The sequence below is a fragment of the Onychomys torridus genome, chromosome 1 (genome assembly GCF_903995425.1).
Source record: "Onychomys torridus chromosome 1, mOncTor1.1, whole genome shotgun sequence".
In the NCBI taxonomy this organism is placed as follows: domain Eukaryota; kingdom Metazoa; phylum Chordata; class Mammalia; order Rodentia; family Cricetidae; genus Onychomys; species Onychomys torridus.
In genome coordinates this window covers 4,315,892-4,437,787 of record NC_050443.1, presented here as the reverse complement: position 1 = coordinate 4,437,787, position 121,896 = coordinate 4,315,892, and the positions used below count along the sequence as shown (strand labels likewise).

General features: G+C 46.0%; 4 protein-coding genes and 1 pseudogene across 15 annotated transcripts in view; 1 reads left to right on the top strand and 4 right to left on the bottom strand.

Annotated features, from left to right (window-relative positions):
• Positions 1-9,718: 9,718 nt before the first annotated feature.
• LOC118595443 (zinc finger and SCAN domain-containing protein 5B-like) lies at positions 9,719-14,985 on the bottom strand. The gene is made up of 4 exons (XM_036205993.1): positions 14,626-14,985; positions 13,737-13,913; positions 10,845-10,992; positions 9,719-10,401 (listed from the first exon to the last, which is right to left on the bottom strand). Exons 1-4 carry the CDS (start codon positions 14,983-14,985, stop codon positions 9,719-9,721), a joined length of 1,368 nt encoding a protein of 455 aa, XP_036061886.1.
• A 20,001-nt stretch (positions 14,986-34,986) lies between these two features.
• LOC118595403 (zinc finger and SCAN domain-containing protein 5B-like) lies at positions 34,987-37,354 on the top strand. The gene is made up of 3 exons (XM_036205887.1): positions 34,987-35,346; positions 36,088-36,229; positions 36,672-37,354. Exons 1-3 carry the CDS (start codon positions 34,987-34,989, stop codon positions 37,352-37,354), a joined length of 1,185 nt encoding a protein of 394 aa, XP_036061780.1.
• A 26,617-nt stretch (positions 37,355-63,971) lies between these two features.
• LOC118595324 lies at positions 63,972-68,828 on the bottom strand (annotated as a pseudogene).
• Positions 68,829-89,331: 20,503 nt separating this feature from the next.
• On the bottom strand, positions 89,332-101,260 carry LOC118595296 (galanin like peptide). Its single transcript, XM_036205657.1, has 5 exons — positions 101,177-101,260; positions 96,423-96,471; positions 93,454-93,534; positions 91,460-91,537; positions 89,332-89,384 (listed from the first exon to the last, which is right to left on the bottom strand). Exons 1-5 carry the CDS (start codon positions 101,258-101,260, stop codon positions 89,332-89,334), a joined length of 345 nt encoding a protein of 114 aa, XP_036061550.1.
• Positions 101,261-112,662: 11,402 nt separating this feature from the next.
• Znf444 (zinc finger protein 444) overlaps positions 112,663-121,896 on the bottom strand; it is a 16,317-nt gene continuing 7,083 nt past the window's right edge. For 4 of the 12 annotated variants that reach the window (XM_036200466.1, XM_036200456.1, XM_036200393.1 and 1 more), the window contains 3 exons: positions 118,621-118,961; positions 114,571-114,679; positions 112,663-113,728 (listed from right to left, as the gene is read on the bottom strand). In XM_036200466.1, the coding sequence (XP_036056359.1) occupies positions 113,151-113,728; positions 114,571-114,679; positions 118,621-118,932 (999 nt within the window). In that variant the 5' untranslated portion in view covers positions 118,933-118,961 and the 3' untranslated portion in view covers positions 112,663-113,150. Of the gene's footprint in view, positions 113,729-113,974; positions 114,057-114,570; positions 114,680-118,620; positions 118,962-119,915; positions 119,944-121,896 lie in introns of those variants that run through there. The other 8 variants (XM_036200448.1, XM_036200425.1, XM_036200434.1 and 5 more) reach the window with 8 other exon arrangements.

The following is a 121,896-nucleotide window of genomic DNA, read 5'->3' as shown; positions in this document are numbered from 1 at the left end:
AAAACACTTTAAGTTTTGCTTTGGGGATTTAGCTCAGTGGTAGAGCGCTTGCCTAGCAAGTGCAAGGCTCTGGGTTCGATCCTCACCTTAAAAAAAAAAAAAAAAAGAAAGTTGTATGTGTATGCATGTTTTATATTCATGTTAGTCTCTGGACCAAGTTTGTCCCTAGTGCAAAGGACTTGGAGACCTTGGAGCTGGAGACAATTGTGAGTCTCTGTGGGCATTAGAAATGAAATCTGGGTTCTCTAGAAGAGCAGTGGGTGCTCCTAACTGCTGAGCTATGGCCACAGCATACAAAATGGTTCTTGACACAGGGTCTCTCTGTGGAGCTCTGGCTGGACTCCAACTCACAGAGATCTATCTGCCTTTCTCTGTGTGCCTAGTACCTGGTCTAATTCTTTGTTTGTTTGTTTGTTTTTTCTTGTTTTTTATTTCCAGACAGGGTTTCTCTGTGTAGCTTTGAGCCTTTCCTGGAACTCACTTGGTAGCCCAGTCTGGCCTCAAACTCACAGAGATCAGCCTGGCTCTGCCTCCAGATTGTTGGGATTAAAGGCGTGTGCCACCACCGCCTCTGCCGCCGCCGCCGCCGCCGCCGCCGCATGGATTCTTCTTCTTCTTCTTCTTTTTTCCTGGAGCTGAGGACTGAACCCAGGGCCTTGCACTTGCTAGGCAAACACTCTACCACTGAGCTAAATCCCCAACCCCTCAAAGATTGATGTGTCTTTATTATGTATACAGTATTCTGCCTGCATGCGTCCCAGCAGGCCAGAAGAGGGCACTAGATCTCATTATAGGTGGTTGTGAGCCACCACGTGGTTGCTGGGAATTGAACTCAGAACCTCTGGAAAAGAGCAGTCACTGCTCTTAACCACTGAGCCATGTCTCCAGCTCTAATTCTTTATTTTAATAATTAAAGTGATAATTTTAAAATAAAAACAGTTAATAGCAGGATAGGCAGTATATGGTGTATACTTGTAATTCCAGCACTCTGGGCTCAGTGACTGAAAGGTCTGAGAGTTCAAGGCCAGCTTGGACTAAATAGGAAAACACTGTCCCTGTCAGAGACAGAGAGACAGAGACAAAAAGAGATTGCAAGGCTGGAGATGTAGCTCAGTTGTAGAGTGCTTGTCTGGCATCTTTGAGACCTTGGGTCATGTCCTCAGCACTGCAGAAATAAAGTGAAAAACAAATAAGCCGGGCGGTGGTGGCCCACGCCTTTAATCCCACTGCTCGGCAGGCAGAGGCAGGTGGATCTCTGTGAGTCCCAGGCCAGCCTGGTCTACAGAGCAAGATCCATGAGAGGCACCAAAACTACACAGAGAAACCATGTCTCAAAAAACCAACAAACCAACCAACCAACCAAACAAACAAACAAACAAACAAACAAAACCCTTAAAACCAAACCAAACCAAACCAAAAACCCAAAAAACAAACATCATTATGCCCCCCAATAATGTTAAAAATCTAATACTTTTTAAATGTGTCTGAAGTTGGAACGCTAACAGAACTATTTTCATTATTGGTTTAAATTTGTCCCATAATACTTTGGGGTTTTGTTTTTCTCTTTTGCTTTGGCACATGGTAGGACTGTGCTGCCCGGGCTGGCTTGGGTCTACAGTGGGAGTCCCAGAACAGCCTGGACTACACAGAGAATTTGTGTCTCCAAAAACCAAAAGGAATAAAGAAAGAATAATATTGGACCTGAAGGTGCCTAACTCTGCTTACAGCTCCCAAAGCTGGGGTGGGAGGTTAAAGTTCCAGGTCAGTCTGGAACTAGATACCATTTGAAAAGAAAACCAATAAACAAATTCCAGCGTGCTACCACTAAACCCAGCAATGAGAAGGTCAAGGGATACAGACCCAAGTTAAGTAGAATCTGCCCTTGGAGTCTGCAACAGCATCACAGTGATTACCAGGAGCGGGACACCAAGGAAGAAAGATGTTCATCAAAAGACACAGCAGGTGTTCTAGGTATCTGGGGGTCCTTCTGCTTGTTTGCTGTGAACGCCTCACCTTATGGCCCTGTACAGCAGGGAACTCGGCATGGCATCCTCCTGCCTCAGCTACCTGGTGTGGCATTGCAGGTACTTTGTGCCCAGCTGAATCTTGCAGCAGCCAATTTCTGCCTGCATCTGAACACACAGCCTCCCAAAACCCAACTTCCTCCCTGGTTCACTTACCTTGAGGGTGGGTCCTATCTTCCCGCCAGCAGTAGCTGTGACTCTTCTGAGATCTCTCTGTGAAGTTCTGGGAGCTCTAGGATCAGGGCTTTTATACTGATGCATGGGACTGTCTTCCTGTTGCTAATCTTCTCAGTGATTGGCTGGAGCCTTTAGACACCCTTATAGATGTCATTTCAGACATCCTGAGATTGAATTACAAGTTAACCCTGGGGTTGCCAGAGGGAAGGATGAACTTAAAATAATCGGGCAAAGTCCTGAAGACCTGGGATAGGAGCTAGTGGGGAGGATGAGGCAGGAGGATCATAAAGTCAAGGCTTGCCTGGCCTCCTGGGTGAGGGTAAGGCAGTTTAGGAAATTTGGTGAGATCATGTTTCAAACTTAAAACGTGGATCAATTAATAATTTTATTAGCCTTGGCTGGGGATGCAGTTCAGACTTCAGAGAGCTTGCCTTAGCATTGTCTGTTCATAACTCTGTATAAAACTGGGTGTGTCTGGGCATTGGTGGTGGCTCATGCCTTTAATCCCAGCTCTCAGGAGGCAGAGCCAGGCATATCTCTGTGAGTTTGATGCCAGCCTGGTCTACAGAACAAGATCCCATGATAGGCACCAAAACTACACCGAGAAACCCTGTCTTGAAAAAGCCAAAACAACAACAAAAACCAAACCAAGAACCTGGGTGTGGTGACACACGGTGCAATCCTAGGGAGGAGGGTCCCAAATTTAAGACGGTTTGGGACCAGCCTGTGCTACAAGAGACTCTTTCTAAAAAAACAAATAAGATCTTGGGGCAACCAAGGATGTGTCTCAGAGCAAAGCATTTGCCAAGTGTAGTGAGGTCCTACCTAGTTCCATCTATAGATGATAATACGGTAGATCTGGAACAAGTTAGGACAAGGAATAGAGGAAGATAATCAAAATATGTTGTGTGCATGTGTATGTTTGTAACACATTTTCAAATATATGTTCATGATGAATTACTTAGGTGTGGTGGCACACATCTTTAATAGCAGCACTGAGGAGGCAGAGAAGGGTGCATCTGTGCAAAGTTCAAACCACAGCACTTTCCATGGTATCAAGGGATGCATGAAGAGATTCTGTCTCAGCAGGGTGGTCATAGCTCATGCCTTTAATCTCAGCACCTTGGATGCAGAGGCAAGAGGATCTCTGTGAGTTCAAGGCCTGCCTGGTCTACAGAGCAAGTTCTAGGACAGCCTGAGCTATTACACAGAGAAACCCTGTCAAAACAAAACAAAACAAACATGAAGAGTCCCTGTGTAAAAATTAATAAATAAAGGATAGAAAATTAATAAAATGAAGTAAATGAGTAGGCGTGCCTAGCTCCCTGGTCATGGACTAGGTCTGCATGCTCCTGACATGATGCTAATGGACTAAACCTCTGACATTGTGAACAAGCTTCCAGTTAAATGCTTTCTTAGGGTGTCTTTCTCAGCAATAGAACACTAAGTCACTCGCCTTTTGTTTTGTTTTGTTTTTCTCCTGTGGCTTTGTTTTACTGTAAGTGTGTCTTAACATGGTTTATTTTGGATAAAAAATATTTCTGTTAAAAATTTCATGGGGTTGGGTATTTAGCTCAGTGGTAGAGCACTTGCCTAGAAATCTCAAGGCCTTGGGTTCCGTTCTCAGCTCTGGAATAAAAGAAAAAGAAAAAAATTTCAGTCTATTTTCTTATTTTATTTTGTGTGTAGGATGGGGTAAGGGAAGGTTTTCCAAATGTGCATGTGGACACGTGACAGTTTTCAGGATCTGGTTCTCTCCTTCCATCTTATGGGTCCTGGGGATCCAACTCAGGTCATTGTTTGCAATATACTCCTTTACACACCAATGGCCAGAAATCAATCTCTCTCTCTCTCTCTCTCTCTCTCTCTCTCTCTCTCTCTCTCTCTCTCACTCTCTCCCCTCTCTCTCACAAAAGATTTTTCTTTATTTCATGCACATGAGTTTTCATTTCCACATATCTCCCAGTAGAACTGGAGTTGCAGGTGGTTGTAAGACATCATGTGTGCGCTGAAATGTAAACCTGGGTTTTCTGGAAGATCAGCCAGTGTTCTGAACCTCTTGACCATTTCTCCAGCCCCAGACATAAATATTTCTAAGAATGAATGTAGAAAACCAGAGATCTGCTCCTTCAAGGATGTTGAAATCATGGAGAAAGTTGTACACAGAAAGGCTGTGGAGGCTGAGCACCCCTGTGGTTTGACTATCTGTCTCTTCATTGCATCCTCTGTAATATCCTTTTGTTTGTTTTCAAGACAGGGTTTCTCTCTGTGACAGCTCTGGCTGTCTTGGAACTTGCTCTGTAGACCAGGCTCGCCTCGAACTCACAGAGATCCACCTGCCTCTGCCTCCCAAGTGCTAGCATTAAAGGCGGGTCCCTACCACGACTACTTGGCTGTGATATCCATTTAACAAGTCAGTCTGATTTAAGAAAATGCTCAACATCCTCAGTTATCAGAGAAATGCAAATCAACAGGACTCTGAGATACCACCTTACACCTGTCAGAATGGCTATGATCAAAAACACTAATGACAGTCTATGTTGGAAAAACACTAATGATAGTCAATGTTGACCAAAAACACTAATGACAGTCAATGTTGATCAAAAAAACTAATGACAGTCAATGTTGATCAAAACACTAATGACAGTCTATGTTGATCAGAAACACTAATGACAGTCAATGTTGATCAAAACACTAATGATAGTCAATGTTGATGAAAAACACTAATGATAGTCAATGTTAACCAAAACACTAATGACAGTCAATGTTGAGAGGATGCAGAGCAAAGGAGACACTCCTCCACAGTTCATGGGAATGCAAACTGGTACAGCCACTGTGAAAATCAGTATGGTGGTTTCTCAGAAAATTGGGAATCGATCTGCCTCAAGAGCCAACCATACCACTCTTAGGCATATACCCAAGGAATGCTCAACCATACCACAAAGATACATGCTTAACTATGTTCATAGCAGCATTATTCATAATGGCCAGAACCTGGAAACAACCTAGACATGCCCATCAGCTGAAGAATGGATTAAGAAAATGTGGCTGGTTGGGGATTTAGCTCAGTGGTAGAGCACTTGCCTAGCAAGCACAAGGCTCTGGGTTCAATCCTCAGATCAAAAAAAAAAAAAAAAAAAAGGAAAGAAAAGAAAAAGAGGGCTGGAGAGATGGCTCAGAGGTTAAGAGCACTGAATGCTCTTCCAGAGGTCCTGAGTTCAATCCCAGTACCTACATGGTGGCTCACAACCATCTGCAATGAGATCTGGCTCCCTCTTCTGTATACATAATAAATAAATAAATCTTAAAAGAAAAAAAAGAAAGAAAGAATGAAAGAAAATGTGGCACTGGGTTGGGGATTTAGCTCAGTGGTAGAACACTTGCCCAGCAAGCACAAGGCCCTGGGTTCAATCCTCAGCTAAAAAAAAAGAAAGAATAAAGGAAAAAAAAGAAAAAAGAAAATGTGGCAGCACTAGTGGAAGCCCATGAACAGAGGTCTGGTGGCTGTGGAGTCCCCATGGAACTGGACTAGGCCCCCTGGATACGGAAGACTGGTGTTTGGGTCAAACTATTTGGGGGGCACCCAGGCAAGGGGATCAGGATCCATCCCTGGTGCATGGGCAGGCTTCTGGGAATCCAGTGCCTGTGGTGTGACACCTTGCACAGCCTTGGTGCAGTGGGAAGGGGCTTGAACCTGCCTAGGCTCAGTGTGCTGGGCTCTGCTGACTCCCCAGAGGAGACCTCGATTTTGGGGATGTGGGATGGCTTGGGAAAGAGAGCTGGGGGAAGGGGCAGGAGGGGGAATTTGTGGATAGTACGTGGAGTGAGTAGAAAATTTCTTAATAAAGAAAAATGAAATAGAAAAGAAAATGAGGTACACATACACAATGGAGTACTACTCAGCAGAGAAAAACAATGACAGCATGAGGTTTGCAGGCAAATGGATGGATCTAGAGACAATCATCCTGAGTGAGGTAACCCAAACCCAGAAGGACAAACATGGTATGTACTCACTCACAAGTGGGTACTAGATGTCAAGCAAAGAACAGTCAGACTGCAACCCACAGATCTAAGGAGGCTACCTAGCAGTGGGACCTTAGGATGCCTGTGGCTTATACTAAGTTTTTGTTTTGCCCAATCACTGGGCATGCTGTAGTGAAACATTTCACTATTAGGATGAGAATTTGTACCGTATCAAGCTGATGAAAGGATATGCTGGCTGTACTTTAAGGAGGGAGGCTAGAAAAATGTCTGCTGAAAATCAAACAGTGTAGGGGAAGATGAATAGGAATCTCACTTACACAACGTAAGTAAAACATAGCTCTCTGAACAGACGAAGATAGGTTTCTTCTGTATCCCAGAACAATATTTATATGTATAATTGAACTCTCATTTGGCTTAAAGGGGCTTATTTGGAAATGTTATCATTTTTACTATTTTCTTTTTTGTTGTTGTTGTTTGTTTGTTTGTTTGTTTTTCAAGACAGGGTTTCCCTGATAGCTTTGTGCCTTTCCTGGAACTCACTTGGTAGCCCAGGCTGGCCTCGAACTCACAGAGATCTGCCTGCCTCTGCCTCCCGAGTGCTGGGATTAAAGGCATGTGCCACCACTGCCCGGCCTCATTTTTACTGTTTTCTAAGAGAAAATATTTTCTAGTTTCAAATAACTCTGGACTTTGGAATTATAACAAGTTTTTGTTAAAAAACAAAAACAAAAACAAAAACAAAACCTAGCCAGTCTGTGTATTTCCCTAATGTCTTTGAGTCACTGTACAAGTCAACAGTTTCCAAGGAGGTAATGGTATGTCTTCTAGATTAAAAAGGTATAATCTTAGGTAAATGGTCTTCAACACTTCAAAGACCTACATAATATAGCATCTACAATGCTTGTTAATTTAAAGTTTTTCATAACAGTGAGACACTCTGCTCCTGGTTGTATAGATTTATGTCAGAGAGGATGGGCACTGAAGCAACTCCTTATGGAGTTTGCATTCACTGTGGCAAGGCTATCCACTGGGCCAAGGAACTGCTCTTGCCTCTGACTGCTGTGCAGACTGGACATGCAGGACACACAGGAAAAGACTGTTGAACTTGCCAAGGGCTGGAGAGATGGCTCAGCGGCTAAGAGAACTGGCTGCACTTCCAGAGGTCCTGAGTTCAATTCCCAGCAACCACATGGTGGCTCCCAACCATCTACAACAGTGGGACCTGTTGCCCTCTTCTGGCTAAAAGTGGTACATACAGATAGAGCACTCATGTATGTGAACTTGCCAAAACAGGCAGGACATTTATTCCTAAAATACCCGCTTCCCAGAAGACGCTGCCAGACTTTCTGCAGGACACAGAGGAAAGTGACTGACGAATTTTGCCAAAACAAGGCAGGACGGTCCAGAATTCCTGATTCATAGAAAAGTCTGCCAGCTGCTCTAGACCTATAGGCTGAAGATGGACACCCACAATATTGCAGAGAAACTTTGGGTGACTGTCAGGTTAGCCAAACGTCTCTGTTTTTAGATGATGTTCTATTCTTCTGGGTCTCTGAAGTTGATGACATGACAGCTAAAGCTGCAGCTTTCCTTAGCTGTGGTAGAAAGTCACTCAGGTACAAAGTTTGGAAATCATTTAGGTAGGATAGATGTACATTATCTTCTCTGAAGCTGCTGAATACAAATACACTGAATACTGGAAATGTAATTCTAACTTGTTAATTGTTACTGTTGTATATAGCTTTTAGTATGTTAAAGATAAGAATAAAAATAAAGGTTTTATTTCTTTAATATGTATGCAGTCTTCTGCCTGTACGTATGACTGCACTGCAGGCCAGAAGAGGGCACCACAACACATTTTAAATGGTTGTACACCACCATGTGGTTGCTGGGAACTGAACTCAGGACCTCTGGAAGAACAGCCAGTGTTTTTAACCTCTGAGCCATCTCTCCAGCCACATCTTTATTTTTCTTTAGACAAAGAGGGAAATGTTGTAGAATATTGTTTTAAGGTGTGTTACTTTTGTTTCAGTTGCATTTGTATAACTCTGTGAAGCTGTGTGACTGTGCCTGTCTAAAACACCTGACGTTCTAAAAAAGAGCTGAACGGCCAATTGTGAGGCAGGAAAAGGATAGGAATTGTGAGGCAGGAAAAGGATAGGTTGGCTGGCATGCAGAGAGAATACATGGAAAGAGAAATCTGGAGAGGAGAGTTCTAGGAGTCAGAGAAGGAGGACTCCAGGAGCCAGCCACCCAGCTACACAGCCAGCCACTGAGTAAGAGTAAGATATACAGAAGTAAGAAAAGGAAAAAGACCAGAGGCAAAAGGTAGATGTGATAAGTTAAGCAATGTTGGCAAGAAACAAGCCAAGCTAAGGCCCAGCATTAATAATTAAGCCTATGTGTGATTTGTTTTGGAGCTGGGTGGCTCACCCCTACACCCAAAAGAGCCAAAATTATCAAACAATTTGCTCAAATTCCTGACACATTTGTTTTGAATTTAGAGTAAACGGACTTGCTTAACATTTAAGGACCATTTGAGTGATTCAGGGTTTAAAGTGACCCTTCTTAAATAAGTGACTAGGGGCTGGAGAGATGGCTCAGTGGTTAAGAGCACTGGCTGTTCTTGCAGAAGGACACAGGAGGGTTTGGATCCCAGCACCCACATAAGTGCTCCCAACACTCGGGAACTCCAGTCTCAGGAGATGCAGGGCTCTTTTCTGACCCCCTCAGGCACCAGCCACACATCCTGTGCAGGCGAAGCACCCATAAATAGTTAAAGACCCGTGAGAATCCAGGCGATAGTGGCATGTGCTTTAATCCCAGCATTTGGGAGACAGAGGCCAGCCTGGTCTACAAAGCACAGTCCACGACAGTGAAAGGCTGTTGCACACAGAAACCCTGTATTGAAAATTCATTTTAAAAAAATAAGGGATTGGGAATTTACCTCAGTGGTACAGCACTTGCCTAGTAAGCACAAAGCCCTGGGTTCAGTCCTTACCACTGGGGGGATTCAGGGGGAGGAGAATTGTGGTAATGGGTAGATACTATGAAAGTGTTGTCCTTGGGCAGATAAGTAATTTTATTGGAAAACCACATTTAACAGTGTTATGAGGAGACAAACATCACTCCCATTTTATTATTCAATAATGAAAACTTGAGAATAACAGTACCAAGTAAAAACAAAATATAACAAAAGCCTGCTAAGGAGAGGACCTCTCAACCTTCTGGACAGAAGTATGAGTCCAGTCACAATTTCAATGCTAATCTGGGATACATAAATACATAGGTCTCTTGAGTTTCAAACTAGCCTGATCTATATATAGTGAATTTCTAGGACGGCCAATGACACATAGTGAGATCCTGTCTCAAACACATACACACACAACAGTGGGGCACAGTGAAACAGAAGTGTCCTCAGACCTTCAAGGGATGAGACATCCCTTTAAGTGCTCCCAGGGTGTTGCCATGTAACAAGGGTAACCTGGCAACAGTGAGTGTCTCTAAGAAAAGACTTCACTCTGGATACAGACTCACAAGGATGCCCTTCTTGAATGGATTTTCATGTGTTTTTTCAGAGTCCCCTGCTGTCTGAAGGCCTTGTCACAGTCCTTACAACTGTAAGGTCTTGAGTCGCTGTGGATGCGGAGATGGATATTGAGGTTGCCCCTGTGGCTGAAGCATTTCCCACAGTGCTCACACTCGTATGGCTTCTCCTTTGTGTGGGTCCTAAGGTGACCCCGCAGAGTGGACTTGTGGGCAAACATCATGCTGCAGATGGTACACACATAAGGCTTTTCACCCCTGTGGATGCGCTGATGGACCCGAAGGTCTGAGGATTGCACAAACCCCTTTTTGCACACTCTGCACTCAAAGGGTCTCTCTCCTGTGTGAGACCTCTGGTGGATGATGAACTGAGACCTGTAAGGGAAGCTCTTCTTGCATTCATTGCACACAAACTGAGCCTGGCCGGCAAGATGGTCAACAGGCTCTACAGGTTGTAGGGAAGCAAGGCCTAGCTGCCCATCTTGTGTCTTGTCCACACAGGAGGCCCCTCCTTGACCAGTGGGAACCTTTTCTCCATTGAAACTGGAGAGACTCTGATGATCTGTATGTGCAGCTGAATCTCTTCTTTCCAGAACATGGGTGAATGGTATGACAGCATCTGTATGGGAATCTTCCTGGGGAATCTTCACATCCTTTCTTCTGACAATATCTGATGGAAGGATGTCCACATATAACAATTAAAACTTGAGAGTCCCTCTCAAAAATGGATTGTATTTTATAAACCTGATTATGAGGGGGTGGCACTCTGAGGATGTGGAGATGGAGAACACTGTTGGGTTAGGTTAATTCTCTCCTGTCACCATGAGGGTCCTGAGATAGATCACAGACAGTCAGTTTGAGGGCCAGTGCCTTTCTACACTGAGACACACAACACTTATTAAAGATCCCAACCATACCAGACTCATTATGTCTAAACTCTGGTACTGGCTGGGGACATTCCATCAACATCTCAGGCCTGAGAGCTCAGCCTGTAGAATACTCTAGAAGGCTAGTGACACAGGGGGTGGGAGTGGGTGGTCAGCTTGCTCCCACAGGGAGAGAGTGCTGGGCAAGGAATAGTAAGTCCCCAGTCAGTTCCCACCTCTAACTCACCAGGATCCTGTGTCAGCTGAGGATCCTGAGGTGTCAACACAGAGGCCTCCTGCCTGTCCTGCACAGAGTCACTCCCCGGGCTCTGGTCGGGTCTTGGGTTGTCCTGTTCTTTGCTCTCAGGAACTATATCCAGGAAAACTTCCTCTTTCTTGCCAGGGGACAATGAAGAATTATGGGTATGTGTTTGTTCAATGGAGAGGTGGAGCATAGACATCTGTCTCTACTTCATCTGGGGCACTCAATTTCTCCCCGAGGTGTAGGAATGTTCACACTTCCATGACCTTGACTCTACATGCAAAATGCCTCTCAACCTTGGTGCTATTTGGGGCTAGCAACTTCTGGAGGCATCACCATCCCTGACCTCAAGCTCTACTATAGAGCTATAGTAATAAAAACAGGGCTGGAGAGATGGCTCAGTGGTTAAGAGCATTGGCTGCTCCTCCAGAAGTCCTGAGTTCAATTCCCAGCAACCACATGGTGGCTCACAACCATCTGTAATGGGATCTGGTGCCCTCTTCTGGCATGCAGGCAGAACACTGTATACACAATAAATAAATAAATCTTAAAAAAATAAATAAATAATATAAAAAAATAAAAACAGCTTGGTACTGGAATGAAAACTGACATACACACCAATGGAATCGAATTGAAGACCCTGACATTAACCCACCCACATATGAACACCTGATTTTTGACAAAGAAGCCAAAACTATACAATGGAAAAAAGAAAGTATCTTCAACAAATGGTGCTGGCATACTGGATGTCAATATGTAAAAGATTACAAATAGATCCATATCTGTCACCATGCACAAAACTCAAGTCCAAGTGGATCAAAGATCTCAACATAAATCCAGTTACACTGAACCTGATAGAAGAGAAAGCAGGAACTACTCGAGCACATTGGCATAGGAGACCACTTCCTAAATATAACACCAGTAGCACAGACTCTGAGAGGGCGACAATTAATTAATGGGACCTCTTGAAACTGAGAAGCTTTGCAGGGCAAAAAACATGGTCAACAAGACAAAAAGACAGCCGACAGAATGGGAAAAGATCTTCACCAACCCCACATCTGACAGAGGATTGATCTCCACAGTATATAAAGAACTCAAGAAACTAGACAGCAAAATACTGAACAATCCAATCAAAAAATGGGCTAAAGAGCTCAACAGAGAATTCACAAAACAAGAATCACAAATGGCTGAAAGACATTTAAACAAATGCTCAACATCCTTAATCATCAGAGAAATGCAAATCAAAACGACTCTGAGATACCACCTTACACCTGTCAGAAGGGCAATGATCAAAAACACTAATGACAGTCTGTGTTGGAGAGGATGAGGAGTAAAGGGAACACTCCTCCACTGTTGGTGGGAATGCAAACTTGTACAACCACTGTGGAAGTCAGTGTGGCGGTTTCTCAGAAAATTGGGAAAGAATATACCTCAAAACCCAGCCATACCGCTCTTGGGCATATACCCAAGGAATGCTCAATCATACCACAAATATACATGCTCAACTATGTTCATAGCAGCACTATGTGTAATAGTCAGAGTGCCCATCAACTGAAGAATGGGTTAAGAAAATGTGGTACATATACACAATGGAGTACTACTCAGCAGAGAAAAATAATGACAGCATGAAATTTGCAGGCAAATGGATGGAACTAGAAAAAAATCATCCTGACTGAGTGAGGTAACCCAAACCCAGAAGGACAAACATGGTATGTACTCACTCATAAGTGGATTTTAGATATACAGCCAAGAACAATGCAGGAAAAAGAAACTTTCCTGAGAGCTTCTGGCCTTCCTCTTAGTCTGAGAGTCCCGTCACTGTGGCTTCCTTTGCTCACACCCAGTCAGATGGGGTTATTCCGCTAGGTGTTTTCTCTTTGCTTCTTCACTTGTGTATGGTACTAAGGCTTTGTGCAGGCAAGCACTCTGTGGCTGAGCCAAAAGCCCCTCTTCACCCTGGGGGATTCTAGGCCTGTGTTCTACCTCTGGCCTCTCTGCTGGCCCTCTAAAATATTTTCAGTTTGAAATAGGGTCTTGCCTATTGGCCCAGACTGTTCCTGACATAGTGTGTAGCCCAGACTAGCCTGACACCTGATACCTTAGCCCTCTGAATGGCTTCCAGTCCAGGGAAATACTGTGTTTTATCAGTTTTATTTTGATCCTGGCCTCACACATTTAAGGTAGGAGAGAGAGTCTCACTGTGAAACCTTAGTTGGCCTTGAACTCAGAGACACTGCCAGATTCAGCTTCCTCAGAGCTGAATTCTTTCCTTTAATAAAGTATTTATTTATTCACTTATTTATCTATTTATTTTATATCCACAAGAGAGTTTCCCTTCCTTCCTCTCCTACCACCCCCTGAATCTTCCTTCCCTTTATTAGGAACAGGGCAGACCTCCCACTGATACAAAGCACGGAATCTCACCTGACTAAGCATCTCCCCATGTATTCAGGCTGGGCAAGGCAACCCAGTAGGAGGAATAGGTTCCCAAAAGCCAGTAAAAGAGTCAGAGACAGCCCCTGCTCCCAGTGCACAGAGTCCCACAAGAAGACCAGGCTATGCAGAGGTCTAGTCAGTTCCAGGAAGTTTGCAGCCAACATGACTGAAGAAAAAAATGTCAATGTAATGATGCCTAACAATATTCTGCTATACTCCTAGGTTCATAGCTATCCCAAGTGTCTCAGAGGCTTTCTCCATACTCAATGCTAAGCTTTACTGCAGACAGGCAGATGGACCGGATTTCTGCCCAACAACGTCAAGGCCAGGGTGTGTACATCTACACTGTGTGCCCAACCCCAACCCTCACCAGAAATCTCAAAAACTCTGGTCTTCTAGTTGTTCTCCCAAATCCCCCCAGAGATCCTGTCACAGACGCACCTGCCTGGTGGATGGCTCTTCAGTCTCTGATGGGATCTGCAGCACTGGGGTGGCCTTGCCTCTGTTGAGAGGATCCTGAGACAATTCCACAGCATCCTTTTGATCCTCCTTGGCCTCTGCCTTCCCAACAAGGGGATCCTGAAGGAGGTATAATTGTCCTTGGGAGCGGATTATGGACTGTGGGGGAAAGGGAACAGGATGAGCCCCTGTCTAAGGGCCTGGATGTACCTCCCACAGCACTGTTCCTGGGCTGATTCAGCAGAACAGCTTGACTTATTTGCAAATTTGTCTTCCAGGACATGCATTGTTTCCCAAAGTCATACTCAGGTACACAGGAAACTGAGGACCAGTCTGGGCTACTTGAGACTCTGTCACAAAAAATAAGGGGTGAGGTGTGGGGCCTGGAGGATGGCTCAGAGATTAAGACCACTGACTGCTTTTCCAAGGGCTTAGGTTCAACCCCCAGCATCCACAAGGTGGTGGCTCAGTGGCTCAGAACTCTCTGTAACTCCAGCTCTGAGGGTATCAGATGCCCTCTTCTGGCCTGCAAGAGCACCAGACACAGATTCAAGGGGGAAAAACCAGACAAAAGGAAACAAAAATAAAAAACCAAAATAACAAGGCTTCTGCACTCTGACTCAAGATGAGCCTGTTAGCTTACAGTGTTTCTGATCTGCACAAGACCTGACTTCTAATCCAAGTTAGTGTCCCACATTCACAAAGACAAAACCAGCCCATAAAGGTCCCCAGACATTGCCATTTATCACATAGCTAATCTCTCCTCTTTGGAGCCACTGACTAGGGCTGCACCCTCAGTGGGTTCTGCCTCCAGGTCACCGCAGCCCCAAGGCTGTCCTTTCCCTCAGCCCACAGCTGAGGCCCTGCTTACCCAATGTTGTGGTTTCCCACCATCCCTCAGCAGCTTCTCTAACTCTTTGCAGCTCCTCACTCTGCTCTCCTTCACTAAGGCCTGCAGTTCTGGAGGCATGGAGATCATGAACTGCTCCAACACCAGCTGATCCAGCATCTCCTCCTTGCTGTTCAGATCTGGTCTCAGCCATTGATAGCACAGCTCAGAGATCCTCTTCAGATCCTGGATGGGGTCCGACTGCTCAGAGGGGCTGAAAGCTCTGAACTTCAAGTGCCAAACCTCAGGGTTGTAGTCTGGTTTTTCTGAATTCCTTTCCTGGGATGATAGTGATGGTGTCTGCTCTGATGGAAGGCTGTTTCCAGTCGTGTTGGTAGCCATGTCTGCTGGGAATGTTCTCTGGTCTCTGACAAGTTGGAATTCTATGAGGGACTCCTGTCTCAACAGACCTACTCCTTTAGCACAGAGATGGGCTCTGTGTTGGTCCAGGTGCCTGGGAGGCAAGAAAGAACCAGATCAGTTTAACTCTGCTGCCTCCTAAATGTTTCCATTCCTTATAATATACACTCCCCTGAAGCACACTGGGACTGTTCAGTAAAGCAGAAATCAATCCATTCTATGGATCTGTGAGAGGGCTCAGGTGTACAGGTGTGTGCAGCCAAGCCCAATGACCCCAGCTAAATCCCCTGGACCTACACAGTGGAAGGAGTAGCACTCCTTCCCAAGACAATTAAAAAAATCAATTAGCCGGGCGTTGGTGGTGCACACCTGTAATCCCAGCACTCGGGAGGCAGAGGCAGGTGGATCTCTGTGAGTCGAGGCCAGCCCGGTCTAGAGTTAGTCCAGGACAGGCTCCAAAGCTACAGAGAAACCCTGTCTTGAAAAACCAAAAAAAAAAAAAGCTGGCTGGAGAGATGGCTCAGAGGTTAAGAGCACTGGTTGTTCTTCCAAAGGTCCTGAGTTCAATTCCCAGCAACCACATGGTGGCTCACAACCATCTGTAATGTGATCTGGTGTCCTCTTCTGGCCTTCAGTCATACATGCTGTATACATAATAAATAAATTAAAAAAATTAATTAGTCTAGTCAGCTCTGTATGATGGAACATATCTGTAATTGTAACCAAGGGAGAGGTGGGAGCCTGATGCTTGCCATAATTTAAAACCACTATTACATATATAAATACCAAGTATAAAATAGTTGAGGTCTACAAGAGACTCTCACAATCAAAGAACATGCTGGGCAGTGGTGGCACTCACCTTTAGTCCCTATACTCTGGAGGCAGAGGCAGGAGGATCTCTGAGGACAACCTGGTCTACACAGAGAAACCCTGTCTCAAAAAACAAAAACACAGAACAAAAACACATGGGAATGGTGGATCAACCCATAACCCCAACACTGGAAAGGGTAAAAGCAAGGACCGTTTGAAGCTAGCCTGGGCTACAGAGCAAAATTCAGTTTCAGAACACAAAAACAAACATATATATATAGAAATTAATTCATCATAGTCTTCCAATTCCATGTTCCTACACATGCTGGCTTTAAAGAATCAGTGGTTCCTGATCTTGTCTCCAAATGTGCTCAGGTGGTTCATTTCCACCATATGCATGCAGAAGTAACAGTATCCTTTTTTGTTGCGGTTTTTTCCAGACAGGGTCTCTCTGGTTGTCCTGGAACTTGCTCTGTAGATCAGGCTGGCTGGGTCTCAGAGTGATCTGCCTACCTCAACTTCCCAAGTGCTGGGATTAAAGGACCTTTAGTCCTATGATTCTGGAGGCAGAGGAATGCAGATCTGTCAGTCCCAGACCAGCCAGGGCTATGCAGTGAAACCCAGTCTAAAAAACCCAAACAGCCAGGTGATGGTGGCACACACCTTTAATCCCAGCACTCGGGAGGCAGAGCCAGGTGGATCTCTGTGAGTTCGAGGCCAGACTGGTCTACAAAGCGAGTTCCAGGGAAGGCGCAAAGCTACACAGAGAAACCCTGTCTCGAAAACCAAAAAAACAAACAAACAAACAAACATCACCACAGCTGCCAACCCCCAAATTGTGTTAAAAAGCTAATACTTTAATGTTTCTGGAGTTGTGACGTTAAAAGAGAACTGTTTAAATCACTGATTTAAATGAGTGCCATAGTGGTTTGTGGGTTTTCTGTGGCTTGAAACTCATCCCGTTGTCAGGTTGGGCCTTAAACTCTTAGCACCATCTGCTATCTTGTCTCCTGAGAACTGGGATTACAGGTAAGCGTACCCTCCACAATGGATTTTTGTGTTCTTCATTGCCACGGCGTGGTATAATTGTGTTAAGAATAGCTGCTGAAATGCCAGGCGGTGGTGGCGCACGCCTTTAATCCCAGCACTTGGAAGGCAGAGACAGAACTCTGTGAGTTCGAGGACAGCATGGTCTACATACAGAGCGAGTTCCGGAACAGCTGGGGCTACACAGAGAAACTCTATCTGGTAAAACCATAAACAAACAAACATGCAATCATGTGATGGAGATTAGAGCAAGGTGGAATCTAGGCTTGGAATCCGCAAAGCATCATGGTGAATACCAAGATCCGGGCTCAAGGGAGAATGATGTTCATAAAAGGACACAACAGAAGTTCAATGTGCCTGGGGGTTCTTCTGTTCGTTTGCTGTGAACTCCTCACCTTGCCGCCCTGTATAGCAGCAGGGAACTCCTGCTCTGTATAGCATGGCATCCTCCTGCCTCAGCTCCCTAGTGTGGAGTTGCAGGTACTTCATGCCCAGCTAAATCTTGCAGCAGCCTCTTTTCTGCATATGAACACACAACCTTGCTAGCCCATCTTCATCCCTGGTTTACGTACCTTCCGGGTCCTGTCTTGGTGCCTACAGCAGCCGTGACTCTTCTGAGATCTCTCTGTACAGTGCCTGGACCTCTAGAATCATGGCTTTTATACAGATCTACAGGACTGTCTTCCTGTTGCTAATCTTCTCAGTGATTGGCTGGAGCCTTTAGTCACCCTTATAGATGTCATTTCAGACACCCTGAGATTGAATTACAAGTTAACCCTGGGACTGCCACAGGGAAGGATGAACTTATTAAACTACTCGGGCGTGGTTCTGTGTGTAGGCTTATGATACCAGTTAGTGGGGAGGATGAGGCAGGAGGATCGTCAAGTCAAGGCTTACCTGGCCTCCTGGGTGAGGGTAAGGCCAGTTTAGGAAATTTGGTGAGATCATGTCTCAAACTTAAAAAAGGAATAAGTAATCCCCATTGGGGTTGGGGATTTAGCTCAGTGGTAGAGTGCTTGCCTAGGAAGCGCAAGGCCCTGGGTTCGGTCCTCAGCTCTGGAAAAAAAAAGAAAAAAGCATGAGCCACCACACCTAGCTTTAAAATTTATTGCCAGGCAGTGGTGGCGCACACCTTTAAACCCAGCACTCGGGAGGCAGAGCCAGGCGGATCTCTGTGAGTTTGAGGCCAGCCTGGGCTACCAAGTGAGTTCCAGAAAAGGCGCAAAGCTACACAGACAAACCCTGTCTCAAAAAACAATAAATAAATAAATAGTTTTATCAGCCCCTGCTGGAGATTCAGCTCAGACATCTGAGTGCTTGCCTTACCATTGCAGTAGGCTGGGGGTCTGTTCCTAGCACTGTAGAAAACCCGGTATGCAGATACACACTGTAACCTCTGACAGGAAGTTCAGAAGTTTAAGGCAGCTTGGGGCCAGCCTGTGCTACAAGAGACCCTTTCTAAATAAACAAATATGTAAGACATATTGTTGGGACAACCAAGGATGTGTCTCAGTGGCAAGGCAATTTGCCAAATGTACTGAGGCCCTACCTAGTTCAATCTCTAAAGGATAATAGGGTAGATCTGGGACCAGTTAGGGCAAGGAATAGTAGGAATATGATCAAAATATGTTGTGTGCATGTGTGCAATTTGTAAAACATTAATGAAAATATGTTCAAATGATGAATTACTTAGGTGTGGTGGCACACATCTTTAATGGCAGCACTCAGGAGGCAGAGAAGGGTGGATCTATGCAAAATCCAGACAAGCCTGGTCTACAAAGCAAGTTCCAGGGTATCCAGAGCTGCATAAAAAGACTCTGTCTCAGAGGGGCAGCGGTATCTCATGCCTTTAATCATAGCTTCTTGGAGGCAGAGGTAGGAGGATCTCTGTGAGTTCAAGGTCAGTCTGGTAAAAACAAAACAAAACAAAAACAAGAAGAGAAACAGGTGCACTCCTGTAATCCCAGCACTTGGGAAGCAGAGGCAGGTGGTTCTCTGTGAGTTCAAGGACAGCCTGGCCTGTCTTTGAAATCAATAAAGATTTGTCTTTATTTCATGTATAATTCTTGTACAGTTTCCACAATCTATAATTTACCATTATATGAAGAGTATCTTATTAGCTTATTTGAAGGTAGATACTTTTGAAATAATGTTAAAAGAATTAAAGAGAAGCCTGGCAGTGGTGATGCACGTCTTTAATCCCAGCACTTAGGAGGCAGAGCCAGGCTGATCTTTGTAAATTCAAGACCAGTCTGGTCTACAGAGTGAGATCCAGGAAAGGCACAAAGCTACACAGAGAAACCCTGTGTGTGTGGGGGGGGGGAGGATTAAAGAGAGTTTTGCCTCCCTGGGGATTATAAATTGCTCCTGAAAAAATACAGAAGAGATTCTATTAATTACTTAGGGTATAAAATATCTCTACAAAAAATTAGACCCCAGGGGTATAAATCAGGAAAGATCACTTGTGGATTCTTAATGACTTTCAAAGATTGCTAGCAGACATTTTCTGTACACGACCCACTATTGGGCTAAGTCCTGATGAACTGAGTAATTTCTTCAGTGTTCTAGATGGGGACAGGGACTTAAACAGTCCAAGAGAATTATCAGCTGAGGCTGAGAAGAAATTGGCTTTGGTAGAAAAGAAAGTACAGAATGCACATGTGGATCATGTGGAGCTAGAGCTCTTGCGCAATCTGCTTATATTACCTTCTAGGCAATCCCCTACCGAGATTTTGAAGCAGAGGGAAGATTTCATATTGAAATGGATATTTCTACCACATAAACAGACCAAGAAAGACATATATGAAAAAGATTTCTGATTTCATTTTAAAAGGAAAATTAAGACTTTGTCAATTGACAGAAATGGACCCAGCAGAAATTGTAGTACCTTTAACTAAGGAAGAAATTTCCTCTTTATGGAAAGATAACAAATACTGTCAATGAGCTTGCAGTAATTTTTGGGGGCAGATTTACAACAGTTATCCCAAAAGCAAGAGAATTAAATTCATAAAAAAGAACCATAAAGTGGTGGCTCATGCCTTTAATCCCGGCACTAGGGATCTCTGTGAGTTCAAGGCCAGTCTGGCCTACAGAGCAAGATCCAGGACAGGCACAAAAACTACACAGAGAAACCCTGTCTCGAGAAAAAAAAAGAACCAGTTGGGAGTTGGGTCCTTCAGCACATTGTACGGAGAAACCAATCTCTGGAGTCTCAACATTCTATATGGATGCTAGTGAATCAGGAAAGGTGGGATATAAATCAGATTTAAGTAGTAGTTCAAAGCCAATATGATTCTGTATAAAGGCAGAACCTTATGCCATTCTTATGGTACTAATGGACTTTACAGAACCCCTCAATATAGTTACTGACTCTCAATATGCAGAAATAGTTGTTTTACATATTGAAACTGCTAAATTTATTTCTGATAAAATAATAACTGCTAAATATATTCCTGATAAAACAGAATTAACTTTGTTCTTTATACAATTTCAGGAAATAGTCAGGAATGGGAAACATCCTATGCATATATAACACATATCAGATCTCATTTGGGGTTGCAAGGTCCTGTAGCACAAGGTAATTATGAAATTGATCGAATATTAATAGGAAATATGATGGAGACCTCAGAATTCCACAAAAAAACACCCCACCATGTCAATAGGATTTTTCTATCACTTGGCAACAAGCCAAGGAAATTGTAAAATACAAAAAACAAAAAAAACCTCCTACCTGTTCCTTCTATAACCAAACACCATAACCCACAGGAAAAAATCCTAACGGTATATACAGAAATGAACTTTGGCAAATGGATGTGTTTCATCTTGCAGAATTTAGAAAATTATGATTTGTATACATACAATAGATACATTTTCAGGATTTCAATGGCCAACTGCTTTCAGATCTGAAAAGGCTGATTTTATAATTACACACCTATTAGGAGTCATGACCATAATAGGTGTACCTGTACAAATTAAGACGGACAATGCTCCAGCATATGTCTCCAGTAAAATAAAAAGTTTTTTGAATATTATAATAAAAAGCATATTTCAGGTATACCACACAATCCTAAAGGACAAACAGTTGTAGAAGGATCTAATTGCACTTTAAAAGAAATGCTTAATAAACAGAACTGGGGAGCTAAAACCCCCAAAGATAGATTGCATAGTGTCTTATTATTCTTGAATTTTCTTAATGATAATGAGAAAGGAACAACAGCCTCAGAGAGACATTGGACAGTAGAAAAAAATTACTGAGTTAAACCAGCCTGTGTACTTGAAAGATGTGCTGCCCTCAGAATGGAAACCAGGATATGTGTTATGCTGGGGAAGGGATTTTGCTTTTGTTTCCACAGGAGAAGAAAAGCTTTGGATACCAACAAAATTGGTAAAGATTCTATTCAAACAGGAGAAAGTTCTTGACAATTGTACAAGTTGTAAGGAAAACTCACCAAACAAGGGTCAGGGCAGGGTTCTGTTTGTCTTTACAGGATAATAGAAATACCCATCTTCAAGAAGTCAAAAGACCTTAGATGTCTAGACATCTAAAGAAGAAGGAAAAACTTCTAGGAAAAATTTACAAGCCAAGAAAAATCTGACCTAATGGTACCAATATTCTCTATAAGGTAGAATCTCACTACCTAAACATCCATATCTCCTTACTTCTAGAAAAGTGTAATCAATTATAACCAAATCAATTATAATTATGCATACACAGTCAATTATAATCAAAGATGGCTTTGGAGTTGGAGTGTGGCTCTCTTCTCTAAATCCAAGCATGTTGCTAAAAGAAAAAATTAAGAGTTTCTGACTCATATTAGAAGAGCCACCTGGTGTGAGACAAAAGAAAACCAAAAATCTAGGAATATTTATTTCAAAATCCTTTCTCTCCCCATATTTATTCTTAACTCCTTGGAACCTTTCTTTAGATATAGTGCTACCCTAAAATTTCAACTTTCCATTTTGATATTATTAATGTTTAAGTTTTCCACATTGAACAATAAATTTTTATGATGGCAATCTTCTGGAAGTCCAGAAGGAAGATGGGGCCCCATAACAATGATTCTACCTGGTTCATAATGATGCTATTAAGTTAATAAACACCACTCAAAGACTGGCTTCAGCCTACAAAACTGCTAAAGACTATTCCAAGGTGGCTAGCTGAGATGGTTCACCATCTTACACCTCTAGCCAGAACTTCAGATAAACTTTACCCATTCCTGTGAGACTGGCTACAAACTCTATACCTAGTCCTCATGACACTTAATCACTGTTTTAGTGTTTTTACAGGACCCCACAGAGATGCCGTTAGAGACCCAGGAGAATATATTATCTAAGAACATAGACATTTGGCTGCCTGGACAGTCACCCAAAGTTTCTCTGCAATGTTGGGGCATCCATCTTCAGCCTACAGGCTGAGAGTATCTGACAGACTATTCTGTGGATCAGGAATTCTGGACCGTCCTGCCTTGTTTTGGCAAAGTTCATCAGTCACTCTCCCCTGTGTCCTGCAGAGTGTCTGGCAGAGTCTTCTGTGAAGCATGTATTTTAGGACTGTCCTGCCTTTTTTGGCAAGTTCAACAGTCTTTTTTCCTGTGTGTCCTGCATGGCCGGTCTGCACAGCACATTGTCACCAGTGAAAGGCAAGAGCAGTTCCTTGGCCCAGTGGCTAGTCTTGCCACAGTGAAAGCAAACTCCATAAGAAGTTCCTTCAGTGTCCATCATCTATGACAAAAATTGATACAACCAGGAGCAGAGTGTCTCACAGTCATGAGAAACTCTAAATTAAAAGAGCTTCTTAGATGCCATATTCCGTAGGTCTTTGAAGTGTTTGAAGACCATTTATCTAAAATTATACCAAAAAAACCCCAAAAAATAAAAAAATAAAATTATACCCATATAATCTAAAAAATGCTGGGCAGTGGTGGTGCATGCCTTTAATCCCAGCACCCAGGAGGCAGAGCCAGGCAGATCTCTGTGAGTTCGAGGCTAGCCTGGGCTACCAAGTGAAGGTGTGAAGCTACACAGAGAAACTCTGTCTTGAAAAACCAAAAAATCAAAACCAAAACAACCAACCAACCAAACAAACAAACAAAAACCAAAAAACCATACCATTGCCTCCTTGGGATCTGTTGACTTGTACAGTGACTCACGGACATAGGGAAACACACAGACTGACTTATTAGAAAGGATATTATGGCCAAGCAGTGGTGGGGCACGTCTTTAACCCCAGCACTCCAGAGACAGAGGCAGGTGGATCTCTGTGAGTCTAAGGCCAGCCTGATCTACAGAGCAAGTTCCAGGTCAGCTAGGGATACACAGAGAAACCCTGTCTTGAAAAACAAAACAAAGGGATATTACAGAGGATGCAAAGAAGAGACAGATAGTCAAACCATACGTGTGCTGAGCCTCCAAACCCTCTCTGGGGACAACTTTCTCCATGATTTCAACATCCTGGAAGGAGCAGATCTCTGGTTTTCTAAATCCATTCTTAGAAACATTTATGTCTGGGGCTGGAGAAATGGTCAAGAGGTTCAGAACACTGGTTGTTCTTACAGAGGACCATGGTTTATGTCTCAGCACACACATGATGTCTTACAACCACATATAACTCCAGTTCTACTGGGAGATATTTGGAAAAAAATCATATGCATTAAATAAAGAAAAATATTTTCTTTTTTTTTTTTTTTTGGTAAAGATTTATTTATTTATTTATTATGTATACAATGTTCTGCCTGCATGTATGCCTGCAAGCCAGAAGAGGGATCCAGATCTCATTACAGATGATTGTGAGCCACCATGTGGTTGCTGGGTATTGAACTCAGGACCTCTGGAAGAACTGCCAATGAGTGCTCTTAACCTCTGAGCCATCTCTCCAGCCCAAGAAAAATCTTTTTTTTTTTTTAAAAAAATGTCGAATGTCGTTTATTGAAGGAGGGAGGAAGTCTTAAATACAGGCTTACAGCACAGTGAGAGAACCCCAGAGGGCACAAGTTCTCTACTGATGTTTTACAATCTTACATCTAAGCTGTTAATGCCCAATATGCAGGATACACAGACAAGGAGCTTCCCTTAAGCATTCAGGAGGGTGGAACCCAGCAGGGAATTAGCATAGGGAGGAAATCAAGGTCAAGGTCAGCAAGCAAGGCAACAGTTACCCAAAATGGGGGCCAGGACCCTACTGGTCCCCCCTTTTACTAAAAAATGAGCTTCTGACTTAGGTTGCGGGGACATCAGCAGGTCACCTTACCCATCATGGAGACACCTGTCCAGGCCACACAGGTGCTCTGTCTTAGGTTGGTGAGTGCCACCCAGGAATTTCCCATCTCTGAATACTCATTATCATACAGGCTCAATCATGTGACAGCTGCTGTTGACAAAGATCTCTAAGTGGCACTGGGCTTGCAATCTGTGTGTTTTACATAGAAGAGACCAACAGAAGTCTTAACCCACCCATAGCCAGTAGGCTAAAGGCAACTGAGCCATTCCCTTCCTCAATGAGCCTTACTGCAAATTGGAGTCCTTGTAAGATGGTATCTCGAGAGCAAGTGGAACTTCAGTTTGTAAATTTATAACTTTCAAAGCCAATCAAAATGTATATAACTATTGAATTAAATTTGTCATGCCCAATAGAATGAAAGATTGACTAACTGTGGTAGCTACTTTTGCTGCCAGGGTCTCCACTGTGCTAGCTGTAGTAACTGTAAGGAATCTGTCCTTAATTACTTCATCAGCCTGTGATGGTGTCCCAGCCTAAAAAGTGGGCGGGCCCTCTGTATGTCCCCTTTCCCTTTTCCGCACCTCTGCCCATGCGGGGTCTCTCTCTCTCTGTCTCTCCCTCTCTCCCTCTCCCAATAATGCTCTAAAAGGTAACCATGGCTTGTGACTTTCCTACAGCATTCTCCTCTGTTGGCATGGCAGACATCATTTAACCATCATTTGGTTTAGACTCAGATACATCACTGAGACTTGCTGTGACTGCTGCCACTTGCCACCTCCTCCCGGGTCCTGCAAGACTGCAAGACCGCAAGTGAGCATGTGAGCATCCCTCACCTTCGCTGGACCCCCATACCAGCTACCGCTGCCATTACCACAGTGAGTCCGCCATTCTCATGGCTATAATCTGAGCTATATTCTTTGCAAGGAGGACACCCTGGGGGTTGCCCTCGGGCTGTTTCGGCAATGGCAGGCATATTTTCGCTCCTGACGAGGGGGTAAATGCTGTTTCAGGTCCAACTGTGAACCAACTGCGGCACAGCTGCAGCCCTTCCCATCCCTTAATGAAGAGGATGGCTAACTTGATCCGATTCTTAGATCTCTCTCCACTCTTTGGGGATGCCCAAAATTGGAGTGTGATCCCAGTTTGTTATTTTAATTTTTTATTTTTCTCTCAGCTGTAGCCATGGGACAAAGGGGGTGAATACATTTACCACCTACATTGGCCGATAGGGGTGGGTACTGGTAAACCTGGCCACATAACAGTGTAAACCTTGCTGTATAACAACATCGTGGGAATTTCTGCCAGCAAATGGGCAGATAAGAGTTACTTTATTCCTAAGCTTTCTGCTAAAGCTTTAAACCCTTCTCCCTCCCCATTTCTGCATCTGCCACAGCAACCTTTTCTGTCTGACTTCTGACAGCAGTGGGTGGGCTCAAATGCCTGGGCTTGGGTGGCTTCTAAGACTCTCGCCCTAACTCATCTTAACTGCACCCACTCATTCTCAACTGCCTTAAGAAACACAGACAGGTCTGAAAGCAGCTAAGATCCATACAAATAAGTTTACAGTAGTCAGGATGGCTCCTAAGCCAAAAATCAGCTTATAACTTCAAACAAGTCTTCCAAAGGATAGGTTTATAGTCTGCCTACTGGCAGATTTTCCAAAAGCTGTCCTTAAGCCACCAATCGTCAGGAAAAAATCAGGACACAGAGTAAAATCCGTCTCTTGTTCCCCAGACCTCCCTGAGTAAAACTTAAGCATCTGGAGAGCAAGCCTCCTGACCCTACAGGCAAAAGAGTCATCTGTGGCATTTAAGGTGTGCCAGGGAAGAGATAAAAGCCTGAAAACAAAATTGCCAAGTACTGACATTCACTGACTCACAAAAGCTGTTGGGTCCCTGTTTTAAGTGAAAAAAGGCCACAGGCTAGCAAATGCCCTGCCATGCCATCAACAGCCTTATTAAAAGTGCCACCTAGAAAGACAACCAATCAGCTAACTGCCCCCAGGCACCAAGACACATGGGTACACCAAGCTAAGACCTCCAACAGACCTAGGTTTAGCTACAGACATGGAAGGGAACCCAGAATGCAGCAGGGAAGTGATCCATTTCTTTCCTTCTGGCCACCAAAGCCACTGACTCAGTCCTGGGAGTTTTGGGATGTCACCTCTCCTTTATTGTTGGGTACAGAGGACAGCCTTACCCACCTCACCAGATTTAATTGCACTTTCAGAGTTACTGCCTGTGTTTCTCGCATGTACACAGATCTTTGCCTGGCCCCTAATTCCAAAAAATAAGTTCTCATGCACCACAAGCTTTTTTCTTCCTAGTTCCCTGTTCTAACTCACTGTTCAGCCAATGATACAGGGCCACCACAGAACTGGAGTCCAAAGATCATCAAGTAAGAAACTGTAACAGCTAAAAGGTATTTACACCCCCAGACCCAAATGCGTCAGGATGCTACAAAAAGACTTTAATGTAAACATCTATTACTATGTGATACTTTAAAATAATCTGTCTCTGATAAAGCTTAACATGTTTCAAAATCCATCTGGACAGGCTAGATCTACCAACATATAATAATAATGGTTGTTTTCTCTCTAAGCTTTTTTCTATATCACCAGCATCTTGTCAGAAAGAAGGTTCCCAGCCACAGCCAAGAAGGATACATGTCTCCAGAGCAAACGGATGACAGACAGCATCCCACAATGCCTGTCTACCTCGGAAGACTCTCCTCCATTCCCCCAAGAGCCAAAGGACGTCCAAAAGTCAGTTATTGCAAGGAACGACGCCCCTATTCCCATCGACCTGCTTTTTTATAATAAGTGAAAGTCTGGAATGTAAGGATTCTGTCCTTAATTATGTCATCAGCCTGCAGCAGTATCCCAGCCAAAAGTGGGCAGGCCCTCTGTGTGTCCTCACCCCCTCCACACAGTCCCTCTCTCTCTCTCTCTCTCTCTCTCTCTCTCTCTCTCTCTCTCTCTCTCCCTCTCCCCCTTTCTTTCCCAATAAAGCTCTAAAAAGTAACCATGGGTGGTGACTTTCCTCCAGCACTCTCCTCCATTGGCATGGCGGCCGTGGGCAGCGGCCAGCCACCAGTGGCGGCCAGCCAGGAGCGCCGCCTTAACCAAGAGTAACCAGTTATGAAATGGTAATTCCAGAAACAGTAGCAGCAGTGGCTACCACTTCTATAACAGCAACAACGGCAGCAGCGATGTCAAATTCTCTTCTGGAGCATGTGGGCATCCACTGGCATGGATACAACTCCAGGAACATGAACCGCCAAGCCCATTTTTCTTGATCCCAGTATGACTTAAGTTGGCAGCTCTGCAAAAGAACAACTAAGAACCATAAAGAAAAAACAGGCAGCTCACAAGGAGCAGAACTAATGGTCTCATAATGGCTACATTCAGGCTCATATATTTTAAGGTATCTTCAAAGGGGGCTAAATGAATTTCAGGAGACCAATAAATGTTGCACAGAGCCACTCCTGAAAAGTAGGTACTGCTCTAGCTTGAATAGGATTGTGAGGATGAAAATGCTTAGCTGGCATGCTACTGTTAACAAATGGAGGTCAGTGAAGCAAAGAAAAATCTTTTTAAAGAGAGAGAGAGAGATTTATTTCTGGCCTTTGACTGGCATAGTGTGTAAAGGAGCATGCTGCAACCGATGACCTGTGTTGGATCCCCAGGATCCATATGGTGGAAGGAGAGAAGTAGATCCTGAAAGTTGTCATGTGTCCACATGAGCATTTGGCACACCTTCCCTTACTCTATCCTACACACAAAATAAGAAAGAAAATAGAATGAAAAAGAAGTGGGTTTTTTGTTTGTTTTTAGAGACAGGATTTTTCCATGTAGCTTTGGAGCCTGTCCTGGATCTTGCTCTGTAGACCAGGCTGGTCTTGAACTCACAAAGATCTGCCTGGCTCTGCCTCCCAAGTGCTGGGATTAAAGGTGTGTGCCACTGCTGCCTGGCTTAGAATGATATTTTTAAAAGAATATTTTTTCTACAATAAACCATTTTAAGACACATTTACAGTAAACCAAGCCACAGGAGAAAAATAAAACAAAACAAAAGACAAGTAACTAAGTGTTCTACTGCTGAGAAAAGACACCATAAGAAAGCATTTAATTGGGAGCTTGCTCACAATGTCAGAGGTTTAGTCCATTATCATGGCAGGAGCATGCAAACCTAGTTCATGACCAGAGAACTGGGCACGCCTACTCATTTATTTTATTTTATTAATTTTATTTTTGAGGCAGGGTCACTGTTTCTCTTCTTTTTGTTGTTTTCTTTTGTTTTTAGACAAGGTTTCTCTGTGTAATAGCACTGGCTATTCCGGAACTCCCTCTGTAGACTATAATGGCGATAAACTCACAGAGATCCTCCTGCCTCTGCCTCTCAGGTACTGAGATTAAAGGCATGAGCCACCACCGCCCTGCTGAGACAGTGTTTTTATGTAGCCCTCAATACTCTGGAACTTGCTGTGTAGACCAGGCTGGTCTGGATTTTGCATAGATCCACTTTTCTCTGCTTCCTGAGTGCTGCTATTAAAGGTGTCTGCCACCACCCCTAGATTTTTTTTTTATCATTTAAACATATTTTTCTTTAATGTTTTACAAATTGCACACATGCACACAACATATTTTGATCAGATTCACCCTTGTTCCTTGCCCCAGATCTACCCTATTATCCTTTAGAGATTGAACTAGGTAGGGCCTCAGTACATTTGGCAAATGCTTTGCCACTGAGACACATCCTTGGTTGTCCCAACAATATGTCTTACATATTTGTTTATTTAGAAAGGGTCTCTTGTAGCACAGGCTGGCCCCAAGCTGCCTTAAACTTCTGAACCTCTTACCTGGGATTATAGTGTGTGTCAACACGCCAGGTTTTCTACAGTGCTAGGAACAGATCCTCTACCTCCTGCAATGGTAAGGAAAACACTCTGACATCTGAACTGCAACCCCAGCCAGGCTGATATAATTCTTTATTTATTTATTTATTTATTTATTTATTTATTTATTTATTGAGCTGAGGATTGAACCCAGGGCCTTGCGCTTGCCAGGCAAGAGCTCTACCACTGAGCTAAATCCCCTACCCTATTTATTAATTTTTTAAGTTTGAGACATGGTCTCACCAAATTTCCTTTTCTGGCCTTACACTTACTCAGGAGACTAGGCACGCCTGTACTTTACCATTCTCCTGCCTCATCCTATCCCACTAGCTGATATTGTGGTGGGCCCTAAAGCAGTTTGACTACACAGCTGCCATGACAGCTTAGAGGCCCAGACACAGCTTCTGGCAGGCAACACCTAGACCCAGGAAAAAGTCTAAAGCTAACCCCACCCAGTGGGGCCTGCATCTAAGAGGAAATACCTGACATTCCAAACATTCCCTATACACCTAGACAAATGTCAGCCAATCAGGGTCCTGAACCCTGGAAATCCCCTCACTCCAACCTCTGCTATGATAAAAGCCCCACCCTGCCTGGGCTCTGGGCTCTCTGCTCTCACCTCGAACTCTGACAGACAGAGACATCAAGGCCCAGAGCTTAAAATTAAAAAGTCTTGAAAATAAAGGGTCTTTGCTTTTACATACAGGATTTGGTCTCTGTGGTGGTCTTTTGGGGATCCCCACAATCTAGGCATAGCAGTATCACAGGCCTACAAGACCAAACCTAGGAAGTTTAATAAATTCATGTCCTTCTTGTGGCAATCCTAATGTTAAACTGTAATTTAATCTCAGGACCTTTAAATTGAAGTGTAAAATGGCATCTAAAGGCTGGAGGCAATCACTGGGCAGATTAGCAACCGGAAGACAGTCCCAGGAATCCATATATAAGCCATGGTCCTAGAGCGTCGGGCACTGTGCAGAGAGATCTCAGAGGAGTCAAGGGTGCTGCAGGCTGGAAGACAGGAAGACAGGACCCGGAGGTAAGTAACCAGGGAGGAAGGTGGGTTAGCGAGCCTGTGTGTTTGGATGCAGGCAGAAAGAGGCTGCAAGATTTAGCTGAGCAGGAAGTACCTGCATCTCCGCACTAGGGAGCTGAGGCAGGAGCATGCCTCCCCTAGTTCCCTGGCCAGACCGGGCATCATGATGAGGCTGAAAGGGAAAAATCAGTAGCATCTTGAGAGACGCCCCATCCCACCCCCGTACCCTCCTCCTCTAAAGGTATTTGCTGACCAGCAGTTTTAGAACTGACCAGAAGTTGAACTTATGGGAAGATAAGGCTGAAACAATAAATCTGTATATCCTGGGTTCGGCATAACAAGATTTGTGAGTAATGGGCTCAACTGACCAGAAGCTGACCTCAGAGGAGAGCAGGACTGGAACAATAAATCTGAATGTGTATATCCTGGGTTCAACAAAAGCAGGACACAGGAAGTGAAAACTTATGTCTCTGTAGACGCCCTGAGTCCTGTTAGCCATCAGTAACCTCCTGCTTATAGTTCTCCAGTAACTTCAAAGAACTACCTCACCCCTAGCCTCCTCCTCCAATCCCAAGCTGCATGTAAACCTTCCCTATATAAACCCCTTAAAGTGAGTGCTCGGGGCCGTTCTCCTCCACCCACTGTGTCTGATGTTGGATGTGGACCAAGCTTGAGCTTGCTTGTTATCAATAAACTCCTTTGCATTTTGCATCGGATATTGGCTCCGTGGTGGTCTTGCTTGAGGGTCTTGCAACCCAGACACAACAAGGCGTTCTCAAGAAACAAAAAGAAGAACCCCTAGTACCTTGAACTTCTCTTGTGCTCTTTTATGACCATCTTTCTTCCTCATGCCTGACTCCTGGTAATCACCGTGATGCTTCGTGGATTCAGAATTCCACCTTGCTCCATTTTATATCTTGTTTTGTTGGTTTGTTTTTGTGTTTCGAGACAGGGTTTCTCTGCGCCTTTTTTGGAACTTACTCCGTAGCCCAGGCTGGCCTTGAACTCACAGAGATCCTCCTGGCTGTGCATCCAAGGTGCTGGTATTAAAGATGTGTGCCACCACCGCCTGGCTTCCAATTTATCTCTTGATGCTCTTGTTGTTGGGTCCGAGGTTGCATGCTGGAATTTATTTATTTATTTATTTATTTATTTATTTATTTATTTATTTATTTATTTATTTATCTATCTTCTAAGATGGGGTCTAGTTCCAGGTTGGCCTGGAATTCCATCCTCCAGCCCCAGCCTTTTAACCTAGAAGCAGAGGCAGGTAGCCTCTTGTCCAATACTATTTATTTATTTACTTAATTACTTATTTATTTATTTGGTCTTTGAATCAAGAGTTTCTCTGTGTAGCCCTGGACCAGGCTGGCCTCAAACTCAGAGATCCACTGGCCTCTGCCCCTCTCAGTGATGGAATTAAAGGTGTGTGCTAGGTTGGAGGTTTTGGGACAAAAAGATCTCTGCCCACCCCCACTCCAGCCAGAAGCCAGGGCTTGCAGAAGTCAGTATATGGGACAAAGAGAGTCCCACCATAAACCCTCACTTTCAAAAACCCACCCAGCTCGTCAGTGGTGGCGCACGCCTTTAATCTGCCCAGTTTTAAGTCTCCTATCCCTCCAACTGATGCTGGCTCCGTCCAGGAAGAATTCCTAGGTGTAAGAAGAGTTTTGTTTTTTTCTAGAAAGGGTAACAAACATTCCACAACTCTCTCCAGTCTTTTGTTTGTTTGTTTGTTTGTTTGTTTTTCGAGACAGGGTTTCTCTGTGTTGCTTTGTGCCTTTCCTGGATCCTGCTCTGTAGACCAGGGCTGGCCTTGAACTCACAGAGATCTGCTTGACTCAGCCTCCCGAGTGCTGAGATTAACGGCTTGCACCCTCACCACCACCGGGCCTCTTTCAAAATTTAGCATTTTAGGCATCTGTATTGGCCTGCCCTTAGGGTCCTGACAGGCTATAACTCAGCTGCAGCCACTAAGAGCACCCCCTGTGTGCATTAGCTACTTTTCCTTATAAAACGCGGGCCTTGCTCACCTCTGGTCACCTTTCTCTTTATCTTCCTCATCCCCAGGGACCGGTCCATGCCCTCTTCTATGCCTCGATCTGTAGATCAGGCTGGTCTTGAACTCAGAGATTCTCCTGTCTCAGTCTCTCAAGTGCTGGGATAAAGGCAAGTACCACCACAAGAGAGCAGATGGTTGCTAAGAGCTGAAGGCCCATCCCAGGAACAAGTTTCAAGCCAGCCTGCACTATACAGCTCTACCCCGAGTCAAAATGAAAAACAAAACAAAACCCTCAAACCATTATGGAACAAATTTAAATCAATGATGACAACAGTTCTGTTAACTTCCAAGGCCAGTGACATTAGAAAAGTATTAGATTTTTAACACCATGGGGGGCAGTGGCAGTGGTGGTGATGTTTGTTTGTTGTTAATTTTATTTCTGCAGTTTTGGGGTCATGATCTAATTCTCCAGGATGCCAGACCTTACCACCAACTGAACTTCTTATACAACCTACCTTTTTCCTTTTTCTTTTTTCTTTTTTGGTTTTTCAACACAGGGTTTCTCTGTGTAGCTTTGCGCCTTACCTGGAACTCACTAGGTAGCCCAGGCTGGCCTCCAATTCACAGAGTTCTGCCTCTCGAGTGCTGGGATTAAAGGCGTGTGCCACCACCGCCCGGCCTTATACAACCATATAATCTCTTTTTGTCTCAGCCTCTGACAGGAACAGGGTCCCAGGCTGGCCTTGAACTCTCAGACCATTCAGTCTCTGCCTCCAGGGTGCTGGGATTACAGGTATACACCATAATGCCGAGCCTGAAATTAACAGTGTTTTTCTTTTTAAATTATCATTTTAATTATTAAAATAAAGAATTAGACCAGGTACTAGGCACACAGAGAAAGGCAGATAGAACTCTGTGAGTTAGGGTCCAGCCAGAGCTCCACAGAGAGACCCTGTGTCAAGAACCATTTTGTGTGCTGTGGCCATAGCTCAGCAGTTAAGAGCACCCACTGCTCTTCTAGAGAACCCAGATTTCATTTCTAATGCCCACAGAGACTCACAATTGCCTCCAGCTCCAAGGCCTCCAAGTCCTTTGCACTAGGCACAAAAATGGTCCAGAGACTAACATGAATATAAAACATCCGTACTCATATATTTTTGTTTTTACAGAGCTGGGGACGGAACCCAGGGCCTTGTGCTTGCTAGGCAAGTGCTCTACCACTAAGCTAAATTCTTAACCCTGCGTACACATAAAATTTAAAGTTATTAATTTTTTTCTTTTTTCTTTTAGCCAAGCATAATGGTGCACAACTTTAACCCCAGCACTCTGGATTCAAATGCATGTGAATCTCTGAATTCGAGGCCAGCCTGGTCTATCCAGAAAACATGCTGGCCTCATTTTTCACAGTATCCAATCACCACCCACGTTTGATGGTTCCTTGATTTGTTTTGTTTTGACTTGTTTTGAGACAGGGTTTTTCTGTGTAGCTCTGGCTGTCCTGGAACTGGATCTGTAGACCAGGCTGTCTTCAAACTTAGATTAAAGGTGTGCACCACCAAACTGGCTACAAATATTTTTTTCTCTCAACCTTTTGCACTGAATTTTCTAATGACTATTTTGAGCCATAAATACTTAATCATTTAGACCTGATATATGTAATTAAAATTTAACATATAAATTATACACAGTAATAGGTTTTATTTTAATATATTTATTTAATAATATTGGGGGTTTCTTGTTGGTTTTTTTTTTTTGTTGGTGGTGGTGATTTTTTTTTTTTTTCCGAGACAAGGTTTCTCTGTAGCTTTGGAGCCTGTCCTGGACTAGCTCTGTAGACCAGGCTGGCCTCGAACTCACAGAGATCCACCTGCCTCTGCCTCCCAAGGCATGTGCCACCACCACCGGGTGCTTGTTTTGGTGGGTTTTTGTTTGTTTGATGGTGATTTTTTTTTCCTTTGAGATTTAGCCTTTCTGTCTCCTCATTGCTCTGGAACACAGTAGTAGACCAGGCTGGCTCACTGTAGTAAATCTGCCTGTCTCTGCCTCCCAGGGATTAAAGGTGTGGATCACCACACCCAGGAGCAATTTTGTGTTTGTAAATGTGTAGGCTGGGAACTGAACTCTCATCTAAAAGAGCAGCCAGAGTTCCTAACCAATTCTACCTCTCAGGCGTTTTAGTTTTGTTTTTTAGACAGGGTCTCACTGCACAGCTCTGGCTGCTCGGGACTGAGATCTGCCTTCCTCCACCTCCTGAGTCCTGGCACTACAGGTGTGGTGGCTCACACCTTTAATACTCCTGCTGTCCTGGAACGAGCTAGGTAGAACAAGCAGGCCTTGAACTCAGAGATCTGCCTGTGTCTGCCTCTGGGCTGCAGGGATTAAAGGTGTGCAAGCACTGCTGGGATTGGTCTTTGACTTGGGTCTCCTGTAGTCCTCACTCTCTTTTAGACTTGGTACCTAATATGTAATCTAGGTTGGTTTCAAAATTATGACATGCAGCTGGCTTCCACCTCTGACTTTACAGATGTGTTCCATCATACACAGCTAGAATAGAGTAATTTATTTTTTTTTTTAAATTATCTTGGGATATGGTGTGGGTACCAGGGCTCACACATGGACGCCAGATGACAGCTTGTCAGAGCTGCTACTCCTTCCACTGTGTAGGTCCAGGGGATTTAGCTGGGGTCATTGGGCTTGGCTGGAGATACCTGTACACCTGAGCCCTCTCACAGATCCATAGAATGGATTGATTTCTGCTTCACTAAACAGTCCCAGTGTGTTTGGGGGAGGTTGTATTATAAGGAATGGTGACATTTAGGAGGCAGCAGAGTTAAACTGATCTGGTTCCTTCTTGCCTTCCAGGCACCTGGACCAACACTGAGCTCATCCCTGTGGCTAAAGAAGTAGGTCTGTTGAGACAGGAGTGACTCATAGAATTCCAACTTGTCAGAGACCAAGATTATATTCCCAGCAGACATGGCTAGCAACCTGCCGTCAGACAGCCTTCCATCAGAGCAGACACCATCACTATCATCCCAGGAAAGGAATTCAGAAAAACCAGACTACAACCCTGAGGTTTGGCATGTGAAGTTCAGAGCTTTCAGCCCCTCTGAGCAGTCGGACCCCATCCAGGATCTGAAGAGGATCTCTGAGCTATGCTATCAATGGCTGAGACCAGACCTGAATAGCAAGGAGGAGATGCTGGATCAGCTGGTGTTGGAGCAGTTCATGATCTCCATGCCTCCAGAACTGCAGGCCTTAGTGAAGGAGAGCAGAGTGAGGAGCTGCAAAGAGTTAGAGAAGCTGCTGAGGGATGGTGAGAAACCACAACATTGGGTAAGCAGGGCCTCAGCTGTGGGCTGAGGGAAAGGACAGCCTTGGGGCTGTGGTGACCTGGAGGCAGAACCCACTGAGGGTGCAGCCCTAGTCAGTGGCTCCTATGAGGAGAGTTTGGCTTCCCAAGTGATAACTGGCAATGTCTGGGGAATCTTTATGGGGTTGTTTTGTCCTTGTGAAGGTGGCCCAGAAACTTGGCTTACAAGCCAAGAAATTGTGCAGAACAGAAACACTGTAAGCTAACAGGCTCATCTTGAGTCAGAGTGCAGAAGCCCTGTATTTCTCTCCCTTTATTGTCCTCCTCCCTTCTCCCTCCTTCTCCTCCCTCCCTCTTCCTCCTCCTCCCTCCTCCTCCCCCTTCCTCCTCCTCCTTCCTCCTCCTTTCTCATTCTCCTTCCTCCTCCTCCTCCTCTTCTTCTTCCTCTTCCTCCTCCTCCTCTTCTTCCTCTTCTCCTCCTCCTTCTGCTCCTCCTCCTCTACCTTCATCTATGTGTCCTGTGTACCACATGTGTCTGGTGTTCTTAGAGACCAAAAGAGGGCATCCAATCCCCAAAAAGAGACAATAATAGCACAGAAATATTTCTTTATGTGAAGTATTGGGGTGGGTCATAGAAGTATAAACATTCCCACATGTAGGAAAATTGAGTGGCCCAGATCAAGTAGAGTCAGATGTCTACTTTCCACCTCTCCACTGAATGAACACACACTCATAATTCTTAACTGTCCACTGTCAAGAAACAGGAAGTTTTGCCAGATACATTTCTTGAGAGCAGAGAACAGGATGACCTGAGAAATGAGCAGAGCCCGGGGAGTGACTCTGTGCAGGACAGGGAGGAGGCCTCTGTGATGACACCTCAGGACCCTCAGCCAACACAGAGTTCTGGTGAGTTCAGGGTGGGAACTGACTGGGGACTTATGACACCTTGCCCAGCACTCTCTTCCTGTGGGAGCAAACTGACCACCCACTCCCACACCCTCTGTCACTAGCCTTCTAGAGCATTCTACAGGCTGAGCTCTCAGCCTTGAGATGTTGATGGGATGTCCCCAGCCAGCATAAGAGTTTCCTCTAATGAGTCTGGTATGATTGGGATCTTTAATAAGTGTTGTGTGTCTCAGTGTAGAAATGCACTGGCCCTCAAACTGACTGTCTGTGATCTATCTCAGGAGCCTCATGGTGACAGGAGAGAATTAACCTAACCCAACAGTGTTCTCCATCTCCACATCCTCAGAGTGCCACCCCCTCTATAATCAAGTATATAAATACAATCCATTTTCGAGAGGGACTCTCAAGTTTTAATTATTATATTTGGACATCCTTCCATCAGATTCTGTCAGAAGAAAGGATGTAAAGATTCCCCAGGAAGATTCAAATACAGATGCTGCCATACCGTTGACCCATGTTCTGGAAAGAAGAGATTCAGCTGCACACACAGATCTTCAGAGTCTCTCTAGTTCCAATGGAGACAAAGTTCCCACTGGTCCAGGAGGGGCCTCCTGTGTGGACAAGACACAAGATGGGCAGCTAGGCCTTGCTTCCCTACAACCTGTAGAGCCTGTTGACCATCTTGCCGGCCAGGCTCAGTTTGTGTGCAATGAATGCAAGAAGAGCTTCCCTTACAGGTCTCAGTTCATCATCCACCAGAGGTCTCACACAGGAGAGAGACCCTTTGAGTGCAGAGTGTGCAAAAAGGGGTTTGTGCAATCCTCAGACCTTCGGGTCCATCAGCGCATCCACAGGGGTGAAAAGCCTTATGTGTGCAACATCTGCAGCATGATGTTTGCCCACAAGTCCACTCTGCGGGGTCACCTTAGGACCCACTCAAAGGAGAAGCCATACGAGTGTGAGCACTGTGGGAAATGCTTCAGCCACAGGGGCAACCTCAATATCCATCTCCGCATCCACAGCGACTCAAGACCTTACAGTTGTAAGGACTGTGACAAGGCCTTCAGACAGCAGGGGACTCTGAAAAAACACATGAAAATCCATTCAAGATGGGCATCCTTGTGAGTCTGTATCCAGAGTGAAGTCTTTTCTTAGAGACACTCACTGTTGCCAGGTTACCCTTGTTACATGGCAACACCCTGGGAGCACTTAAAGGGATGTCTCATCCCTTGAAGGTCTGAGGACAATTCTGTTTCACTATGCCCCACTGTTGTGTACGCGCATGTTTGAGACAGGATCTCACTATGTGTCATTGGCTGTCCTAGAAATTCACTATATATAGATCAGGCTAGTTTGAAACTCAAGAGACCTATGTATTTATGTATCCCAGATTAGCATTGAAATTGTGACTGGACTCATACTTCTGTCCAGAAGGTTGAGAGGTCCTCTCCTTGGCAGGCTTTTGTTATATTTTGTTTTTAATTGGTACTGTTATTCTCAAGTTTTCATTTTTGAATAATAAAATGGGAGTGATGTTTGTCTCCTCATACCACTGTTAAATGTGGTTTTCCAATAAAATTACTTATCTGCCCAAGGACAACACTTTCATAGTTTCTACCCATTACCACAATTCTCCTCCCCCTGAATCCCCCCAGTGGTAAGGACCGAACCCAGGGCTTTGTGCTTACTAGGCAAGTGCTCTACCACTGAGGTAAATTCCCAACCCCTTATTTTTTTAAATGAATTTTCAATACAGGGTTTCTGTGTGCAACAGCCTTTCACTGTCGTGGACTGTGCTTTGTAGACCAGGCTGGCCTCTGTCTCCCAAATGCTGGGATTAAAGCACATGCCACTATCGCCTGGATTCTCACGGGTCTTTAACTATTTATGGCTGCTTCGCCTGCACAGGATGTGTGGCTGGTGCCTGAGGGGGTCAGAAAAGAGCCCTGCATCTCCTGAGACTGGAGTTCCCGAGTGTTGGGAGCACTTATGTGGGTGCTGGGATCCAAACCCTCCTGTGTCCTTCTGCAAGAACAGCCAGTGCTCTTAACCACTGAGCCATCTCTCCAGCCCCTAGTCACTTATTTAAGAAGGGTCACTTTAAACCCTGAATCACTCAAATGGTCCTTAAATGTTAAGCAAGTCCGTTTACTCTAAATTCAAAACAAATGTGTCAGGACTTTGAGCAAATTGTTTGATAACTTTGGCTCTTTTGGGTGTAGGGGTGAGCCACCCAGCTCCAAAACAAATCACACATAGGCTTAATTATTAATGCTGGGCCTTAGCTTGGCTTGTTTCTTGCCAACATTCCTTAACTTATCACATCTACCTTTTGCCTCTGGTCTTTTTCCTTTTCTTACTTCTGTATATCTTACTCTTACTCAGTGGCTGGCTGTGTAGCTGGGTGGCTGGCTCCTGGAGTCCTCCTTCTCTGACTCCTAGAACTCTCCTCTCCAGATTTCTCTTTCCATGTATTCTCTCTGCATGCCAGCCAACCTATCCTTTTCCTGCCTCACAATTCCTATCCTTTTCCTGCCTCACAATTGGCCGTTCAGCTCTTTATTAGACCCTCAGGTGTTTTAGACAGGCACAGTCACACAGCTTCACAGAGTTATACAAATGCAACTGAAACAAAAGTAACACACCTTAAAACAATATTCTACAACATTTCCCTCTTTTTGTCTAAAGAAAGATAAAGATGTGGCTGGAGAGATGGCTCAGAGGTTAAAAACACTGGCTGTTCTTCCAGAGGTCCTGAGTTCAGTTCCCAGCAACCACATGGTGGTGAACAACCATTTAAAATGTGTTGTGGTGCCCTCTTCTGGCCTGCAGTGCACTCATATGTACAGGCAGAAGACTGCATACCTATTAAATAAAGAAATAAAACCTTTATTTTTTTATTTTTATCTTTAACATACTAAAACTATATACAACAGACACAATTATCAAGTTAGAATTACATTTCCAATATTCAGTGTATTTGTATTCAGCAGCTTCAGGGAAGATACTGATTTCCAAACTTTGTACCTGACTGACTTTCTACCACAGCTAAGGAAAGCTGCAGCTTTAGCTGTCAGGTCATCAACTTCAGAGACCCAGAAGAATAGAACATCATCTAAAAACAGAGACATTTGGCTAACTTGACAGTCACCCAAGGTTTCTCTGCAATATTGTGGGTGTCCATCTTCAGCCTATAGGTCTAGAGCAGCTGGCAGACTTTTCTATGAATCAGGAATTCTGGACCGTCCTGCCTTGTTTTGGCAAAATTCATCAGTCACTTTTCTCTGTGTCCTGCAGAAAGTCTGGCAGCGTCTTCTGGGAAGCAGGTATTTTAGGAATAAATGTCCTGCCTGTTTTGGCAAATTCACATAAATGAGTGTTCTATCTGTATGTACCACTTTTAGCCAGAAGAGGGCAACAGGTCCCACTGTTGTAGGTGGTTGGGAGCCACCATGTGGTTGCTGGGAATTGAACTCAGGACCTCTGGAAGTGCAGCCAGTTCTCTTAGCCGCTGAGCCATCTCTCCAACCCTTGGCAGTTCAACAGTCTTTTTCCCTGTGTGTCCTGCATGTTTAGTCTGCACAGCAGTCATAGGCAAGAGCAGTTCCTTGGCCCAGTGGATAGCCTTGCCACAGTGAATGCAAACTCCATAAGGAGTTGCTTCAGTGCCCATCCTCTCTGACATAAATCTATACAACCAGGAGCAGAGTGTCTCACTGTTATGAAAAACTTTAAATTAACAAAGCATTGTAGATGCTATATTATGTAGGTCGTTGAAGTGTTGAAGACCATTTACCTAAAATTATAACTATTTAATCTAGAAAACATACCATTACCTCCTTGGAATCTGTTGACTTGTACAGTGACTCAAAGACATTAGGGAAACACACAGACTGGCTTGCTTTTTTTTGTTTTTGTTTTTTAACAAAAACTTGTTATAATTCCAAAGTCCAGAGTTATTTGAAACTAGAAAATATTTCCTCTTAGAAAACAGTAAAAAAGAGGCCGGGCAGTGGTGGCACATGCCTTTAATCCCAACACTCGGGAGGCAGAGGCAGGCAGATCTCTGTGAGTTCGAGGCCAGCCTGGGCTACCAAGTGAGTTCCAGGAAAGGCACAAAGCTATCAGGGAAAACCTGTCTTGAAAAACAAACAAACAAACAAACAAAACAAAAAGAAAATAGTAAAAATGATAACATTTCCAAATAAGCCCCTTTAAGCCAAATGAGAGTTCAATTATACATATAAATATTGTTCTGGGATACAGAAGAAACCTATCTTCGTCTGTTCAGAGAGCTATGTTTTACTTACGTTGTGTAAGTGAGATTCCTATTCATCTTCCCCTACACTGTTTGATTTTCAGCAGACATTTTCTAGCCTCCCTCCTTAAAGTACAGCCAGCATATCCTTTCATCAGCTTGATACGGTACAAATTCTCATCCTAATAGTGAAATGTTTCACTACAGCATGCCCAGTGATTGGGCAAAACAAAAACTTAGTATAAGCCACAGGCATCCTAAGGTCCCACTGCTAGGTAGCCTCCTTAGATCTGTGGGTTGCAGTCTGACTGTCCTTTGCTTTACATCTAGTACCCACTTGTGAGTGAGTACATACCATGTTTGTCCTTCTGGGTTTGGGTTACCTCACTCAGGATGATTGTCTCTAGATCCATCCATTTGCCTGCAAACCTCATGCTGTCATTGTTTTTCTCTACTGAGTAGTACTCCATTGTGTATATGTAACTCATTTTCTTTTTTATTTCATTTTTCTTTGTTAAGAAATTTTCTACTCACTCCACATACTATCCACAAATTCCCCCTCATCCCCCTTCCCCCGGCTCTCTTTCCAAAGCCACCCCACATCCCCACATCCCCCAAATCGAAGTGTCCCATGGGGAGTCAGCAGAGCCCAGCACACTGAGCCTAGGCAGGTCCAAGCCCCTTCCCACTGCACCAAGGCTGCGCAAAGTGTCACACCACAGGCACTGGATTCCCAGAAGCCTGCCCATGCACCAGGGATGGATCCTGATACCCTTGCCTGGGTGCCTCCCAAATAGTTCAAGCCAAACACCCGTCTTCCATACTAGGGTGCCTAGTCCTGTCCCATGGGGGCTCCACAGCCACCAGACCACTGTTCATGGGCTTTCACTAGTGCTGCCACATTTTCGTTTTCTTTTTCTTTCCTTTTCTTTTCTTTTTTCTTTCTTCTCTCTTTTTTTTTTTTTTTAGCTTAGGATTGAACCCAGAGCCTTGCACTTGCTAGGCAAGTGCTCTACCACTGAGCTAAATCCCCAACCCAGTGCCACATTTTCTTTCATTCATTCTTTCTTTTTTTTTTTAAGATTTATTTATTTATTATGTATACAGAAGAGGGTGCCAGATCTCATTGCAGATGGTTGTGAGCCACCATGTAGGTACTGGGAATTGAACTCAGGACCTCAGGAACTCTGGAAGAGCAGTCAGTGCTCTTAACCTCTGAGCCAGCTCTCCAGCCCTTTCTTTCTTTCTTTCTTTTATTTTTTTGAGCTGAGGATCGAACCCAGAGCCTTGTGCTTGCTAGGCAAGTGCTCTACCACTGAGCTAAATCCCCAACCCGCCACATTTTCTTAATCCATTCTTCAGCTGATGGGCATGTCTAGGTTGTTTCCAGGTTCTGGCCATTATGAATAATGCTGCTATGAACATAGTTGAGCATGTATCTTTGTGGTATGGGTGACCATTCCTTGGGTATATGCCTAAGAGTGGTATGGTTGGCTCTTGAGGCAGATCGATTCCCAATTTTCTGAGAAACCACCATACTGATTTTCACAGTGGCTGTGTCAGTTTGCATTCCCATGAACTGTGGAGGAGTGTCTCCTTTGCTCCACATCCTCTCCAGCATTGACTGTCATTAGTGTTTTTGATCATAGCCATTCTGACATGTGTAAGGTGGTATCTCAGAGTCCTGTTGATTTGCATTTTCTGATAACTAAGGATGTTGAGCATTTTCTTAAATCAGACTGACTTGTTAAAATGGATTACATAGCCAAGTAGTCGGGGTGGGGACCCGCCTTTAATCCTAGCACTTGGGAGGCAGAGGCAGGTGGATCTCTGTGAGTTCAAGGTGAGCCTGGTCTACAGAGCGAGTTCCAAGACAGGCAGAGCTGTCACAGAGAGAAACCCTGTCTTGAAAACAAACAACAGGATATTACAGAGGATGCAATGAAGAGACAGATAGTCAAACCACAGGGGTGCTCAGCCTCCACAGCCTTTCTGTGTACAACTTTCTCCATGATTTCAACATCCTTGAAGGAGCAGATCTCTGGCTTTCTACATTCATTCTTAGAAATATTTATGTCTGGGGCTGGAGAAATGGTCAAGAGGTTCAGAACACTGGCTGATCTTCCAGAGGACCCAGGTTTACATTTCAGCGCACACATGATGTCTTACAACCACCTGCACCTCCAGTTCTACTGGGAGATATGTGGAAATGAAAACTCATGTGCATGAAATAAAGAAAAATCATTTGTGAGAGAGAGAGGGGAGAGAGAGAGAGAGAGAGAGAGAGAGAGAGAGAGAGAGAGAGAGATTGATTGATTTCTGGCCATTGGTGTGTAAAGGAGTATATTGCAAACAATGACCTGAGTTGGATCCCCAGGACCCATAAGATGGAAGGAGAGAACCAGATCCTGAAAACTGTCACGTGTCCACATGCACATTTGGAAAACCTTCCCTTACCCCATCCTACACACAAAATAAAATAAGAAAATAGACTGAAATTTTTTTCTTTTTCTTTTATTCCAGAGCTGAGAACGGAACCCAAGGCCTTGAGCTTTCAAGACAAGCGCTCTACCACTGAGCTAAATCCCAACCCAATGAAATTTTTAAAAGGAATATTTTTTATCCAAAATAAACCATGTTAAGACACATTTACAGTAAAACAAAGTCACAGGAGAAATCAAAACAAAACAAAAGGCATGTGACTTAGTGTTCTACTGCTGAGAAAGACACCCTAAGAAAGCATTTAACTAGGAGCTTGCTCACAATGTCAGAGGTTTAGTCCATTAGCATCATGACAGGAGCATAAAGTCCTAGTCCATGACCAGAGAACTGGGCACGCCTATTCATTTATTTTATTTTATTAATTTTCATCCTTTATTTATTAATTTTTACACAGGGACTCTTCATGTTTGTTTTGTTTTGTTTTGACAGGGTTTCTCTGTGTAATAGCTCAGGCTGTCCTAGAACTTGCTCTGTAGACCAGGCAGGCCTTGAACTCACAGAGATCCTCTTGCCTCTGCATCCAAGGTGCTGAGATTAAAGGCGTGAGCTATGACCACCCTGCTGAGACAGAATCTCTTCATGCATCCCTGGATACCATGGAAAGTGCTGTGGAGACCAGGCTGGTTTGAACTTTGCACAAATGCACCCTTCTCTGCCTCCTCAGTGCTGCTATTACAGATGTGTGCCACCACACCTAAGTAATTCATTTGAACACATATTTCATAAATGTGTTACAAACACACACATGCACACAACATATTTTGATTATCTTCCTCTATTCCTTGTCCTAACTTGTTCCAGATCTACCCTATTATCGTCTATAGATGGAACTAGGTAGGACCTCACTACACTTGGCAAATGCTTTGCTCTGAGACACATCCTTGGTTGCCCCAAGATCTTATTTGTTTTTTTAGAAAGAGTCTCTTGTAGCACAGGCTGGCCCCAAACCGTCTTAAATTTGGGACCCTCCTCCCTGGGATTGCACCGTGTGTCACCACACCCAGGTTTTTGGTTTGGCTTGGTTTTTGTTGTTGTTTTGGCTTTTTCAAGACAGGGTTCCACGGTATAGTTTTGGTGCCTATCATGGGATCTTGCTCTGTAGATCAGGCTAGCATCAAACTCACAGAGATCCACCTGGCTCTGCCTCCTGAGAACTGGGATTAAAGGCGTGAGCCACCACCAATGCCCGGCCACACACAGTTTTTTACAGTGTTAGGAACAGACAATGCAAAGGCAAGTTCTCTGAAGTCTGAACTGCATCCCCAGCCAAGGCTAATAAAATTATTAATTGATCCACGTTTGAAGTTTGAAACATGATCTCACCAAATTTCCTAAACTGCCTTACCCTCACCCAGGAGGCCAGGCAAACCTTGACTTTATGATCCTCTTGCCTCATCCTCCCCACTAGCTCCTATCCCAGGTCTACAGGACTTTGCCCGATTAGTTTAATAAGTTCATCCTTCCCTCTGGCAACCCCAGGGTTAACTTGTAATTCAATCTCAGGATGTCTGAAATGACATCTATAAGGGTGTCTAAAGGCTCCAGCCAATCACTGAGAAGATTAGCAACAGGAAGACAGTCCCCTGCATCAGTATAAAAGCCCTGATCCTAGAGCTCCCAGAACTTCACAGAGAGATCTCAGAAGAGTCACAGCTACTGCTGGCGGGAAGATAGGACCCACCCTCAAGGTAAGTGAACCAGGGAGGAAGTTGGGTTTTGGGATGCTGTGTGTTCAGATGCAGGCAGAAATTGGCTGCTGCAAGATTCAGCTGGGCACAAAGTACCTGCAATGCCACACCAGGTAGCTGAGGCAGGAGGATGCCATGCCGAGTTCCCTGCTGTACAGGGCCATAAGGTGAGGCGTTCACAGCAAACAAGCAGAAGGACCCCCAGATACCTAGAACACCTCCTGTGTCTTTTGATGAACATCTTTCTTCATTGGTGTCCCGCTCCTGGTAATCACTGTGATGCTGTTGCAGACTCCAAGGGCAGATTCTACTTAACTTGGGTCTGTATCCCTTGACCTTCTCATTGCTGGGTCTAGTGGTTGCATGCTGGAATTTGTTTACTGATTTTCTTTTCAAATGGTATCTAGCTCCAGATTGACCTGGAACTTTAACCTCCCACCCCAGCTTTGGGAGCTGTAAGCAGAGTTAGGCACCTTCAGGTCCAATATTATTCTTTTTTTATTCCTTTTGGTTTTTGGAGACACAGATTCTCTGTGTAGTCCTGGCTGTTCTGGGACTCCCACTGTAGACCCAAGCCAGCCCGGGCAGCACAGCCCTACCATGTGCCAAAGCAAAAGAGAAAAACAAAACCCCAAAGTATTATGGGACAAATTTAAATCAATAATGAAAATAGTTCTGTTAGCGTTCCAACTTCAGACACATTTAAAAAGTATTAGATTTTTAACATTATTGGGGGGTGGGGACATAACGATGTTTGTTTTTTTGGTTTTTGATTGGTTTGGTTTGGTTTGGTTTTTTGGGTTTTGTTTGTTTGTTTGGTTTTTTTGAGACAAGGTTTCTCTGTGTAGTTTTTGCTTCTCTTGGATCTTGCTCTGTAGACCAGGCTGGCCTGGGACTCACAGAGATCCACCTGCCTCTGCCTGCCGAGCAGTGGGATTAAAGGCGTGGGCCACCACCGCCTGGCTTATTTGTTTTTCACTTTATTTCTGCAGTGCTGAGGACATGACCCAAGGTCTCAAAGATGCCAGACAAGCACTCTACAACTGAGCTACATCTCCAGCCTTGCAATCTCTTTTTGTCTCTGTCTCTCTGTCTCTGACAGGGACAGTGTTTTCCTATTTAGTCCAAGCTGGCCTTGAACTCTCAGACCTTTCAGTCATTGAGCCCAGAGTGCTGGAATTACAAGTATACACCATATACTGCCTAGCCTGCTATTAACTGTTTTTATATTAAAAATTATCACTTTAATTATTAAAATAAAGAATTAGAGCTGGAGAGATGGCTCAGTGGTTAAGAGCAGTGACTGCTCTTCCAGAGGTTCTGAGTTCAATTCCCAGCAACCACGTGGTGGCTCACAACCATCTGTAATGAGACCTGGTGCACTCTTCTGGCCTACTGGGACGCATGCAGGCCGAATACTGTATACATAATAAAAAGACAAATCTTTGAGGGGTTGGGGAATTTAGCTCAGTGGTAGAGTGTTTGCCTAGCAAGTGCAAGGCCCTGGGTTCAGTCCTCAGCTCCAGAAAAAAAAAAAAAAAAAAAAAAGAAGCCAGGTGGAGCGGCGGCTCACTCCTTTAATCCCAGCAATCCCAAGGCAGAAGTAGGCTGATTTCTGTGAGTTAGAGGCCAGCCTGGGCTACCAAGTGAGTTCCAGGAAAGGCGCAAAGCTACACAGAGAAACCCTGTCTCTAAATAAAAAACAGCAAAAAACAAACAAACAAACAAAGAATTAGACCAGGTACTAGGCACACAGAGAAAGGCAGATAGAGTCCAGCCAGAGCTCCACAGAGAGACCCTGTGTCAAGAACCATTTTGTGTGCTGTGGCCATAGCTCAGCAGTTAGGAGCACCCACTGCTCTTCTAGAGAACCCAGATTTCATTTCTAATGCCCACAGAGACTCACAATTGTCTCCAACTCCAAGGCCTCCAAGTCCTTTGCACTAGGCACAAATGTGGTCCAGAGACTAACATGAATATAAAACATGCATACACATAAAACTTTCCCTTTTTTTTTTTTTGTTTTGTTTTTGGTTTTTTGAGACAGGGTTTCTCTGTGTAGTTTTGTGCCTTTCCTGGAACTGGCTTTGTAGATCAGGCTGGCCTCGAACTCACAGAGATCAGGCTAGTTCTGCCTCCGGATTGCTGGGATTAAAGGCGTGGGCCACCTCCGCCCCGCTAAAGTTTTTTGTTTTTGTTTTTTTTAGATTTAATTTGTTATGTAAACAGTCTTCTGTCTGTATGTTTGCCATCTGCAGGACAGGATATAGCATCAGACCTTATTATACATGATCGTAGGCCACCATGTGGTTGCTGGGAATTGAACTCAGAACCTCTGGGAGAGCAGTCAATAATGCTCTTAATCTCTGAGCCATCTCTCCAGCCCAAAATTTAAAGTTTTAAATTTTTTTCTTTTTCTTTTTTGGACAAGCGTAGTGGTGTACAACTTTAATCCCAGCACTCTGGAGTCAGTTGTATGCAGTCTCTGAATTCAAGGGCTAACTGGTCTCTACAGAGAGCATGCTGGCCTCATCTTTCACAGGTTCCAGCCGCCACACATATCTTTTTTGTTGTTTGATTTGCTTTGATTTGATTTGAGACAGGGTTTCTTTGTGTAGTTATGATCTGTAGACCAGGTTGGCCTCGAACTCAGATTAAAGGTGTGCACCACCAACCAGCTACAACTATTTTTTTCTCAACCTTTTGGACTAAATTTTCAAATGACTATTAAGTTTATTTATTTAATAACTTCATATGGGTATTTTGTTTAGCCTTACTATATCCTGGCTGATCTGTAAATCAGAATATAGACCAAGCTTGTTCCCAGAGCTCTGCCTGCCTCTGCCTCCCTGGGATTAAAGAGCCTAGTCACCACGTCCAGCAGACATTTTGTATGTTTGTAATGTGTAAGCTGGGAACTGAACTCTTATCTAAAGATCAGCCAGGGTTCCATACTTGCTAGTTCATTCCTCTGTCTAGATGGTCTATGGGGTTAGTGGACTACAAGCCACATTTTGGTGTATGGTGAGCTATGTGCTTTATCAAATGTTAAGTAACAAGGAAAAAATTAAGGCTTGCTTTTGTGCCATCGAACCCACAGATACTCTTATTTTAATAATGCTTTTTGTTATTTGAAAATATAGATTTAGTGCCCTCAAATACCAAGTACCTTGTCTTTTCCCCAAAATGTACCAACTCTACTACTTGCTTTTTGATTGTTTTTTGAGACATTTTCTCACTGCATAGCTCTTGCTGGTCATGGACTGATATGGACTGACAGATCTACCTGACTCCACCTCCCAAATCCTGGGACTGAAGGTGTGGTCGCTCACACCTTTAATCCCAGCAGTGGGGAATCTCTGAGTCAGGGCGTCCCATGTCAACAGAACAAGTTCCAGGACAGCCAGGTCTACACAGAGACCTTGTCTGTAAAAAAAAAAAAAAAAATACTGTAACTTCTGTGTGCAGATGGTGGAAATGACCCCACCTGTGCACATTTGGAGACCAGATCAGGCACCATTGACTCATTAAAGCCAGCACGTGTAGGAACACGAGATTGAAAACCAGGGTGAGTAAATTTCTATATATTTGTTTTTGTGTTCTGGAACTGAATTTTGCTCTGTAGCCCAGGCTAGCTCAAACAACCCTTCCTGTTTTGTGTCTCCAGTGCTGGGATTATGGGTTAATCCACCATAACCATGTTTTATCTTTGTTTTTGTTTTTTGAGACAGGGTTTCACTGTGAATACCAGGCTGGCCTCAAACTCTGAGATCCTCCTGCCTCTGCCTCTCAAGTATAGGGATTAAAGGTGTGGGCCATGTTCTTTGATTCTGAGAGTGAGTCCCTTGTAGCCCTCATGTGTTTAGACTAGGTACTTCATACATAACCGAGGGTGATTCAAAATTGTGGCAGCATCAGGCTCCACCTCTCCCTTGGTTGGGATTACAGATGTTTCATAATACACAGCTGGAATAGAGTAATTTATTTTTAAAGATTTGTTATGTATACAGCATGTATGACTGCAGGCCAGAAGAGGGCACCAGATCTCATTACAGATGGTTGTGAGCAACCATGTGATTACTGGGAATTGAACTCAGGACCTCTGGAAGAGCAGTCAGTGCTCTTAACCTCCAAGCTGTCTCTCCAGCCCAAAGTATGTGTTTTTTGTTTTGTTTTTGTTTTGAGACAGGTTTTCTCTATGTAGCTTTATGCCTGTCCTGGAACTCACTCTGTAGATCAGGCTGGCCTTGAACTCACAAAGATACGCCTGCCTCTGCCTCCAGAGTGCTGGGATAAAGGCGTCGCCACTACTGCCCGTCTTGATTTTTTTAAATTATCTTGGGGATGGGGTCAGTGCCAGGTCTCACACATGGAGGCCAGATGACAGCTTGTCAGAGCTGCTACTCCTTCCACTGTGTAGGTCAAGGGGATTTAGCTGGGGTCATTGGACTTGGCTGGAGACACCTGTACACCTGAGCCCTCTCACAGATCCATAGAATGGATTGATTTCTGCTTCACTAAACAGTCCCAGTGTGCTTCAGGGGAGGGTATATTATAAGGAATGATGACATTTAGGAGGCAGCAGAGTTAAACTGATCTGGACCAACACTGAGCCCATCTCTGTGCTAAAGAAGTAGGTCTGTTGAGACAGGAGTGACTCATAGAATTCCAACTTGTCAGAGACCAGAGAACATTCCCAGCAGACATGGCTACCAACCTGCCGTCAGACAGCCTTCCATCAGAGCAGACACCATCACTATCATCCCAGGAAAGGAATTCAGAAAAACAAGACTACAACCCTGAGGTTTGGCACTTGAAGTTCAGAGCTTTCAGCCCCTCTGAGCAGTCGGACCCCATCCAGGATCTGAAGAGGATCTCTGAGCTATGCTATCAATGGCTGAGACCAGATCTGAATAGCAAGGAGGAGATGCTGGATCAACTGGTGTTGGAGCAGTTCATGATCTCCATGCCTCCAGAACTGCAGGCCTTAGTGAAGGAGAGCAGAGTGAGGAGCTGCAAAGAGTTAGAGAAGCTGCTGAGGGATGGTGAGAAACCACAACATTGGGTAAGCAGGGCCTCAGCTGTGGGCTGAGGGAAAGGACAGCCTTGGGGCTGCGGTGACCTGGAGGCAGAACCCACTGAGGGTGCAGCCCTAGTCAGTGGCTCCTATGAGGAGAGTTTGGCTTCCCAAGTGATAACTGGCAATGTCTGGGGAACCTTTATGGGGTTGTTTTGTCCTTGTGAAGGTGGCCCAGAAACTTGGCTTAGAAGCCAAGGAATTGTGCAGATCAGAAACACTGTAAGCTAACAGGCTCATCTTGAGTCAGAGTGCACAAGCCTTGTTATTTTGGTTTTTTATTTTTGTTTCCATGTCTTTTTTTTAAAATCCAGTTATCCTGTGCACAATATGTGTCTGGTGCTCTTGCAGGCCAGAAGAGGGCATCTGATCCCCTCAGAGCTGGAGTTACAGTTCTGAGCCACTACCTTGTGGATGCTCGGGATTGAACCTGAGCCCTCTGGAAGAGCAGTCAGTGGTCTTAATCTCTGGACCATCTTTCCAGCCCCTACCTCATTCCTTATCTTTTGTGACAGAGTCTAATGTCACAATGACAGAGTCAGACTGGTCCTCAGTTCCCTGTGTACCTCAGTATGACTTTGTGGGCCAATGTATGTCCAGGAAGACAGTTTTGCAAATAAGTCAAGCTTGGCTGCTGAGTCAGCCCGGGAACAGTGCTGTGGGAGGTACATCCAGGCTCTTTCCTAGGGTCTCATCCTGTTGCCTTTCTCCCACAGTCCATAATCCACTCCCAAGGACAACTATATCTCCTTCGGGATCCAAGTGTTAAGATGGCTGAAGCCAGGGAGGATGAATGGGATGATGTGGAATTATCCCTTAAACACCCCTCAAATGAGAGTGAGGAGCGCCTCAACAGAAGCCAGACCTGCCAGTCTGTGGTGGAGCACACCTTTAATTCCAGCACCCAGGAGGCAGAGGCAGGTGCTTCTGTGAGCTGGAGGTCAGCCTTGTCTCAGAGTGAGTTCAAGGACAGCCAGGACTCTTTAGAGAAACCCTTTCTCAAAAAACAAAAGCAAACAAACAAACAAACAACAACAACAAAATAACAGTAGCCAGGCCAGAAACCTTCAGAGACTGAAGAGCCATCCAGCAACCAGGTGAGCCTGGGACACTATCTCTGGGGTGATTTGGGGGTATTTCTCACACTTATGAGAGTGCTGGGATTAAAGGCATGCTCCACCACCACCCAGTTCATTTATACTATTTTCTACAGAGAAAATATTTTACTGTTTAAAAGAACCCTGGACTTTGCGATTGCAACCTGTTTTAATGTTCATGCTATCTGAATATTATTTCTTCTGCAATTGTACCTAAAATGTTTTTACATTATAAAAGAAGCACACATCTTTAATAGCAGCACTGAGGAGGCAGAGAAGGGTGGATCTCTGCAAAGTTCAAACCAGCCTGGTCTCCACAGCAAGCTCCATGGTATCCAGGGCTGCATGAAGAGACGCTGTCTCAGCAGGGTGGTGGTGGCTCACGCCTTTAATCTTAGCACCTTGGATGCAGAGGCAGGAGGATCTCTATGAGTTTGAGGCCAGCCTGGTCTAAAGAGCAAGTTCCAGGACAGCCAGGGCTACACAGAGAAACCCTGTCAAAACAAGACAAAACAGAAATGAAGAGGCCTTTGTCAAAATTATAAAGGATAAAACATTAATAAAATAAATGAGTAGGCGTGCCCAGTTCTCTGGTCATGGACTAGATCTGCATGCTCCTGACATGATGCTAATGGACTAAACCTCTGACAATGTGAGCAAGCTCCCAGTTAAATGCTTTCTTAGGGTGTCTTTTCTCAGCAGTAGAACACTAAGTCACTTGCCTTTTGTTTTGTTTTTCTCTTGTGCTTTGTCTTACTGCAAATATGTATTAAAATGGTTTATTTTGAAAAAAAAAAATTCCTTTAAAGTTTTCATTGCATTTTTAAATTTTGTATGTAGGATGGGGGTAGGGGAAGGTCTGCCAAATGCACATGCAGTCAGAATACAAATTTCAGGATCCACTTGTCTCCTTCCACCATATGGGTCCCAGGGATCCAACTAAGGTCATGATTTGCAGCAAGACCTTTACACACTGAGTCAGTTCAAAGGCTCTGAAATAAATTCTCTCTCTCTCTCTCTCTCTCTCTCTCTCTCTCTCTCTCTGCCCCCTCCCTCCCTCCCTCTCTCTCATTAAGATTTATCTTTATTTCATATGTATGAGTGTTTTTGCCCGGATATCTGTAGATAGAACTGGAGTTACAGGTGGTTGTGAGACACCATGTGTGTGTGCTGGGAAGCACACCTGGGTCCTCTAGTAGAGCAGTCTGTGCCCTTAGTTACCAGACCATTTCTCCAGCCCCAGACATAAATGTTTCTAAGGATGGATTTAGAAAACCAGAGATCTACTCCTTCCAGGATGTTGAAATCATGGAGAAAGTTGTCCCCAGAGAGGGTATGGAGGCTCAGCACCCATGTAGTTTGACTATGCGTCTCTTCATTGCCTCCTCTGTAATATCCTTTTGTTTTGTTTTTCTTTAAGACAGGGTTTCTCTGTGTCACAGCCCTGGCTGTCCTGGAACTTGCGCAGTAGACCAGGCTGATCTTGAACTCACAGAAATCTACCTACCTCTGTCTCCCAAGTGCTGGAGTTATGCACTACCACTGCCCGGCTGTAATATCTTCTTAACAAGCCAGTCTGTGTGTTTCCCTGATGTCCATGAGTCGCTGTACAAGTCAACAGAACCAAGGAGGAGATGGTGGACCCCCAGTTTATAGCCGATTGGTCAGAAGACCAGGGGCCTGGGTGTGAAATGACATCTGAAGTGGGGAAGTTATGCGGAATGGAAATCTCAGCTTGTGGAATGTGCCCACACTGATTGCATCATGGGATGCCCAGCTTATGCCGCCTGTGAGACTACTTGGTGGGGAGAAATGTCTACAAGAAAAAGACTGGGGTCTGGAGAGCTTCTGTGTTGTGTTGAACTGGGAGAACAGAAAATACATAAACACGTACTACGATGAGTGCTTCTCTTCTTTTCCATACTAAGAAACATTTCATTGTACTTAGCTAGGCATGCTAACAGAGGACTGTAATCCTGGCACTTAGCAGATGGAAGCAGCAGGCTTAGATGTTCAAGGTGTTCCGGACTACATAGCAAGTTTGTTGCTAGCCTGGCGTGCATGAGATCCCATCTCAAAGTGATGATGATGATATGATGATGGTGATGATGATTTTGGTGGTGGTGAGAATGGTGATGATGATTGTGGTGATGAGGATGCTGATGTGATGATGTTGATGGTGATGATGATATCAAAAATGATGACAGTGATGTTGATGATGGTGGTGGTGGTGATGATAATGATGACGATGTTGATGATGATGAGGATGATGATATCAGTGATTGATGGTGATGTTGATGATGATGATGATAAACCAAAAGATAGTACAATTGAAAACCAGTTCATTGTAATCTCAGATTTTATTTCACTATCTGTTTTTATTTTGTGTATATGGGTGTTTTGCCTGCATGTATGTCTGTGTAATAACATGAGTGCAGAGTCCATATGGGCCAAAAGGTGCATGATCCCCTTGAAATGGAGTGACAGATGGTTGTGAGCTACCATGTAGATGTGGGTCTTCTGGAAAAGCAGCAGGTGTTCTTAGCCACTGAGCCATCTCTCCAGCTCCTGTATCTCTGAGATTTGTAATGGTCTTCAAAGTCTTATTGCATGTCTATGGGGGTTTGCACGTGTGTATATCTGTGCACCACTTCAGGTCAGAGAGGTGTCATGCCCCCTAGGACTGGAGTTACAGAGGGTTGTGAGCAACTAAGTGGGTGCTGAGAATTGAACCTGGCTTCTCTGGAAGTGTAGCCAGTGCTCTTAACCACAGAGCTACCTCTCCAGCTCCTACATCTGAGATTTTAAAAAAGGACAGTGCATGAGAAAGAAAAAAAAAAAGATAGACAGGAACAAAGAGACATAGAGCCCATGTCACAAAAGAATGTTGTCAGGAGGAAGGGTAGCCGTATTGCAGTAAGAACTTCTCAGCAGTTAATTAATGCCCAGTTGGTGCTGAGTTCTAGTGTTGTTGTTTTTACTCTTTTAGTGGGAGTTCCATGCAGCTCTCAAATAAAACACACACAGAGTCTTATTCTTTTTGTTTTGTTTTTTCGAGACAGGGTTTCTCTGTTTAGCTTTGGTGCTTTTCCTGGAACTCACTCTGTAGCCCTGGCTGGCCTCAAACTCATGGAGATTCCCCTGCCATGCCTCCTGAGTGCTGGGATTAAAGGTGTGCACCACCACTTTCTGGCGAGTCTTATTCTTAATTATACATGTCTGGCCTTTGCTTGGCTTCTGTCTAAACAGCTTCCATTAACTTCAAATTATCCCACTAATCTTCTGCTTCTGGGCTTTTATCTTTCTCTATTCCTGTATACATTTTTTTTTGTTTGTTTCTTATTCCTTTGCTTGCTGTGTAGCTGGGTGGCTGGCCCCTGGAGTTCTCTTCCTTCTCTGTCTACTTCTCTTTTTCCTCACAGATTTCTCCTTCTATATAGTCTCTCTGCCTGCCAGCCCTGCCTATCCTTTCCTGCCTTGCCATTGGCCATTCAGTTCTTTTAGACCATCAGGTGTTTTAAACAGGCACAGTAACACAGCTTCACAGAGTTAAACAAATGCAATATAAACAAATGTAACACACCTTAAAATAATATTCTACAACAATCTAGAATTGGCAAATCTTAGCATTTTTGTTCCAAGACACTTGGAAAACAGGAAGCCATTGCTATCATGAGTGAATACTGGTGATGTTTCCACTTTCTCCTAAAGCTTTGCTCATACTAGACTGACTGATTTAGCATCAACCTATCTTTTATAAAAACAAAGGAGAGTTGGCAGGATATCTCAGAGGGTAAAGGCACCTGCTGCCAAGTCTGATGAGCCAAGTTCCATCCTGGGAATGCACAAGGTGTCAGGAGAGACCCAAGTCCTGCAAATTGTCCTTTGGCCCCCACATACACCTATACTTCAATGTATGCACACCAATATTAAATACTTTTTAAGGAAAACAGAACAGAGTGCTTGTATACCTTGCAGGTTTGGGAAACATTTATTTTTCATTTTGGAAAGGTATCTTATGGTCTAAGTCATTGATTCAATATTAAATAACAATGAAGTGTGGTCATAGTTTGCAAGCTGTATGGTGTTAGTCAAGCCATACCCAGAATTCTCTGAAAGTCCTGACACATTTGTTTTGAATTTAGAGTAAACTGACTTGCTTAACATTTAAGGACAATTTTGTGGGAGCCCATTTTCAGGTTCCTCATGGCTTTACCCAGCAGGTCCTCTTAGAGAGGATGCTTAGGACCTCGGGCCTGAGTGCAGGTGTCTGAAATCGTCTGCACTTGGCTGTGCTGGGGGGAGGTCTCTTGCTCCACCCCTTGGTGCCTCTATAAATACCCTGGGGCAGACACCATCAGGGCTTCTTGGAATAGGTTCCAGGTCTTCTCAGGCTATTCTGTATTTTCTGTTTTATCTCCACACTCTAAATCCTTCTAATATTTCCTGCTGCTCTCACTCAGAAAACTCTGAGGAACTCTGGGGTTGGGGGGTAAATGCCCCACAGAATGTAGCCATGAACAGGGCCTCAGGGCCAAAAGGGGGGCCTCAGGGCCAAAAGGGGGGCCTCAGGGCCAAAAGGGGGGCCTCAGGGCCAAAAGGGGGGCCTCAGGAGACGGGACACAGTAATAGTTTTATTAGAGTTTTTGGCAAAAGTGAGTCAGCCCTGCCAGTGAAAAGGGGACATGTCTGGTGTTAGGGAATATATATTATAGAGTGTATATATATCTAATATATATATATATATTATTGAGGGGCAGGGTTTTTTTTATCCTCAAGAGAAAAGGAAAAGTGGTCTGGAAAGACGTATGATGCTGCAGTGCACAATTCTCATCAAAATCTTCTATCTTCTACCCCTTTCTCAGTTTCTGTGAAAAATAAGTATAAGGCATAGGGTAGAAATATAGTGTGGGGGGGAAAGCTTAGAAGTGTAAGACTGTAGAAAAAAATAAGGCAACTAGACAGAAAAAGTTCAATTTTCTAACTTTGGGGGCTATGAACACAAACTGGGAAAACTCTTTCAGCTTTATGGGTAGTAAAAAAAGCTTTGAGCTTATGGGGAAGGAAGAAAGTTTCCTATGGAAGCTTTTGACCTGGGGACAGCTGAAATGCTAAATTCACTTTCAGGGGAATGTGATTTCACCCTGAGGCAAAAATGAGGGTTCAAAAAGCCAAAAAGCTCAAAGTTGAGCAGCTCTGGGAAAAGTTGGTCTTTCTCTCTTGGGGGGAGGGGGGAAACCTTTCTTTTAAACGAAAAGCTTTTCTTGAAAAACTTGGGAAAAATCTCTCTAAAAAGCTTTAATCTTTCTCTCCCAAACTAAAAGCTCTTTTGAAAAAAAAAAAAAAAAAAAAAACTTAACGCCTTTAACTTTCTCTCAGGACAAAAATTAGAATCACCTGAAGATATTAGAATGGGAATCACCTGTGATTAGCTCTAAGGGAAAACAAACCTCTTAAGACAGCAAAACCTCTCTAAGTTCTGTCTTTCAAGACTTAAAAATCCTCCTTGCAATGCAGGAGGCAGGGATGGAGTTCCTAAAAAAAAATCTAAGTTCTGTCTCTTCAAGCTAGTAAAAGGCAGTGAGTCAGAGTCCCCTGAGGGAAACCCTTGAGGGTAAGGGTGAAGAGCCCAATAGGGCAGGAAACTGTTTACTAGGAAAAGCAAAAAAGCCAAGCTTTTCCGTTACAGCCAGCTGAGGCATCAAGGGTTTTGTTTCTGAGTGAGCATTTCAGAATGAAAAGGTGCTCCTAATCCTAAAGCAAAGATCCCCTGAAGTGATACAAACTGTTAGCATTGTATACTCCCTTCTGACCAAAAACCCAGAGGTGACTGGGCAGGGTCTCTGAGTTGGAGTGCATTTCAGGGATACTAGGGTTCCTGCAGTTGCAAACTTCCTGGAGCACAGAGTTGAGGCAGGAAGGTGCAGGACCCAGTGGAAGATGCTAATGAACAAAAAAAGCTAAAGCTGTTGGGAACAGCACAGTTGTCCACTTTCCTACAAGTCCCGGGTTGCTAGGTCCGCAGCTGCAAATAGAAATCTGAGAAAGCTTTCCTACCAGAGAAGGGACCTTTCTGAAAAGGCAGTAAAGCCAAACTGCTTCTGCAGTTGGTCATGCCTTTCATCCCAGCACTCAAAAGGCAGAGGCAGGTAGATCTGTGAGTTTGAGAAAGCTTTGTTTCAACTGACTCCTGGTGAGATGAGGGAGTGTAGCCCTAAAGGGTGATGCCTCTGGCATAAACTGGGTCCTTGAGCACAGGGACAAACACAACCCACTGGGGGACTGGGCCAGGTGAAGGCCTGATGAAGCAAAACACCTGTCCTAATGGGAGTTTAGAGATGGCAAAAACCTCCCCTGTTAGAAAAGCAGGAGCTTGATTTATGAACACAAACTCCACAGACCCGAAAAACAGAAACGGACAAAAAGCCCCTACCTTCAGTAGCAGGGAAAGCTGCCACTGTAGTGTCGGAAACATTTTCTGGGGCAGAGGGAATGAACGGAGACCAAACTGGGAACTGACTCTTTGAAGAAATGGAAAAGGGACAGATTCCTCCCCAGAAAATGCATGACCTGACAAAGCTGCTAGAGTTTGAAGCAGATTTGGGCGGTGGGGAGCCCCTACCTCCAAAAACAGCTAGCAGAGGTCCAGAGCTGCAGACAGACACCTGAAGCTCTGCATCTGGGGGGCAAGGAATAAGCAAAACATGATAAAGATCTATCAGTGGGAGAAAACATTGAAAAGCTGTTGTAAATGTTTTTGTTTTTCACTGACTAGCTAAGGCAAACACAAGCCCAGGCAGGTGCAGTTCTGATCCTGGGGCCTTGTCAAATGAAGGACAGATAGCTGTTGAAGCCAGCTGAGGAGAGAATAGAAATCTCTCAATGTCCCATAGTTGAAAATGTCAAACACTTGTTCAAATCTCCCGTTGCAAAAGCAATAAAACTTGGTTCAAAACTCCTGGGCAAGAATTGGTAAACGAAATGCCGGTGGTGGCACATGCCTTTCATCCCAGCACTCAAGAGGCAGAGGCAGGTGGACCTGTGAGTTCGAGGCCAGCCTGGTCTACAAAGTGAGTTCCAGGACAGCCTCCAAAGCTACAGAGAAACCCTGTCTCCAAAACAAAACAAAACAAAAAAGAATTGGTAAGCAAGTCCAGTAAAAGAGAACCAGTCGACTCTCAGACCCGAAAAGAACTATGGGAAATGAAGTCCGAAAGCTAGCTCATTACAAAGGACTGATATAAGGAAAATGCATTCTAGGAAAGGTAGTTTTTCTGCTAAAGATGGCGAAATTGCCCTGAAACACTTTAGTCAGCTTTGAAAAGAATAAGGAGGAAAATCGTCTAAGAGTGTGTTAAATGTCAGTTCCAATGAAAAGTTGAAAGGATACAGAAGTAGGCTTCTCAGTTTGGGGATTCATTGGTAAAATGCCTTATCTACCCTAATAGCTGGGCAAAGTTTTTACAGTAATTGGATGACATAAAAGATACCTTTAAGAGCAAACTAGCCACTTTAAAATCCTTAGAGCAAGAGAAAGCAGTTTATACACTGAACATTGTTTTAGATATGAAGAAACTTAGGGGAAAATAAAGTTCTCTGCCTTTTGAACAAACAGCTGGCAATGAATGATTACTTTGCAAATCTAATAAGGAGACAAGGAAACAGGAATTCAAAAAAGAAATGACTGCTTTATAGACTGGAAACAAACTTCAGAAAAGCTGTCTTAAAAAAATAGTTGCTTCACCTGAAAGTTCCTTATAAGAAATAATGCTAGGCTGGAGAGATGGCTCAGAGGTTAAGAGCACCAACTGCTCTCCCACAGGTCCTGAGTTCAATTCCCGGCTCACAACCATCTGTAATGAGATCTGGCACCCTCTTCTATGTACATAATAAATAAATATTAAAGAAATAATGCTAAATATTACAGCTGCTAATAATGACGAGATCAAGAGTTAGCTAATGAAGTGAAAATACTAAGTCCTGAAAATGCTTTTTCGCAGAGTAAGCTAACGAAGAATGTTTCATGAAAGAACATCTATGTTCTTGACTCCTTTTGAATAGTAACAGTTTTGGTGAAAATACTGGAAATAACAATCGAGTAAAAAAAAGTTTCAACAAATTCAAGACGCTATTCACAAAAGAAAGCTGCCATGCTTTGTGGGCCGTATTAGAGCTCCACATCTTCCTGGTCCTTTAGCTGAGGGTAATGCAATGGCTGATAAGTTAACCAAGATAGTAGCGTTATCCCAAGTGGAAATGGCTCAACAGTCACATGCTCTTCATCATCAAGATAGCAAAAGCTTAAAGCAATTCAATCTTACCAAAGAAGCAGCTCATCAAATAGTTAAACGATGTGGGACATGTCCAAAATATTTTCCTGTCCCTCACTAAGGGGTAAACCCTCGAGGTCCTCTTCCTAATCATCTACGGCAAATGGACGATACTCATATTGCAGATTTGGCAAATTAAGACCTGTACCTGGGACCAGTGACATTTATTCAGGATTTTTTTCCAGAGCTGAGGACCGAACCCAGGGCCTTGCGCTTGCTAGGCAAGTGTTCTACCACTGAGCTAAATCCCCAACCCATTATTCAGGATTTTTAATGGCTAGTGCACAACCTGGGGGAGCTGCAAAACATAATTATGCACTGCTTGAAGTGTTTTTCGTATATGGGTATACCAAAAATCATTAAAACTGATAATGGCTCTGGATATAGCAGTAAGGAATTTCAACAATTTTGTACCCAGTGGGAAATCCTACATAAAACGGGTATTCCTTATAATCTTCAGGTACCGTGGAAAGGACTCATAGCAATCTTAAAATACAACTTCAAAGAATAAAAATAAAAAAGAAATTTACCCTCAGTCACCACATAGTGCATTAAATCATGCTCTTTTTGTTCTGAACTCTTTGAATATGGATGTCCATGAACAGTCTGCTGCAGATAGATCTTGGTACAGTGGCACCCAAGCAACTTTTGCTCAAGTGAAATGGAAAGATCCCCACTCGGGATTATGGAAGGGTCCTGCTCCTGTGTTAATTTGGGGTCCAGGACATGTTTGTTTTTTCACAAGAGAATGAAACTCGGTCACTGGAGGAACCAAGGAAGGTCAGCTCCAATGACGTTCCTATAAAGAAACCAGAATGAAATTGGCTCCATTAGTGTTTCTGAGGTTTTGTTACTGGCTAATGCAAACAGTGAGGAAATAAGAGTTCGGAGCTGTGCCACTTTTGGCTTTACTAGCTCCTTTAGAAAAATACTTTATATCACCTAATAGCTATGCATTACTTTGTGAGGAGCCTTACAGCAGCTAAATACGGTAATTTCACCCTCAGCATGAAGTGAAATTTTTCAGTAAAACAAAAGTACTGCTGTAATAGCAACTTTGTCTGAATTGAAGCACTTAGGGGAGTTATTATGAATCTGGGTGAAGGGGACAGCCTCTAGTTAAAAACTGTTGACTGCTGACAGTGCATCTCTGCCGGTTCCAGAATGGCTGAGAGAACTCAAAACTTTGGGGTGTGGCTTCGTCCAGAGAATGTTATAGTCCCTAGCAACAAGTATCACAATTCTATATGACAACACTCACTAAATCCCAGTGTTGTATAGCAAATCTGACTATAAACTCTAAACTTTAGAAGTGATGTACATACTTCCTGTCTTAGAGAATCTTTCTAATAGTGATCATGATGATAGAGTAAGAAGTAGAAAAAGACGAAAATAAGATATGTGAGTTTGTAGAAATTCTGTCTTGTTAGATCTGTGTTAAGAAATCTTTAGGTGTTTGCTAAGTTGGATACATGCTAATGGTAGCCCAATATAAGTTCGTAAAATCTATAGAGTTCCTTTAAGAATATAAGCTTATAAGAAGGATCTAAGGTAGTCTTAAGAAATGTAGTAATAACCTTGTAAGTAAAGATGCTAGTTGTAAATGTAAGTTTAAATATGAATTTGTAAATGTAAGTGTAAATAAAATATAAGTAAATAAGATTCTAGTTGTAAAGATGAAAATAAGAAATATATTTGCTAAAGTAGTTCTATGGTTTCATTAAGAAGTATATGTAGATGTTAATGTTACACGTGAGTTTGGAAAAAGTATAAATAGAATGAATCTATGCTTATGGTAAAAGAACCTGAGACGCAGAAGGTAGTGCCCTAGTAGACTGCAAAGCAGGCAGTCTGAATGGTTTCAAAAGCTCCAGAAGCTTCTAAGAAGCTAAGAATGGCGGATGTCAGAACCACAAGGCATCCACAGCTGAGATCCGTGGAAAATCAACGCAACATAGAAAAACCTGAGCTAACATCCAAAATGGTGCAGTTTAAAATATTACTTTACCTAAAGGTCTCTGGCTTGAGAATAAAAGTTGCAGAAATGCTCGTTTGAACTAAATTGTTAACTGCAAAAATTTTGGTTGTAAAACGTCACTTCTTATTCGGAAGTGGAAGTCTAATACCAGAATTTATGAACTTTTTGAACCTAAAAAATGAGGTAAAACTACAAATTTTTGTTATGGTTTTCTTCCCATTTGGAAGGCTCGTACCAGAATATATTTGAATTTTGGGACTGAAGAAATGAACAATAGAGATTTCATTGCGATGGGACAGTTTTGAGTTTACTTATAGTAATGACCTGGGAACTGTTTTCTGGAATTGGGTTTAAAATGGAACTGTTTAAATGAAGAAACCTGGGGGGCTGGAGAGATGGCTAAGAGGTTAACAGCACTGACTGCTCTTCCAGAGGTCCTGAGTTCAGTTCCCAGCAACCACATGGTGGCTCACAATCATCTGTAATGAGATCTGGTGCCCTCTTCTGGCTTGCAGTCATACATGCTGTATACATAATAAATAAATGTCTTCATTTAAAGATTTATTTATTGTTTCTACCTAGAGTCAAGAAGCAGTTTTGTGTATGCATATATGCTTTATTAATTGGTGACTCATGAATTGTTTTATGGAACTATTCATGTAAGAATGGAATCACTTATGGAACTGGTTTTGTGTTACAAATGGAACTGTTTAAACAGAAAAGTCTAGGTTTTCTAACTAGGCTTGAGATTTTATTCAAAAAATTTATAAAGAAAAGGGAGAAATAATATTCCTTAGACTACTTAATTTAAAAAACATTTTCTTGAGTGTATTAATGATTTGTTAGTATACCCACTTGTATTTCTTACTAACTTTAAATTGTAAAGAGTTACCATAAAACTGCTTTCGGATATTTTGCTTGAAGTTTTCAACGTGTTAATGGTTAGATTGAGAATATTGTTTGTTCAATATGGGTTTGTAGGAATTGTGTAAGTTTGGATTTTTCTAATTAAGTTCAAGATTTTGTTTAAAAAAATTATAAAGAAAAGGAGTTATGAGAGAATTAAGGTTGAAAGTATGTTTGCAGAAATGGTTAACCTATTGATATTAACGCACCCTGGTTTTGTGAAGTTGAGGAAATACTTAAGTTTGTGAATACATCAGAAGTTTTTCCTATGTTAGCAAGAAAATTCAAATGGGTCTATTAAGACTTAAAGTTGTAAGACTGGGAAAATTAAGTATATATAGCACCATTTGTTTTAATTCCAATGGTTCTGTTGAGTTTGCTTTGAGAGATTGAGAGAATTGAGTATGTATAGCAATATTTATGTTAACCTGTTACTGGTAATGATATAAGTGATTCTTTAAGTTTGCAATGGCAAATTAAGAGTTTTTGGTTTAGAAAGGGCTGGATGGCAACTAAAGACTGTGGTACTCATCTTGGACCTAATCCAAGAGAAATGCCATCTTTATCTTCCTCTATGCCATACTGGGAGGTACGACAGCTATGGAGACTGCTGTAAGCCATTAATAACCAGTCATTTTTTCTATAAGAAAGGGGGACCATTTTCAGGTTCCTCTCGGCTTTACCCAGCAGGTCCTGAGAGGAGGATTAAGACCATGAGCCTGAGGTCAGGTGTCTGAGGTGGTCTGCACTTGGCTGTGCTGGGGGAGGTCTTTTGCTCCACCCCATTGGCGTCTCTATAAATACCCTGGGGCAGACCCCATCAGGGCTCCTTGGAATAGGTTCCAGGCCCTCTCAAGGCTATCCTTTATTTTCTGTCTATCTCCACGATCTAAATCCTTCAATTGAATATTTCCTGCTGCTCTCACTCAAGAAAACTTTGAGGAACTGTGGGGTTGGTGGGTAAACACCAAAACACTTTGAGTGGTGCAGGTGTAAAGTGGCCCTCCTTAAATATGTGAGAAGGGGCTGGAGAGATGGCTCAGTGGTTAAGAGCACTGGCTGCTCTTGCAGAGGACCCAGGAGGGTTTGGATCCCAGCACACACATAAGGGCTCGCAACACTGGGGAACTCCAGTCTCAGGAGATGCAGTGCTCTTTTCTGACCCCCCCCCTCCCCAGGCACATCCTGTGCAGGGAAGCACCCATAAATAAAGACCTGTGAGAAGGCAGGGCAGTGTTGGCCCACGCCTTTAATCCCAGCATTTTGGGAGGCAGAGAAGGTTGGGAATCTGAGTACGAGGTCACTAGTCTACAGTGTGAGTTCCCGGACAACCAGGGCTGTTACACAGAGAAACCCTGTGTGGAAATAAAAAAATATACATAATAGTAATGGGGAAATACACACAACTATAAAAGTGTTGTCCTTGGCCAGATACCAAGTAACTTATTGGAAAATCACATTTTACAGTGTTATGAGGTGAAAAACATCACTCCCAGTTTGTGACTCAATATTGACATCTTGAGAATAACAGCACCAAGTAAAAACAAAAGTGTAACACAAGCCTGCCAAAGAAGGGACATCAACACTCTGAGCAGAAGTATGAGTCCCATCACAAGTTCATGGCCAACCTGGGATACATAGGTAAGGAGATCTCTTGAGTTTCAAGCAGGCTAGTCTACATAATAAGTTTTAGGAAAGCCAGATACATAGTGAGATCCTATCTCAAAAACAAAACAAAACACTATAACAAACAAACACTCACACACTGGTGGAGCATAGTGAAACAGAATTATCCTCATCCTCCAAGGGATGAGACATCCCTTTAAGTGCTCCCAAGGTGTTGCCATGTAACAAGGGTAACCTAGCAACAGTCTCTCCAGGAAAAGGCTTCAATCTGGATACAGATTCACAAGGATGCCCTTCTTGAATGGATTCTCATGTGTCGTTTCAGAGTCATCTGCTGTCTGAAAGACTTGTCACATTCCTTACAGCTGTAAGGTCTTGAGTCACTGTGGGTTGTGAGATGGACACTCAGGTTGCCCCTGTGGCTGAAGCATTTCCCACAGTGCTCACACTCATTAGGATCCACACAAAGGAGAAGCCTGAAGTTAATCAGCAGGGTGGACTCATGGGCAAACATCTTGCTGCAGATGCTACACACAAGGTTTTTGACATGTGTGTATGTGCTTGTGGACGCCAAGGTCTGAAGATTGCACACACCCCTTTTTGCACACACTGAACTCAAAGGGTCTCTCTCCTGTGTGAGACCTCTGGACGATGAACTGAGACCTGTAAAGGAAGCTCTTCTTGCATTCACTGCACACTGAGCCTGGCTGGCAAGATGATCAACAAGCTGTACAGGAAGAAGCGGGTAGCAAGGCCTAGCTGCCCAACTTCTGTCTTGTCCACACAGGAAGCCCCTCCTTGACCAGTGGGAACCTTGTCTCCATTGGAACTGGAGAGACTCTGAAGATCTGTGTGTGCAGCTGAATCTCTTCTTTCCAGAACATGGGTGAACAGTGTGACAGCATCTATATTTGTATCTTCCTGGGGCGTCTTCACATCCTTTCCTCTGACAGAATCTGATGGAAGATGTCCACATTACAACATTTAAAACTTGAGTGTCCCTCTCAAAAATGGATTGCATTTATTTACTTGATTATAGAGGGAGGTAGCTCCCTTAGAATGTGGAGGTCAGTGGACAACTTTTGGGTTGGTTCTATCCTGTCACCATGAGGGTCCTGAGATGGATTACAGGCAGTCAGCTCAAGGGCCAGTCCATTTCTCCACTAAGACACACAACACTTATTAAAGATCCCAATCATACCAGACTCATTAGAGCTAAACTCTGGTGCTGGCTGGGAACATCCCATCAACATCTCAGGCCTGAGAGCTCAGCCTGTAGAATGCTCTAGAAGGCTAGTGATAGAGGGGGTGGGAGCGGGTGGCCAGCTTGCTCCCACAGGGAGAGTGCTGGGCAAGGTGTAGTAAGTCCCCAGTCAGTTCCCACCTCTAACTCACCAGGATCCTGTGTCTGCTGAGGATCCTGAGGTGTCAACACAGAGACCTCCTCCCTGTCCTGCAGAGTCACTCCCTGGGCTCTGCTCGGGGCTTGGGTTGTCCTGTTCTCTGATCTCAGAACTGTACCCAGCAAAACTTCATCTTTCTTGATGTGGGACAGTGAAAAATTATGGGTGCATGTTCTTTCAATGGAGAGGCAGAGCAGAGACTTCTGTCTCTACTTGGTCTGGCCACTCAATTTCTCCAAGTTGTAGGGATGTTCACATTTCCGTGTCCTATTCCTATGCCCCATATAAACCAATACTCTCCTCTTAAAGTCTGTTATGAACGTGATGCCACAACATCTCTGCACCTCACATTGGTTGCCATTTTGTTTTAATGCACAGTCTTCTCTGCCCTCGACTCTATATGCAAAATGCCTCTCAGTCGGGGCGCTATTAACATTTGGGGCTAATGAACCTAGAGGAGGGATGGCTCAGAGCTTAACACCAGCTGCTTTTGCAGAGAACCTGGGTTGGAGTCTCAGCACCCACAAGGAGGCTCACAGCCATCTGTAACCCCAGTTCCTCAGGTGATGATTCAGGGGTGTCTGATGCCTTTTCACTTCTGCAGGCACCAGGCAGACATGTGGTGTCAGATACACACACAAGCAAAGTACTAAAATCAAGAAAAATAGGATAACTTTAAAATTGGAAGTAGAATGATTATTTCTCATGGGGAGGGAGGTTCTCCTCTGCTACATATTGTGGACTTCCAAGGGACAGCGACATCCACACTGTTAAATCTGAGCAGCCAGGTGTGGTGTTGAACACTTCTCATCCCAGGACTTGGGAAGCAGAAGCAGGCAGATGTCTGAGTTGGAGGCCAGCCTGGTCTATACAGTTCCAGTATACCCAGGGCCATATAGAGAAACCCCGTCTCAAGATAATAGGGTGTCATAAGATTCTAAGATGCAGAGTTGGAGGCTGAGAACAGGGCGGAGTGTTTCAGACAGGACACTGCATTCATGAGCTCACAGCAGCTGGAGCTGACTGCACCCTCCTTCACAGTATCCAGCCAGACTCCATTCCAGCCTGGAGGGAGAGGCAGTCGGGGGTCCCCACCGCTAACCAAGGAGCTATGCACAGTGGATAGCATCTGGGCAGGGAGAGGGGGTTTTGTGTGGACCCTGGGCAGGTGGACCCTACTCTGGTGAGAACCTCCACACTCAGGTCCCTACGGATCACCCGAACTGGATTTAGGAGTGTGGGGTGGTATTTTTAAGAGGAGCAGAAGTTTCAGGACTGGGGAGATGGTATAGGTCTGGGAGAGGTTAGAGTGCACAGTGGAAAAAACTTTCCTGAGGGCTTCTGGCCTTACTTATTCTGAGAGACTCTGCAGGAGCAGGGACCCTTCCTTCCAGTCACTGTGGCTTCCTTTGCTCACACCCAGTCAGATGGGGTTATTCCACTAGGTGTTTTCTCTTTGCTTCTTCACTTGTGTATGGTACTAGGGCTTTGTGCAGGCAAGCACTCTGTGGCTGAGCCAAAAGCCCCTCTCCACCCTGGGAGATTCTAGGCCTGTGATCAACCTCTGGCCTCTCTGCTGGCCTTTTAAAATATTTTCAGTTTGAAATAGGGTCTTGCCTATTGGCCCAGGCAGTCCCTGACATAGTGTGTAGCCCAGACTAGCCTGACACCTGATACCTTAGCCCTCTGAATGGCTTCCAGTCCAGGGTAACACTGTTTTATCAGTTTTATTTTGATGTTGGCATCACACATTTTTGGAGAGGTCTTACTATGTAGCCTCAGCTGGCCTTGAACTCAGAGATACTGCCAGATTCTGCCTCCCCAGAGCTAGGAATGAAGGCTTGTACAACCCTACCTCATCCTTCCTATACCCTTTTCTTTGAAAAGTATTTACTTATTTATCTTTTATATCCCCACAAGAGGTTCCCTTCCCTCCTCTCCTCCCCCCCCCCCCCCCCCCGACTCCTCCTTCCCTTTATTAGGAACAGGGCAGACCTCCCACTGATACAAAGCAAGGAATCTCACCTTGACTAAGCATCTCCCCATGAATTCAGGCTGGGCAAGGCAACCCAGTGGGAGGATTAACTTCCCAAAAGCCAGTAAAAGTCAGAGACAGCCCCTGCTCCCACAGCACAGAGTTCCACAAGAAGACCAGGCTACATAACTGTCACATATATGCAGAGGACCTAGTCAGTCCCAGGAAGCTTGCAGCCAACCTGACTGAAGCAAAGTGTCTATGTAATCATGCCTAACGATATTCCGCTATACTCCTATGTTCATAGCTATCCCAAGTGTCTCAGAGGCTTTCTCCATACTCAATGCTAAGGTTTACTGCAGATAGGAAGGTGGACCTTCATTCTGCACAATGTCAAAGACAGAGTGTGTATATCTACACTGTGTGCCCAACCACAACACTCACCAGATCTCTCAAACTCTGGTCTTCTAGTTCTTCTCCCAAATCCCCCTAGAGATCCTGTCACAGACTCACCTGCCTGGTGGATGGCTCTTCAGTCTCTGATGGGATCTGCAGCACTGGGGTGGCCTTGCCTCTGTTGAGAGGATCCTGAGACAATTCCACAGCATCCTTTTGATCCTCCTTGGCCTCTGCCTTCCCAACAAGGGGATCCTGATGGAGGTATAATTGTCCTTGGGAGCGGATTATGGACTGTGGAGGAAAGGGAACAGGATGAGCCCCTGTCTAAGGGCCTGGATCTACTTCCCACAGCACTTTTCCTGGGCTGATTCAGCAGCCCAGCTTAGCTTCACTTATTTGCAAATCTGTCTTCCAGGACATGCATTGTTTCCCAAAGTCATACTCAGGTACACAGGAAACTGAGGACCAGTCTGGGCTACTTGAGACTCTGTCACAAAAAACAAGGGGTGAGGTGTGGGGGCTGGAGGATGGCTCAGAGATTAAGACCACTGACTGCTTTTCCAGAGGGCTTAGGTTCAACCCCCAGCATCCACAAGGTGGTGGCTCAGAACTGTCTGTAACTCCAGCTCTGAGGGGATCAGATGCCCTCTTCTGGCCTGCAAGAGCACCAGACAGATTCAAGGGGGAAAAAAAACAGACAAAAGGAAACAAAAATAAAGAACCAAACTAACAAGGCTTCTGCACTGACTCAAGATGAGCCTGTTAGCTTACAGTGTTTCTGATCTGCACAAGACCTCAACTTCTAATCCAAGTTTGTGTCCCACATTCACAAAGACAAAACCAGCCCATAAAGGTCCCCAGACATTGCCATTTATCACATAGCTAATCTATCTTCTTTGGAGCCACTGACTAGGGCTACACCCTCAGTGGGTTCTGCCTCCAGGTCACCACAGCCCCAAGGCTGTCCTTTCCCTCAGCCCACAGCTGAGGCCCTGCTTACCCAATGTTGTGGTTTCCCGCCATCCCTCAGCAGCTTCTCTAACTCTTTGCAGCTCCTCACTCTGCTCTCCTTCACTAAGGCCTGCAGTTCTGGAGGCATGGAGATCATGAACTGCTCCAACACCAGTTGATCCAGCATCTCCTCCTTGCTATTCAGGTCTGGTCTCAGCCATTGATAGCACAGCTCAGAGATCCTCTTCAGATCCTGGATGGGGTCCGACTGCTCAGAGGGGCTGAAAGCTCTGAACTTCAAGTGCCAAACCTCAGGGTTGTAGTCTTGTTTTTCTGAATTTCTTTCCTGGGATGTTAGTGATGGTGTCTGCTCTGATGGGAGGATGTCTCCAGTCGTGTTGGTAGCCATGTCTGCCGGGAATGTTCTCTGGTCTATGACAAGTTGGAATTCTATGAGAGACTCCTGTCTCAACAGATGTACTTCTTTAGCACAGAGATGGGCTCTGTGTTGGTCCAGAAGCCTGGGAGGCAAGAAGGAACCAGATCAGTTTAACTCTGCTGCCTCCTAAATGTCACCATTCCTTATAATATACCCTCCCCCAAACACATAGGGATTGTTTAGTAAAGCAGAAATTAATCTATGGATCTGTAAGATGGCTTAGAGTACAGAGGTCTCCAGCCAAGCCCAATGATCCAGTTAAATCCCCTGGACCTACACATTGCAGTGAGAATACCAACTCTGACAAGCTGTCATCTGGCCTCCATGTATGAGTCCTGGCACCAATTCCAATCCCCAAAATAACTTAACCAGCTGGACTAGAGTAATTGACTTTATGATGAAATATATCTTTAATCCCAACCAAGGGAGAGGTGGAGCCTGATGCTGCCAAAATTTTGAATCGCCCTGGGTTATGTATTAAGCACCTAGTCTAAAGACATGAGGGCTACAAGAGACTCACTCTCAGAATCAAAGAACATGGCCCACACCTTTTTTTTCCCCTCTTTTTTGCCAGAGCTAAGGACTGAACCCAAGGCCTGTGCTTGCTAGGCAAGCGCTCTTCCACTGAGCTAAATCCCCAACCCCTGGCCCACACCTTTTATCCCTATACTGTAGAGGTAGAGACAGGAAAATCTGAGTTTGAGGCCAGCCTGGTCTACCCAGAAACCCTGTCTCAAAAAACAAACACAGAACAAAACATATGGGTATGGTGGCTCAACCCATAATCCCAGCACTGGAGATGCTAAAAGAGAATGGTTGTTTGAAGCTAGCCTGGGCTACAAAGCAAAATTCAGTTTCGGAACACAAAAACAAAAATATAGAGATTTACTCATCCTGGTCTTCCAACTCCGTGTTCCTACACATGCTGGCTTTTATGAATCAATGGTTCCTGATCTCATCTCCAAATATGCACAGGTGGGGTCATTTCCACCATCTGTACACAGAAGTAACAGTATTTTTTGTTTTTCCAGGCAGGGTCTCTGTAGACCTGGCTGTCCTGGTACATGCTCTGTTGAGAGATTTATTTCTGGCCCTTGACTGGCACAGTGTGTAAAGTAGCATTCTGCAAACAATGACCTGAGTTGAATCCCCGGGACCCATAGGGTGGAAGGGGAGAGTACCAGATCCTAAAAGTTGTCTTGTGTCTGAATTCAAATTTGGCACACCTTTCCTCACACCATCATACACATAAAATTTTTTTTAAAAAAGAAATTTTTAAAAATACTTTTCCATAATAAACCATGTTAAAACACATTTAGAGTAAACAAAGCCACAGGAGAAAAACAAAACAAAAGGCAAGTGACTTAGTGTTCTACTGCTGAGAAAGACACCCTAAGAAAGCATTTAACTGGTAGCTTGCTCACAATGTCAGAGGTTTAGTCCATTACCATCTTGTCAGGAGCATGCAGACCTAGTTCATGACCAGAGAACTGGGCACGCCTACTCATTTATTTTATTAATGTTTTATCCTTTATAATTTTGACAAAGGCCTCTTCATTTCTGTTTTGTCTTGTTTTGACAGGGTTTCTCTGTATAATAGGTTTTCCTGGAACTTGCTCTTTAAACCAGGCTGGCCTTGAACTCAAAGAGATCCTCCTGCCTCTGCATCCAAAGTGCTGAGATTAAAGGCAGGAGCCACCACCACCGTGGAACTTACTGTGGAGACCAGGCTGGTTTGAACTTTGCAGAGAACCACCCTTCTCTGCCTCCTCAGTGTTGCTATTAAAGATGTGTGCCACCACACCTAAGTAATTGATCATTTGAACATACTTTTATTAATGTTTTACAAATTGCACACATGCACACATATTTTGATCATATTCCTTTTATTCCTTGCCCTAACTGGTCCCAGATCTACCCTATTATCTTCTATAGCTGGAACTAGGTAGGACATCACTACACTTGGCAAATGCTTTGCTCTGAGACACATCCTTGGTTGGGTTGCCCCAAGATCGATCTTTTTTTTTTTTTTTAAGGGTCTCTTGTAGCATAGGCTGGCCCCAAACGGTCTTAAATTTGTGACCCTCCTCCCTGGGATTCCACTGCGTGTCACCACACCCAGGTTTTTTGTTTTGTTTTGGCTTTTTCGAGACAGGGTTTCTCTGTGTAGCTTTTGGAGCCTGTCCTGGATCTTGCTCTGTGGAACAGGTTGGCCTTAAACTCAGAGATCTGCCTGGCTCTGCCTCCTGAGTGCTGGGATTAAAAGCGTGAGACACATTAAAGGTGTGCCCAGCCACACCCAGTTTTATACAGTGTTAGGAACAGACAATGCTAAGGCAAGCTCTCTGAAGTCTGAACTGCATCCCCAGCCGAGGCTAACAAAATTAATTGATCCACGTTTGAAGTTTGAAACATGATCTCACCAAATTTCCTAAGCTGCCTTACCCTCACCCAGGAGGCCAGGCAAACCTTGACTTTATGATCCTCCTGCCTCATCCTCCCCACTAGCTCCTATCCCAGGTCTTCAGGACTTTGCCCGATTAGTTTAAGTTCATCCTTCCCTCTGGCAACCCCAGGGTTAACTTGTCATTTCAGACACCCTGAGATTGAATTACATCTATAAGGGTGTCTAAAGGCTCCAGCCAATCACTGAGAAGATTAGCAACAGGAAGACAGTCCCCTGCATCAATATAAAAGCCCTGACCCTAGAGCTCCCAGAACTTCACAGAGATCTCAGAGTCACAGCTGCTGCTGGCGGGAAAACAGGACCCATCCTCAAGGTAAGTGAACCAGGGAGGAAGTTGGGTTTTGGGAGGCTGTGTGTGTTCGGATGCAGGCAGAAATGGGCTGCTGCAAGATTTAGCTGGGCACAAAGTACTTGCAATGCCACACTAGGGAGCTGAGGCAGGAGGATGCCATGCCGAGTTCCCTGCTGTACAGGGCCACAAGATGAGGCGTTCACAGCAAACAAGCAGAAGGACCCCCAGGTACCTAGAACACCTCCTGTGTCCTTTGATGAACATCGTTCTTTCTTGGTGTCAGGCTCCTGGTAATCGCCATGATGCTGTTGCAGACTCCAAGGGCAGATTCCACTTAGCTCGGGTCTTCATCCCTTGAGCTTCTCATTGCTGGGTCTAGCAATTGCAAGCTGGAATTTGTTTGTTGATTTTCTTTTCAAATGGTATCTAGTTCCAGATTGACCTGGAACTTTAACCTCCCACCCCAGCTTTGGGAGCTGAAAGCAGAGTCAGGCATACTGCCCAGCCTGCAATTAACTGTTTTTATTTTAGAATTGTCATTTTTATTAAAATAGAGAATTAGTCCAGGTACTAGGCACACAGAGAAAGGCAGATAGAACTGAGTTGGACTCCAGCCAGAGCACCAGAGAGACCCTGTGTCAAGAACCATTTTGTGTGCTTTGGCCATAGCTCAGCAGTTAGGAGCACCCACTGCTCTTCTAGAGAACCCAGATTTCATTTCTAATGCCCACAGAGACTCACAATTGTCTCCAGCTCCAAGGCCTCCAAGTCCTTTGCACTAGGCACAAATGTGGTCCACAGACAAACAAATGTGTAACATCCAAACACATAAAAATCAAATTTATTATTTCTTTTTTGTTTTTTGTTTTTTGGCCAGGCATAGTGGGGCACAACTTTAATCCCAGCACTCTAGAAAGCATGCTGGTTTCATCTTTTGTTTAGCCTCGCTATATCCTGGCTGATCTGTAAATCAGTATGTAGACCTTGCTGGCTCAGAGCTCTGCCTGCCTCTGCCTCCTTGGGAAGAAGTGAGTCACCACATCCAGCAGAAATTTTGTGGGTTTGTAAATGTGTAAGCTGGGAACTGAACTCTTATCTAAAAGAACAGCCAGCATTCCAAATCAACTCTGCTTCTTGCTTTTTGGTTGTTTTTGAGACATTGTCTCACTGCATAGCTCTTGCTGGTCATGGACTGACAGATCTGCCTGCCTCCACCTCCCAAATCCAGGGACTGAAGGTGTGGTCGCCCACACCTTTAATCCAGCAGTCAGGAGGTGGAGGCAGGCAGAATCTGCGTCTGGGCCTCCCATGTCAACAGAACAAGTTCCAGGACAACCAGGTCTACACAGAGACCCTATCTGGAAAAAACAAAATACTGTAACTTCTGTGTGCAGGTGGTGGAAATGGCCCCACCTGTGCACATTTGGAGACCAGATAAGGAACCATTGAGTCATTAAAGCCAGCATGTGTGGGAACACGAGATGGAAGACCAGGATGAGTAAATTTCTATATATTTGTTTTTGTGTTCTGAAACTGAATTTTGCTCTGGAGCCCAGGCTAGCTTCAAACAACCCTTCCTGTTTAGTGTCTCCAGTGCTGGGATTATGGGTTAATCTACCATAACCATGTTTTGTTCTGTGTTTTTGCTTTTTGAGACAGGGTTTTTCTGTGAAGACCAGGCTGGCCTCAAACTCAGATCCTCCTGCTTCTGCTTCTGAAGTATAGGAATTAAAGGTGTGGGCCATGTTCTTTGATTCTGAGAGTGAGTCCCTTGTAGCCCTCATCTCTTTAGACTTGGTGCTTTATACGTAACCAAGGGTGGTTTCAAAACTATGGCAGCATCAGGCTACACCTCTCCCTTGGTTGGGATTACAGATGTTCCATCATACACAGCTGGAATAGAGTAATTGATTTTTTTAATGGTCTTTGGAAGTGGGGTGGGTGCAAGGTCTCACATGGAGACCAGATGACAGCTTGTCAGAGCTGGTATTCTCACTCCAATGTGTAGGTCCAGGAGGTTTAACTGGAATCATTGGGCTTCGCTGGAGACCCTGAGCCATCTTACAGATCCATAGAATGGATTGATTTCTGCTTTACTAAACAGTCCCAGTGTGCTTCAGGGGAGGGTATATTATAAGGAATGATGACATTTAGGAGGCAGCAGAGTTAAACTGATCTGGTTCCTTCTTGCCTCCCAGGCTTCTGGACCAACACTGAGCCCATCTCTGTGCTAAAGAAGTAGGTCTGTTGAGACAGGAGTCTCTCATAGAATTCCAACTTGTCAGAGACCAGAGAACATTCCCAGCAGACATGGCTACCAACATGACTGGAGACATCCTCCCATCAGAGCAGACACCATCACTAACATCCCAGGAAAGGAATTCAGAAAAACCAGAAAAACTACAACCCTGAGGTTTGGCACTTGAAGTTCAGAGCTTTCAGCCCCTCTGAGCAGTTGGACCCCATCCAGGATCTGAAGAGGATCTCTGAGCTGTGCTATCAATGGCTGAGACCAGACCTGAATAGCAAGGAGGAGATGCTGGATCAGCTGGTGTTGGAGCAGTTCATGATCTCCATGCCTCCAGAACTGCAGGCCTTAGTGAAGGAGAGCAGAGTGAGGAGCTGCAAAGAGTTAGAGAAGCTGCTGAGGGATGGCAGGAAACCACAACATTGGGTAAGCAGGGCCTCAGCTGTGGGCTGAGGGAAAGGACAGCCTTGGGGCTGTGGTGACCTGGAGGCAGAACCCACTGAGGGTGCAGCCCTAGTCAGTGGCTCCAAAGAAGATAGATTAGCTATGTGATAAATGGCAATGTCTGGGGACCTGTATGGACTGGTTTTGTCTTTGTGAATGTGGGACACAAACTTGGCTTAGAAGTCAGGTCTTGTGCATATCAGAAACACTGTAAGCTAACAGGCTCATCTTGAGTCAGTGCAGAAGCCTTGTTAGTTTGGTTCTTTTTGTTTCCTTTTGTCTGGTTTTTTTCCCCCTTGAATCTGTCTGGTGCTCTTGCAGGCCAGAAGAGGGCATCTGATCCCCTCAGAGCTGGAGTTACAGACAGTTCTGAGCCACCACCTTGTGGATGCTGGGGGTTGAACCTAAGCCCTCTGGAAAAGCAGTCAGTGGTCTTAATCTCTGAGCCATCCTCCAGCCCCCCACCCCTTGTTTTTTGTGACAGTCTCAAGTTTCCTGTGTACCTGAGTATGACTTTGGTAAACAATGCATGTCCTGGAAGACAGATTTGCAAATAAGTGAAGCTAAGCTGGGCTGCTGAATCAGCCCAGGAAAAGAGCAGTGGGAGGTACATCCAGGCCCTTAGACAGGGGCTCATCCTGTTCCCTTTCCTCTATAGTCCATAATCCGCTCCCAAGGACAATTATACCTCCTTCAGGATCCCCTTGTTGGGAAGGCAGAGGCCAAGGAGGATCAAAAGGATGCTGTGGAATTGTCCCAGGATCCTCTTAACAGAAGCAAGGCCACCCCAGTGCTGCAGATCCCATCAGACTGAAGAGCCATCCACCAGGCAGGTGAGTCTGTGACAGGATCTCTGGGGGGATTTGGGAGAAGAACTAGAAGACCAGAGTTTTTGAGAGATCTGGTGAGTGTTGTGGTTGGGCACACAGTGTAGATGTACACACTCTGTCTTTGACATTGTGCAGAATGAAGGTCCACCTTCCTGTCTGCAGTAATGGAGAAAGCCTCTGAGACACTTGGGATAGCTATGAACCTAGGAGTATAGCAGAATATCGTTAGGCATGATTACATAGACACTTTGCTTCAGTCAGGTTGGCTGCAAGCTTCCTGGGACTGACTAGGTCCTCTGCATATATGTGACAGTTATGTAGCCTGGTCTTCTTGTGGAACTCTGTGCTGTGGGAGCAGGGGCTGTCTCTGACTTTTACTGGCATTTGGGAAGTTAATCCTCCTACTGGGTTGCCTTGCCCACCTTGACTTCATGGGGAGATGCTTAGTCAAGGTGAGATTCCTTGCTTTGTATCAGTGGGAGGTCTGCCCTGTTCCTAATAAAGGGGAGGAGGAGTCAGGGGGTGGTTGGAGAGGAGGGAAGGGAACCTCTTGTGGGGATATAAAAGATAAATAAGTAAATAAATACTTTTCAAAGAAAAGGGTATAGGAAGGATGAGGTAGGGTTGTACAAGCCTTCATTCCTAGCTCTGGGGAGGCAGAATCTGGCAGTATCTGAGTTCAAGGCCAGCTGAGGCTACATAGTAAGACCTCTCCAAAAATGTGTGATGCCAACATCAAAATAAAACTGATAAAACAGTGTTATCCTGGACTGGAAGCCATTCAGAGGGCTAAGGTATCAGGTGTCAGGCTAGTCTGGGCTACATACTATGTCAGGGACTGCCTGGGCCAATAGGCAAGACCCTATTTCAAACTGAAAATATTTTAAAAGGCCAGCAGAGAGGCCAGAGGTTGATCACAGGCCTAGAATCTCCCAGGGTGGAGAGGGGCTTTTGGCTCAGCCACAGAGTGCTTGCCTGCACAAAGCCCTAGTACCATACACAAGTGAAGAAGCAAAGAGAAAACACCTAGTGGAATAACCCCACCTGACTGGGTGTGAGCAAAGGAAGCCACAGTGACTGGAAGGAAGGGTCCCTGCTCCTGCAGAGTCTCTCAGAATAAGTAAGGCCAGAAGCCCTCAGGAAAGTTTCTTTTTCCACTGTGCACTCTAACCTCTCCCAGACCTATACCATCTCCCCAGTCCTGAAACTTCTGCTCCTCTTAAAAATACCATGTCTTACCCCTAAATTCACTTTGTGTAATCCATAGGGACCTGAGTGTAGAGGCCCTCACTGGAGTAGGGTCCACCTGCCCAGGGTCCACACAAAACCCCCTCTCCCTGCCCAGATGCTATCCACTGTGCATAGCTCCTTGGTTAGCGGTGGGGACCCCCGACTGCCTCTCCCTCCAGGCTGGAATGGAGTCTGGCTGGATACTGTGAAGGAGTGTGCAGACAGCTCCAGCTGCTGTGAGCTCATGAATGCAGTGTCCTGTCTGAAACACTCCGCCCTGTTCTCAGCCTCCCCAACTCTGCATCTTAGAATCTTATGACACCCTATTATCTTGAGACGGGGTTTCTCTATAAGGCCCTGGGTATACTGGAACTGTATAGACCAGGCTGGCCTCCAACCTAGACATCTGCCTGCTTCTGCTTCCCAAGTCCTGGGATGAGAAGTGTTCAACACCACACCTGGCTGCTCAGATTTAACAGTGTGGATGTCGCTGTCCCTTGGAAGTCCACAATATGTAGCAGAGGAGACCCCCTAGTCCCCATGAGAAATAATCATTCAACTTCCAATTTTAAAGTTATCCTCTTTTTCTTGATTTGAGTACTTTGCTTGTGTGTGTATCTGACACCACATGTCTGCCTGGTGCCTGCAGAAGTGAAAAGGCATCAGACACCCCTGAATCATCACCTGAGGAACTGGGGTTACAGATGGCTGTGAGCCTCCTTGTGGGTGCTGAGACTCCAACCCAGGTTCTCTGCAAAAGCAGCTAGTGTTAAGCTCTGAGCCATCCCTCCTCTAGGTTCATTAGCCCCAAATGTTAATAGCGCCCCAACTGAGAGGCATTTTGCATATAGAGTCGAGGGCAGAGAAGACTGTGCATTAAAACAAAATGGCAACCAATGTGAGGTGCAGAGATGTTGTGGTTTCACATTCCTGAAACACTTACAAGTAAGAGGAGAGTATTGGTTTATGTGGGGGATGGGAGTAGGTCATGGAAGTGTGAACATCCCTACAACTCGGAGAAATTGAGTGGCCAGATTAAGTAGAGACAGATGTCTATGCTTTGCCTCTCAACTGAATGAACACATACCCATAATTCTTCTCTGTCCCCTGTCAAGAAAAGTTTTGCTGGATAGTTTCTGAGATCAGAACAGGACAACCCAAGACCTGAGCAGAGCCCGGGGAGTGACTCTGTGCAGCATGGGGAGGAGGTCTCTGTGTTGACACCTCAGGACCCTCAGCCAACACATGGTTTTGGTGAGTTTGAGGTGGGAACTGACTGGGGACTTACTACACCTTGCCCCCACTCTCCCTGTGGGAGGAAGCTGACCACCCACTCCCACTCCCTCTGTCACTAGCCTTCTAGAGCATTCTACAGGCTTGAGATGTTGATGGGATGTCCCAAGCCAACACAAGAGTTTCCTCTAATGAGTCTGGTATGATTGGGATGATCTTTAATAAGTGTGTTGTGTGTCTCAGTGGGAAAAGGCACTGGTCACAGAGCTAACTTCCTGTAAACCACCTGAGGACTCTCCTGGTGACAGAACCAGGAGAGAAGAACCAACCCAAAAGTTGTCCTCTGACCTCCACATTCTAAGGGAGCTACCTCCCTCTATAATCAAGTAAATAAATGCAATCCATTTTTGAGGGACTCTCAAGTTTTAAATGTTGTATGTGGACATCTTCCATCAGATTCTGTCAGAAGAAAGGATGTGAAGACTCCCCAGGAAGATTCAAATACAGATGCTGCCACACCGTTCACCCATATTCTGGAAAGAAGAGATTCAGCTGCACACACAGATCTTCAGAGTCTCTTCAGTTCCAATGGACACAAGGTTCCCACTGGTCAAGGAGGGGCTTCCTGTGTGGACAAGACAGAAGATGGGCAGCTAGGGCTCACAACACTATAAGCTTTAGAGCCTGTTGATCATCTTGCCAGCCAGGTTCAATTTGTGTGCCGTGAATGCAAGAAGAGCTTCCTTTACAGGTCTCAGTTCATCGTCCACCAGAGGTCTGGCACAGGAGAAAGACCCTTTGAGTGCAGAGTATGCAAAAAGGGATGTGTGCAATCCTCAGACCTTTGGGTCCACAAGCGCATACACACAGGTCAAAAGCTTTATTTGTGTAGCATCTGCAGCAAGGGGTTTGCCCACGAGTCCACCCTGCTGAGTAACTTTAGGATCCACACAAAGGAGAAACTTTGAGTGTGAGCACTGTGGGAAATGCTTCAGCCACAGGGGCAACCTGAGTGTCCATCTCACAACCCACAGTGACTCAAGACCTTACAGTTGTAAGGAGTGTGACAAGTCCTTCAGACAGCAGGGGACTCTGAAATGACACATGAAAATCCATTCAAGAAGGGCATCCTTGTGAGTCTGTATCCAGATTGAAGCCTTTTCTTAAAGAGACTTGCTATGTTACCCTTGTTACATGGCAACACCTTGGGAGCATAAAGGGATGTCTCATCCCTTGGAGGTCTGAGGATAATTGTTTCACTATGCCCTACTGGTGTATGTGTTTGTTTTTTTGAGATAGGATCTCACTATGTATCTGGCTTTCCTAAAACTTATGTAGACTAGCCTGCTTGAAACTCAAGAGATCTCCTTACCTATGTATCCCAGGTTGGCCATGAACTTGTGACGGGACTCATACTTCTGCCCAGAGTGTTGATGTCCCTTCCTTGGCAGGCTTGTGTTACACTTTTGTTTTTACTTGGTGCTGTTAATCTCAAGATGTCAATACTGAGTCACAAACTGGGAGTGATGTTTGTCGCCTCATAACACTGTAAAATGTGATTTTCCAATAAGTTACTTGGTATCTGGCCAAGGACAACACTTTTATAGTTGTGTGTATTTCCCCATTACTATTATGTATATTTTTTTATTTCCACACAGGGTTTCTCTGTGTAACAGCCCTGGTTGTCCTGGAACTCACATTGTAGAGCAGGCTGACCTCGTACTCAGATTCCCAACCTTCTCTGCCTCCCAAAATGCTGGGATTAAAGGCGTGGGCCAACACTGCCCTGCCTTCTCATGGGTCTTTAACTATTTATGGGTGCTTCCCTGCACAGGATGTGCCTGAGGGGGTCAAACCCTCCTGGGTCCTTGGCAAGAGCAGCCAGTGCTCTTAGCCACTGAGCCATCTCTCCAGCCCCTTCTCACATATTTAAGGAGGGTCACTTTACACCTGCACCACTCAAAGTGTCCTTAAATGTTAAGCAAGGCAGCTTACTCTAAATTCAAAACAAATGTGTCAGGACTCAGAATTTTGGATATGGCTTGACTAACACCATACAGCTTGCAAACTGACCACAATTCATTGTTATTTAATATTGAATCAATGACTTAGACCATAAGATACCTTTCCAAAATGAAAAATAATGTTTCCCAAACCAGCAAGGTACACAAGCACTCTGTTCTGTTTTCCTTAAAAAGTATTTAATATTGGTGTGCATACATTGATGTATAGGTGTATGTGGGGGCCAAAGGACAATTTGCAGGACTTGGGTCTCTCCTGACACCTTGTGCATTCCCAGGATGGAACTTGGCTCATCAGACTTGGCAGCAGGTGCCTTTACCCTCTGAGATATCCTGCCGACTCTCCTTTGGTTTAGCATCAACCTATCTTTTATAAAAACAGTCGGTCAGTCTAGTATGAGCAAAGCTTTATTTAGGAGAAGGTGGAAACATCACCAGTATTCACTCATGATAGCAATGGCTTCCTGTTTTCCAAGTGTCTTGGAACAAAAATGCTAAGACTTGCCAATTCTAGATTGTTGTAGAATATTATTTTAAGGTGTGTTACATTTGTTTATATTGCATTTGTTTAACTCTGTGAAGCTGTGTTACTGTGCCTGTCTAAAACACCTGATGGTCTAAAAGAACTGAATGGCCAATGGCAAGGCAGGAAAGGATAGGCAGGGCTGGCAGGCAGAGAGACTATATAGAAGGAGAAATCTGTGAGGAAAAAGAAGTAGCCAGAGAAGGACTCCAGGGGCCAGCCACCCAGCTACACAGCAAGCAAAGGAATGAGAAAGAAAAATATACAGAAATAGAGAAAGATGAAAGCCCAGAGGCAAAACATTAGTGGGATAATTTGAAGTTAATGGAAACTGTCTAGACATAAGCCAAGCAAACGCTAGGCATTTATAATTAAGAATAAAACTCTGGGGGCTGGGGATTTAGTTCAGTGGTAGAGCACTTGCCTAGCAAGCACAAGGTATGGTCCTCAGTTCTGGAAAAAAAATAAAATTAAAAATTAAAATCTTTTATTTGGGAGTTGGATGGAAGGTCCCCCAAAAGAGTAAAAACTAACAACACTAGAACTTATCAACTGGGCATTAACTGCTGAGAAGTTCTTACTGCAATACGGCTACCCTTCCTCCTGACAACATTCTTCTGTGATATGGGCTCTATGTCTCTTTGTTCCTGTCTATCTTTTTTTGTTTCTCATGCATTGTCCTTTTTTTAAAATCTCAGATGTAGGAGCTGGAGAGGTAGCTCTGTGGTTAAGAGCACTGGCTACACTTCCAGAGAATCCAGGTTCAATTCCCAGCACCCACTTAGTTGCTGACAGCCCTCTGTAACTCCAGTCCTAGGGGTTCTGACACCCTCTCTGACCTGGAGTACAGGGCATGCATGTGGTGCACAGATATACACATGTGCAAACCCCCATAGACATGCAATAAGACTTTGAAGACCATTACAAATCTCAGAGATACAGGAGCTGGAGAGATGGCTCAGTGGTTAAGAACACCTGCTGCTCTTCCAGGAGACCCACCACACCTACATGGTGGCTCACAACCATCTGTAACTCCATTTCAAAGGGATCATGCACCTTTAGGCCCTTTTCTCCAACTTCTTTTTTTTTTTTTTTCTTTTGGTTTTTCGAGATTGGGTTTCTCTGTGTAGCTTTGCGCCTTTCCTGTAACTCACTTGGTAGCCCAAGCTGGCCTCGAACTTATAGTGATCTGCCTGGCTCTGCCTCCCGAGTGCTGGGATTAAAGGCGTGCACCACCAACACCCAGCTTCTGCCCTCCTTAAAAATCTCAGAGATAGCTGGGTGGTGGTGGCACATGCCTTTACTCCCAGCTCTGGGAGGCAGAGGCAGGTGGATCTCTGAGTTTGAGGCCAGCCTGGACTACAAAGCAAGTTCCAGGACAGCCTCCAAAGCTACAGAGAAACCCTGTCTCTGAAAAAAAAAAAAAAAAAAAAAAAAAACTCAGATATCAGCTGTTCCCTGGTAGAATTTATGGGGTCATTTATGTATACTATCATATTGTCTGCAAATAATGAAAGTTTGACCTCTTTTCCAGTTTATATCCCCTTGATCTACTTTTGTTGTCTTATTGCTCTGGCTAGAACTTCAAGTACTATATTGAATAAGTATGGTGAGAGTGGATAGCCTTGCCTTGTTTCTGATTTTAGTGGTTTTGGTTTGAGTTTCTCTTCATTTAATTTGATGTTGGCTCTCGGCTTGCTGTAAATTGCATTTATTATATTTAGGTATGTTCCCTGTATTCCTGATCGCTCCAAGACCTTTATCATGAAGGGGTGTTGGATTTTGTCAAAGGCTTTTTCAGCATTCAATGAGATGATCATGTGGTTTTTTCTTTCAGTTTGTTTGTATGGTGTATTACATTGACAGATTTTCATATGTTGAACCATTCTTGCATCCCTGAGATGAAGCCTACTTGGTCATGGTGGATAATTTTTGATGTGTTCCTGGATTCGGATAGCCAGTATTTTATTGAGTATTTTTGCATCAATGTTCATGAGGGAGATTGGTGTGTAATTCTCTTTCTTTGTTGCATCTTTGTATGGTTTGGGTATCAGGGTAACTGTAGCCTCATAAAAAGAATTTGGTAATGTTCCTTCTGTTTCTATGGTGTGGAACAATTTGAAGAGTATTGGTACTAGCTCTTCTTTGAAAATCTGGTAGAATTCTGCACTGAATCCATCTGGTCCTGGGCTTTTTTTGGTTGGGAGACATTTAATGACCATTTCTATTTCTTTAGGGGTTATTGGTCTATTTAAATAGTTTATCTGGTGTTGATTTAACTTTGGTATGGGGTACCTATCCAGAAAATCGTCCATTTCTTTCAGATTTTCCAATTTTATGGAGTACAGGTTTTTTAAGTATGACCTGATGACTCTCTGGATTTCCTCATTATCTTTTGTTATGCCTACCTTTTCATTTCTGATTTTGTTAATTTGGATGCTCTCTCTGCTTTCTGGTTAATTTGGATAAGGGCTTATCTATCTTGTTGATTTTCTCAACCAACTCTTTGTTTCATGGATTCTTTGCATTCTCTTTGTTTCTATTTTATTTATTTCAGCCCTCAATTTGATTATTTCTTGGCGTCTGTTTCTCCTGGGTGAGTTTGCTGCTTCTTGTTCTAGAGCTTTAAGTCACTAGTGTCAGATTTCTCCAACTTCTTCTTCTTCTTCTTCTTCTTCTTCTTCTTCTTCTTCTTCTTCTTCTTCTTCTTCTTCTTCTTCTTCTTCTTTTTTGGTTTTTTGAGACAGGGTTTCTCTGTGTAGCTTTGCGCCTTTCCTGGAACTCACTTGGTAGCCCAGGCTGGCCTCGAACTCAAAGAGATCCACCTGGCTCTGCCTCCTGAGTGCTGGGATTAAAGGTGTGTGCCACCACCGCCCGGCTCTCCAACTTCTTTATGAGTATTTAGAGCTATGAATTTTCCTCTAAGCCCTGCTTTCATGGTGCCCCATAAGTTTGGATATGTTGTACATTCGTTTCCATTGAATTCTAGGAAATCTTTAATTTCTTTCTTTCTTCCCTGACCCATTGTTGATTCAATTGGGCATTATTCAGTTTCCATGAGATTATAGGCTTTCTGCAATTTTTGTTGTTGTTGAAATCTAACTTTAAACCATAGTAGTCTGATAAGACACAGTAAGTTATTTCAATTTTTTTTGTATCTGTTGAGATTTGCTTTGTGACCAAGCATGGGGTCAATTTTGGAGAAGGTCCCATGGGGTGGTATAATGAAGAAGGTATATTCTTTTGTTTTAGGGTGGAATATTCTGTAAATATCTATTAAGTCCATTTGAGTCATAATGTCTGTTAGTTCCCTTATTTCTCTGTTAAGTTTCTGTCTGGCAGATCTGTCCATTGGTGAGAGTGGGGTGTTGAAGTCTCCCACTACTAGTGTATGGGAGGATCAAAAACACTGGAGACAGCTTATGTTGGAGAGGATGTGGAGCAAGGGGAACACTCCTCCACTGTTGGTGGGAATGCAAACTTGTACAGCCACTCTGGAAATCAGTATAGTGGTTTCTCAGAAATTTGGGAATAAGTCTTCCTCAAGACCCAGCTATACCACTCTTGTGCATCTACCCAAGGAATGCTCAATCTTCCCACAAGGACACATGCTCAACTATATGCATATCAGCATTATTTGTAATAGCAAGAACCTGGAAACAACCTAGATGCCCCTAACTGGAGAATGGATAAAGAAAATATGGTGGCAGGGCGGTGGTGGCACACACCTTTAATCCCAGCACTCGGGAGGCAGAGGCAGGTGGATCTCTGTGAGTTCAAGGCCAGCCTGGTCTCCAAAGTGAGTTCCAGGAAAGGCACAAAGCTACACAGAGAAACCCTGTCTGGGGGGGGGGGGGGGGCACATGCAAGTGGATGGAACTAGAAAATATCTTGAGTGAGGTAACCCAGAAGGACAAACAGTATGTATTCACTCATAAGTGGATACTAAATGGGAAGGAAGGGATGGCCAGACTGCAACCCACAACTCCAGAGAGGCTAGCTAACAGGGAAAGACCCTAGGAGGGACACATGGATAACCCTGTGAAGAAGTGGATGAGATCTACATGAGTGGACTGGGTATGGGTGGTGGTGGCAGAGGGTGAGGAGTGGGGGATGAGAACATAGGGAAATGGAAGGGTCAAGCTGCAACAGGGACAGAGTGGGAGGGCAGGTAGGAAGATACCATGATAGATGAGGACATCATGGGAATAGGAAGAAGCATCAGGGTGCTGGGGAGGCTCTCAGGAATCCACAAGGTTGACCCAACCTTCGTCTACTGCCAGTGGCCCAGAGGGTGCCTGGACCAGTCTACTCTGGTGACCAGCCTAGCAAATAGCCTAGCTGTCATCATAGAGCCTTTGTCCAGTGACTGATGGAGGCAGATACAGAGATCCACAGCCAGGCACTAGGCTGAGCTCCAGGAATCCAATTGATGAGAGAGAGGAGAGATACTGCAGGCGAGGGACTTTGAGATCATGATGGGAAGATGTGCAGAGATGACCGGCCACACTAGTGGAAGCCCATGAACTGTGGATTGGTGGCTGTGGAGCCCCCATGGGACTGGACTAGGCCCTCTGGATATAGAAGATGGTTGTTTGGCTAGAACTGTTTGGGGGGCACCCAGGCAAGGGCATCGGGATCTGTCCTTGGTGCATGGGCAGGCTTCTGGAAACTGGTGCCTGTGGTGTGACACCTTGCACAGCCTTGGTGCAGTGGGAAGGGGCTTGAACCTGCCTAGGCTCAGTGTGCTGGGCTCTGCTGATTCCCCATGGGAGACCTCAATTTGGGGGATGTGGGGATGTAAGGTGGCTTGGGAAAGAGGGCTGGAGGATGGGAGGATGGAGGAGGGGTTATCTGTGGGTGGTATGTGGAGTGAATAGAAAGTTTCTTAATAAAGAAAATTTTTTTTAAAAATCTCAGAGATATAGGAGCTGGAGAGGTGGCTCCATGGTTAGGAGCACTGGCTACACTTCCAGAGAAGCCAGGTTCAATTCCCAGCACCCACTTAGTTGCTGACAACCCTCTGTCTCCAGTCCTAGGGGTTCCGACACCCTCTCTGACCTGGAGTACAGGGCATGCATGTAGTGCACAGATATACACGCAGGCAAACCCCCATAGACGTAAAATAAGATTTTGAAGACCATTACAAATCTCAGAGATACAGGAGCTGGAGAGATGGCTCAGTGGTTAAGAACACCTGCTACTCTTCCAGAAGACCCACACCTGCATGGTGGCCCACAACCATCTGTAACTCCATTTCAAAGGGATCAGGCACCTTTTGGCCCTTATGGACTCTGCACTCATGTTATTACACAGACATACATGCAGGCAAAACTCCCATATACACAAAATAAAAACAGATAGTGAAATAAAATCTGAGATTACAATGAACTCGTTTTCAATTGTACCCTCCCTTTTTGGTTTATCATCATCACCACCATCACCATCATCATCACTGATACTATCATCACCACTATCATCACAACCACTGTCATCATCATCAACATCACCATCATTGACATCATCATCATGGTCACCACCACCATCATCATTAACATCACCATCATAATCGTCAATGTCACCATCACCATTATCTTTATCACCATCAGCATCACCATTCTCACCACCACCAAAATCATCATCACCATCATCATATCATCATCATCACTTTGAGATGGGATCTCATGCACGCCAGGCTAGCAACAAACTTGCTATGTAGTCCGGAACACCTTGAACATCTAAGCCTGCTGCTTCCATCTGCTAAGTGCCAGGATTACAGTCCTCTGTTAGCATGCCTAGCTAAGTACAATGAAATGTTTCTTAGTATGGAAAGGAAGAGAAGCACTCATCGTAGTGCGTGTTTATGTATTTTCTGTTCTCCCAGTTCAACACAACACAGAAGCTCTCCAGACCCCAGTCTTTTTCTTGTAGACATTTCTCCCCACCAAGTAGTCTCACAGGCGGCATAAGCTGGGCATCCCATGATGCAATCAGTGTGGGCACATTCCACAAGCTGAGATTTCCATTCCGCATAACTTCCCCACTTCAGATGTCATTTCACACCCAGGCCCCTGGTCTTCTGACCAATCGGCTATAAACTGGGGGTCCACCATCTCCTCCTTGGTTCTGTTGACTTGTACAGTGACTCATGGACATCAGGGAAACACACAGACTGGCTTGTTAAGAAGATATTACAGCCGAGTGGTGGTGGCACATGCCTTTAACCCCAGCACTTGGAAGACAGAGGCAGGTGGATCTTAATGAGAGAGAGAGAGAGAGAGAGAGAGAGAGAGAGAGAGAGAGAGAGAGAGAATTTATTTCAGAGCCTTTCAACTGACTCAGTGTGTAAAGGTCTTGCTGCAAATTATGACCTTAGTTGGATCCCTGGGACCCATATGGTGGAAGGAGACAACTGGATCCTGAAATTTGTATTCTGACTGCATGTGCATTTGGCAGACCTTACTTTACCCCATCCTACACATAAAATGAAGAAAATGTAATGACATTTTTTAAAGAAATGTTTTTTTCCAAATAAACCATTTTAAGACATATTTGCAGTAAAACAAAGCCACAGGGGAAAAACAAAACAAAACAAAAGGCGAGTGACTTAGTGTTCTACTGCTGAGAAAGACACCTAAGAAAGCATTTAACTGGGAGCTTGCTCACAATGTCAGAGGTTTAGTCCATTACCATCATGGCAGGAGCATGCAGACCTAGTCCATGACCAGAGAACTGGGCATGCCTACTCATTTATTTTATTTTATTAATTTTCTATCTTTTATTTCTGAGGCAGGATCTCTCTCTCTCTCTCTCTCTCTCTCTCTCTCTCTCTCTCTCTCTCTCTGCCTCTCTCTGCCTCTCTCTCTCTGCCTCTCTCTCTCCTCTTCTCTCTTTGTTTTTGTTTTATTTTGTTTTTAGACAGGGTTTCTCTGGGTAATAGCTCTGGCTGTCTTGGAACTGGCTCTGTAGACCAGGCTGGCCTTGAACTCACAGAGATACCCCTGACTCTGCCTCCAAGGTTCTGGGATTAAAGGCATTAGCCATCACTGCCCAGTTGAGACAGCATCTCTTTATGTAGCCCTGAATACCCTGGAACTTTCTATGTAGACCAGGCTGGCCTGAACTTTGCAGAGATCCACCCTTCTCTGCCTCCTAAGTGCTGCTATTTATTAAAGGTGTGTGCTACCATACTTAGCTGAAATGGTGAATGCAGAGAAACAGGACCTTCTCTCACTTCCCATCTCTACCCCTGCCCAGCTAGTGCTTTGGCAGTTTGGAAAAAGGGGAGCATGTGTTAAGGAAGGTTCTGCGAGGTGGACAAGATACAGGGGACACTAGCATCGGGTAGGCCAGTCGTGGGTGGCAGAGCCTGGCACTAGGTGAACCTGATCCTTGTATTGGTGCTGGCCTTGAGGTCTGCAGTAATCATATTTTACCAGAGAATTATTCCTAAAGAACACCATTATTTGGGCCAGCAAGAGGGCTCAACAAGGAAAGGCTCTTGCAGCCAATCCTCACAACCTGGGTTCAAGTCCCGGGACTAGAAATACATGTAAAAAAAAAAAATCTTTGAAAAAGAATGCAATTAGGGCTGGAGAGATGGTTTAGTGGTTAAGAGCACTGGTTGCTCTTCCGGAGGACCCAAGTTCAATTCCCAGCACTCACAATGCAGCTCACAACTGTAACTCTCTGGTTCCAGGAGATCCAACACTCTCACGGGACACTAATAAGATAAACAAATGATCTTAAAAGATAGTTTAGAATATATTAAAAAGAAAAAGAATGCAATTATTCAGAATATATTGCAGGAGTGTTCTATGATTACCCACCTTCCCCCAAAACGTTCCCACATTACTCTTAGGTCATCTAATGACATCTTTGTGTGTTTGCACGTGGCTGTGTGCACCTGAGTGCAGGTGTATTGGTGAAATTATTAAGGCCACTCCACGTAGTTAAAAGGGAGGTTTATTTTGTGGGGTAACTTACAAATGAAGGGGTAGGTTGCAAGGTCTGGCAAAGGTATAGCACAGTCCGGTGGTGTTCTCTGGAGAACTCTGCTCGGTCTACCTCCAGCGTCCAGGGTCCCGGAACCAAGAGAGCAACCTCCTCTTGATCCTCGGTCTTCCGCTCCCTCCTCTGCCCCACCTTGTGGGCGTGATCATTACCGAAGCCTCAATGGGGGTTGGAACTTCCCGGCCAATGCTGGGATGGCTACCCACTACACAGGTGCCCCTGGAGGCCAGAGAGCTGTTGGCTTCCCTGAAGCTGGGGTTTTAGGTGCTTGTGAACTCCTGGACATGGATGCTGAGAACGGAACACAGCGTCTTCCTTTGTAAGAGTAGGAAATACTTTTAACCAATGAGCTGTCTCTCCAGCCCCCATTTATCTTTTTTTAATATTTATTTTTATTATTAACTTATTAAAATTGTGTGATGTGTGTGTGTCTGTGTGCGAATATGTGAAAGTGAATGCTGGTGCCTATGGAGGCCAGAGGCATCAGAGCCCCTGGCTAAAGTGGCAGTTAATGAGGCAATTCCATGTAGTTTATCTGATAGAGAAGTTTCTTTTGGTGTGACTTACAGACAGCAAATGGATCGATGGTTACAGGACCCGGGAGAGGTGAGGTCCAGTCCAATGTGGTCTCTGGAGAACTCTGACTTGGTCTGCACTCTAGCATCCAGCATCCAGGATCAGGAGGGAGCCAAGAGAGAACCAGCACCTATGCATCCCAGGCCTTAAGGGGTCCCCCATCTCGTCCACGCCTCAGGGGCAGGTCATAGGCAGGTGTGGCAGTTACCTCCTGCCTCACTAGGGGCAGGGCTTGGAGGTCAAAGCTGGAACAGCTACCCACTATACCTGGTGCTAAGAGTCACCAGTAGTTATGAGCCAGCAGTGTGGGTGTCAGAAATGAGACTCACACCCTCCGGAAGAGCAAACATTGCTCTGAACCACGGAGCCATCTCTCGGGTCCCTCTTACCCCAAGATCAACCAATAAAACTAGATACACTCCAGATTTATGTCAACATAATTCTTTAAATATTACAACATGTTTTAGTGAGATTTGGGGACATAGTTATAGGGTTTTAGTCTCAGGGCATTGAGCGGGCTTGACAGGAGTGGAGGGTTGGGGGCAGAATGAGCTGGAAAAGATTGAGGGGTAAGGTGTGATTAAGTCTCTATGACTTCACGGCAGGGCAGCTTCTTCGCTGGGAATATCCCTGTCCAGTACGTGCAGATCTGTAACAGGAGAGCAACAGCAGATGGGTTAATTTTTGAAAGGCTCTGGCAGGCCCGGAGTACTGCAAACATGGCACAGACAGGTTTGGTCTTTTACCACCCCGCCCCCCTCCTTGCTAAAGACCATTAGATTACATTCCCAAAGCTAGCCACCAAGGTCCATTCCCTTATTTGACCACTTCCTCCTCCTCCTCAGGCTCACAACCAAAGTCCAGCTTTCAGAGTATTGAAGTCCAGCAATCAAAGGCCCCTTTTGGCTCACCTAATTAACAAGCCCAATTAAAATTAAACACCTCATTCTAACACGGGGTTCCCCCTTAACCTTTATAAACCACCATTTGCCTATGGGCCACGCCTGTCTCCTCTGTATCCAGAGGCAGCCCTCTGACCCTGGGGCACAAATATCCCTTAACCCTCTCCCTTGTTCCCTGTCCTCTATCTCCGGTCCTTGTTTCTTATTTCCTGCTCTTTGTCGCTCTGGGGCAAATATCCCTTCTCCCCTTCTCCCTCGCCCTCTGTGTCCTGTCTTTGTCTCTTATTCTTTGCCCTTTGTCCCTCTGGGGCAAATAAATCTCCTTTGTGTGGAGAACTTGGTCTTGGTGTATTCTGGGCAAATTAAAGTCCTTTCAGTTTTTAATTCTTAAAATTTATTAGCATTGTATGTGTAGTGTGGTGTGTGTGGGGGGGGGTGTAGGGGGAACAAGCATGTGGCATGGTGCATGTGTCAAATTTGGAGGACAACTTTATGGGGTAAATTCTTTTCCCTTGTGGAGGCACCCTTTATCTGGGTGTTGGAAATCAAACTCCAGTTTACTGGCTTATGTTTGGCCCAGATATATGTCAGTGTACCACATGTGTGTCTGGTGTCCACAGAGGCCAGAAAAGGGTGTTGATTCCCTGAGACTGGAGTTCCAGAGGGCTGTGAGCCACTTGTGTGGGTGCTGGGGATGGAAACTGGGTCTTCTGCAAGATCAGGAGAGTACTTTTAACCACTGAGCTATCTTTACTCTTCCTGCCTTAGTTTTTGAGGCAGGGTCTCTCCCAGAACCTGGAGCTGACCCATCAGCTAGCCTGGGTGGCCAGTAAACTCCTGGTACCCCCATTTTTATGTAGGTGCTGGAGGCCCACACTCAAGTCCCCTTGCTCGCATACCAAGCTCTCTGCCAGGTGAACCATCGCCTCAGCTCTGCATTCCTGAGGTCAGGAGGGAAGCTAGAGAGGGAAGACTCAGTCATCCCAGCTTTTCTATTTCCTCTTGTTTCCCTTCCTCCTCTGCCTACCATTTATCTGCATCTCCTCACAATTTTTTTTCCCATCCCATTTCAAGAGGGTTCGTAGACGTGTCAATGATAGGTATTTTCAAGAGCCAAAGACTGCAGCCGGGTGATGGTGGCACATGACTTTAATCCCAGCACTTGGGAGGCAGAGGCAGGTAGATCTCTGAGTTCAAGGCCAGCCTGGTCTACAGGGCGAGTTCCAAAGCAGCCAGGGCTACACATAGAAACCGTGTCTTGAAAAACCAACCAAACAAACAAACAAAATAACAAAAGAGTACAGGCAAGGTTGAGGGGATGTGTCGTCATCAGCATAGTGCAATATATACTCCTCGTGTGTGTGTGTGTGTGTGTGTGTGTGTGTGTGTGTGTGTGTGCACATAGACCAGACTGGCCTCAAACTCACAGAGATCCGCTTGCCTCTGCTTCAAGTGCTGGGGTTAAAGGCATGCACCACCATCGCCTGGCTCAACTGATTTCTAAAGGACTCTGAGGAGTCTGGCGATGCGAGGCTGTAGAAACAGAGGGGCTATCAGGCTCTGGTCTGGAGCCTTCTATAGAAAAGTGTCCAATCATAAGATCTTGGGACTGTCTGGGAAATCAGAGACGGTCTCTGACGTACAGTCTGAGGTGAAGGAATCTGAGAGACCGAGGGATGATATGCAGTGAGAGGCAAGATGTGTGAAGGAAGAGGGGCTTGCGGAAGAAGGCTCTTGAGTGGTTACTTCTCCCTCAAGCTTCCTGCCCCTCAGCTCATCCTCTCACTTCCCCTCTTCTCTCTCCTCCACTCCCCATCCTTACCTCCACTCCTGGGCTTGACAAATGTTTCTACCAGGGCCCTCTTGGTCATCCATGGAGAGCGGGAATAAGGGAGTCCGTCTAGGAAAAGGGACAAGACATCATGACCAACTAAAATGCCAAAGAAGGGCCGGCAAGACCGTTCAAAGAATGAAGGCGCTTGCTGAGTTTCTTTCCTGAGAGCTTTGTGGTAGGAGAGAACTGAGTCTCCCATCCATTGTTTCCTGACTTTTACACAGAGCTGCGGCACACACGCGCACACACACACACACACACACACACACACACACACACACAGTAAATAAGTAGCTAAAACAGATAAATGCATGCAGAGGTTCCATGAAACTCAATATGTGGTTTCGCTTTATTTCCTTGGAATCTTTGAGCACCTGGTGGCTCTCAACCTTTGTCCTTGTGAGACACTTAGCCACGTCTGGAGAAGAGTTGGACTGCCGTGACTGACAGGAAAGGGAACGCTCTCAGCATCGGACGCACAGAAGCCAGATACGGTGCAATGTCCACCTGGGATCGGCTCTGCCACCAGTCAAGAAGGATCCGGGTTCAAACCTCAATAAAACCAAGGTTGGAAGCCAAGGCCTATCTGTTCAGCACTGCCCCTTGCAGGTGACAATGAGGAGAGGCATCTCAGGTCAAGTCCTGTGTGGATTCACAGGAAGTGGGGCACGCACCGACCCTTCCCAGTCAGCTTCCAAGACTCTCTCTTGAGAGAACTGTAGTCCCACTGTGTGCCAGATGGTTTAGGGTTCGGGGAGTGAGAATGTGCTGCTGCGCATGCTCATGAGGGTTTGTGGAAACCAAAGGTCAAGGCGGGCTTTTTCCTTGTCATTCTCTGCCTTATCTTTAGAGACAAGATTGCACACTGGACCTGGAGCTCCCCAATTTGGCTGCAGCAACTGGCCAGCAGGCTCAGGGAGCACCTGTCTCCGTCTCCCCGGAACTGGACTTACAGACTCACACTGCCTTGCCAACTTTTCTAGGCAGGTTCTGAACTTGGGTCTTCATGCTTGCACAGTGGGCGCCTTATTGACTGAGCAGTCTTCCCAGGCCTCACATAGTTAATGATAATTGTTTATTATTATTACTATTATTACATTTTAATTTATTCATTGTGTGTATGTGTGTGGTGAGTGTGTGTGTGTGTATGTCTGTCTGTGTGTATATGTGTGTGTGATGAGTATTTGTGTGTGTGTGTGTGTGTATATGTGTGTGTGATGAGTGTTTGTGTGTGTGTGTGTGTGTGTGTGTGGTGAGTGTGTGTGTATGTATGTCTGTGTGTGTGTGTGTGTGTGTGTGGTGAGTGTATGTGTGTGGTGAGTGTGTGTGTATGTATGTCTGTGTGTATATGTGTGTGTGATGAGTGTTTGTGTGTATGTGTGTGTGTGTATGTGGTGAGTGTATGTGTGTGTTGAGTTTGTGTGTGTATGTCTGTCTGTGTGTATATGTGTGTGTGATGAGTGTTTGTGTGTATGTGTGTGTGTATGTGTGTTTGTGTGCGCGCACGTGTGCATGCACGCATGCATGTGTGTGTTTGGCACAGGCATGCAGATCAGAGGACAACCATCTTGTAAGTCCTGGAGATGGAACTCAAGTGGCCAGGCTAGGCAGCAAGTGCCCTTACCCACTGAGCTACCTTGCTGGTTCTATTTTTTTCCTTGGGGAAGACAGTGTTGAGAAGGGGTATCATGTAACCTAGACTGGCTTTGAAATCACTAGCTTTAGGTAACCTTAAACTCCCGATGCTCCTGCCTCCACATCCCAAGGTAACAGGCATGGACCACCACACCCAAATAAGATAGTGGCTATCTCATTTTACCTGTGGAGAAATTAAAAGCTTGACAGAGTTACATTGCTTTCCCACGTTCGTTCTTCTACCCAGGAAGCCACAGAGTGAGGGGGTGGAGCCCACATCCACCAGTTTCCAAAGCCAACAGTGAGTCGGTGGAGGAGGATGCTGGAGACGAGGGACTGCTACTCACCCATAGCCTTCCACAGGTCTAGGATCTCCAGAGCCGAGTCCCTCTTCCTGCCTTGGTCTGCCTTCGAGGGAAGGTAGAGGGCTAGGGGAGGAACAGGAGACAGCGGGAGAGCTGTTTACTGGAAGGTCGTTACACAGGACCCATCAAGTCCTCCCAGCCTCTGGCAGAATAACTCCAGCCCACGCTGCAGGTTAGGATGTGGGCATCAGCCATGCCTAACCGCCACGGCTTAGACCAGGGTTGTAACCCACCTATGTCTGGGTGCAAATCTCACGTTTTCAGTTCCCTCTGTCATGTGGTCAAGGCAACAGTGGGGTTTTCTTACTTTCTTTTACATTTGTTTATTTGTTAGTTGTGTGTGTGTGCATGTGTGCGTGCGTGCGTGCGTGCGTGCGTGCGGGGGGGGGGGGGGGGGGGGCGGCAGCACACATGCCATGGCACATGTGATAAGCTCAGAGAACAACTTATGGGAGTCAGTTTGCTCCTTCTGGGGATTGGACTTGAGTGCTTAAGCTTGCCAACAAGCCCCGTTATGCACCTAGCAAACATACCAGCCTCTGACCTAAGTGTTGTAGACCTCTGAGAATCAAAGACCTTCATTTCATAACAAAAGACCTGAAGACTTAGGAAAGGTGAAGTCATTTAGTTTACAGTTTTGCACTGTCAGGTATCAGCCTCAGATGGCAGGGGACGGATTAAGTACAGGTAACACTTTATATCTCTTTTATATTTGGGGCCCAATTCTCACTATGTAGTTCTGGCTGGCTTGGAGCTCACTACGTGGATTAGACTGGCCTTGAACCCACTTGCCTCTGCATCCCAAGTGCTGGGATTTAAAGGTGTACCCCACCACACCCAATCCAATTTTATTTCTAACAAGCCGAGCCTAGCCTCAGGCACGGGGTATGGTGGATTTGGTGAGAACTGAGCTTTGTGTGGCTAAGTACACAGCTCCTAAGAAGATTCTTTAGGGGAAGTAGAGAGGCAGGGATGGAAGAAAATAAAGAGGAAAGGCATGGCATTTAAATCATGATATGGTACCCACTGTGGGCAGAAAGGCTGGTATCCACCGTGTGCCAGTATTGCTTAACCCATTTGTTAAAAATTACGTTTCCGGGGGTTGGGGATTTAGCTCAGTGGTAGAGCACTTGCCTAGCAAGCTCAAGGCCCTAGGTTCGATCCTCAGCTCCACATAAAAAAAAAAAAAATTACTTTTCCAGGGCTGGAGAGATAGCTCAGTGGTTAAGAGCACTGGATGTTCTTCTAGAGGTCCTGAGTTCAATTCCCAGCAACCACATGGTGGCTCACAACCCTCTGTAATGAGATCTGGTGCCCTCTTCTCATGTGCATGCAGAACACTGTATGCATAATAAATAAATAAATCTTTTTTTAAAAAAATTACATTTCCTTGGGCATTTATTTGTCCTGTATGTGTGTTTGTGTATAGGCTCCCCCACGCCACTTCACCCCTGTGGAGAAACACCCTGTAGGAACTTAGGTCATCAGGCTTGGAGGCAAACACCTTTATCCTTTCTCTCTTCCTTTATGTGGGCTTTAGGGTCAAACTCAGGCCATCAGGTTTGCACCATCACGCTGCCATGCCTTTACCCACTGAGCCATCTTGAGGGACCTCTTTTTTTATATTACTATTTTTTTGAGACAGAGTCTCAGGTTGCCCAGGCTGGCCTCAAATTCCCTAAGTAGCTTGTGGTGATATTGTGTTCCCCAAAATATTGTGCACCCTAATAAACTTACCTGGGGTCAGAGAACAGAACAGCCATAGATAGACATTGAGACCAGAAAATGGTGGCGCACGCACGCACGCACGCACGCACGCACGCACGCACGCGCCTTTAATCCTAGCATTCCTAAGGCAGAGATCCCTCCGGATCTCTGAGAGTTTAAAGCCACACTGGAAACAGCCAGGCATGGTGACACATGCCTTTAATCCCAGGAAGTGATGTCAGAAAGCAGAAAGGTATATAAGGCATGAAAACCAGGAACTAGAGCTGGTTAAGCTTTTAGGCTTGTGAGCAGCAGTTCAGCTGAGATTTATTCTGGATGAGGACTCAGAAGCTTCCAGTCTGAGGAAACAGGATCAGCTGAGGAATTGGCAAGGTAAGGCAGCTGTGGCTTGTTCTGCTTCTCTGATCTTCCAGCATTCACCCCAATACCTGGCTCAAGTTTGATCTTATTAATAAGACTTTTTAAAATTCATGCAACAGTAGCTCATGATGACTTTGAATTCCTGATCCACCTGCCTCTACCTCTCAAGGGCCGAGATTAGAGGTGTGTGATCCCACACCTAATTTTATACAGTTCTGGGCATCGAACCCAAGGTTTTCAGTGTGCTAGAGAGGAGCTCTACCAACTGAGCTACATAAACAAACTTACTTAAACCTCAAAACTCTCTCATGAATGTGGGGACCACCATTGCCCTCCCTGTCTCAGAACCAGAAATGGAGGCCCAGGGAGATTGATTAAGCCTGTATGCCATGACAGCCCCTGCAGCCAGCCTTCTGCCCAGACTGACCCTCCAGACTCATCCAGATATGGATGGAATGGTTTGAATCTGAACCATCCCCCAGAGGCTCAGGTTTTGAACACTTGTTCATTCCCCTAGAATTTCTAGAAGGTTGTGGAACCTTTAGAAGGTGGAGTCTAACTGAAGGAAATGGGTCACTAGGGGCAGGCCTTTGAAGGTTATAGTCCTGGCTACACAGTGACCCTGGCTTCTTCCACAGCCTCCCACCTCTGTGATGCATGCTGGCCCACCAAGCCTTGCCTACCATGATGGAGTGAACCCCTCTGAAACCACAGCCAAAATGAATCTGTCCACCCTGAGCTATCCAGGTATTTTGGTCACAGTGATGTGAAAACAACTAATCCAGCATCTTGGCAGTGTCGTAAAGCCGCTGGCATCAGGTAGGGCATGAGTGAGGGACGGAGCATGGAGAAAAAGCACTCACCAGGACCCAGGAGGTAACCGGCACTATTGAGGGTCCAGCCTCCTCGTCCCTGGAAGAGATGAAGAAATAAGAACTAGACAGGAAAGTGACAAGATTCCAGAAATCTAGGGTGATGTATCGCTTTAACACTAGTCAGCAACAAGCCATGTGCAGTTAGCACTTCCTATAATATCCTAGCAAGTGGAGGACCCGGGCAAGAACAGCTCCACAGGTATTCATGGCTTGGGTGTCAAGTATGACCTGGGTTCAACCCGCAGGACTCACCTTGTGGAAGGAGAGATGTTATTCCTGCATGTTATCTTATGACCCCCACACTCTGATGAATGATACACACACCCCACGGCAGACAGACAGACTGAAGAAATATGATGCTTAAAACATGACAGGAAAGCCGGGCAGTGGTGGCGCACGCCTTTAATTCCAGCACTCGGGAGGCAGAGCCAGGCAGATCTCTGTGAGTTCTAGGCCAGCCTGGTCTACAGAGTGAGTTCCAGGAAAGGTGCAAAGCTACACAGAGAAACCCTGTTTCAAACCCCTTCCCCCGCCCCCCCAAAAAAGGACAGGGAGAAAGGGCATACGAGGAATTGACTGTAATGGGGATCCAGGTTTTAGCATAACTGACTCCACGATGAAAGTACCATTCTGGTCGTAAAAATCAGCACATAGACAGCCCCACCTGCCAAAACTAAAACAAAGACTTATTCTATTGAAGACCATAATTCTGGGAAAGTCTCTAAATTTGCTAATGTTGCTTTTCAACTTCTGTAGTTCCGCATCTGGCTTACCGGTCTTGTTAAGAGAATTATGTCAACTGAACTTATGGTTTTTGTCCTTAAAGGCTCACCCTGAGAAAGGATTGGGGCTACACTGGGATCCCAAGCACCTGGTATTCTATTGGCTTATAACCATGTCCAAGCCGTCAACATCGACTCTACCATGTATAAAGTTTCTGTGAAGCCAGGTGGTGGTGACACACTCAAGAGACAGAGGCAGGCAGATCTCGGAATTTGAGGCCAGCCTGGGCTACACGGTGAGTTCCAGGACAGCCAGGGTTACACAGAAAGACCCTGTCTCAATGAACAAGCAAAAAGAGGTTACCCTCGGCTGTTTAGTCGGAGGCCTGCCTATCTACATGAGACCCTGTCTCAGTGGTTCTCATGTGTGGCGACCTCCCTCCAACCATAAGATTATTTTAGTTGCTTCTTCATAACTGTAATTTTGCTACTGTTGTGAGCCGTAAAGTAAATATCTGATGTTCGGAGTATTGGATGTGCGGGGGGGGGGGGGGGTGTCGAGACCCACAAGTTGAGAACTGCTTCTCTGGAAAAAGAAAGGAAGGGAGAGAGGGAGAAAGGGAAGGAGGGAGGGTGTGTTGCCAAGGTCCGGCTTCCAATCTCAAGGAGCCTGATACTATTTTTTTTTGTTTTTTCTTTCTTTCTTTTTTTTCTTTTTTTTCCTTTTTAGCATTTTTCTTTTTTTGTTGGTTTTTTCGAGACAGGGTTTCTCTGTGGTGTTTTGGTGCCTGTCTTGAATCTCACTCTGTAGACCAAGCTGGCCTCAAACTCACAGAGATCCACCTGCCTCTGCCTCCGGAGTGCTGGGATTAAAGGTGTGCGCCACCACTGCTCAGCCTTTTTAGCATTTTAAAGAAAGATTTCTTTCTTTCTTTCCTTTCTTTCTTTCTTTCTTTTTTCTTTTTTTTTTTTTGGTTTTTTTTTGGAACAGGGTTTCTCTGTGTAGCTTTGCGCCTTTCCTGAAACTCACTTGGTAGCTCAGACTGGCCTCGAACTCACAGAGATCCAGAGATCCGCCTGGCTCTGCCTCCTGAGTGCTGGGATTAAAGACATGCACCACCACCGCCTGGCTATTTCTTTTTTCTTATAAGCCACCTGACGTGGGTGCTGGGAGCTGAACTTTGATCCTTTGGAAAAGCAGAATTATTTTTAACCTCTGAATATTAGCTCCAGCTCTCCCTTTTAGCAACTTTTTAGATACAAATAAAAATTGAAATATTTATGGCGTACAGTACAGTGCATTGACATATATAATTTGTGGGACAGCCTTATTGATAAATACATTAGCTCCCATGCTTATCACTTATGTGACTGTGTAATGAGGATGCTTATTATTACTATTCTTTTATCTTTGGCTATTTGAGAGAGGGTCTCATGTAGACCCCAGTCCAGACTTGAATTTGTTACACTTGATCTTAGCCACAGGGCTGAGAAGGGATTCAAAATTCCTATCAGTCCAGGATGACCTTGAACTTCTGATCTTCCTGTGTCTGCCTCCAAGTGCTGAGATCAGTACACCCGGCTCTGTGAACATTTTAAAGTTAGCTGTTAGCTGCAGTCACTGTGCTGTACCACAGACCACTTGAACTTACTCTGTTGTATTCAGATTCTGTCTTGGGGTCACATCACTAAGTTCTATTAATCCGCCTAAGGGAGACCCTGTCTTGCCTGCTAAGGGCATCTCCACCAATCAACTTCACAGAGTTATAACTTGACAAAGAACTTGGAGTGGTGGCCTAGGTGTCACTCAGTCTGTAGAGAGCTTTCTTGGCAGGTGTGAAGCCCTGGGTTTGAATCCCAGCACTGTCTAAAACTGGATGTGGCAGTAGACACCTGCAATACCAGCACTTCAGAAGTAAAATTGGGAAGTTCAGGACTGGAAGGTCATTTTTGGCTACATGGGGAGTTGTAGAGCAGCCTAGAATAGAGATTTTCTTTGTTTTGTTTTGAGAAAGGGTCTTGATGTAGCCCTAGCTGTCCTGGAACTTTCTATGTAGACCACACTGGCCTGGAACTCAGAGACCCTCTTGCCTCTGCCTCCATAGTGCTGGGATTAAAGTCATATGCCTCCACACCCAACTCTCGAATAGAAATCTTGTTTTAAAAATAAAAATACAGCTGGGCATGGTAGGCATGATTACCATCTATATATGAAGGACGTCACACTTGAGCCCAGAATTTGTTGTCAGCTCAACGGGTCTAGCAGGCCAGCTAGCCCCAAGGACTCCCTGCTTCACCTCCTCAGCACTATTGGAGTTGTGGCTCCATGCCCACATGGCATTTACAAGGGTACTAAGAACTCAAATTCCAGTCCCTATATTTGGCTTTACTCACTGAGCACCCCCTAGCCATTATTTAAAAACAGTGTTTCTCAGCAGGGTATGGTGGTGCTCACTTTTAATCCCAGCACTTGGAAGGCAGAGACAGACAGAGCTCTGTGAGTTCGAGGCCAGCCTGGTCTACAGAGGAGTTAGTTCCAGAACAGTTAGGGCTACACAGAGAAACCCTGTCTCAAAAAAAAAAAGTGTCTCGCAAACTCCTGAACGGCCTGAAACTCACTATATACACCAGGCTCATCTCCAACTCATAAAGATTGGCCTGTCCTTGACCCCTGCAAGCTGCGGTTAAAGGCAAGGCTCACCATGTCTGGTGTATGTTTGGTTTGGTTGTTTGTTGTTGTTTTGATTTGTTGTTGTTGTTGTTGTTGTTGTTGTTGTTGTGGGGGTTGTTTGTTTGTTTGTTTTGTTTTTTGAGACAGGGTTTCTCTGTGAAGCTTTGGAGCCTGTCCTGGAACTCACACTGTAGCCCAGACTGGCCTCGAACTCACAGAGATCCGCCTGCCTCTGCCTCCCAGGTGCTGGGATTAAAGGCGTGCGCCACCACCACCCAGCAAGTTTGTTGTTGGTTTTGGGACAAGGACCTGCTATAGAGGCTTGGCTGGCCTCAGTGTAGCAAGAATCTTGTCTCAACCTCCAGAGATCTGGGATTCTAGGCATAAATCCCCCGCCATGCTGGCTTTTTCTTTTTCTTCTCTTTTGCTGTTAGTGGGAAGCACGTGGACACCACCGCATGCTTGTGGAGGTCAGAGCACCGCTTTCAGAGGTCAGCTCTCCTCTTCTGATCCAACTCATGTCATAGGCTTACGCAGCAAGTGCTTTCATCTGCTGAGCTATCCGGCCAGCCCCGCCTTTTCACGTTCCCTTCAGACAGGGGCTCCTGTTGCCCAGGCTAGCCTCTATGTCACTAGCTCAAGTTAATCTCCAATTCCTGATCCTCCCCCTTCTGCCTCCTGAGTGCTGGGATTAGAGGCATACACCACCATGCCCTGTGGGGATGGGACCTAGAGCTTCCTGCATGCTAACGAGCCCTCCACCAACTGAGCTACTTCCATCGCCCTTTTTTTCTCTTTTCCTTTCTTTCTATTTTGGTTTTGCGAGACAGGGTTTCTCGGTGTAGTTTGGTGCCTTTCCTGGATCTCTCTCTGTAGACCAGGCTGGCCTCCAACTCACAGGGATCCATCTGCCTCTGGATTAAAGGCATGCGCCACCACATTTATTCATTCATTCATTCATTCATTCATTCATTCAGTTATTTATTCATTCATTCGTTTGTTTATTATTTATTTGTTTGTTTATTTGTTTATTTACTTATAATTAGGATCTCACTATGTTGTCCACTGGCCTTGAATTCACAACCCTCCCGCCTCAGCTTCCTGAGGGCTGGGATTCCCGGTGGGTGCCGTCACACCGGGCTGAATAAACTGATTCCCAGCCATATATTTTCACCTGTCTTCACCTCCACCCCCAGGGCCAGGTTGATGAGGTCACCTCCTGTCTTTCTTCCCAGTTTCACAACCTTAGCTTGTCCCCCACACGTCCCCTTGGATCAAGCCAGAAAAAAAAAAAAAAAAAAAAAAAGTAAAACCTCTCCCAGAGGGAAGCAGGATGGCGAAGGCATTACCCTGTGAACAGGCACAGCTTCCAGGGTGTCCGCCAGACTCAGCAAGATGGCGAGGAAGAGGACCGGACGCACGGGACAGGCCATCCTGAAGCTGGAAGGACACAGCTGCACAGCTGAGGGGTGCTGCAATGACAGAGCGAGTGTTGTTCTCGCCTGGCGGTGGTGGCACACGCCTTTCGTCCCCACACTCAGGAGGCAGAGGCAGGTGGATCTCTGAGAGCTCGATGTCAGCCTGTTTACAGAGGGAGTTCCAGGACAGCCAGGGCAACACAGAGAGCAACAGAGAAACCGTGTCTCAGCGCCCCGCCCCACTCCCAGGAGTTATTCCTCACAGCAGGTTGGGGGCAGCTCTGATATGGTGGAAAGAACTTTACTGAATGGGATTGATCTACTCTGTCCAACCACAGAAAAAAAACACACACACACATAATATCTACAGCTGAATGAGTTTGCCATATGCATGCTGCATGACATCATCACTATGACCAATGGTTGGTAGATAATATCTTTTTATTTTAAATATACCACAGAAAAATAAAACAAATTCCAATCTGTTGTTTGTTTTGTTTTGGCATCTTTCCTCTTTCTGTGATGTGATGTGTGTGTGTGTGTGTGTGTGTGTGTGTGTGTGTGTAGGGGTGGGGGCTGGTAAATGGAAATTGAACTTAGAGCTTCTCATAAACAAGCACTCTACCACTGAGCCCCACCCCAGCCCCTCACTGGGGGATTCTAGGCAGGGGCTCTACCACTGAGCCACACCCCCAGCCCCTCACTGAGTGACTCTAGGCAGGTGCTCTACTACTGAGCCACACCCCAGCCCCTCACTGGGGGATTCTAGGCAGGGGCTCTACCACTGAGTCACACCCCAGCCCCTCACTGGGGGATTCTAGGCAGGGGCTCTACCACTGAGCCACACCCCAGCCCCTCACTGGGGGATTCTAGGCTGGGGCTCTACCACTGAGCCACACCCCAGCCCCTCACTGGGGGATTCTAGGCAGGGCTCCACCACTGAGCCACACCCCAGCCCTCACTGGGGGACTCTAGGCAGGGGCTCTACCACTGAGCCACACCCCAGCCCCTCACTGGGGGATTCTAGGCAGGGGCTCTACCACTGAGCCACACCCCAGCCCCTCACTGGGGGATTCTAGGCAGGGGCTCCACCACTGAGCCACACCCCAGCCCCTCACTGGGGGATTCTAGGCAGGGGCTCTACCACTGAGCCACACCCCAGCCCCTCACTGGGGGATTCTAGGTAGAGCTCTACCACTGAGCCACACCCCAGCCCCTCACTGGGGGATTCTAGGCAGGGGCTCCACCACTGAGCCACACCCCAGCCCCTCACTGGGGGATTCTAGGCAGGGGCTCTATCATTGGACTATCTACATCTCTGGAATTTTTATTTGTTTTATTTTGAGACAGAATATCACTAATTTTCTGAAGGTGGCCTTGAAATCATTCTGCAGCCCAAGCTGGCATGGAATTTTTGATTCTCCTGCCTCATCTTTTTGAGTGGACTGGGATGGCAGGCTTATGCTATAGGATAAACCTACAGGGTACTCACTTTTAAAACTCAGGCTTGCTTCAAACTCTGATCCTCCTGCCTCCACTCTGGAGCGTGGGCATTACAGGTACATACCACATCTGGTTTAAGGGTTTATTTAAAGCTTCATTTTGAAATAAGTGTTTAAATAAAACAAGGATGAGGCTACATGCCTATAATCCCGGCTCTCCAGAGGTACAGGTTGGAGGTCAGGAATGCAAGGTTATCCTCAGGTTTGAGGCTAGCCTAGGATATATGGTACTGTCTAAAAATGAAAAAAAAATGAGAGGGAGAGACAGACAGACAAACAGAGAGAACTGAAGAGTTGGTTTAAAGTGCTTCCTGCTCTTCCAGAGGAATCCAAATTTAGTAGTTTAGGTCTCAGCATGCATATTGGTGGCTTACAGTTGCCTGTAACTCCAGTTTCAGGGAATCTGACACTGTCTTCTGGCCTCTGTGGACACTCAGACACACACACACACACACACACACACACACACACACACACACACTCGTGCTTGTGTACAAATTAATAATAATAATAATAATAATAATAATAATAATAGTAAAAGATGAGGCTAGAGAGATGGTTCAGTGGTTAAGAATACTTGCTACTGACAGGCAGTGGTGGCACATGCCATAGATCCCAGCACTCGGGAGGCAGAGGCAGGCAGATCTCTGAGTTCAAGGCCAGCCTGGTCTACAAAGTGGGTTCAGGGACAGCCAGGGTTATCCAGAGAAACCTTGTCTCAAAAAACCTAAACAAAACAACAACAACAAAAGTACTTGCTACTATTGAAAAAAAAAAAAACTGGGTTCAGTGCCAGCACCACCCTCAGATGGCTCACAACATCCTACAGCTTGGGCTCTAAGGAATCTAATGCCTTCTTCTGGCCTCTGCAGGCACCTAAACACACAGGGTACATATGCATGTAAGATTTTTTTAAGTCTCAAAAAAATTAAAAAAAGAAAGGGAAGGGGCTGGAGAGATGGCTCAGTGGTTAAGAGCACTGGCTGCTCTTCCAGAGGTCCTGAGTTCAATTCCCAGCAACCACATGGTGGCTCACAACCATCTGTAATGAGATCTGGTGCCCTCTTCTGGTGTGCAGATATGCAGGCAGAACACTGTGTCATAAGTAAAAAAGGAAGGAAGGAAGGAAGGAAGGAAGGAAGGAAGGAAGGAAGGAAGGAAGGGTGGGCGAGTATGCACAATGAGGACATGGCTCAGTGGAGAGACAAAGCACTGGCCTAGCCAGGTTGAGGACTGGAGTTCAGATCCCCAGATCTCTTACAAAAGCCAGGTTTGGGACTGTGCGTCTCTAATCCTGGTGGTCCTACACTGACGTGGAGGGTGGAGCGAGGAAGGTGCCCTGAAGCTCACAACCAGCTACTCCGTTATCCACAGCTCTAAACAAGAGACCCTGCCTCTTGTTTATGTGAATCAACCTCAGATTGCCCTCTGACATCCCCACATGCACTGAGTTCGAGGCCAGCCTGGGCTACAGAGCGAGATCCAGGACAGACTCCAAAACTACACAGAGAAACCCTGTCTCAAAAAGCTATAAATAAATAGATAGATAGATAGATAGATAGATAGATAGATAGATAGATAGACAAACAAACAAACAAATAAATAAATAGGAAAGGAGTCAGGAGACGGGGTTGGGGGGTGGACAAGAGATTTTGCTGAGGGAAATGTACAATGAAGTATGTCAAACTGTCCTCTGTTCCCATGGGACCCTTCCTCACCGATTCCCCAAATCTGCCGCCACTCTGGTCCCTTGTACAAAATATACAATGTTTGCACAGAACTTAAGTGTTTACGCCCTAGAAAAAGTGTCAGAGCCCCTAGATCTGGAATTATAATTGATTGTGAGCCAGCCAATTGTGAGATGCTTGATGTGGATGCTGGAAACTGAGTCCTTCCAGAGCAGCAATGGCTTTTAACCACTGAGCTGTCTCTCCTGTATACCTTTTTGTTTGTTTGTTTTTTCGAGACAGGGTTTCTCTGTGCAGCTTTGCGCCTTTCCTGGAATTCACTCTGTAGCCCAGGCTGGCCTTGAACTCACAGAGATCCGCCTGTCTCTGCCTCCTGAGTGCTGGGATTAAAGGTGTGCGCCACCACCGCCCAGTGCCTCCAGTATACTTTAAACTGCCTCTAGACGATGTAGCTTAGCACAAGGAAAATAAGATCCTCCATAAATACTGCAGCATTGGGTCCTTAAGGAAACATAAGAAAAATGTCAGTACGTGTGTGGAGGTCAGAGGACAAGATTCAGGACTCAGTTCTCTCCCCGCACCTTGTAGATCCTAGGAACTGAACTCACGTTGTCAGAGTTCGCTTTCAAGCACCTTTACCAGGTCAGCCGTCCAACTGGCCTTCCCTGATAATTGATATTATTGATATTTGATGATTTGAATCTACAGATTAGGAAGCTGTGGTATAAATATCTGACTGATAGAATACTGAGACCAGAAAAAAATGGACCAGCCATCGCCAGAGCCAGATGTGGTGGTACATACCCATAATCCCAACACTCCAGAGGTGGAGGCGGGGGGTTAGAAGTTCAAGGTCATTCTTTTGACCACAGCAAGTTTGAGTCCAGCCTGGACTACACAAGACCCTTTCTCAAAAACAGAGGTCAGCAAGATGGCTGAGCAGGTAAAGGTGCTTGCTGCCAAGCTAATGACCTGAGTTCAATTCCTAGAAAATACAAGGTGTAGGGAAGAGAACTGATTTCTAGAAGTTGTCTTTCTGAACTCCATAGTCATGCCACAGCACATTCGCAAGCACACACATAACACAACATGAGTAAATGATGTGATAAAAAGGAAGAAAAAAAATCAAGAAAACAAGCAAAAGACACAGTCCACTCCTTCCTCCCCTCAGCATTTACCTACGTTTCTCAGATCCACTACTAGCCATCCCACGGAATTCAGCCATACCCACTCTCTCCTCCCTACCATCCCCTGCCGCCACCGACACCTCATCTCTCCTGCTGTCCCATTCCCTCCCATTCCTGTCATTCTCCAAGACACTGTTCCCAAGAGAGCCCTCAGCCCCTCCAGCCTCCAGCCTCCAGCCTCCCCTCCAGCCCGGGCTCTAACCTGCGTGGAATCCGCAGTGCTCAGCAGCTCTCCGGGGTCCTGGCTTTTATGCTTCTGAGGAGAATGAGGAGTTGAAAGAGAAGAGGTTTGGGAGAGCAGAGGTGGGCGGGGTAGTAAGGATGGAGGCAGGGAGGAGACTCGCCCACTTGAGTATTTATTAGCTAGTCTGTGAGGTCAGACAAAGGTGCTTTGTGGCAGAGAACATTTCTCTGCCTCAGCTGTCCCTGGCAGAGCCTTAACTTCAGGCTCCCTGACTTTCCCCACTGCCTATTTATCCTCTCTCTGACTTCTGTTTTTCTCACTGTGTGTGTGTGTGTGTGTGTGTGTGTGTGTGTGTGTGTGTGTGTGTGTACCATGCCACAGCGAGTGAGTCCTGGTTTCATCCTTCAACCTTGCGGGTCCCAGGGATGGAACTCAAGTTGTGAGGCTTGACCTTTACCTGCTGAGCCACCTCAACCCCCCTGTATTTCTTTTTTGTTGTTGTTGACACAGGGTAGCAGCAGCCCAGGCTGGCCTCAACTCCAGTCTTACTGGATGATAACCTTGAACTCTTGATTCTCCTGCCTCCATTTCCCAGTGTATAGATAGCTGTTACCACACCCTTTGGACCTGTGTTTCTTCAAGGTCTCCGGTTCCTTCCCTTTTTGTGTACAGGTGTGCATACGTACATCTGTGTGTGTGTGTGTGTGTGTGTCTGTGTGTGTGTGTGTCTGTGTCTGTGTCTATGTCACTGTGTGTGTATCTGTGTGTGTGTCTCTATGTATGTGTCAGTGTGTCTGTGTGTGTGTGTCTCTGTGTGTGTGTCTCTATGTGTCTGTGTGTCTGTGTGTGTGTCTGTGTGTGTATGTGTCTCTGTGTGTGTGTGTCTGTGTGTGTGTCTCTATGTGTGTGTGTGTGTATCTGTGTGTGTCTCTGTGTATGTCTGTGTGTGTGTCTCTGTGTGTGTCTCTGTGTATGTCTGTGTGTGTGTCTCTGTGTGTGTCTCTGTGTATGTCTGTGTGTGTGTCTCTGTGTGTGTCTCTGTGTATGTCTGTGTGTGTGTGTATGTGTGTGTGTCTGTCTCTGTGTGTGTATCTGTGTGTGTGTCTCTGTGTGTGTCTCTGTGTATGTCTGTGTGTGTCTCTGTGTGTGTCTCTATGTGTCTGTGTGTGTGTGTCTCTCTGTGTATGTCTGTGTGTGTGTGTATCTGTGTCTGTGTGTCTGTGTGTGTCTCTCTGTGTGTGTGTGTCTCTATGTCTGGCTCTGTGGTTTTCTTTCTCCACAAACCTTGCCTCCACCTGGCATAGCAGCTCTCTAGCCCAGCATCTCACAGGGTCTGGACATCTGCTATGGCTAAAAAGGATTCTAAAGTGGCTCCTGGAGATGAGCTTGGAGGTTCACATTTGGAATCCCAGTACTTTTGGGGGCTGAAGCCTGAGGATGTTGAGTTCCTAGACTTTAGCGAGACCCCAAACAACCACAGAACAAATAAGGGCTGGGGAGATGGCTCAGAGGCTGAGAATGCTTCCTGCACAATCATGAGGTTTTTCGACAGAGTTTCTCTCTGTATAGTCCTGGAACTCACTCTGTAGACCAGGCTGGCCTCGAACTCACAGAGATCCGCCTGCCTCTGCTTCCCAGATGCCGGGATTAAAGGCCTGTGCCACCACCACATGAGGACCGAAATTTAGATCCCAGCAGCCATATAACAAGCCAGATATCCTCTACCTCCCTGTAAGCCCAGTACCATTTGGGGGTGAGGGTGGGGTGCAGACAGACAGAAACAGGTAGATCACCAGGGCATGCGGGGCTTCCAGTCTAACCAAAGAAATAGGAGCCCCATATGAGCATCAGGGAGAGACGCTGCCTCAAAGGAATAGGTGGAGAGTGGTGAAAAGGGACACCCAACGCCCTCTGTGCCTCCGTGTGTGCATACAGGTACACTCGCCCCTGCACACAAACACAAACATGCATGCATATAAACACACTAAAATTTCATTTGTTTATTTATGGTAGGCACATGCCATAGCATATATGTGGAGGTCAGAGAGCAACTTGTAGGCATCAATCTTATCATTTGCATCCTGGGTATTGAACTCAGATCATTAGCATTGATGGCAAGCATCCTTTCACGTGGAGGTTTCTCACTGGCCAATAAATAGTTTTATAAAAGAAAGAGATAGTGCCTGGATCTCAATAGACAGCGGTAGGATGGGCTACAGATGGAGGCCCCTGAGTCTGCTCAGCTTCTCCTTCTGCTTTATTCTGTCTCTTCGTCTCTCTCCCTCTTTGCCCCAGACAGCAGCCACTTCCAACAGGAAGAACCCTAGGAGAGAGTTAGACCCTGCCACCACCACTTGCTCCCCAAGAAACGGGAGAGTCTGGATTCTCCTGGAGCCCCTCCTCTTCCTCTCTGCTAAGAGGCCTCTTCCTTTCCTGTATCCCCCTCACCAGGCACCACTTTGTCTGTCTGTCTGTCTTCGCACCAGCCCCCATACCTAAAGCGCTCCTTCTGGAACCGGGCGGGGTTCCTCCTTGTTCCAGCTGAAAAAGGGTAGAATCCGGGGAGGGATGGATGAAAGGGATGGGAAGACCGCCAAGCCCTTGTCCTGAGGTTTCCTCTGTGTGACCTCAGATCTGGGGGAGGAAGAGGAAGACACTCAGGAAGGAGAAAGTGACATGGGAGTGTAAATGGCTCTTCTGGGAAAGAGAAGGGAGGAGGAGAGGTGATGTCCTCGGGACAGGGGGCAGAAAAAGCTATGGGATGGAAGCCTAGAAGAGGTTACCTGGAGACCGCGGGGAGGGAGGGGGGGAGGGAGGGAGGGGGGGGAGGGAGGGAGGGGGGAGAGGGGGGGGGAGTTGAAAGAAGCGATGCTCAAAGACCTCACTAGCCATTCTCTCTCCCCAAAATATTTTATTTTCATTTTCTTTTTGCATGTGTGTGTGTGTGTGTGTGTGTGTGTGTGTGTGTGTGTGTGTGAGAGAGAGAGAGAGAGAGAGAGAGAGAGAGAGTCACATGTATGCCGGTGCCCACAAAAGCCAGGAAAGAGCGTCAGATCCCCTAGAGCTGGAGTTACAAGCAGTCATGAGCCACCAGATATGGGTGCCGGGAACTGAACTTGGGTCCTCTGCAAGAGCAGCAGGCACTCTTGGGCCCTGAGCCATTTCTCCAGTCTCCTCATGTCCACATTTCTTCCCAGGGTTCTTCCCACCGTCTCTCACTGTCTCTCCTCAAGACTCTCCTAGCCACGGGAGCTGCCGTGTGTCTTTGTCACCAGGAGGGGGAGCCAAACTCGGGCAGATCCAGGCCAGGTCAGTACTATGGCAGCAAGCAGGCCCTGGTGGAGACCCTGAGTAGCTAAGCTCCTCAACAGCCTCTCTCTCCATCTCTGCTGGGCTGGGGCTTCCACTTCGAAAGGAAGTGTACTGTCACCCCTTTCTATCTCCCGACCCTTGACAGCACTTTCTGACCTCGGTGGGTCTCCAAAGGAAACATACCAATGTGAAGACTTAAAAGTGAGCATCCAGGTTGGGGATTTAGCTCAGTGGTAGAGCACTTCCCTAGCAAGCGCAAGGCCCTGGGTTCGATCCTCAGCTAAAAAAAAGAAAAACAAAAAAAGTTAGCATCCACAAAAGGGAGAAAATGTGTGATGTCTGCCTTTCTGAGTCGGGGTGACTTCATGCAGAATGACTGTTTTCGGCTACTGTGAATGGCAAGTGTCTCCATAGTACGATAGTGTAGTCTTTGGGGCATATGCCCAAGAGTGGTGTAGCTGGACTTTGTGCGTGAGCTATTCTCCATTTGTTTTTGCTTTAGAAACCTCCACACTGATTTCCACGGTGGCTGCACCGGTTTGTACGCCCATTGGACCAAGTACATATTCACCTTCCCCACACTAACACCAGAATTTGTCCTCTGTTTGTTTGGTTGGTTGGTTTTGCTTTTTTGAGACAGTTTCTCTGTGTAGCCCTGACTATCCTAGAACGCACTCTGTAGACCAGGCTGGCCAGAGATCTGCCTGCCTCTGCCTCCCAAGTGCTGAGATTAAAGATTTGTGTCACCAATACCTGGCAATTTTTTTTTAAAAACTATGGTCATTATGACTGGGCTAAAATAATCTCAAAGTAGTTTTAATTTGCATTTCACTGATGGGCAAGGATGCTGAACAGCTTTAAATGTTTCTCAGCCATTTGTGTTTAATCTTTGGAGAACTCTGTTTATTTCCCATCCTTGCTAAATTAAAATTGGGTTGTTTTCATGATGTTTAGTTTTTTTAGTTCTTTATATATTCTGGATTCGGATGGATTCTCTGCAGGTGTGCAGCTGGTAAAGACTTCTCATTCTGTGACTTAGCTCAATTGATGGTGTCCTTTGCCTCACAGAGGCTTTTCGGCTCTATGAGGTCCCATATATTAATTGTTGGTCTTAGTGCCTGGGCTATTGATCGGTGTTCAGTTCAGAAGGTCCTTTCCTGGGACAGAGTTCAAGTCTATATTCCCCACCTTCTCTTCGACCAGATTCAGCGTATCTGGTTTTATGTTGAGGTTCTTGATCCATTTGGAGGTGAGTTTGGTTGCAGGGTGATAGGTATGGATCTATGCTCACTCTTCTACATGCCGACATCCAGTGTGGACAACACCATTTGTTAAAGATGCTATCTTTTCTCCAGTATGTATGGTTGGCTTCTTGGTTTAAAATTAAAAAAAAAAAAAAAATCGGTGGCTTAGGAGTATGGGTTCTCAATCCTATTCTACCAAGCAATGCTCAGGTACTGATGTTTTGAAGCCAGGTCCCCGAGTGCTCTTACCTACTGATTTGTCTCAGCCCAGCACAGGGGTTCCATGCATTCCCTGTTATTGCAAATGAAATTCCCTCAGTCTGCATGACACCCTTCACCCCACTGCTCCATGCTTCTTGTCACTGGACAGCCTGCAGCTGACTATGTGACTTCAGTCTGTCCCACTGCACAGCAAAGCTAACCTAATGCTGCCATGGAAGATACCAAATGAGTGTGGGCCCTGGACCTTTCATGCACCCTGTAGCAATGTGTTGGTCTAGGCCTCCTTAGCTATGTTGGGGGGTGGGAGCACTAGGGATTGGTAGCTTTGTTAAAGGTGCTGGAGGCACCCACCTGCTGTCTGTGTCTACACCTTTGTGCGTCTCTGCAACAGAGAGGCTGTAAAATGGTGGACCAGCCAATCAGACGTCTCTTACCCACAGCCACAAGAACTGGAAACCAGAGGCAGCAACATAATTGACAGGTTAGGGGTGGTGAGGGCTAGGACCGCTGAAGGTGTAAAGGAAAGTTCTTAGCCAGCTTCTTGAAATGCTCATGAAAATTCTCTTTGCAGAAGGGGCTGTCCATCCATCCATTCCCCCTGCCCCCCCCCCCAGCAGAGAACCGAACCCAGGGCCTTGCACTTGCTAGGCAAGCGCTCTACCACTGAGCTAAATCCCCAACCCCCATCCATTCTTTCTTATCTGCAAACAATAAAAACTCCCAGAGAAGACACCTTCTCAGTACAAGAAACACGCCTTACCACCAGAGGGCATCATTGCTTCAAAGGAACGCCCACTCTCGCCCACTCTCGGAGGACAGCCCTAGCTTTCTGTCCCATTACCCTACTAAGCATATTTTCTAGTGAACCCCCAGTTTCTGCCAGGGTGCAGACCCCACCCACATTCTGCCACTTATTCATACATTTGTTATTCTTTTTCTAAAAAGTATAGATGCATCCTGCTTTGACCATTTCTCCGGGTACATATTCCAGGGAAGGTCCCATGTTGGCATTAGAATAAATGAGGACTTGGCATGATGGCCATCCTTTTAATCCCAGCACTCAGGAGGCAGAGGCAGGTGGATCTCTATGAGTTTGAGGCCAGCCTGGTCTATACGGTGAGTTTTTCAGGATAGTCGGGACTACATAGAGACCCTGTCTAAAAAATAAAATAAAATAAAACTTGGCCTGGTGGCACATGCCTTTAACCCCAGGAAGCATCATCATGCATGCCTATGATTTCAAAACTGGGGACGTGGAGAAAGGAGAATCAGAAATTCATGGCCACCTTTGGCTACATAATCCATTCGAAGTGAACCTGGGCTGCTCCAGAAATACCTTGTCTCAAAGTAGTACCTAGGGAGAGCACCGAGGACCTCCCACCACACCCCTCATCATGCAGCAGTACACGGAGTTCTGTGAGGCAGCAGAACCCTGGGCCCAAAGCAGGTGCCCAAAGACCCCAGCAGGGCCGGCCCAAGGGCTGTCCCATTTTTTCCCAAGCCACACAGCCCACTCCACGTGCGTTTCGTCCCTGGAGAAAAGTTAGGTCTAGACTGCTGGACTGTCATTGTGCAGAACTGATGACAAGGGGCTACCTTCACCTTCCCAAGGCCAGAATGCACTGCCCCAGATCGGCCGACACTGGTTATCTAGGGATCCCCCAAGGACATGGAGTCACCTAACTTAGTAAGTCGGCAAGGGTGATGGGCGATATTAAAGCACCATGACTTAAGAAATTGCAACTTCCCGCTCTGGTGGCGCATGCCTTTACTCCCAATCCTCAGGAGGCAGAGGCAGGTAGATCTCTGTGAGTTCGATGCCAGCCTGCGTTCCAGGACAGACAGAGAAACCTTGTCTCAAAAAAATAACAAAACAGAAATTGGAACTACCGCCCAGAAGGGACACCGCCTGCCTGAAGGTGCACAGGCAGGACGACCCAGACCGGAGCGTGTCTGGTACCAGACCGTTCATGAGTCTCATCCTTGCTTCTGCAATGCGAATGTGAGGTGGAGCCCACCCAAGTCCCCTGTGCCTCAGATGCTCAACTCCCACAACACAGGAGAGTCTCAGACTCCTGTACACACTGAGTCAGTCACTTTATTACTCTCTCTGATGCTGGTGACCTGCCATCTGTGACAAGCTTCTCAGGCACCTCTGCCTTTGAACTGTGGAGAGAACCAGATCCTGGTCTGGGCCCACTCCTCGCAAACTATTGTCTCCTCTCGTCTTTGGCCCCGACTCTGTCCTGGGGTCCAAGATATCCTCCTTCGGGAGGCAGGAGGGGGTGGGTGGGGGCTCTGGTCCTTCCCTGAGCTCCTTCCCCCCCCCCCGCATGAAGGGTGTCCTGGGGGCAGGTCTCCCCTCCACGGAAAGAGGATGGGATGAGGAAGAGAGAGAAGGGTCTTTCGTAGGGGCAGGTGAAAGCTGAGAACTCCAGAAGGGAGGAAGGAGCGGATACCGGGGCCTGACAGGGAACGCACGCTTGGGTAGGGACGGAGCGGTAGGGAGGTGGGTGGGTGGGGTGCTAAGGGGATGGCGCCCTGCAGCAGGGGTTTGGAACCGCAGCTACCCCAGGGCCCAGGGCGGGAAGGCACCCCCACCCTCCGGACCCGGTGCTGCAGTCCCCTGCGCCGCGGCCGCCCGGCCATGGATGCGTTGGTGGCGCAGCACGTGCTCACGCCGCCCGAAGCCCTTGCCACACTCCCAGCAGGCGAAGGGCCGCGCGCCAGAGTGCGTCTTGCGGTGGCGCACCAGGTGCTCGCGCCAGTAGAAGGTCTTGCCGCACTCGCAGCACGCGTGCGGCTTCTCGCGAGCCGGCAGGGGGCGCAGCGCGGGGCCCGGGCTGCCAGGGTGGGTGCCGCGGTGGCGCCGCAGGTGCTCCTTGCGCCGGAATGCCTTGCCGCACTCGGGGCACGCGTGCGGTTTCTCGCCCGAGTGGCTCTGCCGGTGGCGCAAGAGGTGAGCCGGCTTCAGGGGCGATTTGCCGCACTCTGGGCACGAGACGGTGCCTGGGGCCGCCAGGAAGGCAGGGAGGACCGGTGCCAGCGGGGCTGGTGGAGGGCTGCCCGGCTCCTGCTTGTAGGGGCGCGTGGCCCCTGCGTTCCCCGTTGCAGGCACCTCTGTCCCGGAGGTCCCGGTTCCTGCTGGGAAAAGGAACAGGGTGAGGGTGGGTAGCACAGCTGGAGACAGGGAGGTGGCCTGGAAGGCAGGTTTCCCACCTCTGTACCCCCTAGCAAGGAGCCTGACACTGCTGGATCAGGGGGCAGGGAGTAATGGGACAAATAACGAGTGGGTGGGAGGGAGAATGGACCCACAGACACATGGGTGGGGGTACACACTGAGTTAGGAGCAAAGGAGAAACCAGGTGGTGAGGAGAGAAGGGAGATTACCAAGGTACACAGATGGGTGGGCCGACTGCAGAGCGCAAGGCTGACGGTGTCCGAATGGAACAAACGGGTAGGAGCAGGTAAGCTGGGTGAGAGATGAACTACACATGACCACTCTATCTAGGGTTCCCATCTGCTCCATGGAGCCCTAGGAACGCCCACCACCTTGGTTTGGGCAGTTTTACATCAAGAACCTGGCGTCCGCCCTCGTCTGTCTGAAATGCCCACTGGTCTCCCCTTGCTGCTCCCCACCACCCTCAGCAGTTATCTGGTATCTTCTGGGATACCTGGCTTCTGCCCCACTGTCTAGAGCTCCATGGAGTCACCTCACCTTAAGGTGATGGAACAGACTCCATGCCCAGCTCAGACGCCGGGCACTTGACACAGAACCCCGACACAGCACCTGGGAGGGGAAGAGCACGTGACTCCACTGGAGCCAGTCTGAAAGAGGTTGGGGTGCAGAAGGACCTGAAGCAGGCTGCCTGGGCCCAATCCTGGCAAGTAAAGATGGCCAGGTCGGTCCCTGACTTAGCTTGGGAGACACAGACCCCTGATGTTGGGGGTCCAGAAAGAAGTGGGAAAAGAGGCCAGCAGCTCACCTAAGGGAATCACGCCACTTTCTTCCTTTCCAACACCGACCCCGGAGCCTTCTGTCACATCCCGAGGTGCCCTCATTGCTGAGGACCGATCTGGGGAGGTTGCTGGGCCCTGAAATGAGATAGCATATGCCAAATTGAGAAATTACTTTATTTTTTTGTTTTTTCGAGACAGGGTTTCTCTGTGTAGCTTTGGTGTCTGTCCTGGATCTCGCTCTGTAGCCCAGGCTGGCCTCAAACTCAGAGATCCTCCTGGCTCTGCCTCCCGAGTGCTCGGATTAAAGGCGTGCGCCACCCCCACCCCGGCCCCCCCATCCCTGGGCAAATGGAGAAATTATAATAGCCTGTATTTACCTCCCTCTCCCCACACCTCGCACACAGTTCTCAAATCCCACTGCCTGCTTTTTGTTTAAGATGTATTCCTAGCATGCTGGGGTAGGGCACATAGGCACAAATGCATGTGGAGGCCAGAGGGCCATATCTGATCCTCTGGAGCTGAAGCCAGCTGATGTGAGTACTAGGCACCAAACTCCAGTCCTCAGCAGGAACAGCATGAGCTCTCAACAGCAGAGCCTGCTCTCCATTGCGTGCGTGCACCGTGTGTGCACCGTGTGTGTGTGTGTGTGTGTGCACCGTGTGTGTGCACCGTGTGTGTGTGTGTGCACCGTGTGTGTGCACCGTGTGTGTGTGCACCGTGTGTGCACCGTGTGTGTGCACCGTGTGTGTGTGCACCGTGTGTGCACCGTGTGTGTGTGTGTGCACCGTGTGTGCACCGTGTGTGTGTGTGTGCACCGTGTGTGCACGCACCGTGTGTGTGTGTGTGCACCGTGTGTGTGTGTGTGTGCACCGTGTGTGTGTGTGTGTGCGCACCGTGTGTGTGTGCACCGTGTGTGCACCGTGTGTGTGTGTGTGCACCGTGTGTGTGTGTGCACCGTGTGTGTGTGTGCACCGTGTGTGCACCGTGTGTGTGTGTGTGCACCGTGTGTGCACCGTGTGTGTGTGTGCACCGTGTGTGTGTATGTGTGTGTGTGTGCACCGTGTGTGTGTGTGTGTGTGCACCGTGTGTGCACCGTGTGTGTGTGTGTGTGCACCGTGTGTGCACCGTGTGTGTGTGTGTGTGTGTGTTTACATATGCAAGTAAGAGAACAGCTTTTTTTTGAGACAGGATTTCCCTGTGTAGCCCCAGTCCTGCAAAACTAGCTCTATAGACCAGGCTGGCCTCGAACTCACAGAGTTCCGCCTGCCTCTGCCTCCCGAGTGCTGGGATTAAAGGCGTGCGACACCAAGCCCTACACTGCTTGTTTCTATGCTGATGATGGCCTTTGCCAAGTCCCCCGACTCCACCTGGCCCCAGCCCTGAGTGATAGATTCTGTCCACAGAGCCTTTGTACTTCGTTGGTAAATTCCAAACACATTCTTTGCATCTATGTAAAGCCTACCCGGCTAGAACACGTCAGTTTATAAGTCCTTGGCTGGATTCAAGCAGACAATATTCTATTTGAGATTCTTGGATCTATTTTCCTTCAGACAGGCCTGGGCTTGCTTTTTAAAGGCTGTCCTTGTATGGCTTGGTTGGACTGTGGGGCAGTGGGGCCAGGGGGTTGGTAGCCTTGTGAAATGAGCTGGGTGCCACCCCACTTCATACCCTAGCAGTCTGTAAAACAGAAGAATGATCCTTTCCTCAAAGACTCAGTAGGACTTCCACACATAAAACTGTCAGGGCCTGGTGCCTTTTGAGTGTCAGGTCTTCAGTCACTGCTTCCATCCCTCTGCCCTCTGGTTTTCAGGGTTCAATGTGTTGTGCTTCTTCATGAGACTTGGCAATTTGAATTCCCAGCCCCCAAAAGTCCATTCCCTCTAGGTTTCAAACCTGTGTAAGGTGCTCCAGCCTCAGCAGCTTCCTCATCTGCTGACCGCCCGCTTTGTTTTTGCCTCTGGTGTGTATCTGCTGTCTCTCCTTCCATTCCCGGGCAACTTGCTGCAGGCTTGTGCTACTCTCTGATGATTTGTTTGGTTGGTTTGATTTTTGGTGGGTTTTGTTTTGTTTTGTTTGAGACAGGTTTTTTTCTGTGTAGCTGTGGCAATCCTGTAACTTGCTCTGTAGACCAGGCTGGCCTCGAACTCACAGAGATCCGCCTGCCTCTGCCTCCCGAGTGCTGGGACTAAAGGCGAGTGCCACCACCGCCCGGCCTCTGATGCTTTTCAAAGGTTGAATCTGGAGCTCTCATCAATCAACATGCCTTGGATGATTTCTCCTTTTTACTAAGTTTTCCTCCTGCCACACAAACACCCAGTGTTTTGTGCTTTTTGTCCAGGCTCCAAGCTGCCTCTGGGGCTTTAAGACTTCCCTCAGTTCTGATCTGAGACAAACTGGTGTGGCATTTCCTGTTGTGTTAACCACAGGCACTGGCTGGAGCTGCCTCTCTCCAGTTTCCTACAGCTACCAGCCTTTCTGCAGGTATCTTGAAAGGGCAGAAACCCTGCTTCCAGGGTTTCAAACAATCCCATGGCTCCCTGTGTCCTGAGACCAGAGACTGGATGACTATAGGCAAGTCATTCTGCCTTATGGAGCAGGTCAGATTCTGTCTCAAGAGAAGTGACCGAGCAGAATACACCCTGGCCTTCCGCTTCGAAACCCCAAGGCAGGGCAGTGTTCCTCGTTACTGCCAAAACAAGCATTTACTTAGCACCTACTAATGCCAGGGGCTGTTCCAACCAGGGACACAGGAATGAACAAGACAAGCAAGGCTCCTCCTTCCTACCTGAGGAGGACTGAGCCTACAGTGCAGTTTGGACCAGGCACAGCACTGCTACAGGTGCACTGTGGTGGTTTATGCTGTCGTTCCAGCAGGATCAACATCACCTAGGAAGGAGCCCCTGAGCATGCCTGTGAGGGAGAAGACTCACCCTAACTGTGGCTGGCCATTTCGTGGGCACGGTCCCCGATGGATTTAGAAGAGAGCTGAGAGCCAGGTGTGGTGGTGCACGCCTGTAATCCCAGCACTCAGGAGGCAGAGGCCAGCCTGGTCTACAGAGGAGTTCCGGGACAGCCAGAGCTGTTACACAGAGAAACCCTGCCTTGAAAAACAAACAAATAAACGAGAGCTGAGCAGTTCATTGCTCTCGACTTCCTCCCAGGTCATTGATGAGCTGCCTCTAGCTCCGGATGCCATGACATCTCCGCCGTGACACACTGGACCCTTGAACTGAGAGCCCAAAGATTTCTCCTACACGATGCGACACGTAATATGAGCACCAAGGCCACTCCTGGAAGGGGTTTCCTTATGCCCTTCAGCCCCCAGAGCCCAAGGAGCTGAGCAGTCACTAGAACAGCCCAATGACTTCCACACCTGTAGATTCTCTGGATAACAAGGACCCTACCACCCAGTCAATGAAGAGATTTCTGTTGTTCATTTGCAGACACGGTCTTCCTCTGCAGCCCAGGCTGGCCTCAAATTCAAAATCTTCCTATTTAACTCTCAATAATGAGACTATAGGTGTGTATCACCACATGTCTTTGAAGGATTTTGGTTTTTGGTTTTTTTTTTTAGACAGGGTGTCTCTGTGTAGTTTTGGAGCCTTTCCTGGAACTCACTTGGTAGCCCAGGCTGGCCTTGAACTCACAGAGATCCACCTGCCTCTGCCTCCCGAGTGCTGGGACTAAAGGCATGCTCCACGACCGCCCGGCTGAAGGCTCTCTGATCATAGCTCCCTACTTTGGAACTAAGACCAGTTGGCCTCCATCCTCAACATCAATAGGTGACGCCTGCCAGAGGTTTGGAATCTTCTATAGATACCCTCACCCCACCACCTGTGCTGCCTCCTGAGGCTTCCTTGAGCTGGTGTCCTTTCTCTGCATTGATGGGAACCCTCAGCCAGGGAGGAAGTGGGGATCCCTGACGTACAGATGACATTGGAGAAGCACTCTTGCCACCTTTGGAAGAGCAACTGCTACCCCGACCCCAGCCGTGGACCACACCTTCATTGTCAGAGTGCTTTTGATTATACGTGAAGCCCCTCCCACGGCCACGGCCACCACTGCCTCCTGCTCACCCAGAGCTCCTCCAGCAGTGCCACGGCCTCCTCTCCACTCTGGGGCCGGCGGCTGCACACCCAGGCCTGGGTGTCTGCGGGGAGGGCGCTCAGGAACTGCTCCAGCACCAGCAGCTCCAGCATCTGCTCCTTTGTGTGCACTTCTGGCTGGAGCCAGTCCCGGCACAGGGCACGGAGCAGCCCCAGGGCCTCGCGCGGCCCTGCTGCGTCCCCCAGGTGGAAGTGGCGGAAGCGGTGCCACGAGGAGTCCAGGGTCAGGGCCTCCACAGACAGGCTCTCCTGCTTCACCGGCCGGGATGCTGGGGCCGCCATGGGGCCACCTGGGTTCCAGTCGCCAGCACCTGTACAAAGAACAGCCAGTCATGGGAGGAGGGTACAGCTCAGCGGTCTGCACTATGGCCTCATACCAGGGCCACAGAACTGGCCTGAAGCCAAATGGATATCGACCTTTACCTGCTCGTCCACTTAACCTTAGCAGCCTCCTGGGCTTTGATTTTCTATTCTGTACAGCAAAAGCTTGCCTGCCTGCCTGCCTGCCTCTCTGGCCAAAGAGATGACAGGCCATTGGAGATGGTTCCTACAAGGCGGTAATCAGGGATGAAGAAAAGCTGGTAAGAATGATCTCTTCTAAGGATCATATGGAAACCTAACACAGTAGAAGGGTGTGTGTGTGTGTGTGTGTGTGTGTGTGTGTGTGTGTGTGTGTGTCCGTGTCCCTGTCCAAGTAATGGGGGAGATGGAGCCCCAACTGGACATCTCTTGTCACCCAATGAAGCTTCCTGTACCAGGAGTGGGTTACCTCTAATCAAGATGTTGACTAAAGGGGGCCCATGGGATCCCCCAAACAATCCAGTCTATTGCCAAGGCTACTAGTTAGTTGCTCTCCACAAACTGATAGGAAGGCCATATTGCTAAAGACTAACACCTACACAACTCACTGAACACGGACAGAGAGGTTGAGCTGGTGCGTCCCTGGAGCCTGCACCCCGAGGACTAGCGCTCACCGTACTGGAATAAGCTCTGCACAGTGCCAAAGGAGAGAGGTAAACACCACCCCGGCTACAAACCCTCCAGTCTCCAGCGCTGATCTGCCTGCAGGAGGCACTGGTGTAGCAATGACTCTAAGTTGTGGGAGTAACCTCCACTGTCTGACTGGATTTAAGGCCTATTTTACGACATGGAGCCTATCCCTGACATTGCTCAGGTGGCCAAGACCCTGACAGGCTAGATAGGCCAGGGACCCAGGCGGAAACCAAATCCTAGTGTTCTTCTAAAGGAACATAGAAATAAAATACCTCCTAATGGCATTCTGCTGCACTCATAGATTGGTGCCTTGCTCAGCCACCATCATGGAAACTTCCTCCTGCAGTAAACGGGAACAAAAGCAGAGACCCGCAACTGGACAGAGTGCAGAGTGAGAGGCCTAAGAGGGACGTCTCCTTCGTACCCCTCCCTCACGGCTCAGGCAGTGTTGGAGCAGAGGCAGCAGAAGGCTGTGAGAGCCAGAGGGGATGGAGGCCACCGAGGAATCAGTGCCTTCCAGACACAACGTGACGCACGTGTGAACTCAGAGACTGTGGCAGCACGCACTGGGCCTGCATGGGTCTGTGCCGATGGGATCCCAGAGCTGAAAGAAGTGGACACGAGCCCCATCCCTAACCCAGAAGCTATCTCCAACTGATAACCACTTGCAAATTAGAAATTAGTTTTCTCCAACAGTTGCACTGGGCAAACAAACCGCCCTTTTGTTTTGTTTTGTTTTTTGAGACAGCGTCTCTCTGTGTAGTCCCGACTGTCCTGGAACTCACTCTGTGGACCAGGCTGGCCTCAGCTTCAGAAATCTACCTGCCTCTGCCTCACATGCTGGGATTAAAGGTGTGCACCACCATCAACCGGCCTGCAAAGCACTCTTAAGGGCAGGAAGGCCCTGTGTCCAGCAATAGAGGGCCGTAGAAAATTAACTCACTGGCATTTTTGGAGGTTCTTTGTCTCATAATGTTTAGTCAGGCCATGTTTTAACTTATTTTTATTTGATGTTTTACTCATCATTTTTATTACATATATTTTTTTTCCAGTTTTGTGTTTTATGGGATTCCTGTGTGTCTCTGTGCTTTTCCTTTGGTTCTTTTTCTTCTGTTTGTTTGTTTTGTCCTGTTCGGACTTGTTTTAGCTCATTTTATTACTATTCCTTAGATGCCTGTTTGTTTTCTAACAAGAGACAGAGTGTAAACTGGGATGAGAGGGGAGATGGGGGAAGATGTAGAGTAAAAAGTCCGAGTTCACGTCCATGTTTTGAAATCCCACCAACCCCCACCCTGGAAAGCTCTGTTCCCTCGTCCCAAGGAACCCTATCTAAAGCCTGCCTCCCCCTTAGTTCCCGGCCACTTCTCCCTCTTGTGTCTCTCCCGAAAATCTCTTGTGTGAGGTGTGTTGTGTGGTGTGACCTTGTGGTATTCCTTGGCTCCCGACTGCCAGGACACCTTTCCCTTCAGAGCTGCAAACTTCTGTTGGGGAAGACTTGCCCCTCAGAGCTGTAACATTTGTAAAAAGGAAACTATAACCAGAATATACTGCAAGAAAATAAAATCTATTTTCAATAAAAGTAGAAAAAAAAGAAAGGAAAAAAATAAAATAAATTTTATTAAAATTCTCTGGGGCAAGCTCAGTCTGGCAGATCCTCCTTCTTGGCAGTTTCCATGTGGATATTTATCTAAGGAAACACAAGAAGGTGCCACACTACAGACCAGCCATTAAGATGCGCCCACTGGCGCAAGAGCGACCTGAGGTTACAGGGGTAACCCACAGTTTCTGATTGGATTTGGGGCCCACCCCATGGGAGGGGATTCACACCTGTTACCACAGACCCTAGGGCTGGGAATGTCACAGGCCCTGGTGGGGAGGCTACTGCTGCTGCCCCGCTACACAGACGTGACGTGCCTGTCAAACTGCCTTTGGACTACTTATGCTTATACCCATTCGGCTCAGGGCTGCTGCCGGCTGTGGCCAAGGTGCTAAGAATAAGTGGGGTTGTGTGTGTGTGTGTGGGGTTTCAAAACAGTGTTTCTCTGTGTAGCGCTGGCTATCCTGGAACTTGCTCTGTAGACCAGGCTAGCTAGCATCAAACTCAGAGCTCTGCCTGCCTCTGCCTCCTGAGTGCTGGGAAAGGTGTGTGCCGCCACCGCCCTGTCGGTAAGTAGTTTTTGAAGCTCAGCTCTAAGTGGGACATTTGCATTACCCCCTCCAAGGCTCCGGGTACAGGAATTGGAGAGGGAAGAA

Coding starts and splice junctions, on each gene's coding strand:
- LOC118595443 (XM_036205993.1), bottom strand. CDS start 14,985: ATGGCTACCAACACGACTGGAAACAGCCTTCCATCAGAGCAGACACCA. Junction 13,914..14,625: donor GTGGGAAACCACAACATTGG/GTAAGCAGGGCC, acceptor TTTCCCCCACAG/TCCATAATCCGCTCCCAAGG. Junction 10,402..10,844: donor TCAGCTGACACAGGATCCTG/GTGAGTTAGAGG, acceptor TCCTTCCATCAG/ATATTGTCAGAAGAAAGGAT.
- LOC118595403 (XM_036205887.1), top strand. CDS start 34,987: ATGGCTAGCAACCTGCCGTCAGACAGCCTTCCATCAGAGCAGACACCA. Junction 35,347..36,087: donor GTGAGAAACCACAACATTGG/GTAAGCAGGGCC, acceptor GTCAAGAAACAG/GAAGTTTTGCCAGATACATT. Junction 36,230..36,671: donor TCAGCCAACACAGAGTTCTG/GTGAGTTCAGGG, acceptor TCCTTCCATCAG/ATTCTGTCAGAAGAAAGGAT.
- LOC118595296 (XM_036205657.1), bottom strand. CDS start 101,260: ATGGCCTGTCCCGTGCGTCCGGTCCTCTTCCTCGCCATCTTGCTGAGT. Junction 93,535..96,422: donor CGGTTACCTCCTGGGTCCTG/GTGAGTGCTTTT, acceptor TTCCTCCCCTAG/CCCTCTACCTTCCCTCGAAG. Junction 89,385..91,459: donor TGTCAAGCCCAGGAGTGGAG/GTAAGGATGGGG, acceptor CTCCTGTTACAG/ATCTGCACGTACTGGACAGG.